Consider the following 119,889-nt stretch of genomic DNA (forward strand, 5'->3'; position numbering starts at 1 on the left):
AAACATCCATCTTGTGCCACCTGGGTGGATTTCCTCTTCAGTCACTCTCCAATATTAACATTCATAATAATATTAATAAATATTAATACTAATATTTTAGTTCATTGTAACACAGTTATTTAGAAGAGATCAATGTGAACAATATTTTAAAAGTGCCTTTATAAAAACTATGTAAATAGAATATTTTATGTTGTTATTATTATCATTATTAGTAGTATTAACTATCAGTATATCAGTTTCTTGAAAGAAAGGAAGTAGTGAACCTGGAAAAATAGTTTCAACTGAGAGGTAACATTTGAATGCAAATGCTTTAGTGATGATTGGATAAGGAAAATGCTAACTTATTATGTAGAAGAGAGAACTTGATAAGGAATTGAAGTTTATAAGCAAAAGGCTAGAAGATGAAAAGGGAAGGAAGACAAGTTGGAAAATCGCAGGAAAAAAATTCAAAAATTAATGAAAGGGAGCAAAAAGGATAGTGGGAATGGTAAACTTTACATCATACCCTTAAGTTTTCTTTGAAGAAGCTAACTTAGTGAATTTTCCTGATATTTGTTGTCCTTCTCTCAACTGTGTTCATGCCAAAGGGGGTTTGTCACAACACCATTACCACCTTTATGTTCTTAACCTTCAATCATGCAAAATGGTCACAGTCCATGGCATTTTGTCATCATAAAAACTCTATCAGGGTTTGACCAATCCTATAGAAATACACCCTTGTGTCCATGCAGGATCAGTGTATACTCTTAGGGCAGTAAATATGCTACTATAAATCTTAAAAGTCCTTTTAAAGTTTATTTGTATCCCAAAAGAAGAATTACAAAATTTGGGAATAACTCATGACCATACTCCAGGGTCAATCTGACCATCATTAATAAAAATGATGGATCATAGGTTTACATATATATATATATATATATATATATATATGAAGGATTTGGCAAGTATTTGTCTGATGCACCGTATTTCACAATTTCATTGTAACTATTTTTTCAATTCCAGTTAAAGGTCTGGAAATGCAAATAAATGCAACTCTCTGCATGTGAGATATCAATATTTATGATAAAAATCTGTGGGGTTTTAGATATTTTTTCTGCTCAGTTGGCAATACATTAAGCTATTTTCCCCAAACCGAGTCCATTTGCCCATGACAGTAAAATGTAAGTAATCTCCTGTCCTTATCTCAAGCCAAGAGCTTTTCACTACACATTGTCCCTATGTCTAGCTGAAGGGAGGGGGTGATAGAATGTCTTGGCAAATACCTGGTGTCCAGCCAAGCTCAACCAGCCACAGAAGATTTAAAGTATTATTCTGCATAGTAACAATGTAAAGCTTATTTTTGTCTTGCATGTTTTGGAATAACTGACTATCCTTTTAGAGTGGTTATCTGAATTGTTATCAGAAGTGGGTTTTGTATCTCAAAACAGTAGAGAGGCTTTTTTGTCCTTACTGCTAGAGAAATTAAAACACAGGGAAATCATTATTCTTAAATAAAAAATGAAAGAAATCACAGCCCAGATTTCTTCACTCCACAAGAATATAGCTCTGTCTACAGTTTCTTACAAAGCTAAATATTTTGGGTGTTTGTTTATTAGCATTTCAGTGTTATTTTTATTTTTCTTAAAAGATGCTGAAAGGTAAAGGCCCACTTCTAGGTTTCTAAAACACTGTTAAGTTATGGGCTGGGTCTGCCTTGTTGGTTATGCTTGAATATACTGTACTAAGGCTTTTCACTTTCTTTCCCCTCTTGGTGAAATACAAACCCCCTTCAGCTGAATCAGCACAGCTCCCTTTGTGGCACTTTCTGCACAGGAACTTGTCACTTACCCATTTTAGAGTATTATCTAGTGTGTGATAAACTCACTGGGAAAAAAAGCAAGGTCTGGGAAAAAAAGGTGCTCAGAAATCTTTTAAACGAGGTTTGCCTCCAGGGAAAGAGTAACATGAAATTCCACCCTGGGATCAACTGCTCAGCCTCACTTACCACCCACCACGAGGGCAATTGTCTCCTGGCTTTATTGATGAGCAGAGTGTGTCAGAGCAAAGGCACAGAAATCTTCTGTACAGTTCTTTATTAAATGACCCCAAAAGGCACACTTTTCAAAGCTGCTGTCAAATTTCTGTCACATGCAGCTATGTATTTACTTACAGTTGCCTATATCTAAATATAATTTGCTTTATGAATCCCTCTCCATTGAGAACGAGATAGTTAAAGGGTAGTGTAGGAAAGCAACAGTGCTAGGAAAGACAAACATATGTTGTTGCATACCCATGCTTGTTTTAAAATTAGTCAATTTTTTCTGCTTCATTACACATACTTTGCTTATCAGATAATTATTCAGCTGTCTGAAAGAAGTCATTCTTGTTATTAACACAGTTTAAATTGGAGTTAACCTTGTTACAGCCTATAGTCTTTTATAAAGAATGATCTTCATGTCTGTAGACTAATTGCACTGAGAAAGTTCACTGCAAAGACATAATTAATAGTCCATAATGTTTGGGAAGGTGACATTTCCTACTTTCTTTGAACTCTCAGTTTGGTATTTGAAAGCCAGGATAAGGTACTGAATCCAGGATATTTAATCTGGAGTGGTGTCTAGTCGATAGTTAACTGAAACTGCTTCCTTTCCCCTAACAGCAATAAACCAGAAAGGACTAATTACCCCTTTTTATAGGTGCAATTTGAACTTAAAACTCTAGAGAGAGCACAAGTAGTAAACCACCATTATAGTCGATTTTGCCATCTGCACCTTAAAACTGGGGCTGTGGAACCAGCAAAAGAATACACACAGCACTGAGATTCCCTACACAAATTTGGAGTTTCTGGTAGGGAAAAATTTCAGCCGTGATAATTCAGACATATTTTCTGAACCCCTGTAAAATCACTTTATTTAAATGAATGTATATTCCATTTAATCCATCATCAGTAGTTAATTGAAGCTCACTCATCTAAGGATGATATATTAATATTTTTTGTGAATTTAATGAAGCCCTCTGAATTAATACATTTTTTGCTTAAGCCTATATGAAGAAAGAGGCCTTAAGTTATTCTTTCAGCAAGAATGGCAACCATCACTTTTCTAAGCCTCAAACTTATTCCAGTATGTTTGTTTTCTTCTGGCTTTTAATATTGTTTTTTTTTTCCCCATGAACAGACAGGATCTGATACCATTAATATAATTCCTCAAGCTTAATACTTTTTATTACTTCTGTTTTACTGCTAAGTTGTGAAGTTCTATATCTTTCATTATCTTTGTAGTTGTTTACATAAATGAGAAATTATTAAATTTGAGGTTGATTTCTTAAGTATGTATTTTGGTAGTCTGGAAAAAGGGAAAAAAGAAAAAAGTGATTTTTCTGATTGGCAGCTGAAGGGCTGTCCACTTTTGCCATATTACCACTCTTTCTAAGCCTTTGCTGCAGCTTTTCAAGGCTTGAAGTCTTCATTCATTATTTTCAAAAATTTTAACTCATACTCATGGATTTTGCTCTGCTTTTGACTGTTAATGTTACCAAGACACAACACAAAAATTTCCAGAATTGGTGCACTCTTCCACAGCAAATGGTATGATTGTGGCCCTTTGAGTGTGCAGACATCCTCTTGAATTGTCCTGTGTCTAGAAGAACTTTCTTTCCTGAATCTAAACAGCTTAAAAACCAGAAAAACTTTTTTTTTTTGGTCTGTATTTTTCCCAAGTATGTTTGGTTTTCAGTTATTTTCTCTTCTTACATGCTTTCCTGAAATAAATAGACAATCCAGAATCTCCAAAAGAGAAAAATCAGAGTTTGTCACCATTTTCCTCGACATAACCTTGGGCTTTTGAGGATGAAACTTGCTTTGCTTTTGTGTGTGGTTTTGGGGGTTTTATTTAGCAAAAGATCATTGAAGTTTCAGGAGAAAAAAAGTGTCAGCAATAGTTGTAATATTTCAGAGGATAAAAAAATCCACAACCTTCAAGGAACTCAGCTTTCTTTTCTCTAGAAGTATGTGGATGACACTATTTTGTTCTATTAATTAATGTAATATCAAGACTGAGAAATGCTGGACTGTGTGTTTTTCTTAGATATGACTTGAAATGAAATTATGTTTCAAAGAGGTTTTAGCTCCACTTGAGAGTAGCCTGGAAATTGAAAGATGGGCTCTTGTTTTTTGAGGTGCAAGCAAAAGTTTCAAAGCAATTTTGCCAAAGAGGCAAAGAATAATGTGAATTTATTACTATTGCAGTGTAAACTTTGGACAAGACAAAGTGCAACTTGATTTTGAGCCATTTCTACAAAGCATTTGGGGAAAGAGAGGACTTAATAGTACTTCATGAAGTCATATATTTGCATCTGTATCTGTTGCTGTACATAAAATTGGTTCAGCCATTAATGTTCTTCATTCACATTGAAAAAGGTTTATATAATAATGAACAAAATGGATGGTCTTAGGTGATTTTAAAACAATATTTGACAATTTTCAATTTACTCAAATCCCTCTACCGTACATATACAAGAATTAATCTCCTTTTTTTGAAGAGATGTCTCATTGTCCTTACTGTAATAATCATTTAAACCTGAGTAGAGTTTGAAGTCTTTTTTGCACTTGCTTAAGTCTCTAGAACAGTCAGCTTAACTACACAGTGTCTTACCACTCCATGTAGTAACCTGAAAGTACAAAAGCATATGAAGAACCTCTTAAAAATGAAGGGGAAAAATATTTTTCATAAATTTGCCAAGTGTTTGAGGAATTTATTTCAAATACTGATTTGTTAGAATAACACCTTTTGATTTCTTTCTTTGAGTTACTGCAATTGCTTTCTATAATTGCTTAGTTAAAAAAAATAGACACAGAAGTAGAAAACATGCCATTTTGTTTACCAAAATAAAAAATATTGATCCATTATCCATTGTTTGTGACTTTGCAGTGATATATAAATTCTGACAATGTCTGACTTGGACTGATTGCTATCTTGAAATTTGTTAGAGAACAAGTGTCTAAAAATAAGATAGATTTGTGAACATCAAAAGAAGATGATAAGAAACCTTTGCAATGTTGTATGAATTGAGATTGAACTGTGCAGAAATCCCTTTAGTTAATGAGATAAAGACCATTCTTTTTAAAGGCATTTGAAAGAAATGAAAATGTGAAACCTGGAATAACTTTAATTTTTTATCTGGAGAGTGCATGAAAAATTGTCAGAAATCTTTATTTTTATAGGGGATTTTCAAAAGACGCCACAGATCTTCCCAAACCAGAAGGCAAACACTTTGTAAAGCCAGAAAGAAAATAAACAACCAAGGAAAATGTAACTCTTTAAATCAGTATTTTTCATTGGATTTTGCAGAGCTGGTGGCAATAAATGACAAACAGCAGAAATCGTGGCACTGGATCTAACATACCAAAGATGATAAATTTTCCAGGCCCAGCAATGTTCTTTCCCTTTTTTCTGTTGCATCCCCAGACTTTCCAGTTTATTCCTAATATCTGCCCTGAGACAAAGCTATTTCTGTTGATTTACATTGCCTCAGAGCACTCTGCTTGGCAGTCCTGTTGGCTGATGCTGTCCACCAGGAGCTGGAGTTTCAATGTGAGGATGTGTTAAGAGACAGGAAAAGGAAATTGAGAAGGCAGATTAGTCAGAAACTTTACCCTGAACTCTGATTTTCTCCTCCCACACAGCACAGTTTGTACACAGAGAGATTCTCTTATGCATAAATTTCACGACACACAGAAGGAGGTTGAGAAGTCTGCTTCATAAAATACTTCACTTTTCTGAATATTTATCTTGAGGGTTTGGATCTGCAAGAGCAAGTGTGAATGAAAACTGCAGCCATCTCAGCTGGAGACTGGATTTGTTGTGTGTGAGAACCTAAGATTCCCCTCTAGTCAAACACACAGATGCAATGGCATAGCCCCAAGCTGCATAATCTTCTCTGTGGTGCCTCTCATTTGTCCAGCCACCACTGGGCTGGCTCAGCAGGAAGGCTTTGCCTCTGCAAATCCATCTCCCGTGGCAGGGACAGGGGGAATGAAATGATCCTTTATAACAGCTATTTTTGAGAACCATCTGATTCAGCCTGACAGAAGTCGAGGAGGTACGTGGTTTATCTAAGATATCTGTGGTGATGGCAGAGGGGTGTCCTGGGACTGCTGTCACAGTGAGAACTCTCACAATTTCTCCACTGACACAGGAATGGATGGAACCATCTTGAGATGAAGAGATCAGCTTCAGCAGAAAATAAAAAATGTACTTTGAATTTTTTGGTGCCTAATGAGAGAGGCAATTGTCTCACTCTACAGTGCTGATGTGGCCTCACCTCGAGTCTTGGGTGCAGTTTTGGGCACCACCATTTAAGAAAGATATAAAGATATTAGGCACTGTCCAAAGGAAGGCCACAAAGATGGTGAAGGGTCAGGAGGGGAAATTGCATGCGAAGCAGCTGAGGGTACTTGGTCTGTTCAGCCTGGAGAAAAGGAGACTGAGGGGAGATCTCATTGCAGTTGCAACTTCCTCATGAGGGGAAGAGAAAGGTCAGGTACCAATCTCTTTAATCCTTTGCCCACTGGCAGGACTCAAGGCAATGAGCTGAAGTTGTGTTAGGGAAGGTTTAGGATGGATATCAGCAAAATATTCTTCACCCAGGGGGTGGCTGGGCACTGGAAGAGGCTCCCCAGGGTAGTGGTCACAGCATCAAACCTGACAGAGTTCAAGAAGAGTTTGGCCAACACTCTCAGGCACATCATGGGATTCTTGTGGCTGTCCCACGCAAAGCAAGAAGTTGGACTTTGATGATCCTTGTGGTCCCTTACAATTCAGGATATTTTATGTTTTTATGATTCTAATAAGGTAGGAGTTATAACTGAGCTTTTCTTACAGGGTCTCTGACTCTTATTAAGAGGAAAGCCAATGCTGTAGGATTTCTTGTGGTAGAAACTAAGATGGACCCTCTGCAGGGCACAGTCAAACCCTTCAGCCAACAGCAGCACCTCAGGAAAAGTCTGTGTAGGAAATGTAAAAACTGCCTGGCAGTGAAGGGTGAGGGGAACAACAGGAGCCAAAGCAGCCCCTGGAAACACGGCGATGTAGCAGAAGAAATAAGGGAGAAGGAGCAGGACTGGCCACAACCCCATTTCTGCAGTGTAGGGACGGGGTGTAACCCATGGTGATAACCAGGTGAGGAGAGACACGCTTTAGTTACACTCACCCAGGTGGTTTTCACCTTATTCCCCTCCCTGGCCTGCTGAGGGGGGGAGAGAATGGATGGTGGGCTTCTGGCAGGCAGCCAGGGTTAACCCATCACAAGGTAAAACACCATTATCACTTTATCTGGGATGGACCAGTGTTTCACAGAGGTGAGTATAACCTTTCCAGTCAAGAGTCACATTCAGAGTCTGTACTTTGTTGTTATTACTAATTTCTGTAATAGAAATCTGTGTTGCGTTGTTTCATCTGAAAGTTTGCGTTGTTATACCAGGTCATAAAAGAAAACAGTGTAACTGGGTTTGGGTTTAAAATGTAAAATTTAATCCAGAACAAAGGTAATCTCTTCCCAAAACCAAAACACAATAGATACATAAGCATAAACATAGGCCTACATAAGATAAAGTAAAAAGGTCATAAATCACACCAAAATAGGGCAGAAATATAAGCAAATATACACATGAAATATGTTCTGTGTTTTTATTCAAGGAACATCATATGTAGGTAATAAAAACAACCTACATATTCTTGAGACAACCTAGTGCCATCAGAAAAGAAATTATTTTATTCTCTAATCATTTTTTTACCTATTTATATTAAATCAAGGGATACAATTCTGTATACAGTACTTTTCATCGGGATTGCACAGTAATTAACCTCATGCTCAAAAAATTTCATGCTGTACAAGAAAACCTATGATAATTCATGGTATTACAGGACACTTACTAGAAATTTCTGTAAAATTCTGAGTAACATGCTGAAAGATTTTTTTTCCATAATAATGCTCAAGCACATACAGTGTAATGAATTATTAGCTCTATTATCTCTTATTTGGTGGTGGAAGCATTGCTGCAGGTTTAAAGGTGTGAGAATTTTTAAATCCTAGAAACAGGATGTCTGGGTTTTGGGAGGGATGTCTTTGGTCACTAATTTTTACATAAACCAATTAGTTAACAGTCTTAACTGTAATCATCCAGAAATAAAATTACATTACACTCATATCTATCAAAATGGTTCCAAGAGGTTTATTTTTATTTAATTCCACTGACAAACTGTCTATTTGTTTATACAGCATCATAATTGGGGCCCAATATTTAGGGTAATGTTTTCATTACACACTCCTTTCAGGATATGCGTATCTTTATAGCTGTACCCAGATGACCAAAGGTTTTGCTAGGATTCAGTTTTCTCTGTCTTGACACAGCACTTTATGGTATTAAATTTTGAAGTTGTTTTTTAACAGGTTAAAGTATTTTGTACTTTTGTATAGCTATGTGTTGAAGAATCATGTTTTTATGATGAAAATATAATCCATTTTTGTTTTCCATTTTACTTCTTCTACCTTCACATGAATGCTAGGATCAGGTATATGGGAAACAGTTTTGACTTCCAAGAGTTTAATAAATTGGGATTTTAATGTGTAAAGAAAAATAGATAAAGGAAGAAGTCTAAGATTCTTCAAGTGCGAATAAGGCTTTAAAGTCTCTGAAAGATTCAGATAAAAATATTGGTAAGAATAAAATAAATAAATCTGTTTTTGTAGTACAGCTGTACTGATAGGCTTAAGGTAATACATAAATTTCTGGATGGATAACTGAGGGTTGTGTTTCAGAATTAGTGACTGTTGTTTTTCTTTGAGGCTTTCACAGCTGATCATAGCCTCAGTCACATCTTCCTTATGTAAGGAAGAGCCTAAAAGAGTGAAGATGGAACAGTTCCCTTGGTTTTCTCACAGAAATTTGAAATATTTAGAGACATTTAAAAAGTTTAGAGGATGTGTGTAAAGTTGACTGAGTGACACAGAAGTTGAGCAGTGAGACAATGGTTTAAATGTGTGATTTCCCCTGTCTTATTTTTCAATATGTTACAGGAGAAAGTTTGCAGGGATGTGAAAAGGAGTCTGTAAGTGGAAAGAGATTGTTGAAGGGAGGTAGTAAATAGCAACTAGAGGGAAGACACAAGCAGCTCAGCAGCTTGTTTACTTGTGTATTAACAGTGATATTGCAAACCCACGACTAAACACCCTTCTCCTGAATGGCAACACTTCCCACTTCCCACAGTTGAGTAGCAGGCTCCTACATCTGGAGAGTTCCTGGAATATGCACTGTGTTTATTGTCCCAGGACTCTCTAACACATGTAAACTCCTTAGTCAAAGATATCATTTACAGCTATTCAAACCAAAGAAACATAAGAAATAAAGAGCAGTAGCCAATGTGCCAGGTGCCTGCTGGGTCAGGAAATTGTTGAGTAGTGATAATCATCCAAGGCCACCAACTATGCTATAAAGAGATGCACAGGGACACGGGGAATCAACAATAAACCCCAAAAGTCTTTTCCAAACTAATGTGAAGACACATCCTATCCTGATCTTTAATGACCAGTTAAAATAGGGGCAGGTCAAAAAGAGGTCATATTTCCATGCTGTGTAATTGTTGTTAGAGAGGGGAAAGCTCCCTCTTCCTAAGGCTTTTGTTGAGGAGAGAAGCTTCTACTGATACAGCTAAATGGGTGGGGGTTATGGTTTGAGGGGTTTTTTTTTTTAATTTTTATACAACAATTCTTAACTGTAGTGGAATTGGCTTTTAGGTAGGAGATCTGGAGCACAGAAATGAAGGGCAAAAAAGTCCTCCTCTCTATTGGTCTGCTTGCAGACATTTGCTATCTTTCAGAATGATGCAGAGTCCCAGTCCTGCACAGAGATTTAACTTCTCCCTCCACTCTTTTAACCTGATGAACTTCTACAGCTGACAGTGAAAGGCAGATGGGAAAGCTTATCCATCACTTCAATACTGTTTAAATTCCAAAATAAAGGCAAGCCATTCCCCCCACTTGAGCCCTGCTCCTGGGCTCTGCTGATTCTTCAGTGAAGTCATTACCAGTAGAAACAAGAGACTAATTAGCCTGGACTGTGTGTTCATTTGGAATATTTGCTTTGATATTGCAGACCCCAGAGTAAATATCAGTTGAGCATCTCAGTATTCACCATCTGTCTTTCAGGGCTATACTGGCTGTCATTGTTCCCATTCAGGCACATACCTGAAGTTCACAGCCAGGCAAATATGTGTTTAATGTGTGCTGGGGAATGTCACTGTAATGAGAATTCTCAAAGGTACTGCAACAGCTCTAGGTATGGTTGGAACTTCTGGATGTACAGTCCCTTTGCAGTTTCATTAGCATAATTGGAACTGGAACTTACTTTAGTGCTACTCAGATTTGGATTGATTGTATAATTGGATGATAATAGTAATGCTTAGCACTTTAGCAGTACTTTACATGGTCAGAAAGCTGTGCAAACATTAACTAAATAATCTTCGCAGTGCCCCTGTGAGGTAGTAATTAGAGATGGAAAAGGCCCTTTACTACATCATAAAATGCCATTTTCTTGCCAAGGCAACATACATTCACCCAGCAGAGGACATAGAAGACACTGAACTACTGCTATGTTCAATCTCTGCTCCCCTTGTGACTTTATTTCAATCTGGGAGTTCCCTGAGACTGTAAAGGGACTTTATAAAGTTTTTCAATAGTGAAGGAACTGCAATGCTCCTTTTTGATGAAGGCAAACCAGGTTTTCATTGTCCTTCTCCTTGCCTACTTTTCAATGTCAACAGAGAGAAGTGCATTTGATGTTCCTCAGAAGGAAAAGAATGAAACTGTTTAAAGATGGGTTCACAGTTTCTTGCTTAGAATAGAAAAAGATGGGAAAGACCCCTACCTCTACTAAATAAACATCCCTAATACTAGCTATCTGCCAACAGTTCAACCCTGATGGTATAAAAGTGAGACATTTCATCAGTAACTATATAAAATCTCTTTCCATTACCAGTTGCCTTGATAGAAGCACCATTCAATGTTTATATCCTGCATTTCATCAGGTCTCCAAGGTTGCAATGCTCTTTGAATGTAAAATACCTGCTCAAAATACAATAATCAGTGCAACAATAACCTTCACCACTCTCACTCTTTGTCTTTTTAATGTTATTTTGACCAATTATTTCCCTTGACAGTTCCTATACTTTAACTATAATAGTGACAAAACAATTATACTCTCTGAATAAGCCCTAAAACTTTAGCCATGAAATAACTTTCAGAGTGTTCAAGGCCATTTTATTTCATTTGCATGAATATTCATGCATGTATATCCATGGAAAATGGAAGACTCAGGAGCACACATGCTCTAGTTCTGAAGCTTGTGGCATTAGCAATCAATCTCTTCAGGGAGGTGAGCCACAGAAAATAGAAGGGGCTGTTAATCTGGGGCAAAGCAGTTCCCTGATCAGAGTTTGTTTCCTTTACATCTGAGCAGAAGATAGGCTTCATACAAGCTTTGGCAATTTTTCTTAATAGAATGCTAATTTCATTAAAATTTCTTAATTTCTTTTTAATATTAAGAGGTCTGAATTATTTTTCTTTTTTTTTTTTTCTTTTTACTCTTATAACAAAGGTGGGTTTAAATCTAAATAAGATACACTGTACACTGTGGATAAATTTCTCTTTGAGTTTTCTACATCAAGAGTTTTAGATTTTGGCCTATTTTAGCAACTCTGAAACTCTAAGCAGCCAGCAGTAGAACTTGGATTACTAAGGCTCTTGGTTCATAATTTTCCACAAAGATCAGACTGAAAGTACAAGCCAGAGACAAGTGCAAGCCAGAAAATTGCAAGCACTTAGCTGAGATATTGTTGTGCTGGTAAACATAAAAGCCTTAAGTACTTATTTTTTTGACTTGTATTTTTCAAGTAATATTCATTATAGAACCAACATCATTCTCTGTGAGTGGAATAGAACTCTTATAAAAAATGTTGTGTTTTTTTTTTTTCATTTAGACTTTTGCTGTGGTTTTGTTATCAATCTGAAGCATTACTTTCAACCTACTTTGCTGTAACAATGGAAACACGTGAACTATTAAGAATCACAGGGAAAAAGACCTACTTGAGTCACACTTACTGCAATATTAGCTTTTATGTTTGCATGAAGTTCTTTTTTCCCAAACACATTTGAGATCGAGAGTTTATTTCTATCCATCAAATTTTATTGAACTAGTAATAACTGCAACTATCCATTTTCAATGTTAACAGCTGTCTTGGTGTCCTAATTATTGCTGAGTATTTTGAATAGGATCCAGTCACATCCACGGCATAATGGTGGTTATTTTTAATTTTTAGTATTAATTAGTAGTTTTAGAGAACATATATTATTTTTAAAAAGGGGGAAATATAAGTTACTTTGTTTGTGAACTCAGTGCCTGCTTATGAATATTTCCGTTTGTATAAACATTGTAAAGATACTGAGAAAAAAATCTATTTGCTTCAAAGTACATCAATGGCAACAAAATATGGGTTTTATTTCTTTTAATAGATCTGTCTTTCATTTAGCTACAGATAAACCTAACTTGAGGTTGTGTTTGATTGAAAAGACCATTTATATACTATTTTTGTATTTTTGTCCTGATTTTAGGCAGCACATTTTTAAGTACTAAACAAAATGTCTCAAAGCCTTGACTAAAGTTAGAACACTACTGTGAAAAGTGCTAGTCAAATAAAGCAAGATAAGTGGCATGGTTTGAAGAGATAAAATTTCAGTACTTTTAATTTTGAATGCTTAAAATGCACTAGCAAAATAAAAGGATCATGGAGAAAATAAGAAACATTTAAAATTAATTTGAAGATCTTTTATTATCTGGGGTTTTTTTTATTTTAGATATTATACTTTGGAACTTTTTTTACACCTCAGTAAGAATCTATAAGATAACAAAACATATTTGAGTCATGAGAACTGTCTTGCTTTAAGACAAATTTAGGACAAAGCTTCCAAATGGATCCCTCTAGAAAGCAGATTCAAGTGGTCCCTCCCACAGCTGGTTTGGAAAAATACTTCCTTGGAGAAAAGGGGAAAAGAACTGTATTTAACAAAGTATTCACAAGCATAAAAAATGAATAATATTTAATAAAAGCTCTTGCTGTTCTGAAGAGATGGCAAATTCAGAAAGTCCTCTCCATGGGGTGCAGCTCAGCTTGCTCAGTCTCTTATCAGTCCCTCCAGCACTGGAAATGTCACGTCCCAGGCCCCAGTGGGCCAAGAAAAAGGAAAACTACAGTCCAGGGAACCTCTCTGCCTCAAGTAGCCAAAAACCGTGCTGCAGACAACACAGGCTGTGAGAAGGAAAGTTGCAGCTCTTCTTTTTATGCTTTGAAAACAACTGCCTCAGACATTCTAGTGCTTCTCCTTCTCCCCACCTTCACTCTCAGATCTGCTTTTAAAGGCACAAAACTCATTTCTGGGCTAAACAGATTAATCGCCTACAATTCAGCATCACGAAATCACCCCAGGACAAGAACTTGGATCAGATTCATGGCAGCGGTGTGTGAGAACTGGCAATTAAATGAAGTAGCAGAATGAGGTGATGTCTTAATTCCCCAAGTGTTTCAGTGATAAACCCCTGAGTAGAAGTCAGGTCCCCAAGCTGTTGCTCTGGTGCCACGTGCTGTAACACGTGCTCCTCTCAGGCGATACCCCGAGCGGTGCCGTGCTGGGTGGCGAGAGGGAAGAGAACGGGCGGCCACTCCCCCCGCGAAGCTCTGCTGTCCCAGTTGGTGGCGTGGGGACAGATGGAGGTGACACCAAATTTAGGATTGAACAGGATGGCTTTATTCAGCAAGCCCCAAGACCCTCTGGAGAGGGCGAACAAAGGTTTTATACAGGAACTCAAGAGGCGGGTATAGGAACTATAACCAATGAGGGTAGGGCTGGGGAGGAGTTTAAGGAGGGACTAACACAGCACAAACCTATCAGGGGAAACAGGGGAGTGAAATAACACAGAGTAACCAATGGAGTGCTGAGCCTCACCAAATAGACACAGAATGCTCTGGAAGCAGGGGAGGAGGCTAGGAGGAATGACAGGGAATGTTCTAGGGAAAGGGGCAGGGAAAGGGAGGATTGACAGCTTGGAGAGGAGGGGGTTAGGGAAGAGCTTGGGAAGATTGACAACTGCGGAAGGGAGGAGATTAGGGAGGGGGGGTTGAACATACACAGAACAAATATCAAATTAAGGAAAAACGCACCACAACAGCCACGTGCATCAAATTGCCTCGGCTGAGAGTGACATTTCAGGGTGGACTTTTGCCAGTTTAGATGCCTCCTTTCTTCAGTGTATCAGAGACACATGAGGACAGCAATCTCCTTCTTAGAGATTTTCTAGAGATTTCCTCTGTAGAGATTAAAAATAGAGAGAAGATGGGATGGAACTGGCCATGACAGTCCTTTTGTATTGGAGTAGGAAATTGCATTTGTTTTCTTGTGATTTTTGAGATGACTAACTTGATAATAATAATAATAACAGGCAGGACAAACTTGGCACTGTACATCAAGGGCAAAGTCTTTCTGTGGGACTGAATTTATAAATCAGTGATGCAAGAAATTAAAAACTTGAATAATTTTTTATAGACTAGAATAAAATAAACTTTGTTGGAATTGGACCTTGACACAGTAGCTGATAAAGGCTACTGTGTTTTATAAAAGCATAAAATGGTGATGCCATGGTCATTCCTTTTGTTCTGAACTTAAATTATCCTGTAAACTAGACTGGTCTTACACAAAGCATTTTTAAAAATAATTATTTACTTTTTTTTATATTTTCAGTACATATAATATTGTACCTGCTGAATGAATTTAACTGAAGTTAAATTCTGTGCCACCTGTTATCAAATTATATTAATGAAGCTACATCTGTGTAATCTGCAATAAGAGAAAGACTAAGGACCTTGGTTTCTGATTTCTGAAAAATTCAAATACTGAAAAATTTTTCACTTATTTCCCCTTTTATTGACTTTCATACTTCAGAGGCTTACATTCTGTTATTTTTTCTAATCTGTTGATTGAATGGGAATGGATACAAATTTGAATGGGTCTGTTCAGGTATTTTAGGCAAGTGTCACAACTGCAAGACAAAATTTAAAGAATGTTTAGTTTCAAATTGCATGGAATCCATTTGAGTAGCAGAAATTTTTCTATGCACAAGAAAAAGATGAAACCTGAGCATCTGATAGACTGATGGGGTAAATGTTTTTATTTTCACCTGTACTTGAGGACATGCATGGGGTGGCAAAACTTCTGCATGCCCATTGTCATGGCTGTAAGAGTGTTGATCTCAGAGGGCTGTACAGCAACTGAATATCCTACCAAGGATAAAGCTACTCCTATGTGTAAACCTTGACTGGGACATCATGATAGCTGTGCATGATGCCAGAAATCTGACAATTAAAACTGTTTCCTTCTGTCCTGAATATGAGTCTTTGACCCAGGTCTACTGTCTGAAACTTTCCTCCTCTCTGTACCACGCAGCCTCGTGTTGAAGCACTGGCAAAAATCAAATCAAGTTTGGGCCAATTAGTGAAAAGGGCTTCAGTTCTCTGAAAGCAGAAGCATCTTTAAAGAAAAAATGGTCTTGATAAGGCTTGAGAAAGTGCAGTTCTTGGAGGATTCAGTTCTCTGCTGTAGGAGTTAATTAATGAAGACCTATCTTCGGTCTTATTAAAATTTCTCTTTAGGTTATGATCTGTACTTGAGAAATTAATGAGGGAAAACAAGGAATGACACAGTGATTTTCCAAAATCTTTCTTATAGTTAACGTTTATCTGGACAACTGCCCTGTCTGCTGTTTAAATTTTTTTGGGTTTATCCACAAGATGTTTTTTCTTCCAAAGAGCAACTCTGGAAGTGATGTCCTCTATGAGATTTCTCTGCTTGCACAGAGCACGGGATCAAACCTGGTGTGGTGTAGCCTGTGTTATGGTTTAGAAGATAAAAAAAAGTCCATGAGTGCATAAAAAGAAAAAAAAATGTTTACTAGCTTAAATTTTTGTATCAGTTAAATTGGAATGACAAGGGTGATGATTGTTTCTTACTGTAACCTCTGGTTTCTAAATCTTTAATCCTTCTAAGCTGAGTTCATACAAAAAAATACTGGTTTTAATTAAAATTTTCTATTCCCTCAGTCTCCTAGGTTATGCCAAAGGCATGAGAGGTGATAATGCTCCTGCATGGCAAATACACAATAGCTGCATCTATGATTCTGTCACGGCATGTAGGATGTGGTGCTGCAGATAAAGTAGTTCACTATAATGTTTTCTTCACTGTATCTCAAAAGTTACACTTGAAATCACATCTGATAAATGATTATGCTTTAGAAAAGTAAACAGTAAAAAAAGGCATCTAGACTAGGAAGTGACCTGAACTGAAATTGTGTTGCAAAGATGTCAGAATGCTGTAGCAGCTCAGTGATAAGTTATTTCCTGCCTGTATTTATACATTCATCTTTTTTACTTCTTAATAGTACTTCTAAAAGCTTTTTACTCTCTGACCTCCAGCTGTCAGTAGTAACAGTATTTCATTTTATTATTATTTTTTTTATTAGAGCAATAATTGTACAAACATATGTATATTAAATGAGGGATTGAACATACTAAACAGCTTTTCTGAATTCCATTTCGGACAGTGCTTAAGATAAATTCCCAGAAAGCTCCACAGGGGTTTCAGCCTTTCCTGTGGCTTGCCAAATATATTTTCTGTTCAGTCTTGACAGCTAAATGCTTCAGCAAAATTCACACTTGGTTCTGTGGAGGTGGAGAAAATATTTTACATGAGTTTATGCAAGGGTTATTGGAACTAGCAGCAAAGTCGCTGCTGATATCACACATGCACAGATGTTTTAAGAAAAAAAATACCTTGAAGCAAGCACATAATTTTAGCAATTGATGTGGTGGCAAACACTGAATGCAAGATAATATTTTAAAGTATGGCTTTATAAAACCTTGCATTGACACATAATAAATCTGTTGTGGTGTGATTGTAAACAAGATTATTTCCCACACAATACACAAACATGCCTTTATGTATTTCCCAGCAGTCATCTGTTGCCTGTTAGATTATTATCCTTTATTTAACCCTAATGATCCCCCAGCCATTATCTTCTCTGAGTATCCTAAATTAAAGGCAACAAATGAGCTCTGGGAATTATAGCCTGTTCCCCAGGCTCCTTTTGGTGCATTTGTGCAACTCTGACCCCTCATGGATTTCAGGAGCTGAGTCTTTGGCACAGAATCCTGACTTTTCCCTTTTCAAGCTAAAAAGCAGTTGCAAAAAGTGGCCATCTGGCTTTGGCATAACAGATTGAGACATTCCCTGCTCAACTAAAAGACAGTTGCCAGGTCTGACTCAGCTGTGCCACGTAATAAAAGGTCTCAGGGGTGAGCAAAAACTATATTAGGCAATTTCAAAGCTGAGATTTGGCTTCTGTTGACTTAAATCCCTACCACAGGATTGTTTGGCTATGCTCGAGCTGTAAGAGATGCAAAATAAGTTCAAATAAAATAAAGACAACACCACTGACCAAGCATCTAGGAAAAAAATAAGAAACTTACTATATAATTAAGGTTTCTAAAACTTCTCTAAGGTCTTTGGGTCTTTGTCATATGCATAACATGGATTTAATGGGAAGGTTGATATGGGAAAATTGGTTCTTGACATTTTTTGGACAGAAGACTAATGATGATTTTGCTTTCCACAAATGCTGCAATCAGCTGGCGCAACAAATGGTGTGCTTTTGAATTCAGCCTACTTTTTGGTCTTCAGTTTGAGGGATAGGATGATGAAAATATTTCCAAGTGTATTTTTAATAAATTAATTCAAATTACACTGAAGAAAGGTTGCAGATGGAACTTCCCCTGAAAATCTCTTCCTTATATTCCCTATGAGAATACCTTGATAATATAGGCACTGCTATTATGCTTCCCTTTGACTCCTCTTTTTACAGTGGAATGAAAAGGTATCCTCTGCTTTAAATATGTGATAGATGCCTGGAAATACAAGACTGATTGAGATTCACAAGCTTTCCTTATTTTTTTTTTTCCCACTAAATTCCCACCTCTCAAGTCAACAAAGGGAATTAACCTAATACTGACTATTCTGTGTATTCTTATTTTGGTCTTGATAGACCTAATTTACCACTGACAGCACTAAAAAGATTCTCCATTTAGCTTGTTCTCCCACTCTCCTGATAACTCATTAGCAAGCCCTGGCTTTGCTTAATGTCTGCAACACAATGAGTAAACTGGTTTGCATAAATCATTTCTACCTTCAAGGGACAAAATATTTTGGCATTCTCTGAGTTTGCATTTCCTTGATTTTCTGTTCAATGTATTTAGAGACCAATTTTGCAGTTTTCCCACAGGCAGATCCTGTGTCTAGTTTGGTGTAACAAACACTGAATTCACATGAAAGGAAGAGCATACCACTAATCAAAGTGTTTAAATATAGTCTGTCATGAAATAGAATTGCACCCATGGGATTCAGCAGTGACTGGAGCAGCCTGCTCACTGATTAACGTAATAAACAATAATGATGGTAACATCTCCAAATGGGACATCTTGCATTTCCTTCTGGATATTATCAGCTACTTAGATAAAATCCTTCTGGATATTATCACCTACATTCCCCACTTCAAAGTACAGATCTTTCTAATTTATACAGTTAAATAATTTTTGACAGGTTAATACTACTATCCATTATGACAGAGCATGCATATAAAGCCTAATTGAAATTCTGGGGAATTCTTGGAAAATATAATTAATTAAAAAAAAAAAAAAGAAATTTCAAAATGTCTCACCATCCTTGATCAGTTGAATCTGAAGACATATTTGGTGCATCATAAGTTCTTTACATCAAGTACATTTTTAAATGAGATTAAACTTGGGGTTTTTTTCATTAATTTGCTTTTTCTAGTAAAATTTCACTAAGTTAACTTGAAAAATAAGTTAATTTCTCTCCTTTCTTCTCTAATTTTCCTTATGCCACCTTATGTTTTAATTTTGTTATCCCCCTTTCAAATGTGGTGTCTCCTTTCCTCCTTTTCCTGCTTATCTTTGTTTTGTTGTTGTTGTTTTTTTTTTATCATTGCTAGTCATTCTTCTGATGTATTTGGAGTAAATTTGGCTTTTTAGTAGTCCTTTATGCTTAGCTTGTCCTCTTCCTGATGTTTTTTTTTATTTTTAATTTTGTTATCTCTGACATGTGACTATGCCTATCTGTTTTGTGCCTCAAGTACATGCACCTAGGTAAATTATTTACACAAAATTTATACCCTGGTATTTGTTTTGTCATTTTAGTATGCTTAGATTTTCAATCAGTGAAAAGCAATATAACTTGTAAGCCTATTTATAATTTATAGGTGTCACAGTCTTCCAATTTGTCTATATCACCCGATTTACTTTTGACAGAAAAATGCACATGGAAGAACTTTTTGTGGTGTTATGGGATTTCCAGCTATATGATAGTTGCTCTGCAATTCATCTTGACATGCCTCTGAGGTTTTTGGTTGTGTCTCCAATGTCTAGGCACCAACACAGTACTGAACATGTGGAGCATGGCTGGAAACAATGGATTTATTATAAATGATCTCCACAGAGTGTGCCTGCATTTTTCTGTCTGAAATGTAAGGAAAACGTAATAGCATCTGTCAGCTGAATAGATTATTTTCTGTCCTGTTGATGTAAGTTTTATTTAATTCTGAGTTCATGTACCTCAGCTCATCTCCAGTCCATGATTCTGTGATATTCTTGGTGAGGATGATATGATGTAGGGAGGCTGTGAGAGCACAGAATGGTTTGAGTTGGAAGGGACCTTGAAGATCTTCAAGTTCCAAACCCCTTTTGTGGGCAGTGACACCTTTCACTAGACCAGATTGCTCAGCTCCATCCTGGCCTAGAACACTTCCAGGAATGGGGCTTCCACAATTTCTCAAGGCAACCTGTGCCAGGCCCCCACCACTCTCTCAGGAAAATAATTCCTTCCTGACATCTGATCTAGCCCTACTCTCTGTAAATTTGTATTCATTCCTCCTTATTCTCCCACTACAGTTTCTGATGAAAAGTCTCTTTCTGGCTTCCTTGTAGGCATCCGTGGGAGACAATGCTGCCTAGCATAGTTTGGATCAGTGAAAAGTCTCATTGAGATATTTGCAATAATTTCATTTAAATGGTACCAGCACTTCATAAAAGCTCAAGAGCCGAGGAAACAAATTTGAAAGAGAAAAGCCCTGAGCAATGTGTTATAAAAGCTTGTGTATAAATACCTCCTGTAATCAAATATACTGAGGTTCATGCAGCACTAAAATGACAGCACTACTGCTGTAAATGAAAGCAGTAAAGCAGTCATAGGACCTCGTGGGGAAAAGAAATGAAAATGGACTATTCTTTCAGCAGGAAAAGCCTTAGTCAGGAACAGCGTCTAGAGAAATGCCATAGGCAAGTAAGTTATACATCCTTCCAAGAAATATAACTGTTTGCCCACCAGGGCTGGTAAATTCTTCCACTTTCAGCTTTGCAGTCTGGGTCAAATCCTGCAGTTCTGGGGAGCTGTGCAGTCTTTGTCTTGCTGCTACAAATGTTAGTTTTGTTCTTGGGTATTTTATCTCAAGGTTGAAGGGGGTGGAAGTACATTAGAAGCTAGCACTCTGAAAGGTGAGTGGAGTTATTTCTATAAAAATAAATGAAGGAAAAAATCTAAGTAACTCCAAGGCCAATAAAAATAAAGAATGAGCTATGCTGCCCCATTAGATGCCTTTTTTTTATAAGCTAAATATTAAGTTTATGCTTTACTGTTTCTAGTTGATTTTGCTTCCTCCCAGTCCATCAAGAAATCTGCTGACAAAAGGAAAGACATTTTTCTTTCTTCTTCACACATATAGTATAAGCCTTGAAGGGAGCATAAAGAAGCTTCCAAATAATTTTTTAACAATAACTTCTACAACATTAAAAACAGTAACACGTTAATTTCCCTTATGACTAATGTGAAGCCTTTGCCTGTCTCCTACCTCGAAAATTACCAGCTTGTTAGAAAGAGAACTCAAGATTTATGGCTCAGATTCCTCTTGTTTCATTCTCCTGGGCATCAGCCTGCACAAGGAAAGCTGTATTGATCACTACAGTGATCTATCCCTCTTTTTGAGTAGACAACAACTTGAACTCAAGCAGGCAAATTCCTTTCAGCCATCAAAATGGAACTTTTTATATTGAAACTCAGCTTTGGAAAAGACTGTAAGTAGCCTTAGTATCTGAAATGCAGAATATTAAAAAAAAAAAAAAAAAAAAAAAAAAAAAAAAGCTTGGTAAGGGAAGTTAGAGAAGTGAAAGGGAAAACAGGATTATACCCAAAAATATTCACTTTTTCTTTCTTTCTTTTTTTTTTTTTTTTTTTTTTTTTGTTTAAGCCACACAGCATATATTGAAAATGTTCAGAACTGAGCATATTTACAGAGACCTGCCTTCAAGAAGACTCAGTGAGTGCTGTTGGCACACACTGCACACTGTGTGTGAAGGAGCTCATCCTGCATCAATTGAGGGTGGCTGAAAGACTTTCAGTATTTAGACCATGATGATGTCCAAACAGCTCAACTACTCAGAGGCTGAAACCATAAGAAGATCTTGGTGTCCACTAGAGCAGATGAGGTAAGAAATATTTACTTTTTTAAGATTTCTATAATCCTCTATTTTTATGAGCAACTTGTTACAGAACAGATTATTCTTATTTCAAAATAATTGCTTATCATATTCTTGTTGAAAGCAATCAGAAGAGGAAAGGCTGAAAGATTTGGGACCCAAAGTTCTTACAGGTATATGGATACAAAGACATGGCATCTGTTTACGTTACAGGCTAGAACAGCTTTGGCTCAAAGAATTTCCACTAAGAATGTTTGAAAAACTTTTATAATATCTTATGTTCCCTTAAATAAAAATCAGACTACACTAGCAAAATTTTAAACTATTAAAAAAAATTATTTCTCTCAAACTACTCAAAAATTACTTCTCCCAAATTCAATAAAAGCTGTCTTGCCCCATTTTCACTGTTTCCCATGTGCCAAACAAAAGGTAATGGACTTTTTTCAGACATTTCCCTTAATCAGCAAAAAGCTTGGAATAAAAGCTCCCTCTGATTATTAGCCTTAAATCCTAATCTCCTTAACTTGGCAGGGCCTTGCCATTACTTTTGAATGTTTAAATATAGATTAATAAAGAGAAGACATGTCTAGCCACTGCAATCATGTAGCTATTAGAAGAGCAAATATCTTAAGAGCTCAAGCTGAAGTGAACCCCAAGAGAGATGAGGTTTAAATTCAAAAGAATGCAGTTTTCAATTTAGGTGAAAACAAGGTGGATTATGAATTGTTTGTCACCACCACCTCAGTGTTTATTTTGCTGAAGATTTGTAGTGGTAATTAAATGTTGACTTCCAAGTAGTGCTAAGTATCCATGGAAATAAATAGAGCCTGTCTTTATAGACATAGATATGAAATGAAGGTGTTTGTGGAGTGAGGGTTTGTGTTTATTTATTATTCTAGCTTGTAGTACTATGGGAATATCTGTCTTCATTTAAAATATTTGTTTATTTGCAAGTCCTGTGTTTTTATTTTTGTTTCCCTAGTGGAAATAAATCAGACTTTCAGGTTTTTAAAAGAATTCACAAAACTTCAATGGATCTTTTGCATTGCACAGTGTCTTCATGAAATAATCTGGGCAGACTTTAGTCCTGAAATAGTTTTAGACTGAAATTACCAAGGCATTTGTAAATTTGAGGCTGCAAAAGTTTTTGTAACTCTGCAAAAGTCTGCAAAATTATTTGTAACTCTGAAGTGCACAAGTTTTCAGTGCATTATTCTGTCAGGATAACTCTCTTGTAATTGAAGAATAGCAATTTTTTTCCTCTGTTGCTCAATGCTTTTCTGCCCTCCACTCCTCATCCCCATGCTTTGACCATCGTAGTAAATAGACACAGTCCTTGGATACTTGCATGCTCAGTATAATGTTATAAGATAGGAATTTTCCTTTGACTGGCTTATCAACCCTTGAGTTGATTTTTCATTAAAATGTCACTCCAGTCTTAACTGGATAAAGTTGGGTTTGCTCAGAAAGCAGGGCAAATTTCCAGTTTCTCTTAAAACCAAAACAAATAGAATGGCAACAACAAAAGCCAAAAGCCCTGGAAGACTTATGTTCAAACCTGAATTCTATGCCTGTTTTGTGTCACTGTTAGTGCCTCCAATTGTGTATGGAGTACTCCTAAGAGAAAATTCATTCTCTTCTTCAAATTAGAAAAGGAAGAAAAATGACCAGCTGGTTTATTTTTCTGGCTCCCATCTAAATGTAAAGCTTCCTGGGCTTGTTTGAGACCATTTAGAGATGATTATTGTCCTGCTTTCCTTCTATCTCTCGTAATGAATATACATCTAGGAGTGTTTCCAGATTGCAGGATAATCTCCTAGTTTGGTAACTGATTTCTTTCTATCTTGTTTTAAATGATAGAACAAGAACAAATGGCAGTGCCTTTCAAAGCATTTTGAGATTACTTTTCTCCTTGCAGCACTGTTGACATTTAAAGTAACAAAAAGCAAGAGAAGAAAATATGATGCTTTTTTCCTTTTTTTTTCTTTTTTTTTTTTAAGAGGTTCCCTTTTGTCTCCTGTTTCCTCAATGAATAGAAAAGCATAAAAGGGTTTGAAGTAAGCTAAGTCCAAGAGGTAGATAAAGGAGAGCCTGATGAACTGCAGTTTGTTTGGAAACCAGTGCCAATATTGCCTTTCTTATCTGTATGGATAATACATGACCTATTTTTATGGCCTGACCATTACATCTTTTTGTATGGCCATAAATGACTTTGAACTACTAACAGTCATTGTTTGTAGTTATTTTCTATGTTGAAATGCTTCAGATGAGACTCTGGGCTCTTTTTCAGTTTCACCTGTATTATAGAACAGTGGCTGTTGCTGGGCAGGCAAGGTCGTGGCTGAAATGTCATTGCTTTTGGTGTCCACACTCAGTTATTTTCATTTGCTGGTGAAGATCTGAGGCTAGTCAATCAATTAAACTAAAAGTGAAAACAATTTTAATGGCTCAGTGGTTTCCTCCTGAGAATTTTATCCTACATGGCCAAACACATTGTGCTGCTTATATCCAGTCTGTGTAATGGGTATTTCTGGGTGTTCCTAGAAATTCAGGAGAGCAAAGCATGGACTGAAGTTTCTCTGTGTGGCTCCAAAGCAGTGCAGTAGTGGAGTTCCTTGGCACAAATGAATTACCCTTTTGACACAGAGCTTGGTTATTGACAAGCTTTCACACAGTAAAAAAGGACAAGTTTTTGTGAGTGAGAGTGAAGGCTATACAATTTCAAAATTATTTTTGCTGGTTAAAAAAAGACATCTAAAGGTATTTCAATAAAATAGGTATTACTGTAAGTTCATAATCAATCAGATGGTAATGAACTCATGGCAATGTAATTATTTTGAATGCTCTGGGTGTGCATTTTGCTTTTTTTTTTTTTGTTTATCATTGCTTATATTACTGCATGACATTTGCTGCCATGAGGGACATCCAGGTCTCCAGTAATTTTAAGAGCAGTCAAAGCAGTATATCTTCCATATAATAAAGTGGGAGTTTTAATTTATATTTCTCTTCTACCATCAACCAGTTGTGGGAATACCTCCCTTGTGTGTGTGACAATGACCTATGAAATGACACCCATGATGGGAACACAGAACACACAGAAGAGATTCTAGAATTATATGAGCAGTAGAGGGAATTGTTGCAATCTGCTCATGGATGAACTTAAAATTTCACATATTTCAGGCACAAACATTTCTTCAGACTGCAGTTTTTATAAAAATTATAAATGCAAGGCTAAGCAGGGTTACTCTCCTGATGAGAGAAAACAGCATAATGCTTCCACAGCAAGTGATATAAACCTGTCTTAATTCAAGCAGAAAAAAAACCTCAGATGCTAAGGGATGAAATGTGGAAGGTGGAAGGTTAAGATCACAGAAAAATGAAAAAACTGCATTGTGGGTGAGGAAAGTGTTTCATTGTTTTGGAGTTATAGATCAAAATATGAGTAATACTCATGCTGGCTCCTGAAACCTGGACTCTGCTGCTTAGGAAACAAAAATTATCACTAACCAAGTAGGAAAAAACCATGAAGATATACTTCTGCCTTAATTATTGTATAGCAATGAAAGATTTTCTAGAAATATCTAGATTCGCTCCCTTTTTCAAAAAAAGGGATTGCAAATGGGTGTAAAATCACTGAACAATGCAGTGGGAAAAGTGTACTTCTAGTCTGCCTTCACTTTTGTGTGCCTAGCCCATGTTCTCCATAGGCTGACTGCCATCAGGACATTTTGATCTCATTTTCTGCCTTTTTCCAAGATACCTTATGCTCTGCTAATAGCCATTTTCCCCCCAAAGATGATAGCTGCTCACAGCTGCTGTCCCTATCCTTTGTGGATGCTTGGCAGCCCCTCCTCTGTCATGCTGAGAACAAACACCTGGTCATATAACTGAGAGGCTACTGGGCCCTTTGGAAGGATGACAACTAAGCACCAGCTGTTATCACTGAAAGAGTTCATCCATTTCTCTCCTCATCATCTCCTGAAATGTTTAAAGGAAAAAAAGAAGCTGACCAGGAGCAGGGTGAGGAAATTGTTGCCCAGAACAGGGGTACTTCAGATCCTAAAGACTTTGTATTCCATATGATTAGAAGGACTGAGTGCAACTGCTCACTTTTGTTCTAGGTCTTACGTGGTTTCTGTTCTGACAATGCTGGAAAATATTTGCTGCAGTTTAAACTTTCCCTAAACTATATCACATTTTTAACTCCCATCCCAATCACTCACTCATTCGTAAACATGCCTATCCTGTCAGGATTGATATGCAAGAAAAGGGACAAGGATTCTGTGTTAAGTCATGGTTAATTGCAGCTCAGGTCTCATCTTGCAACATCAGGAAAATTTAATTACACTTTTTGCGTTCACTGAACTGGTTTTCTCTGCTTGCTAATATCAACTAGTTGACTTCATTTTATCAAACAGAGAAAAAGAAAAGAACCCCCCAAAGTAGACAGATAATAATATAACTACCTTACACTCTGTAGCTGAACTATTTCACAGTTCACTTCTCCAATAAGATTACGAGGCAGCTGCTACATCAGCTGGTTGCTTTCTTTCTATCATGAGCATTCACCTCCTTCATAGTGGATCTTCTCAAGGTGCTGCGAGGTACTGAGCCCTTATCTAAGCAGCAGCTTATCATATTTGAGCTGTTTCTCCTCTGAGAAGCACCTATTTCTAAGTTCCTGCACTTCTATTATGTTTGGTTAGCTATTCCCTACTCCAACATTTGTTCCCTGCTGCTCCTTCCCTGTTGATTACTTAGTGACCTGTTCCATCTAATGCAGTTTTACTAATGATTTCTGTTAATTCATCTCCATCAACACAAACACTGCTGGGGGCTGATGCAGCCTATACAACACTGCTATTCCAACTTCCACTGCTTTCCTGGAAACCCTGAAGTAAAGTATTCCACTTTTTTTTTTCCCCACAGCACATAATTTGTATCCACATCACTACAGAATTGGTGTTTAAGGTGGGCATTTATGTCAGAATTTGACTTGTGAGCTGGCCTGTATTTTCCTATATCCTTACAGCTCCAGATTTTCTCTGGTTAGCTGTGGACTTCCTTTTCAACAACTACCAAGCACAATAAAATAGGACATGTTAAAAGAGGTCACATTTCATCAGGTATTTTCATTTATCTTTCTTTCTCTCTAACACAAATCCAGAGAGCTGTCTATGGTCTCTGAAAATCTCCTGTGATTTTCTTTTAGAATCCAACCATCAGGCATATTTGAGGATGCAGAATTTCTGCTCTGCAAATGTAGAACTATAGTAGTGTATGGAATAGGATGAACCTTATTCTCTAATCTCAAGATTAATTTTAAGTATGGAATTTTGCCTTTCTCTCAGAATTATTTGTGTCAGCCAAAAATCAGAAGATATCAGACACAAAAGTAGGTTTCCATCCAGTAGTAACTAGAAAAGCAGCATCAGAAAAAAGTACAAAGCCACCAGGTCCAGGCCACGCTATGTCTCAAATCTCAATTTAATTAATGGGGAAAACCTACACTAAGAATAGAAGTAAAAATTGTTGCTCAAAATGCAGAAAAGTGAGCAAGGGAAGAAATCCACTTCAAATGGATTTAACAGCAAAAGAAGAAAAATCATGATTTTAGGAAGATTTAGCATGGTAATTCACAGTTGCATCTGACTTGCATAGTGCGGTAGGGGACTTGGGAAAAGCCCCCCCGAATATGCCTTGGGAGGAGGCTGTTGTATAAATTCCCGCCTCCAAGCTGCCCATCGAATCTACCACCCCCCTTATGTTATGTAACTGTCAGTTATGTCCATCTTTATGTCAATCATTTTTTGTACTTGCCTTTAGTTCCAGAATGTTCCTAAGTTCTCTGTCTGTAATTGGCTCTTCCCCGGTTATCGCCCCCTTCCCTCATCCCCATTTGCTGTACCCCAATTATTCCATCCCAACTCCTCCTCCGAACCCCATTCCTACTGGACCCTTTGTACCCTGTCCCTCCTATTTGCCACCTGTTATAAGCCCCACCCCGCCCCTTATTCGGGGCTCTCGGAGCCTGCTCCCTTGCCGAGCGGACGGGTCGCGGATCCTCCCTGACACCCAGCCCTCAGCGAATAAAGCAGCGTCCGAGAGACGACCTGCCGTGGTGTACGCATTCTTATTACCACCGTATCGGCGGAGCCTCCGTACCGGAGAGCCGCGCCCCGATACTACTGGCGCCCGAACACGTTGACACCACCCGGGTGTCACACGGGAGCGTCTCCGCGAAGAGACAGGATCTGTGACCCGCTCTTCGCCGGATTTCAAGCGCCGTTCGGGAGCTGGTCCACCAGCGTGCGAGCTTCGTTTTAGGAGACCGCTCGCTCCGTGGGCTGCGAACACCTCCTCTGCTTGGAAACCGTCGCTCCGGTGGAGCGCCCAAGCCGCGGAGACTCGCAGCGCCTGCACCACCCCAGCGAGGCACCTTTTTTTTCGGCTGCGGTCCATCTGGATTTGTGAGTATTTTGCCCCCTTCTGCGGGCACCGACCCAGCCTCTTTTCTTTTCTTTTCTCCTTTGCTTCCTGGGGCTTTTGTTACTCGGGGAAATGGGCAACCGCCTTTCCCCAATCCGGCAGGACTTTTACTCCCAAGTTAAAACGTCCCTTGTGTTGGGGAATGTTTCTTTTAAAAAAGGGCAGTTGAAATCCTTTGTTAATTTTATTTTCGATCACCTCCCTGATACACACAGGGACGATTTTAATTCTGTTCCGTTTTGGGGTAAAGTCGGGAGACTGTTATACGATTTACAAGTTAAGGGGAATTTTAGGGTGGGACATTTCTTTCCTCTCTTTCATTCTATTTTTACGTTATTTAATAAAAAGCGGGAATGCTTGGGACCCAGTTCTCCTACCTCTCATTCCGATTCCCCCGTTCCTACCCCCGCTTCCCCTAAGGGTGGATCGGGCGACAGACCCTGCCGCACTGAGGCACAGGGCTGCTGCCGACTCCCTGCTGTTCCCCAATCCACCCTGTCCCTCTCTCATGCTGGGACTGGCCATCCCAGTATGGGCCATTCCGAGTCCCGTGTCCCGCTCCCCAATTCTCCCTGTTCAAACCCCTTTTGTTCTATAGACAAACCTTGTCCCCATAAGGGACAAGAGGGACAAAATGGCGCCGGCCACATGGCCGAGTCGCCTTCAGACAAGACAGAAAATGTCCTCCCAAGACACCTTGTTCCCGCCATCACTCAGCCACTCCCACCTCCACCACCTCGTTCGTCGGGTGCCGCCCCTGCGTCGAGCCCTCCCCCTCCTCCTCCAGCGTCGATCGCCCCGGCGTTGGGATCCACCCCTCTGGCCCCTGAGACCGCACCCCCGGTGGGAGGGACCTGCCCACCCAATGACCCCGCCCCAGTGGGTGGGACCCCCGGGGGGGAGGGTCACGCCTCGGTGGGTGGGCCCGGACGCCCCTCCCCCTCTCCAGCCACTCCCGGTTCCCACGCCACCGGAACCGGAAGTCGGCCTGACCGGAAGCAGGCCATCTTGGCCTGCCGGGCTTCTCATCACCGGGGCCCCTCGGTCAGGGAGAGGCTCAGGGCCCTAGCCCGTCCTGCCTCATCCTCCTCGGAGGATGAGGACAGCGACAGCCCCCGGCCCGCACATCGGCCGGGGAAAGGGTGGGCCCGGATAAGGGAGAAGGCGATCGAAGAGGGGGATGTGGAGTTCGCTAAGGACTTGGAACTCTTTGCGGCACCCCTGACTCGGGGTAGAGGGGGAAGGCCACAGTGGGGCCAGCTGCCTTATGTTGAGATTAAAGAGCTCCGTAAAGCAGCAAAAGATTACGGGAGAGACTCGCCATTTTTTAAGAATGTTTTGGACCTTACCTTTTCTGGACATACACTTGTTCCCCACGACCTCCGGTACATTGCAAAATCGCTGTTTACACCGACTGAACTGTTACTGTGGGAGGTCCAGTGGAAAAAGTTACTAAAACCTCTCCTCAAAAAGTACAGCCTGGCAGCCACACTAGGAGAGGGAGAGGAAGGACTTGAAGCTTTGGCGGGGGAGGGCGATCTGAGCAGGCCAGAGGACCAGATTTTGCTGCCACTGGACCTTCTCAATGACATCAGAGAGGCCGCTCGGCTTGCTCTCCTAAAAATACCAGATGGGGGGAAACCCCTCCAAAGCTTTTCTAACATAATACAAGCACCTAACGAGTCTTTTATCAAGTTCGTTGACCGCCTGCGGGAGGCGATCGACAGACAGATCGACAATCCGGCTGCAAGAGAGGAGCTCCTGCGTAAGATGGCCTTTACCAACGCGGCCGAGGAGACAAAGAAAATCTTACGCACGTTGCCTCAGGACCCCGAGCCGACCATCGCTAAAATGGTGGAAGCCTGCGCCAAAGCGACGTCAATTGAAACCACCGTCGCCTTGGCCGTGAGTAAGGGAGTGGGGGAGGCGATGCTCAATATGAACACTATACGGTGTTTTGGGTGCGGTCAGATGGGGCACATTCAAGCCAATTGTCCCCACTGGCCCCCCGACCGTTATTACCATCAATATGCTCCCTCCCCAAGACCAGCTCCCAGGAACCCCCCGCCACAGCCCTATCCACCGGCGGGAAACGGGCCGCGGAGCGCGAGGAGGGGCCGCGCGAGGACACCAAGTGGCCCCTCACGGCGCCCTGGCCTCCCTACCATCCGGGAGGACCAGTGGCCCAGCGGCCAGTTTCAGCGGATTGGCGGAGCCCAGAGGATGGACTCCGCCTCTTCCGAAGGACAGACAATCTAGATACTGGCCGCCGCCGGGTCCTCTCCAGCTCAGTCAACGTCACCTTTGGGGACGAGGACCTGGTACGCGTCTCTGCAGGGTTCCTGGAGCCCCCTTACTCCAGCCATAATACCACCGTCCTTATACTTGGCGATAGCAGGCACACACCCCTGGAACTTGACATCTTTCCAGAAGTGGTGTGCTTTCCACCGGGGTTCGAGGTAACGGTCTCCGTTACGTGTCATAGCCCGCCATTCACGCTGGAGAAGGGAGTTCCTCTCGCCCTAATGTATATTTTGGACAGCACAGTCGACGAACTCGATCAGGACCAGGGTGGGGGGGACAAATATGTCTTCCTCACCCAAAATGTATGCCGAGAAAGACCATTAATCGATACCATCATCTCTCAGCAGGGGAAGTCCATCTCACTCAAACTGATGGCAGACACTGGAGCAGATGTCACCATCATTCCCAGGGCAAAGTGGCCTCGCGACTGGGAGTTGGTGTCCCCTTGTGGCACTATCTCTGGAGTGGGTGGAGCGGTCAATTCCCTTCGTAGCCGACATCTGGTAAGCGTGGAGGGCCCGGAGGGACAAATAGCCACGGTGAGACCCTTTGTCGTCTCATCGAATATTATGCTGTTGGGAAGGGATGTTTTGTCCCAGTGGGGTGCCCGTCTGGACATTCCTTGCCCTGCGTGGGATTTTTAGTATGGGCCACTGCGGAGCGCACCTCCCCACCGCTGAATTGGAAAACTGATAATCCGGTGTGGGTAGACCAGTGGCCCCTTCCAGAAGAAAAATTAATAGCGCTCAACAACTTGGTAGAGGAGCAGGTACGCCAGGGGCATTTAATACCTTCCACCAGTCCCTGGAACACACCTGTCTTTGTAATAAAGAAACCTGGCAAAGACAGGTGGCGCCTGCTCCAAGACCTGCGCAGGGTCAACGAAGTCATCGAGGACATGGGCCCACTCCAACCTGGCCTTCCCTCCCCTTCCATGCTCCCCCGGGATTGGCAGCTCGCAGTCATCGATATCAAGGACTGCTTTTTTAACATCCCACTTTATCCTGGAGATGCTCCCAGGTTCGCCTTCTCTGTCCCCTCCATCAATCGGGCGGAGCCTTACAAGCGCTATCAGTGGACCACTTTGCCTCAGGGAATGAAAAATTCTCCAGTGTTGTGCCAGACGTTTGTAGCGCAAGTTTTATCCCCGATTCGGAGACTGTTTCCAGAGGCCGTCATCCTACATTACATGGATGACGTGCTTATCTGTGCAGAAACATCCTCATACTTAAAGACTGTGTTAACAAAGACTGTAAAAGCCATTAGATCTGCAGGATTTGAAATCGCAGAGGAGAAAATTCAGCTGACGGCCCCATGGAAATACCTTGGATTCACCATCACGGGAAGGACCATCGTACCCCAGTCCGTCACCATCAAGAACCAGCCGAAGACACTGCGGGACCTGCAACAGATCTGTGGCACCATCACCTGGATCCGACCTCTCCTGGGACTCACGACGGAGGAGCTGGCACCCCTCTTCAACCTCCTGCGGGGAGACGGTAACCTGGCTTCTCCGCGAGAGCTGACACCTGCCGCTAAAGGAGCCCTGGAGAGAGTCGCAGATGCCATCAGGTCCCGCCAGGCTCATCGGGTCGATCGGTCGCTTCCCCTGGACCTTGCCATCCTGGGTAAGTGTCCCAACTTCCATGGGTTGCTATTTCAGTGGGACGCTGGGCGGAAGGACCCACTCCTTATCATCGAGTGGTTGTTCCTTCCGCACCAGCCCTCCAAAACGATCTCTACTCCCGCAGAATTGATGGCAAAACTTATTATCAAGGCACGGCACCGTCTCCGGACCCTTGCAGGGTGTGACCCAGCATGCATTTACTTACCCTTAAATCTGGAACAATTGGAATCATTGCTCCAAACAAATGAAAATCTGCAAATTTCAATTGATAGTTATCCTGGCCAAATTTCGATCCATTATCCTAAACACAAATTGTTTAAAGATACTCTATATCTGGCTCCAAAATCATTCAAAAGTAAAATACCAATTAAAGGTGCTCTCACGCTGTTCACCGACGGGTCGGGAAGATCCCACAAGTCGGTAATCACTTGGAAGGACCCAGATAGTCAGAAGTGGGAGTCTGACATCCAGATAGTTGAGGGTTCCCCCCAGATCGCAGAACTTGCTGCAGTTGTGAGAGCATTTAAAAAATTTCAACAACCATTTAATTTGGTGACAGATTCGGCTTATGTCGCCGGGATAGCCGAGCAGGCTGAACATGCCTTGCTCAAAGAAGTCAAAAACGAGAAATTATTTCAGCTGCTCTCAGATCTTATTTGGCTTATCTCCCACCGGGAGCAACTGTTTCACATAATGCATGTCCGAGCTCACACAGACCTGCCTGGCCCAATTGCCGAGGGCAACCGGAGAGCGGACCAACTCGCCATGCCTGCCACATTCACTGCACCTGCACTTTCTACAAACTTGCCAGACACCTTTGCACAGGCGAAGCTGAGCCACGCGTTCTTTCACCAAAATGCACCTGCGCTCACTCGCCAATTCAAACTATCTCTATCACAAGCCAAATCCATCGTTGCCACATGCCCAAGCTGCCAGACTTTTGCTCTACCACCGTTACCCACTGGGGTCAACCCCCGAGGTCTGGGAGCATTGGAGCTGTGGCAGACAGATGTTACTCACTATAACCCATTCGGACGACTTAAATACATGCACGTGTCCGTCGACACCTTCTCAGGCGCCGTTTTTGCTTCTCTCCACACTGGAGAGAAGACCCGGGATGTCATTAAGCACCTCTTCATGGCCTTTTCCACCCTCGGGGTGCCTAAGGCCATCAAGACGGACAATGGGCCAGGGTTTACATCAGCCCGGTTCAACCACTTCCTCCAACAATGGGGGATCGCCCACACCACTGGCATCCCCCATAATCCAACAGGACAGGCTATTGTGGAGAGGACCCACAAAGAACTTAAAAAACTCATTGAACAACAGCATAATGCCGCTCTAGTGATGACCCCTGTGGAAAGAGTCTGTAAAGCACTTTATGTATTAAACTTCCTCAACTGCTCAGAAAAAGAGCCTGACCCTCCTGTACTTAGGCACTTTTTTAACAATACACGGGCACACTTAAAAGAGCGGCCTCCGGTGCTCATCTGGGACCCTGAGTCTAAGCAGATCAGCGGCCCGTACCCACTCATCACTTGGGGGAGAGGGTACGCTTGTGTTTCAACAGGCCAAGGTCCAAAATGGGTCCCAGGGAAAAACATCAAGCCGTTTTTAGAAGACAGCACCATCGCCGATCCTCCCACCAGAACTACAACAACGCCTACCTCATTGCCACCAGACTCCGCAGTCGCCTGGTGCCGACGAAAAAAGAAGATGTCACAACGGACACCCAACATCGTGCTAAGGACTCTGCTTACCAGACGCTACCTTCCCCCACCAATCAATGACTCCCCTCAAACTCCATCCCCTCCTGTTCCCTTCCCCTTACCCACTTACCTTACCCGCCGTCCCTTTGCCCCTGATTGCCTACCCCACAATTCATTTTAGTCCTTTTCTTAATAAGAAAAGGGGGAGCTGGGGGAAAATCACAGTATAAGTTTTATATTAAATGTTTTTGTTACAGCGAGCCTCAAGAGATGGCTGCCCAAAGAACATCCACCAACAACCCACAAGAGTGGACGCCCCAACGTATCCGGCTGGCCGCAAGCCTCACACTTCTGATCATCATGTGGCTGCAGGCGGCGGACGGCTGGATTGTGCCACAGCCGAAGGAAAACGTCTGGGTAACGCTGGCAAAGTCCTTGCAGCAAGAGAACTTCTGTTTGGCCATGGGCAATGTGGACAACCCGTTGTCCACATGCCTGGTGGGGGTCCCTCTGGTAGCCGACGATTGGCCGGTTTCCAACTCAGACCTGCTCCGAACCACGGGCAGGAGACCTAACCCGGTCGACACTTGGGACGCGTGGACGAAAATATTGCCAAATTCAAAAGAGGAGCCCCAAGAATTGGATCTGTTGGGGTCCTCTCCTGCCACTTACTGTGTAAAGTTTTATTTTAAGAGGCCAAGTCAGAATTGGCATGGGATTGACTTGGCCAAAAACACCTACAGAAAAGATGTTACGCCATTGAACAAAAAATACAATTCGGCTAGCTGGTGTAACTATACAAGTCCAATTATCTCTGTTTCCTCCATTCATCCCAAGTCGTTGCCCCGGGGGATGTTTCTTGTCTGTGGGGACAGAGTATGGTCAGGCATCCCATCTCGGCTCCAGGGAGGACCGTGTAGCCTTGGCAAGCTTACTACCCTCACTCCAAATAAAACCCAAATTATGGATTGGAAGAAAGAGAGACAATTGGCCAGACGAAAAAGATCATACGACCAATTTGATCAAAATTGCGATGACAAAATTTACAATTGGGGAAAAACAAAGAGGGTTGCCGCTTCCATTTTTCTACCGTGGTATGCGGTTGCTAAAGCCCTCGGTGAGCTTTCTCACCTGGAGTGCTGGATAGCGAAGCATGCCAACGCATCGTCTGCCGCCCTCTCCGATCTCTTGGCGGATGAACAGACCACCAGGCAGGCCACCCTCCAAAATCGGGCGGCAATAGACTTTCTGCTGTTAGCCCATGGCCACAGCTGTGAGGACTTTGAAGGACTGTGCTGTTTCAACTTGACATCGAGAAGCAAATCTATTCAAGCCAGCATCCAGCAGATCCAGACGCAAGTACAGCACCTACAAACTGAGACTTCGGCTGTGGACCCTGCAACCAAGTTGCTATCTGAATGGGGCGTCCCGGGATGGGCAGCCTCGATTATTAGAGGACTTTTATGGATTTTAGTTATCGTTCTTATTATTTTATTGCTTTAGCGATCTTTAAGAAGATGTTAGTTAAAACTCTAGGGAATGTTTATTTAATTAATAAAGAAGGGGGAGATGCGGTAGGGGACTTGGGAAAAGCCCCCCCGAATATGCCTTGGGAGGAGGCTGTTGTATAAATTCCCGCCTCCAAGCTGCCCATCGAATCTACCACCCCCCTTATGTTATGTAACTGTCAGTTATGTCCATCTTTATGTCAATCATTTTTTGTACTTGCCTTTAGTTCCAGAATGTTCCTAAGTTCTCTGTCTGTAATTGGCTCTTCCCCGGTTATCGCCCCCTTCCCTCATCCCCATTTGCTGTACCCCAATTATTCCATCCCAACTCCTCCTCCGAACCCCATTCCTACTGGACCCTTTGTACCCTGTCCCTCCTATTTGCCACCTGTTATAAGCCCCACCCCGCCCCTTATTCGGGGCTCTCGGAGCCTGCTCCCTTGCCGAGCGGACGGGTCGCGGATCCTCCCTGACACCCAGCCCTCAGCGAATAAAGCAGCGTCCGAGAGACGACCTGCCGTGGTGTACGCATTCTTATTACCACCGTATCGGCGGAGCCTCCGTACCGGAGAGCCGCGCCCCGATACTGCATAGCAAGCTGTGGACAACAAGCTATGTTAGTCAGTTTAAGAGGAGTTAACAGCATTTAACCAAAACTTTCTTTAGTCTTAAAGCAGCATCAGGAAAAATTGTCCCAACCATGTGGATATCAGAAAGGGCTGGTTTGCCATCCCACTGACAGTCAACTCAGCTTGATCTGGTAGAAGAAGCAACACTGTTCATTGAAAAGACATTTTTGAAAGTCATTAGATTTCTCCAAAATTTTCTGGCCTGGGCTGTTTTGGGAAAATTATCTTTGCCTTCCTGGAAAAACAGAAAAACTTACTTTTCATAAAATTCCATAAGGGTCTCAGTATCTCCATTTACTGCTGTGATGTAGCACAGAACTATTTAGTGCTCCCTCTCAAACAGTCTCCAACCTTTAATGGATTAAGAAATCTACAGTTTATCACACAGAAATAAATTCTCCCTCTCTCTTCAAACTCAGATCTTACTGCTGGTTATCACATACCTGGCTGTTTTCAAATGTCACCTTTCCTTGTGCTATTAGATGCACATACTATTTCATTCCTTTTTTTTCTCAGTAAGAGATAATCTCCCATTTCTGTGGATATATTTTCTATGTATGGGCACTGGTCTGCACGTGTGGTGAAGAACACATCTGTTAAATCACTTTTGAAGTGAGAGCAGTGCTTTTCCGAGCAGAGGTTGACAAATATGAGCTCCATATTCACAGTAATGATCAGTGATGTTCTCTACCTCAAGCAGTCTTTCCCTGAGAAATCTCCTTATCATACACATGCATCACATAAAATCATTGATTGGATTTACCTTTTTCTTGGTATCAGTTTTCTGTAATAGCCATGGGCAATAACCTGACAATGGCAGCTGCTTCTGTCTGTCTTGAGAAAAGCACAAAAGCCCTGGACTGCCTCACTTCAGTCCAGGCAAAGGGAGCACCTCAGGGCACAAGCTCAATATGGACGAAGACCTTTTAGATTAAAAAATATGTATTGTGTGGACTGTTGTGTGTTGTTTTGTGTTATGTTAAAAACAGTGGTAAGAGAGTTTCGTTACCCCTGAGGGTGTGGATGTTTCACAATGGACAAACCTAATCAAGAAAAAGGTTCACAATATTTTATACCAACTTTTTGGCTGTTTTTTTATGTTAAAGCAGCTGAGTCTCACTCAGAATCTGCTATCTGTCAAGCAGTGTATTGAAATGCACTTGAATACAGTGCTTGTAGAGCAGATACTGTTGAACAGAACATTCACAAGTGGATGCAGCTTTTTCCAGGGGTGCCTTGTAGCTTCTGCAGATCTCCAAATTCTCTGGAGATCCACCCCAGAACAAATTATTTAAGCTAATTTCTTGTTGTCCGTTGCACTAATGAGTGCTATGCTCAGAATGGCAGTCTGATGTTTGAGAAGATATTTGCTGTCATTTGTTTAAAGGACAAGTGTTGAATCTCGTGGTCTGAGATGAGCAATGGTAGGCTGAAGCACTGAAGTGAATAATGGTTTGGTAAACATTTTTAGCAAGGAAATAATTTTTCTGGTACATCCATGTGGGTGTCTTGAATGCTTTAGTAAAGTCTATTTGAAACAGGCAATAATATGGAAGGAAGCATGCTGAAAATTTCTCAGAGGTATTGAGAGAAACTGTCTCATATGATGTCATTAATGGCTTGTGAAATGCAGTTTAGTGTTTAAGTAAAGCAATTCTGGCAGAGCTATATATATTTAAATTGGTTGTAAAGTTAGCTGTGAAGAAAAAATATCTCCTTAAAGATGTTTTCCATTTTTTACAAAAATCTTGCCTTTTGAGATCTTTTTATCTGCTCATTTGATTTAATTAAATTTCTAAGATTAATAAATATGTTTTGTTGAAGATGTGAGTCTTAATACCCCTTTGTAGCTAAGTTATATTTCAAGTATGAACGTGCAGTGCAACACAAGTATTTTAACTGCATCTTCTAATTTGGTGAAAATACTGTTATATCTACAATGAGTCTGGTCATGCTTATAAACTGATACTTATCTAAAACAAATAATCAGTGCTATGTACATTTGGTTGGTACTAACCATAAACATGGATTTTCCTGAAGTATTATCTAGGATGCACACCACTTTGAGCTTGATGTCTTCTAGAGAGAGAAGAACGTTTGTTTGGTTTGTCCAGAAAGGAAGTTTATTGTACTCATGTGTTCTCACAAAAATGAAATTCTTGATCAAATCCTGACAGCATGACCTTGTGTTTTCCACTATTCCTTGCAGAGATGCTACTTAACTCATTAATTTCTCTGCATTCCCTCTTCACAAGATATTTCTCACTAAAGGATAAACAGTTTTATTTGGCTACTTACTATCATGATTTACGGATTGCTTGTATAGATCACAGGCTGTCTCTGTTTAGGACATTAAAATTTATTGCTTAGGTGTAGAAAATAGCTAAAAGTGTGTGGCTGTTTACTGTCCTGTAAATGATCCCATTTGTTACAGTGGTTAGATTGAGCCAGGGGGGTGTAACCCCTGGATGCCATATGTTTTCCATAAGAAAACCTGTTAACAGAACAGAACCTGCTTTTCCTGCCCCAAATGGGTGTAGCAACAGTAGTAATAACAGCAGGTGCTTAGTTTGATGCTGTTTGTGACAGAAAAAATGGAAAAGGAAGAGCAATTGTGGGGAGATTTAAAAAAAAATCTCCACGTTTGTTTTTTTTTTTTTTTAATCTAGTGTGTTTAGCAAGAAGTTTACAAGCACAGCAGGCCTGACAAATAGATTTGCATGAAATATATTGAGTTGAATTTTACTTGGTGGCCAGTGTTTCCTGCACTCCTTACTTTGAGAGTCCCCCTGAGCAATAAAGGCAGAGATTAAGTCATTACTACCTGTCTTCTGATCAAAATCAAACAGTTCTGTTCAATGTTTCTCTCAATAACCTTTATAATTACTCTTTCACAAATTCATTGTTTATTTTCATTTGTGGAAATGTCTCTTTACTTTGTTTTAGCTTTAAGTGCTAGTGTTTCAACAATGAGAGGCTAGGGACCTTGGTGACCCCCAAGGAAAAGAGAATTTTATTCTAGGCTGGACAAAAGAGCTAATATAGGGCCACTCACATGTATTCTTTCTTGTATTCCTTGTGTCTCCCTTCTTCATCATAAAAGATTCATCACTAAAAATTAACCCCATAGCTTTTTTTCATTTCATCCTTCCTACATGAGAGACTGGGAGAATTATCTCAGGATGCCCAGGGAAAGAAAGGAAAAGACATGGTCAAACTATCACCCTCTAAAAGAACAATTCCCTCACTTTTTTTCTCCTGGACCTGAAGCTGGCTCCAGGACTCTGGCTTTAATCATGTATAACATAAACCATTCTGGGATTGTGATTATGTCTTGCTGCTGCTTACCCAGCAGATTTAGTTTCTCATTCATTTGATGGAATACTGTATTTGTTAAACTTACCTGTGACAGTTTGACTGGGTGCTGAGCTATAAAAACTGCTTACCTGCACTTAATAAATAGCATTTGCAGTCATTTTACAAGTATCTTGGCTATTTAAGTCTTGCCTTCTGAATATTGTGGATATGGAACAAACAAATCTGAATTTCCCTTTAAAATTTCATCAAAGAAATAGTTCTCAAAAGTCACTAGTTTTTTGACAGTCCAGGAGTGCCATCCACAGGATGAAATTCATATTTTATGCCACAGCATCTTTGATTCTTTAGTAGGAAAAAAATAGTTTAAAAAAAAAAAGAAAAATCAGCAATTATCTTTTGATACCACTTAAATATTTACACAGTAACCTAATAGGAAAACCTTTCCTTTTTTATGCTGAAATTGAATGACAACAAAAGATATGATTTAGATCTTTAGGTGGTTGATAATTGACTTCTAGCAGTTTATAAAAATTATTATATAAATATAACTTAGCTTTGGTTTGGGGTATTTTAAGACTATTCTGTGATATTGACATAGAACATATTTCTTTTGTATTTATTGAAATCTCTAGGGAAAATACTTCTTTGCCCAAAGAGAGCTCATTGGATAATAAAACCAAGAGGTTGTGCAGGTCTGGATTTTCTAGCTAAGTTATAAATTATAAAGTCAATTTCCCAAACTAAGATTATATTCTCAGAAATATGTTATTAAATAGAAAGCATTTCTTAATGTATATTCTGTTATTGTGCCTAGCACTGCCTTGAGAAACTATAATGAGAATAAAGAAATTAGGGTGACTTTATAATACATAGGAGAAAAAATATTCCCTCTCAAGCAGGGGGGAATCTGCAACTAGAGAGAAGTACATTTATTAAAAGGTACAGAAACTGTAAAAATGCAAATGCTCTTTCACATCTTTCAAAATACCTGTGAGTTATTATTTCCTTGAATACTTTCATAATGTGAGTCCACATACAGAAATTACTTAAAACTACAATAGTTTCAACACAAGAAAGTGTTGAAATTCATCTTCATTATATCTTTGGCCAGTGTTAGTAACCACCGTGACAAAATCAGGTTCTGGTGAGGAGTCATAAGTTATTTTTAGAGGTCCTCTACCATCACTGGTATGGGTACTTTAATTCTGGATTTTCTGGCCTTTAATTTTTGTGACCCTTCTGCCATTAGTTGCAATGAAACAAAAGATGGACAGCTGCTCAAGGGGTCCTTATGGTCAGGAAAATTTTCCTTGTCTTTTCCTTTTTCTACTCTCTATCCCCAAGTACTGTTTTCTATGCCTGTTATGATTTTTCAACTCACTCCACACACTTTCTGTCCTCCCCTCTGTGCCATTTGTCTGTTTTGTGCCTTTCCTCTCTCTGCTAGACAAAAGGCTGTGCTGCTCTGAAGTAGGTATGAAAAAATGATGAGTGACCTCAATTCAAAACCAACTGAATCTGTTAATTTCTTTGGCCTTGAATGTACTTTATCTTGGTACTATTGCTAACACAGTAAGTAAGTAATTATCTCCCCACTGACAAAATTTTCCCCATAGTCTATGTTTTTTCTGTAGCTAGGTCAAGCACATTTTCTTTCCAGTCCACAAAATGCATCCCAAAAAAGGTCCAAAGAAAAAGTGATTATGATCCAGCTATCATTTTGCTTTAAGAAGAGATTTGGTTTCATTTGATATTTTTGGGAAAGATATGCCAGGGAAGCTAAAGACCAATAAGCAGTTCAGATGCACAGTATAGCTCGCAAAATTAACCTTCCATGATTAACTAACCTTCGGCTCTCAGCCAAAAGTAACAGTAAATGTGTCAGAATTACTTAAGTGCAACTCTGAATACATATAGAAATACAGTTATTACGACTGATACAGAATTATAGAGTCCAGTCAGATTCCCAGCTGAAACTGCAGGAATGGTGTTTTCATATTGGTTTATTAGACAGGAATGGAGAAGAAATCCCTATTGGATTCATAATCTTATTGTACAGAGCAATATTTCAGAATATCCTCCCTGAAAAGTGTGACCCAGAAATTTATGCTATCTTTATTTGTCAGACTGCTAGTTAACATTGCACAGGTCACAATGCATCACTTAAGGGTTATTCTCTCTCTTAATTTCTCATGGAGACTAAGTTCTGGTATCATGGGGGCTCTTTGTTTATGTTATTAGTCTCTATAAAGCTCACACCTGAGAATGGAGAATAATCCTGAAGGGTGGAGAAAAAGATATCTCAACACTTTTAAGTATTTTTTCTGGTTTTCAGATATTTTTCAGCTTTTTATTTTTCCTTCAAAGAATCTCTATAATGTTTGCTCACTACACTAGTGACTCCTCATGACTAATTGTTTCTATTTACACCCCATGCAGCCTTATTCTTCCATATCCCAATCTGCAAGCTCAGTTTATTTAGAAGTACCAAGATCTCTGTCATGTCATCCATATATAGTAAGCAAACCCAAATGTGCAATTTTCTCTACATTTTCTTGTGCTTGTAATAATTGACAGTATCATATTGGCCTGAAGATTTTTATGGCTGTGGAACTCTTTCTGTATTACCACAGCATTCCTACAATGGGATTTTGGCCGATCATTAAAGATGCAAAAAACTCCCGTGATTTATGTCACAGTTAGCACAGATAAAACAACCATTCCCAGAAATAGGTACCTCTTCCAAGATCATAGCTGGAGGCTAGAAAAGGAAAAATATAACTGTTCACACATGCAAGTCTTAAATTGAAAGTGCTGTGAGATACCCAGAGGAGCTGTGGCTGCTCCGCCACTGGCATTGTTCAAGGCCAGAACACTGATTTTGTGGAAGGGGGGTTGGAACTGGATAATCTATAAGGTCCTTTCCAACCCAGGTCACTCTATGAAGGTTGTGCAGGGGCTAAGAGAACAGCATAGTTTCTGCTGTGACACCAGTACCCTCTAAAATGGTTTGCTATCAGTTTAACATACAGAACATAAACACTGAGAATTCTGCCACCCTTGAGTTTCTAAGCAAGTCGCATTTATTGCCTGATCAAATAATGACAGATGAGAGGTCGTGCTCCTTTCTGAAATCCCATTAGTAACCTTGTACTGGGGCAGAGCTCCAACATTCTTTTTAAATTTGGTCACTTTGGAAATTATTTTCTAAGATACCCATAAATAATACACATCTCAGGCCTGGCCTAAAAATATCAAATTCACTCTGAGCTGCTGATCTTGACTTGAAGCAGACTGTAAACAGTGGAGGAAGTATGATTTGCTCAGACTTGTTTTTCAAGACAGCTCATAACATTACAGAACAGAAGTGCTGGTCACTTTTGGAAGTTCTCAGTTGAGTGTTAATCATCAAAACTGACCTTTCCAAGCCTGGCATGGGAGATGAGACTATTGAATTTCTTGAAGGGCAGGGACTACTGGGGGAAGTAAGGTCTAAGGCTGCAAGGGATTGCCACATTTGTTCATGGGCTTTAAGCTGAGTAAATGAGCAGGAAAAGTAAAAAAAAAAAAAAAAAATGAAAAAAAAAAAAACACAACAAAAAACTCTAGGCCAAGGACAAATTTATTTACTCTACAGGCAGTACAGAGCACTGTGCATTATAAGCGTGTTTAACAGGTTGCTTGGGAACCATCTCAGACTTTTATAACATGATATGACAACCTTTGCTCAAATTTGTGCAATACCAGCCTGGATGCAGCTGTTCCAAGGGCTCCTTATCTTGCTTTTCCACCTGGTCTATGAATGTAGCAATCATTAACAACTTCACTCATTCCATGGCTAGCAATGATAACTAATAATTAAGTTAATATAAACATTCATAGTATTATTATTTGTCCTAATCACAATGTTGTTTGTGCACCAGAGGAATGTGAGGTCCTCTTTCAGTAAACATTATTGTTACAGTCCATATGAATATATAAAATTTAGAGAACAATGGTCTCTGTAAGTTATGCTTTATTTTGTGAACTCATTAGCCAAAATAAAACCAAACAAGACAAATATTGCCTCAATTCCCTTTGAACAGACTCACATGTCTATGAGCAAAATGGTTCCCTAGACAATGGCGAGAGCACTCATTCTTCATCTTCCTCCCCTGCATCACTCTGGGATGCACAAAAGCCTCGACAGCCCACCTGCTGCTGGAACTGTTTCAATACTTTTTCAAAGAATCATGCAGTCCTTATGGTTGAAATAGACCTCTGAGGTCACTGAGTTCAGCCTCTGACTGATCACCACCTTGTCAACCAGACCACGGAACCATGTGCCAAGTTCAGTCATTTCTGGAACACCTTCAGGGAATCATTGCTCCCTACCCTGGGCAGCCCATTCCCATGTTTAATGATTCTTTCAGTGAAGAAATTCCTCTTTATGTCCAACCTGAATCTCCTCTGGCACACCTAAGGCTAAGCTTGATGTAAGCCAATGTAATTATACCTTCCACCTTGGAAGTCTGGTCTATACCTCATCCATTACTTACTGGATTCTGAAGAGACTTCCAGACAATTGCTGTGTAAGAGGGCAGGTAGTGATATCTTCAGGAAAGGGTGAGCTTAGGGTGATAATGGCTGGAGAATGGCCTGTATTCCTTCCTGTGCATTGCATCCCAACAACACCTTGTTCTGTCTTTGAACAGAGCATCCATCAGATCTTAGCACAGGGAATGTGTCAGGCCAAAGCTGGAGCTGCAGTTGAGCCAACAGTTGGGAGTTAAGCAGGCATGAATTCAAAACTCCCAGAATAGCCAAATTAATTGTGGGGGATTATAAGGTTATCTTTATTCAAAGAAGAAGTCAGAAAGACATTTTGTTCTTCTCTAGACCACATCAGAGGGCCTGCATGGTATGTATGAGCCTCAAATGCTTTGGAAGTGTCTAAAGAAATACAACGTAATCACCAATCTCTTCAAAGTCAAAGACGTTCAAATACACTATTCAGTAACAGAGGTATCATGACTGGCTCAGGAAATTCTGACCCAGGAAAAGTGGAAAGACAGCTGATGGATGACTGCTCAGAGCTTCTGTGAGAGGAGCTGTAGGTGTCTGCTGCCATAGGAAATGTCAACATGCATTTTCTTAATGGACTGATTATATTTATAAGAAAAGTCCATCTTTCCTATTCCTTATTTGGAAGACTCTCTCAGAATGTATTATTTATTACAGAGAGCTTGTACCTGTTTGCATTTATATGGATAAAAGATTGATATTTCTTCTTACAACTGACACAGGCTGATCATAGTAAATATTCTTTGCATAGCTAATGGTATCCCAGTAAGTGATCTTCCTATCTGTGAAGGAATACTTCATGGATCACTTGTATTCCTTCATAGGATGATTCTGATGAGAGAAAAAAGGAAGAGAAAAGGGAGAGAATGTTTTCTCAAGTCAAATAAGCAAAATGAAAATAAATATTCTTTTTTTTCAATCTGAGCTAGTTTATTTTTCCTGATTCATTAATGACTCTATAGGCTAATTTTTTTCTCCCAATGACTTTATTCAAAGAGAATATAACATCAATTTATACATGTATATCTTCTAGATCCACTTAGTCAGGAATAGGGTGATTGTGGAAGCTGTTCCTGCTGCTTCACAACAGTTACAGTGTAAATAAAGGATAGTATTTTTTTTTGTTGTTGTTATTTTACTTTTAGCTATTAACTTTTGCAAAAATCAACTTTCCAATACAAATTCAGGTGTCTCTGGTATTCCTTTAATTTTATTTCTAGTTTCTAGAAAATATCAGAGTGAGTTGGTGTAACAATTTAGTGCATCACAACAAGCCGGTATTCTAATCATTACCCCAGGATGATTATCATTTATACATGGAACAAACTGCTTTCTCCCTGAGGCTAAGAGAAATTATTAGGACAGCCTCAGGTAACCTGCGTAGAACTATCAGGAATATGATTTCTCCTGGGTGTTTTTTGCACTGCTCTGTCCATGGAGTGTCCTCAGCCTGAGGAGGGATGAGCTGGGTTCCCCCTGCCCAGCCTGTCTGAGCTCCAGCTCTGGAAGTGCTACCAGGGAAGGGGATGCAGCCCCAGGCAGCCCCTACTGGGAGCATCTTCCACCCTTTCCGTGGGAGCAGAGGGAAGGCAGCAGGTGAGGTGCCGGAGCTCAGCTCTAGGTCAGGGGTGGCTCCGTGTGGTGGAAAAGTCTCTCTTCCAACCCCTGATTTCAAAGGAAGACTCAGTAGTCTTCTGTTGTCTGGTCTCAAGGCAGTTTATTGCAAGTTATCTAAAAGATTTTCTTCTCGGGCTGCTGTGGTTTGCTCACAGCTCAGGCAGAGGCACACACACACCCTGACATCCTCTCTGACCCCGACTGCTTCTTCTCTCTCCACCCAGGGCTGCTGCTCTCTTTTATATGGTACATTACGTGTTACATGTTTACAGTTTTTCCCCAATACCTATTACCTATATTAAATTGTGCTTTTCTACTCTAAACCAACCTGTGAGTGCCAACATCACCAAGAACATGGAGGTAAGGAAGAAGAAGGAGGGAGGACAGGGCAGGCCCAAATCCCTCCATCTTAAACTTCTGACCCCCATGTACAAAACTAAATCCCCCCTGTACAGCACTCAAAAATTCTTCCCTTTACTTTGTGACTACTTCTACTATAATATCTAAACTTTTGTGACTTCTTGTTCTTCCTGCAAGGTTGGTAAATCATTCCATGGTTCAAACTCAAAATCACAGCTGTTTGCAGCTGCCTGCCAGGGTCTCAAATGCTTCTGACCTGGGCCCAGAACCTCTAAAAATGTCTGAGGGACATTTTGAGTTCTGACAGTGAGGCACAAGAAAATCCACCATCAGCATCCTTCTCCTGAAGCCTTTGGTATGCTGATGCCACTTGAGATTTCTCTGCTTCAAGAAAATTTTCACAAAAGATGAGCATAATGTGTAAGAGGCACAGATGACTTTTAAGTCTTTCTGTACAGCTTGTAAGTTTTTTTAATGATTTTTTTTTATTTTCTAGTTTGAACTATGTGTTAGTGTTTTGTAACTCTAATATCTACCTCTTAATTTGCATTTATGTTAAGATTTTTATTAGGCTAACAGCAAATTCTTGGCCCCATGTTTAATGTATATTCCCCTCAACCCATCCCCTTATTTTTAATGGTGTTCAGTGCTATTCATACAGCAGGTCTGTGCAAGGAAATAAGCAAAAATTATTTGCACATATATTTTTAAGTTAGAGTAAACCGTGAGGCAAAATCAAGGCCTAGGACAACATCCACAATAAGTTATGAAGATGGGAAGATAAGTACATATGAAAGTAAACTGTAGAAGAGTTTACCTGTGGTACCTCCAGCTAAAACAGCAGATTCCACCAGCCCTCACTGAAAGAAAAATTAAACCATAATTTAAATAAAGAGTTAGAAAAAGGTGCAAGTAGATACATTAGCTACAGAGAAGCTCTTCATCATCTGATAGCTATTTTTCTTCTTATTTTTCTTCAAATGCCCTTTTTGACTATGTCAACAGCATCTGAAATATCAGTGTCATCCTTCAGGTAATTTGTGGCTATTTAGCTCTCTATGCTTCTTGTTCAAATGTTAAGAGAAGTTTTATGATTTACTGATTATTTGATTATTTGCAGTCTGTCAGTGTAAAACCCTTTAGCAGTAAGAAAATGAAATATAATAATTTTTTATGAGCTTTCTATCTTTCTCCTCATAGTTTTGGATTATGATCCAGCATTACGAAAACATCCAAATGGATTTTTGTTGTGGAGCTAAAAAATCAGTGAATTTGAAGACACAGGGATCATACTAAAATTGAGTTGTGGATGTGAAGAGGGGGCTGGAAGGTGACAATATTAAACTTCTTGGAGATGCACCCAGTTGAATTTTGGGCCCTGTTATTGCCACACAAAATTTATTCTAATTTAATATCAGATCAGATCTGCCTCTGCAGTTGTGAGAAGTGCAAGTAGTGCCAGTACAGAGTCAACAAATCTAGAGGGACCCTTTCAGTTATCCAACAGGGAAGTCACAGATTCCATATCCAAATCCTTTTAAAAATGGTGATATGAGCAAGAGTGGAAAACAAGAAACAGGGAGATATAATCACAATAAAGTTGGATTCACTGACATTTATCTAAGAAAATGCTCCCTGGAAATTATTTTTCAAGAAGCAATCTAATTTAATTTGTCAATTAAACTATAGAATCCAACTAAAAAGGACTCTAATTTCACAAACAGGTCATCCTCATTCTTATAATTAATATCTTTTTTGAAACCCATGTGTCTGGATGAGAATTTCAGGACCATAATTCTTTCCCCAAGACAGCTATCATTCTCTTCTGCCTAGAAATAATGACCCCCACATAAATCTCCTTTGACGCATTCAATCTTACTTCCCATCTACAGCTGTTGTTGAGCTTGGGTGGATTTCATTAAAAATCCTGTAGAAGAACTACACTAAATTGTCTATAAAATCACCACCATGCTGGAGATGTATCACCTTAGAAATTATGTAGGATATTTCTGGGTTCTGTAAACATGAAGAAAAACATTTTGAAGCTTTTATTTTCTGTGATGAAATCTTGAGTGATTATAAACCATTGCATCCTTTTCACACATTTGAAGTTGACTAAATAGCAATATTTACATAGGTACTGGTAAAGCAGAACCTAAGGAATGCTTATCTAATCTTAATGAGTACAGTAGAGAGAGTAAGAACAAATTATAATTAAAAAGCATCTCTATTTTTCTGAATAAAAACAGCAACAGCTTTTACTCCTTTTTTATCTTTCTTAAAGTTTTCAAAAAAATTGTCTACATTAATATTTGGTGGTGTGCTACTTTTCTTTCAAGGATTTGAATAAAAAACTTAGTCTGGCAAATACATAAACATGTGTGTCGCTGAAGGATCCACACCTAAGGAGTCTGTGTAGCCATCTGGAATGCATTGCTTTTCCTGATTTTTAGGAAGAGGCAATCCTTTTATCAAGAAGCAGAATTGCTCTAGCATGGTCTGTCTGATCATCAGCTTCCAAGTGAATGAAAGATTTAAACTATTTTGATAATTACTCAGAGACCAAAATGTAATGCTTGAAGAATAAGATGATCAATCTCTGGTAACTGCAGTTTTTACCAGAAACAAAGTTTGTTTGTAATTATTTTCTAAAATTTCATAACTGTAACCATAATAACAAATCAGTAACATGTTTCTCTGGAGTAGAAAATCAAGGCTGGCATTTTCAGAAATAGAGTTTATTGTTAAATTCTTTCTTTTTTATGGAATCAAACTGAGATCCATTATTTCTAGCAAAATTGCATAGGCTGAGTATTGTCAAATCAGGGTGAAACTCAATTGTGGAAGTATCAATATAAAGTTTTCATGTGTATACGGTTCCAGTGGTTAGTTAACTCCATCCAGAACATAACTCTGGAATATTTCTGTGTGTTTTTCTATCCTAAGCTGTCAGAGCAACACTAAGAGCAGCAGTACCACTGCACTTTGCAGAGATGCACCCTGAACCCCAGGCTTCTTGTCCTTTTTTCCCTTCCAAATAAAGAAGGAAAAATATGGGATTTGGAAAGAGCAGCACTGCCCTCCGGTGGGCAGATTAATCCTTCACAGAGGGAAGCCTTGAGATCTCAGAATGTTTAAAAAGCTGTGCCTAGAACCAAAAACATACGGAGCAAAACATATGGATGGAAACTTTCAGAGTTAGGTTTGAATATGAATAATGAAAACCCTTTTATTTTTGGAGGGTTTGGAGATGTGTGAGTTGCCTTTTGGTTTTTGTTGTTTTGGTTTTGAAAAAAAAAAAAATTTCTCAAAAAACAAATTATTTTTATTTTTTTCAGAAATCTGTAAAATACTTTTATGTAAAATTAGAAATCACTGTAAAATAGGAGAGGACATTTGTTTTTTGTAACCTGAAAACACTACAGTGTCAGTAAAGATGAATTTACTTCCTTCATGTCTGTTTTACTGTCACACATTTTCAACCCTGAATGAACATTTGCCATTAATCTGATTAGAATAAAATATTCAATTTTTTAATCTTTTAGTTATTGAACAACGCACAATCGAGCTCAAATCAATAGCAAAAAAAATCGAGCTCAAATCAATAGCTCAAATCAATAGCAAAAATCTTTTTGTTGTTGGACAAAGCACAATAAAGACTAATTCAAATCAATAGCAAAACCTTTCTATTTGAAGTTAATCAGAAATAGCAAAGAAATAAAATATGTATGTTTTAAATTTGCATATATACAACTATGTTTACGTGGAAATAATGTTGTTAAGCAGTTGTTTCTGCTGAAATATAATTCTTATGGAACCCTTTCACAGGCTTCCTTCCAGGTACCAAACCTAGAAGGAAAAAAAATTAATGAGATTGTTCTGAGTGAAATGTTTTAAAAATGTCCATGTTCTAATTTCTATATTTTCCTAACATCTGTGTGTGATTTGGGATGCTTACAATGAATTAGAGTAATTTTTTTTTCATTCTTTTCCAGACATTTGACCTGGGAATTCAACTTGCACTAGTAGATTTGGGGGGTTTGGTCAGATCTTTTACGTTTTTATTCTAAATATCTTACATGGTAAAAGTCTTTCTAAATTCCTTTAACACTAATAGTTTAAGATTAATTTAGAGAGATGTCTGGGGTTTTTTTAACACCTTAAGAAAAAATTCCTCAGATCCAGTTAGCTAAAAGCACGTGTTTAACACTAAGTACTCTCCCACCAAGACTTTATCATCAATACTTAGAGCTAAGGCCCTCCCTGATCTGCTCTTGCAATATTCACTTCTCGACCCATATGGACATGGCTGAAATTTCTAATAAAGGAACAGCATTTGCTCCTTTGCTGGTTTTGTTGGCACATCTTCCCTTAAAAAATTTATTTTTCATGCTCCAACTAATTTTCTACCCTTGGATAATCTCTCTGGCTTAACAGACATTCTTCAGACTTTTTACTTCACTTTGAGGCTGACTAGACTTACCAGCTCTGTGTTAGCCTTAAGCATGTGTTTCCATACTTTACTGAATCAGTGTTAAAATTATGAATCAGGTTTAATTTTCTCTTGTTGATTTTCCAACTGCTGCAGCAATATGTTTCCCTCAAAAATGAATTTATTTAGTATTCATGAATATGCAAGTTATTCTAAAACCATTCTCAAGATCTTCACCATCTCACCTAAACCCTTGTTAAAATGTGCATGTTAAACTTCAGTGGTTTTCAAGTAGTTATTAGTTGAAATAATGTAGGGACTTTAATGTGGCTTAGCTTACTTTTGTATGCTGAGAATAGTTTAAAACTAAGCTGGCTCTTTTATAAATGTAATAACTCAATGAGATATACATTACAGTTTGTTAGAAAATTACTTTTAAACTTTTAAATTGTTTCTTAATTAAATATATGTTTAAAAAGCTGTATTTGAATATAGATTTAAGTACAGCTTTATATAGATTTAAAATACTACTGAAATCTGAGATATTTACATTGAATTCAGTTTTATTTAACCACTCTAAATATAAACTCTGGTAAGATTTAAATACAAGTATGATTATTACAATATTTTTCATAAATATAATCACTATTCTGTGATGTCCTGGGGCTTCTACAACCAGTGATGGTTACAATGGTGATGTGATCACTCACGAGTCTCCCAGTTTGAGTGGGCTTTGGATCAGGCTTGTTAACATCAACTTCCAACTATGACCAGCTGGATTTATAAGAGTTAGTTGGCATAATTCCTAGAAAAATGGTGGTCTGTTTCTGGAGAAACATGCACTACATCCCTAAGTTTAGCTGATACTTCCAGATATTAGAAGAGGTGATTTAATGATCTGTATCTGTACATTTTGGGTGATGAAAGGGACATATCTCCCTGCTATCTAAATTCCAATATACGGAAAAAAGACCTAATGAAGCTGAACTCACAGCTCCAGGAAAGAACATTTTAGTTCTATTATTCTCCAAAATTGCAAGAGGACTAATACAGCCTGGGGAGGATTGTAAAATGTATTATCCTTAGCTGCACTTTTCCTTATAGCCTGATTCCAAAGCAAAGCACTTTCCTTTCACTCCCTCTGAATATCTTTTGCTGTCATTCTTTGGTTTATTTTACTTCAGGGACACGGTCAGCTTTTATCTGCCATTAAAGATCCATTTCTGACAGCAGGTAAGGACATTTGAAATCGTTTCCCTACACTATCACTTTAGACTCTTTGTGCCATGAAATTGGTGGTCTTTTTCTTTTTCTCCTTCTTAGTTTGCAGATAGCAAGTTGATGCATCAGCCTCCTTGATGGTTCCCATTGGGCACTAGGAAATGACCAGGCAAAAAGCCAAGTCTGGATGAGATCAACACAGAGACCAAAAACAAAAAACAAAAACAAACCCAAAAAACCAAAGCAAACAAAAAAAACACCAAAAAAAAACCACAAACAAGCAAAAAAAGGGACATCAAAAAATCCACCAAAAGCAAGCGGGTCTTTTTTCCTCAATTTTTCATTTAGCTAGAATTTTATTGACTCCAAAACAGGGAAGCCTGTCTTTTTCCAAAACTCCCTTTTTTTAAGAATTGAAAGCTTTTAAGAACTGAAAGCTTCTGTTCTTGGCTTAAAAGCCCTCTTTAAAATTATTAAAAAAAAATCTATAATTAGTTTACTTACTTTGCCTACATTGATATTTAGGGTCAAGGAAGTAGCAATGGACTCAGCGTGTTTGCAGGGCTGCCAGATTCTGGTTCCATATGCAGCCCACTGAATTGAGCCTGACTATAGGTCCTGAATTTGTCTCCCTTATCCATGCTACATAACCTGTGTATCACTTCATCAGCACCACAATCCCCGGGATCACCTGCCTGGATTTGCTTTGATGTTGTTAGGCAGCATGAGGAGGCCACATGCTGCTTTCTGTGTGCAGTTCAGTGGTAGGGGTGAAGGGTTAATTCTCTCTAACCCCTCTTCAGTCATGTCTGGCTTAGCTGAGCCAGCTCAAGGAGCACAATTTTAATCTGATATAGCCCAGTGGCAAAAAATCCTCTCCTTTAGAGAATCCAGAATGTGCTTAGAAAGCACAAAAGGTGGTATGACAGAGAAATCTGTTAGGGGTACAGATGGGCTTTGCCTAAATGTGCAGTTAACCATTAGAAGGATGACATACAGGTGGAAACAAGCTATTTCCCACTCACATTGACATATTCTAATGTTGTATTACATATTCTCATGGAATCAGAATAGTCTGGGTTGGAAAGGCCCTTACAGATCAAATAGTTGCAAGTCCCTACAGTGGATAGAGAGACACCTTCCACTAATTCAGAAACTTTCAGAAGTTATTGGAAAAGTTCCTTTGATATAATAGGAGCCTAAAATCTGTGTACATTAACCACTCCTTATGAAGAAGTACTTTAAGCTTAAAAATATATCTTAAAGTGTTCGAAAATAGACTGCTGTCCAGCAGGTCCCAAAATTATTGCTACTGGTATGTTGTTCAGTGAGCCCAGTTGAAATGTTGCAGTCAAATGTCTCTTTCAAATTTGTGATATTGACTTCAATGCACAATGGAACATGACTTTGAAAGATAAACATACTGTAAAATAAGGGATGGTCAGTGTAAATCCTGTAGCCAAAGGAGAAATCCCAGCAGTTCATACAGTAGTATAAAACCTGATCCATGAGAACGAAAAAACTTGTTTTCTAACATGGAAAGAGAAAACCATGTTTTATTTGTCTGAGTTAAAATAAGAATACTGCGCAGAGAATAAGATTCAGCAATAAACACAGTTGCTGCCTCTTGATAATGAATATATTGTTTCAAAAAGGGTGGTAGATCAAGCAAGGAGTATGAGTTTTAACAATATTGGTCTGACTATGAGTTTTGTTAATGCAGAGATTCATATCTTCTTGCAGCTCTTGAAAATTGATCTGTTAGTTAAAGGTTTCCTAACCAGGAGTTTAAAATTCCCTATTGTCTAAATAGTGGTAAGTATTGGAAAAATCCCCTTCACCTTTTCTTTTTTTTTCCTCTCTTTACCTTGTCATTTAGTGTCACCAACTGTCACCAATGTGAAAGCTTCATACCATTGAAGTAGATGTAATGGTTATCAAATCTACTTAATTAATATTTATTTACTCACTAAATTGCATCATTAGATTAAGTATTATTATTTTTATCTATTGTACTGGGTCCAGCTGGGGTGGAGTTAATTTTCCTCCTAGCAGCTTGTATGACACCATGTTTTGTAATTGTGTCTGAAACTCTCTCATATTTTGGCTGTGGCTGAGCAGAGCCGAGGTTGTCTCTATTCCCCATTCTGACTCCCACAGTCAGCAGGGTAGGACAAAGTCAGGTCAGAGGGATATTCCATGCCATATAACATCATGCTTAAAAATGAAAAACATTGGAACAACACTGGCTTGTATTTTATTGAACCTTTGGGATTCCTTGCTATGGTTTGGAAGTGGCGGTGTCAAGGCAAGAGCGATGGCACCTCTGTAGGAGTCACTGGGTGTGTTTGTCCCTATCCAGCTGTACTGCAGATACAGCTTAAATGGGAACAAAGTCACATTCTTTGGAAATTTGGAAGGGAAATTTAGAGCACCATTCCCCAGCTCCCTGTAACCAGGCTCCAGCATCGCAGGCAAATGCACTGCTCTCACACCTTTAGTAGACAGATTTCTATACAAAGTTTGAGAGGTGAACGTGTTTCTCATTCTTCAGCAAGTCAGGATAAAAACATACACAGTTAAAGGGTTGGAAGGGACTTTAGAGACCATCTTGTTCCAAACTCCTGCCATGGGCAGGGACACCTTCCACTAGACCAGGTTGCTCCAAGCCCCATCCTACCTGGCCTTGAACACCCCCAGGGATGGGGCACCCACAGCTTCTCTGGGAAACCTGTGCCAGGGCATCACCACCCTCTCAAGGAAAAATTTCTTCCTAATATCTAACCTAAATTTTCCCTCCTTTAATTAGAACCCATTATTCTATCACTATAGATCTTGACAAAATGTCCCTCCTCAGCCTCCCAGTATATACTCACAGTTTCTTTCAACAGCTTAAGTAGTGCTTAACAGATTCTTTCTTCACTGTAACATGCAAAATTTCACATTACAGTAGAGAAGAGTAAACAATGAGTTTCTTTAAGAAGGAAAAAATTTAATAATTAATTCCTGAATTACTCATAGTTGACAGATTTTTTTCCTAACTTAGTCTATACATTGTGCTGTTTTCAAAATACATTACCTTTTCTCTTTTTTTTTTTCATTTTACCTTTTTTGATATTTCTTGTATTTTTTAACTGGATTGTGGTTTTTTCTAGTTTTCTTGCTTAGCCTTCCAACATGTTCCTCTTTAACTTTCATCCTACCAAACCTAAATCTCACTTTGGACACAATGCCTCCTAATTCTCTGTATTTTTATTTTTTCACCGATGATTGAAGACTTTAGTTATTAGAAATTATGTTAAAATTCAGCTTTTTTCCTTTATTTAAATGTTTTTTCTCAATTTCTGTGATTCCTGAATTACCAAGTATATATTGTTGACTTACCCAAGGGTGGTGTAAATGCCATTTACAACCTCACCTGTTTCAAAAGCATAATGTTTTTTTCATGTATTTATAGGAGACGGCTTAAAAATATTTTTAAGCAAAAAATATCTCTAAATATTTAAATTTGTTTCACTAATTTCTAGCCAATAGAGAACATATGAAATTATATATCAGGAAGAAATTATATTTATAATTCCATTTTCCTTTTACTTCTCAAGTGTTTAGAATTTTTATAAATATTATCATTTGTACAGTTGTACTATTACACCATTTAATAGGCATTTTACTAGCCTGCTTCCCCATTAAACGTTACCCTTTTTCTTTATATTTGACTTTTTATGTGTTCACATGTGACTGCAGTGAAAATATTTTTTTTTTTGTGAGAGATTATGCTGTTTTCAGCCTCCGCATACTCTTTTTTTTTGAAAATGTTGCAAAAATACATGTGGTGACACAATATGACTTTATTATTTGTGACCTTGTTTTTCTCTTGGATAAACTTGATTTCAAAGTCTCAAAGAAAACCAGCAAGATCAAGTATTACTGGGTGAGAGAAGGAAAATGCAGGATCTTAGTGTGCCCAAATGAAACTCTAAGCTCATGGAAGAAAGTCAGACAAGTACTACAGTGTTGGAAAAGATTTTACTTAAGAAATTAAAAAAAAAAAAAAAACCAAATAAACTAGATTATTTTGTCATATCTGTTTATTTAGTAGCAATCATCAATCATGGTTATTATTTCTTGCTCCTGGAAAAGAAATAGAAGCTTAACATTTGTTATAAAATATGTGGGATTCATTCAGCATTTACAGATTCTGAATGTTACATCTGTCTTGTTCTGCCAACTTAAATCTGTAAAAACTTGTTAGACTTAAAAGTCCTTATTTTTTCAGAGCAGAGACTTTCAGACCATTTTATAGCAGACTCTGCTGAAAGTTTTTGTTCCCAAGACAATAAGTCTAATAACAGTAAATACATATGGATTTATTTCAGTTGGCAGTAACAGGAAAATCTTGCAATACAGTTGTACACTAACAATGATTCCTAAAATTCTATTTTCAACTCAATATAATCTTACCATTTTAAATTCAAGTTCAGTCTTTTGTGACTGAAACAGTTTAATTTTCCATTTATAATTTGAAGAATTGACAGAGGTATGAGAGAGGGAACTGCAGCCTTTTAGCAATAGAATTCAAACTTGGTTCCACTTCTGCAATCTTTCATCAATTCTATATGTAAATGAAAAAGAAGCAGAGATCTCAAATCCATCTGCTGGGCTTGTACTAAATAAGACATATTTTTAAAGGTAAATTGATCCAAAATGTGTTGTTTCTGCAAAGTTAGGAGAAAATCAAAGTGTTTATGGACAATATAACATTTGCAGGGTTATGACTTTTCTATTGAAATAATTGATATATATGTTAGCTGGAAATGCTAAAACACTTGTGTAATTGTATAGTGATAGATGAATACAAGTGAAAATGCAGATATATTTGCAAATTCTTAAATGCTTTTTGCAGAATTGCACTGAATCATCCCATTCCCATTGCCTGTCCCTTCCTTCCTACAAGGGAAAAAATATATGAAATCTGAAATATTGGTCACTTCTATAAGGGTTCTCTAAGCCCCGATTTTTTACATTGTTGCATTTGATCTGTTTCTAATATTTTTTTTTGCTTTTGCCATGTTTTAGACAGACTTAAAAGAGCAAGTTTTTTCTCTTTTTGTTTTTGTTTGTTTCTTTTCCTCCAAACCATATGAAATCTGTCAGAGTTGATTTACATTGAGATGTAAATCCTTCCACACAGACTAGTACAGTTGGCCAGTTCTCATTGGTTTTTCAGTGGCAATTTGAATTTTTAAATTATGACAAACTGAGGCTGAAGGCTTGTAATAGAAAAAAGCCATAAAATTTCAAATATCATTGTTAATATCTCTGCTGTGTTTGATATCAGATTATTTTTCCCCATTTACATAGGCATTAAAGAAAAGAAGTTGTTGATAGATTCAACAACAGAGAGTTATAAAACATTTTCCCATTCAGTATCTTGGGAGCGTTTAAAGAGTTTTGAAATAAAAAGTACCTACAATGGGTAATGAGGAATAACTTGAACACAATGACAAAAATTTGAACTCTTGTTCAAATAGATGAGCCCAGTTATTTGAATCTTTGAGAAAGTAATTATATGCTTAGTTGTTTTCAAAATCCAACAGCATTTTCCTCATCCTTCTGTGCTACCTGTCAGCTACTGCTAAAATAATTATTGTGTTAAACATAAGACCAAGAAACCAATTGTGCTTAATTTTGTTTATTTATCATCATGTCAATTTCCAATGTGAAAAGTTAATTTGACACAATAGCTAAATGGATTATCATAGAGGTCTGATCTGAATATCTCTCCACATGTGTCTAAAAGAATATAAATTACTTTTAGTTCAGTAGTTATTTAGAGGGTCATGTACAGAGGACAAGAAAATAAGAATGACCAAATCATTTAGTGTTCTAACTTGACATCTGTGTTACCTGGTTTGGGGAATCTTTTAAAATGAAGTAGAAGAGTTGCCTTGTCATACCTTTCCTCCAAAACCCACACATAATTGTTGTCTTGCTGCTACATTAAGTATAAAGTGGTATTTTTCAAAGGATTCTGCACTGATATAAATCTTTTTCAAGTCAGGCTAAGCTTCTACTGAAAGCTGCACTACAAATTTCAAAAGGAAAGGAGCAAGGCTGAGGTTGAAAGTTTTTGGAAGGATGTGTAGATAATTTTTAACATCAAAAAAATGTCATGCTGCCAATATGCTTTGGAATATCTGTATTTAGAGAGTAAGTTTATTCTCACACTTGACACACTGAGCACTATGTAAATGCTTATCAGTTCTCTTTTACAGCCTCTCCAGCCTCAGCTTTCACCTCATTTTTTGTGCTATTTGGGAGTGAATGGCAAGGATTTCAGATTTACTTCTTCCTATCTTCTCCCTTTATTTGTGTAATCTGTTTCTGACCCACGTATCTGATTTTCCTTTACTCTGCCTGATGTGGACAACAGAAAAGTAACCACATGAGGTGGCAACAAAAGGTATAATAATGGAGAAATTTGAGGGTTTGTTTCTTATGGTCTGTCCTGCAGAATCTCAGGCAGTAAAGAATGTTATACCCACAGCACAGATACGCAGGAGAACAAATGTTCATAAAGCCAGATTTAATTTCATGTACAGATTTCCAAAATCATTCCAAGCTATCTTTGTATTATTGATTGTGTAAGTTAGCAACAGAGATAATTATTTCTCCTTGAGCATTTCTTACTTCTCATGTTATGGAGATACCTATAGTTAGGGTTTTTCAGAGTCTTAAGAAAAGAGATCAGTTTAAATATCTATTGGTCTAAAAGAGACAGATATTTAGCAAGAGGACCTGAGAATTTTCAAGTACTTAAATTTCAGGGAAACAAATGCTATTCACATTTTTAATAGTTAAAATTTAATGGTCTTTTAAGGAAGCCAATCTGTAGAACAGGGCACAGCAATGCTTATCAAGATCTGCAGTCAAGAGTGTTCATTGAACAGTTGAAATAACACTCATGAAATACAGATCTTAATGGTTTAATTATTTGAATATGAATATTCACATTTTTCATATTTTTTGAGACAAAAATCTCTGAGTATTCATCAAGAATAACAGTTTTCTAAGTATCATGGACAAACTTTGGAAAGAGTGCTGGAAACTACACAAAAGATGAAGATGGATTTTAATGCATCTAACTTTTGCCCAGATTTTTCCCCATATTTTGCAGAAGTGGTTTACGTAGGACACATAGAGGCTAAACTACCCCATATCTAAGTTTCAGACCTTTCCCTGTTCAGTGTTTTGTGGCCCTTTAACCTGCAAACAGAGATGAAGGTTTTCTTTCAAACTTCTTTGGAAACAAATACATACAGACAAAGCCCTGTGATGTATAGTATAGAAAACTTAGTTTGCATTTATTCTATCATTCAGAACAAAAGGTAAGAATGAAAGAGGAGAACCATTCCCCTGCCACTTGAATTTTATTTTCAATGCTTCCATATAAGCCTACAAGGCACACAAATCTTTATACACAGCAATGTTCCTGTGATTTGTTTTATTCATAGAAACTATTACATTGTGGCAAATTTATTGCTGTTTTCAGTGACTGCTCCACACTGGCATCAATTTACATCAATTAATCAGAGAATTCAGAGAAGCAATAATGCTGCTACTTCCCCTTGACCTTTGTCTTTTTCCTGCCCATTTTGCCATGCAGTGTTATCAGCTGAGTTGACTCTGATTCTTTCCCTTGTGTGCTATATCTGTTCTTAACTCATCCCATTTACTTGTCACAGAGAACTTTGCATTGACATGCTCTTTCCATTGCTCAGATGGTTCATGCTGCTTTCTGTTTTCTTCTTGATTGTTACTGTCTTCACTGTGTTTTCCCATGATCCACACATTTTTCCCCTGATAAAGGGGAACATAAGGAAGTATTTGCATGTAGTTCTTTAAACTCAGCTAATTAACTCAGTGTGGTCTATCAGTTTATTTTTTGAATGCAAAGAATCGTGTTATTCTCATTTTATCTAATTTTAATTTACTAAAAATAAGACATTTATAATAAAATATTTATTTATGATATTAAGTCAGTGTAGAAGGATTTGATTGCCTCCAGAAGCAAATTCTTACCCTCACCATTGGGTCTTTAAAGTTAGGTGAAAGTCTTCCTTCATTCTCCAAGCCTGTTGCTGGCTCTGTGATCACTTCTGCTGAAGTCAACTGGATTAATCACAGATTTTCCTTTCTGGATACTTTTAATTATCCCCACTTTTTATTATAATATATTCAGAAACATATTTCTCTGAGTCTGACTTAAAATAAGATTCTTTGATTCTGTGTTGGAAATTGTTGAGAAGAGAAAGTGAATGTTGAGCTGCAGCCAACCAGTCAGACAAGACACGCCTGACCCAGGAAAGAACCTCACAGTGCTGTCCTGTGAGATCTTCCTGGATGTGCTGAAACAAGGAGAGGTTTTGTTTGCTTTAAAAAGGCCTTGCTCCAAATTCAGGCAAAGGTGATATATTCCAGTTTCGCTTTCTGTGCAATTTTTTTTCCCCAAGACAGTATGAAGAGCTATTGCTAATGACAGCAGTGCCTTTTTAATTAATTTTCTGATATAGACTTGTTAACATGAAAGCAGATTACTCACCAGCAATTTACTTGGATCTTTTAATTGAATAATTCAGGTTAATCCATATTTCTGAACACTTTTCATGGAATGTATAAAATCTGTAAGGGATTTATACTTTTTTTCTTCCTATTTGTTATGGTCTTACTGGAAGTCAGAATTTAAACTATGAGTGCACAAAGCAACATAGATATTTGCTTATGTGATGGGAATCTAAAACTTCTCAGAACCTTTTTTCAGTTTCAATATGGTTTTCCACACCAAGTAAATGTATTGGTTACCTCATCCATTACTATATTATTCATTACTTTATTATTTTGCACATTACACATCTCCTCTGTTTAGTGATCACCGCTAGGAAGATTGTTAGGTGTGCATGTGAAAGTTCTTGGGCAGTGTCTCAGAGCAAACACCCAGATGACTCCAGGAGAAGATGTTCCCACCACAGTAAATCTTCCAATGTGATGAGACCACCAGACATCAACTCAGAGATTTCAATAATTGCTAGCTCAATATGCACTTAGACCCAGGATTTGGGGAATGTTCAGGGACTGAAGGCAGATACCAGGTCCAATTCCTTTCTCTATCTTCCCACCTTTGACATACCACAGCCAAATGGAGCCCTACATAACCCAGGCCAAGACTTGTTCCATGGCCTTGAAAGCAGGTTGGGGTTCTTTCAGTTTGATTTTGGAGGGCTTGGGATGGTCAATTTAATTTTTTTAATTATAATAAACTGCATGACTTCAGGAGGGAAATGGAGACACTGTTCCTTCATACCTTTGTTTTTATTAAAACAAGTATTCCCAAATTTGTTCTACACTTGTGTGTTCTACAGCATAGTTTTCTCTCCACCTCTAATCCAATTTAAATAAAATAATACTGCTCAATCTGACATCTTTAATACTGCATGCCCTTTTAAATTTTTTTGATCTTCTCTAAGAACCTCAGGATAAGAAATAACATTCCAGAAAACAGAATATTCAACAAGTCCTCCAAGCTGGGTTATTCTGGAAACTGGTGAAAAGAGGATGCATACAAAGACTATGTACTCCTCTGCTCCCCTAACTCCTCTGCTGAGTTATGTCTTGCTGAGTCAAACAAGCACGAGAAGATCTTTGAAGAGAGAGTAGCACATTAGTGATGTATATTATGTGACTTTTAGTCAAGCAACATTTAATAATGAATTACACAAATAATTAAGTTTTTCTAACTAAAACTTCTGATAACTTTTTTAGATGAGGTCCATGTTTTTCCCTTCATATGAAGTTTCACAGCTGGGTGACCACTACCATGGACATTTTTCATCCTCATTTTTTTTTTTTTTTAATATGGTATTACTGCACTCCATCTGTGGGGTCCCCAGCACAGGAGTAACATGGACCTGTTGGAGCACATCCAAAGAAGGGCCATCAAGCTGATCAGAGGGATGGAGCACCTCTCCTATGAGGAAAGGCTGAGAGAATTGGAATTGTTCAGCCTGGAACAGCCTGGAACATCATTGGGATGATCTAATTGTGGCCTTCCAGTACCTGAAGGGAGCCTACAGAAAAGATGAAGAGAGACTATTTACTAGCACCTGGAAGGAATGGATTCACACTAAAAGATGGTAGGTTTAGATTACATATTAGAAAGAAATTCTTTACTTTGGGGGTGGTAAGGAACAGGCATGGGCTGGATGGGGCTCTGAGCAACCTCATCTAGTAGAAGGTGTCCCTGTCCATGGCAGGAAAGTTGAATGAGATGATCTTAAAGTTCCCTTTTAATCCAGGCCAGTCTGTGATTCTACAGTTACTGAGAAGTTGTCCTTCCATACGATCTCCATTTTAAACTTCTCCTTTTAAACTGATCCTTTTGGTGAAAATAGCTCATAATCCCTTTCTGTACCTTCACAGCAGATTTTTGATTTGGTTTTCTGTCTTCTTCTCTGGATGTCTGCATAGGGAAAGAGACAGACACCTTAGACATCTGAAAAGAGCAGTCAAAAGAAATCTGATTTTCATTTTTTTGATAGGTCAGTGCAAGTCTGTGGGGGCTGACAAAATGTTTACCTGCAGAGAGCTAGTCATTATTGTAACATCAGGTTTTAAGTATGTTTGTGATAGTCTGGGTAGTAGAGGAATTATCTGAGCACAACAACCCCTCTCCTCCTATGTCAGCAGTCTTTCCACCCTGTGCTGGTACCTGATCAAGCAAGGATATAAAAGCAGCCCAATAAGGCTACAAAACCTGTGGAGTTGCAGATATGGATGCAGTATAAATGACCTAAATTGTGAAGCCATTCGGATCCTACCCTGTCAATGGCTTATTTCTTTAAAAATATCTAACCTGAAGTTTCACTTGTATGGCTATAGTAATAATTATAAAAACCTAAATTATCAACATTAAATAAGTTGTCATCTTTCTCTGAGTTTTATCACTTTAATAGAGTATTTGCCTTTATATAATTTAAAGTATTTTAAAATCTTGTTGTATTTTTTTGCTCATAAAGTTCATAAGTAGAGTCATAAAACTACAGTTTATAAAATAACATGCAACTGATTTTATTAGTTTCAACTGAGTAATCTAATTTATTTTTAATTTTGCGTTATTTCCTTAGGTGATTAATTTCTTTGCTGCAGGGTGTCCATGACCTGTGAATATTCACAACTTGCAGTGGTGGTAGTAAACTGTTAGTAACAGTGGCTAATGCTCACTCTTTTCCTGAATGGATCATACCATTTCATCAGTTTAGTCATGTAGCAAACCTTCCAAATCCAACTTTCAGGAGTCCTATCAATCCACAAATGAAATTAAAGTAAAAAGCAAATTTTAGGATTATGCCAAAAGTTAAAAAAAAAAAAAAATGCAATTAAGACTGCAGAAGAGAAATGAATGAGAAAAGTAATTATATGAGGAATAAAAGTAGAAGCAAATGAAGTCAATGTCTAGAGGGCAGTCTGCAGTCACAGGATGTGCTCGTCATTAAAAGGCATAGAAATGGCCTGGAATAAACTCCATAATGTTCAACCAAGTTCAACAAGTCCAAAGTCCAGCACTGGGGTGAAGTAACCCGATGTCCCAGTACTGATTGAGCCTGACAAGCTGATAGGGATTTCTAATTGCTGCCTCCAGATATCTAAGGGATGATTGCAGAGAAGGCAAATGGACTCTTCCCAGAATTGCAAAGGCAAAGCCCAAGAGGCAACACACACAAATTGCAGCAGCTGATATTCCAATAAGACACAGAGGGGAGAAGAAAATCACTATGCAGGCAGTCAATGCATAGTGTTTATGGAGCCTTTTACCTTAGAAATGTTTAGATCTTGCCTTGACATGGCCCTGAACAGCCTGGTCTTATTTCACTTAACCCTGTCTCAAGCAGGAGTGGGACCAGATGCTTATCATAGGTCTTTTCCAGCATAAACCTCTCTGTTTCTGTAATTCCTGCCTGCTGGCAAGCAAGCATTGCCACACTGTTGAATTCTGATCCCCTCATATGGAAGGTTTACAAATGAAAACGTGGAAACATGGGTTCTTATATTGTTTTACAACCATCTTATACGAGTTCAGACTATAATATTTTGCAAACAAATTAATCCAAGAACTCACTTTTAATTACTATTGCCTCAGTGTCAAAGGCTTGCATATTAATTTTTGCTACCATGGCCTAATAGCCAAATAAAATTGTTTAGCAATGACCTCATTTGCAGGAGTCACGACTCCAACTTGAGACTACCCATGCTAAGTTATGTCTTTGGCCAGACTGTAATCAATCTTTGTGAACTGTAAGTGGCCACGGGTTTTACTCCTCTGGGCTAATCTCTTCACCACTAGAGCATAAAGTCAGAATTTAAAATGCAGTGGTGTCTTTGGGTAATAGTGTTTGTCTTTTATTAGTTATATATGGTATCGATACAAATAGTGAAATTATGCAAAATATGAGAGAGGAATCCAAAGTCCATCTGCACACAACTCCTCCAACTTGAGATTAAAAAAAATATTTGATTAGGGATAAGACAGGACTAAACTAGTATTGTTTCAGGCAGCATGGACAATTACCTGGCTGCCAGTTGCCACTCAGAAAATTCCTCAGTGCTCTCCTCAACACAGCAGGGCAAAAGTAACTCATAGCCATCCTCAGGGGGTGCAGGGAGATGAGGACTGATGTAAAAGCTCTCTGTCACTCCCTCCTCTTCACATTCTTCCCCTACTCCCTGCGGTGGCACAACTCTGCTAGGTGTGGGATAACCTAACAGCTGAGCCAAGTGAATTATTTAGACATCATCAATTTGTGTGATAGAGTCAGTGTTCAGAAAGGTGTCAAAACTTAAACCCCTTGAAATGAAGGGTATTAAAATTATTGCTGAGAAAGCACAAAAAGTTACAAAGACACTACTATGCCACAGTTTAGCAGTGCTCAGCACTACGAATATGATCTGGTCATAAGTATGCATCTATGTCTACACACATTTGTATTCATATATGTGTGTGTCTGTGATATACAATATATACAAAAGCAATTCCTACTCTATCTAGCATGATGACCCAAAGATCTAATCCATTTGCAAGATACAGACTCAGTTTTCTCTTGCTCTGTAAGGGCAGTATGATTAAGCTGCACTGAATTTAGTTTTAAAAACTTTGGGCATAACTAAATAATTATTTCTTTTTATCAAGGTGAAATATTACTATATTGCTTTCATTATGGTATGGTATTACACTAAATGAAGGTCAGGCCAGGATTTTGATTTTCATTTAGAACTTTATATAATTTCAAATGGCAATCCTTTAAATACCACAGTTCTCAAAGACTGGACAGAGAACTGCTATGTCATCCAGGAGTCTCATTTCAAGACTTTTTCATTTCTTCCCAATTTATATTATCTCAATTTCTTTCAATTAACAGATGGTGATAGTAGAGCTTCTCTCTTCCAAAGATTGACTCAGAAGTTTCCCTTTCCTTTGACAGGCAGGAATATGGCTGGTGTGCTCAGATTCTCCACAAGAAAGAGTGTCATACCACAAATCTGGGTTTAGTGCTCTGATTGAGAGTCAGAAATAATAACCCCTAGAGCCCAAAACATAGAATCAGTATGACTTTACTTTTCTGAAACTCAAGAGTTTTGACAGATTAAATTTATAACCAAATGGTTGCACTGCTTACTACACTGCCTGTTAATTTACTCCTGCTCTACTATCGTAGTAGCTCTTGCCATCCACAGTGCTTTTAACTTTATTAAGGACTTGCATCCCATAGCACGTTTATGCCTGGCAAGAAAATACAAAACAAGCATGCATTTCATAATGTCTCCTCTGATTAGTTCTCCAGTTCTGTGGTCAAAGAACCATGCCTTACACAGATTAAATTTGTGCTGCTGAATTACTTTTCGGTGCTGAACACGTTGCTGAGCTATGGCACGTTACTAAACAATTCATTTCCCAGCACTTCCTTTATAAATAAAATTACTTTTAAAGGAACTTTTTAAGCAGAATGAAGAAAGATATGTCTTTCACTGTTGTCTTCATAATTACCCTCAGGATAATTAAGGAATTATCAAAAGAAAACTGTATAGGCAATAAATTCGGCAGTAATATTTTATATTGTCACTTAAAAATATCAAATTACAAGAAATAGTGCAAATCCAGTGACTAACCTTACATTTCTGTGGGTTTTCTTGTTCTTTATCTGAGACAAGTATCTTCAGTTCTTCTTCTTTGAGTGGATTTCTTTTCTTCTTATTTGCATATCCTGTGCATGATTATGACTGCTCAGGAATGTTGTAAAAACCTATGCCAGTGAAGTTTTATGATGTAATTAATTTACAAGCATCTCCTATAAATATCTGTTCATGTGGATTATTATTTTCCTTCTCAGGCTGTGTGTTTTGTCAGTCCTAAATTCACAGAAGTTTTTGAGACAGAAATGAAGCTGCAAAAATCATCTGATAAGAAATATGTTCCTCTTAATAGCTATGAGATTTTCTTTGCTTCTCTACTTGCAATTTTTGTGTGTATTTGTGTTGGACTGATTGTGCTGTCTTGGTTATCAGTCCAGGAGTTGGAACGAGGTAAGTAGCCAATCTTTAGATGCAGACCTTTAGGAATTCCTTTGAAGGCAGTGCTCTTACAATTGTGGTTGTATTTTTTTTTATTTCATGCTATGTTTTTAATGCTGGGGTCAGGGGAAGTGGTGTTCTAGGGTTTATGTGTTTTTCTCCCCTGAAAATTGATGTGAACAAAATGGGGGGGGGGGGGGAGGAAACAAGCACTGGAATTATGCTCTAAAGGCATATAAAATAATTTTCATGGTTTAGGCAATGGGAAAGGTCCCTAAGATGCAATCCAAGCTATAAAGTTTGGCTAATTCCACCATATTCATCAATTAGTGAAGTTAATATGGAAAACTGTGAAATTTTGCCTTTTTCTTCATTTATGAGTTTTGAATCAGAATACAAATAATACACTGAAAGGCTAATAATCCCCTAGAGTTTGTGGGGCCTAACTCTTGGAATCTATTTATTTTTTATTGAAGAAATATTTTTAAGTAATTTATTGGTGTGAGAGAGCTCCTGTATCAGTCAGCTGCCTGCACCATGTAAAGCTCAGGTAAAGTCACTCTTAGTCTTTATTCAGTTCTGGAATGTGATGGAAGAAGTTACTGATACTCAAAGCAAACTAAATTATCAATGTTTCATGATTTTCAATTGGAATTAAAATTTTAGTTAAGAACTAATGTGGATATAAGTGGGAGGGTCACACCTGGAGGACATCACCCAGTTCAGGGCTCCAAAACACATGAGGGCTACTAGAGAGAGTCTCAAAGTGATTTTTGTTGCTGAAGAAATATTCTGTTACCTTGATGATTTTACTGCTTGCATTAACCAAAAATCCATGGTATTTCAGTCTGACAGCTAAATTTTCATGAAGACTGAATTTTCTGTAAGACTTATGTTAAAAAAAATAAAAATAACCAACCAAAGCCATTATGTCGGAATTTCATATTTGTTCCTTCAGTTGCCATTGTTTTTATTTCCAGATTTTAAAAACTGCACTACCTACCAACTTTCTTACCTTCTTACTAGAATGTTACCACACTCCAGTAAAATAAAAGAGCATCTTATTGAATCTAGAGATAGGGCTTTACTTAATGACCTTGTTTTTAGAAGAAAAATAGGCAAAAATTTGTAAAAATATGATTATAAAATATTTTTAATTATAAGTGATGTATAATTTAAAAAGGCTCTTGCTTTTTAGGAGTATTTTTTAAACAGATTTGATATTGTTTTAAGGAACAGCCTTCAAAGAAGCTCAAAGCATTCTAGTATTACTAATTGATATTAAATTTGTGTCATTATGCTATGCCTTCCATAATAAACTGTTCATTATAGTATTTATTGCTTATCTGCTTTTATTCAGTTATTAAATTATTTAGAAATGCCTCTGCTGCCCAAATTAATGTGCAAATAAGACCATATGCCAAAGTCAATATTATGGGTTTTATCTAACAGTAAATGAGATAAAAAGGAAGAAATAGGAAAGAGGGGACTGGGAGGGGAAAGTAAGGTGGAAACAGATTAAGTAGAAAATATCAACACTCCATGGATCTCAATGGCATCCCATTGATCTTCTTGGTGGTAAGGGTTTCTTGAAAAACACAGAATCCAGTGAATTAATATACATTTGGGCCAGGTTGGAATGCCCAGGTTCCTGTTAGGAGGTGTCTTCAGGGAGGAGAAAGTTTTGGTGGTCACAACCTCTTTATGCATTTTTGCCATAATGGGAAAAACTCCTTCATAGCAATGTTTAAGCCATGAACTGTAATATTTAAGTCTCTGAGATATGCTTTTGTCTTAAAACTTGCTTTGATATCAACGCCTTCAAACACAATCTAAAATGCCACTGGTACTGCAACTGGTAAGCAAAAGGCATTTGCTATCAATCAACTTTAATTCGAATATTTTCTGAGAATTTCCAGTGTGTTACACAGTGAAGAATTATGTTTTAAATGTGTAATGAATTCCTTTATGAATACCTGATGTCCTGTGTCATATTAAAATCAAGATTAAATTTGCAGCAAGGACCAGTTGTCTAAATTCTTTATAAATTCTCCCAGAATTTCATATATGTATTGGTGAGACAAGTCAGGTCAAAAATAATTTAACTATTCTGACACTGAATATTTCCAATGCTGTCATTGAAACCAGTTTACACATATAAAAAAGAGCACAGCACAAATACATAAAGTGTGAGGCAATTCATAATACTTTTTTATCCACAACGCATAAAATACTCATAATTCTTCCTGTTCATCTCTGTCCCTTTTGCTAGACATAACTGGGCATGTCATTGTATCCTTTATGCACTCACAGTGTTGCTGGAAAACACATCTAAAACAAAATGGAAAGTAATGCCAAATAGGGGCAAAGAGTATTCATAAAAATATGATTACAATAGTTATAACTATTGTAAAACATCAGAAAACATCTATTTTTTTTCTTTAAACAGCACTAGGCAGAGCATCTGTGATCACAAAGCAGTAAAAAATCTAGAAATTATTGTATTGTTAATCTGTGTCAAATGAAATCTAATGTAATAGTTTTCATTTATTTCTATATAATTAAAACTCCTTTTTTTCTTTTTAATTATCTAGCTGAAGCAGATGTGAATACTCATGGCTATATGGGAATATTTAAAATATCCTCTGGCACATCTTTCACTTCAACCTTACTAAACAGTTCATCAGCTGATTTCAAAGTCCTTGCCTTTGATATCGAAAAATTGGTAAGAACCTATCAGCTTGTGCTTTATTCAAGAGTATCTGTAGGTACATTAATTCCCTAACATTAACTGCTGTTGATGGGTTTTTCTTTCCAAAGAGTTATTTCAGGTCCTAAGCCTGGTCAGAACCCAATATATTCCTTATTTGAGAAAATCAGTGAATCATCAAATAAGTACCTTGCTTATGTAGTCAATAAAAAGTTATTTAGTACTAAAGCCATTATTATAGTGTGAGAATGTGTGTATTTTTAATTATTTTATTGGTTCAAGATTTCTCTTTTTCGTATAGATACAAAATATCTTTCAAGAAAGTGAACTGAAATACAAATTTGAGAGATGTGAAATTTCCCGGTTCAAGTAGGTACAGCTTAATTTAACATTGGAAATAAATGTCAAAAGTCCTCATTTAGATGTTTCTCTCAGAAGTAATTACCTTGATTATCAAGACATCCTTGGGAACCTCCTGTATTATGCTTTTCACACCATACATCTTCCAATGTGCTCAATTTGACACCGAGTGTGTTTCCCTGGGCAAACTTCCTTCTCAAGCTGATGTGTGTCCCTGCCTTGACCAAACCAGTAAGGCTGACTGCTAACACCCACTCAGAAAAATTCCATATTTCAAAGAACTGCTGAATTATTTTTTTGCCAAGGTGCTGTTTGCAGGGCTTCTGAGCCTTGCCACCTAAAAGAAATTTCAGGTTAGAAATCTCCTAGCATAAGCCTGGAGGCTCAGGCACTCTTATGTCCCTATGGATACAAATCCACTTAATTCACACTCCTTAGGGTGTTATCAAATAAGGCTGTCATTTGACACCAGGAAAAGCTGCAGCCTCTGCATCCTAAAAAATTCCATAAATCTGTACAGTATGATCTGCTTCATTTAGTAAAGCTCATCTTCAATAACCTGGGGTGTTGGTTGTCCTACTGAAGACCAGCTGACAAAAATGTCCAGGTTTTACAGCCAGGTCTGTGGTGTTAATTCCATCTGCACTATTCTTAATAACGTCCTGATTCAGCAAAACACCTGTAACACTGTCTCTCATTATTAAACTGTTCCAGGACGTGTTCCCATCCTGTCCAAAACATTAGAATCTCAATGGGAACCATGTGGTGTTGGCTGTGGTTTTTCTTTTTTATTGTTGCTTCTTTTTCTACAGGAAATCTGAAGATGAGCATGGCAGATTGACATCAGAAACCAGGTAATTTAATATAACAAAGTTTACATAAACTATAGGCAAGAGTCAATGATGCTACTAATTTAGACAGTTTTTCTGTGGACTGTGAATAGATTTAAAAAAAACCAAAACCCTAACACTTTTAGAATTTAAATAAGGCCCTCTAAAGAGGATGAAGCTTCAAGACATATCTTTTCTCTTAAAACTTCCTTTAGGATTAGATGAAAAAAAAAAAAATGTGATAGTCCCTGGGACTGTCAATTTAGAAAGAAAAATGGAAGAGAGAGAAAGGCAAGAAACTATCCAGAAAGGAAAAGATATAGGTTTGTGCTGAGTTTACTCATGTAAAACTGATGAAACTGAGCTCAGATCTCATGACACTACCAGTAACTCAAGTTTTAAATCAAGAGAAGTCTAATGACACACTGTGATAGGCAAGAACAAAACAGAGGACAAAAGATTAAGACTCTAGCAGATCTGAAGAGCCCTGGGAAATGAATGATATAATTGGTTGTCTCGTAGGTGAACCCAGAAAATTAAAGTACACATTGCATGAAAACAGATCAATAGTTCTGTGCTACCACATGTTCTTGTGATAGCAATGTAAGTACATGAAGTTGATAAATATGTAGAGGGGATTAGTTTACTTGAATGACTGTCCCTGAAAATAAAAAAAACAAACAAGATATTGGGATACTATCTGACCATGAATATCAGTAAGTAATGGGAAGCAGATTTAGACTGGAACAAGCTTTTGATTGAAATAGTGAGGACATGACCCCATTAGCTAGGAAGTGAAATATGATCAGTTTATGAAGGATTATATAACATTAAGGGAATGGACTACACAGCAGCAGGAGTGGGCCACTTCCAAAGTGTTTTCCTCATGGAGGTAGATCCAGTCAGGAAATCTGGTTTCTGCACAAAGAAAGGGACTATTCTCATCAAAATTTGGGCATCAAAGATGGAGATATCTCTGAATGGTTTGCTCAAGACTGTCTTTGTAAGTGCTGGGTTTTTAGCTTTCTCATCTGGTCAATTTAGATGCCTTTTTTTAGGAGGACACCAAATTATGCCAAAGAACAGCTTATTTCTTTCTATCAACCAAAGTGAGAATCTAGATATCTTCCCTATAAATAACTGTGTTGGGCAAAACTCATTCCACCGTGGTATCTTGACACAACAATCAGAAATTGCAGAAAATCTGCTGGTTTTGAATGTTGGATCCTGTTTTTAATACAATAGTAAGGATCTGTCTTCACTTCTGCTTTCCATAACTTTGTCTCAGATATTACCTTCTTTTCATTTTAAAAGTGTTTACCCTTTCAGGCAATCTGCTTGGCATTTCACCCTTGAAACGCTGCTGCTGAGTCACAAGGGCAGCAATAAAAGCTTTTGTTTGCTCAGCATGGCCTAGAGGTTATCACAAATATGCAAGAAAGAGCTTTTCTACATATTGCAAACTGCAAACTATGCTCAGCAAAACAGGATTAATCACTCCTTACAAAGAGCACTACTGAGTCAGTTGCAAGTGGGTAGTTTAAGGATAAAAAAGTTTACACTTAAATTTAAGGAGGAAATGTGTATCTTTGGCAAGTGTCATACTTCAACATTACTTTAGCTGCAAACATAAAACTTCATAACAGTGAATAGAAAGGATGGAGAGAACAAACAGAAAACACTCTGGATAAAATTCATAGAAGTTAAATGCAGTTTAACCACAATTTCTAAATATCTCTGTTTTCAGCCATCATTGTTTCCTTGTGAGAATACAGGCAATCACACCACAGATCTGCAAAAATGCAGAATCCACAGATTTGCTTTATAAAAATGGTCACTTTGTATTATATTTTGCCATATTATACAATTTTTGTAATACTTCCATGTTCACCTTCAATATTTTATGGCTAAACCTATTGAACAACAGTAAAGCTACTTCTTTAGTTTTCCTCAAGTTCAGCTCCATTGCAGCAATTGAAATGAATGTTGTCTTGTTTTGTTTTGTTTGTTTTTTTGTTTTTTTTTTTTTCTGACAGTGCAAGTAAAAGTAGATAAAGAAAAAACAAAGTTTCTCCAAGGTTCAAACTGACCTGATGATTAAGAGATGTTTCTTTATGTCATCTTTGCCAGCCAATATTTAAAAAACAATCTGCCTTTGCCAATTGAACCAGTGTTAGAATGAACTATTCTCTAGATTATGTCATATTGCAGATTTTTTTCATCAGCTTGAATAACTAATTAACTTCTATGTTTTGTATTGGTAGTGTGGTTGTGATCTTCACCCTTTACTTTACCAAGATGGTAACAGTTGAGAAAATAAAAAATGTGCTGGTTTTGGGTGTCATTGCAAATAACCCTAATCCTACCAAGGCTTTGAAAATCGATGTGAACAGCATACACATCACAGGTAATTTTAGTAAGTTTTTTGTTTGAGGGGTTTTTTGCTTGTTTATTTGGATTTTTGTTTGTTTGTTTTTTGTTTTTAATTCTAAAAATCCTTCAGAACTGCAGGTAGCGGGAATGAAAGCTTTGGCTCCCAGACAGCAACTGGATTGTTACTTTTTCTCTTGGGTGCCATCCTCCCCCATTCCATAAGTTTCAGTAGCAGCAGAAAGAAGAATTTACAACCTTTTCTAATAGAAAGTATGAGCCAGCATTGTGTACATTCCCTAAGGAGGGAGTAAAGGGCAAAGTAGTGGTTTCCCAGTGAAAATGACTCAATTTCACCTCTTATGCTCTTATGAAGCATAATATTTGTAATTTTTGGCCCTCTAATTAAAGCAATTAAACCCCAGCCCTGTTGTTTCATAAGTAAAATACAGTTATAATTTTGTTCTGCTAAAGAATAAGAAAAGAGCTCAGAGCTGCAGTGAGTAAAGACTAATTTACTCAAAAATATGTCCTGAAGAAAAACAAACTGCTTTGGGAGAAGTGCACCCAGGGAACTGGCTCTATATTCTTGTAGAGCCTAGGTAAATGTAAATGGAATGTAAGTACTAGAAAAGATATCAAAGTCTAAATGGGAGCCCATCAAGATCAATGGGAATCTTTTTTTTTTTTTTTTTACCTGAATAAAGCTTCAAAACAGCCCTTCACTGAGGATGAGGTTAAAAAACAATCTGAATTCTTTGAAGCAGAAGTTGATTAGCTGACATTTGAAGACCTGCTGGAGTTACTATTAAATAAAAACTGAAGAGTGGCAATCTGCTGTGCCATGTCTCTTACTCTATATCAAAAGCTGCATTTTTTGTTAAGTTCTTCAAGTATTCAAAGGCTAAATTCAGAGTCTGGGCATATTTAGTTGTCTTTACTGTTTATTACAAATTACTGCACAACACTGTGGAAATTGATTGCTCTTATACTTCAAAAATGCCACCAAAAATAATTAAGAGCCTCTTTAAAGGTTCATCCATTGATGAACTTTGAAGTAGTCAAACTTTTACTTCTATGAGTCATTCAAAGGACTATTTTCATCTGAGATAGCACCTGTCCATTCTACCAGGAGTGTTTCAATAAAATAATTGTAACTAATTAACAATCACAATCATATATGGCACTTTTGCACTGTGTATATCAATATGCTCTGCCAGAGACATTCCTATTTCAAAGAGGGAGAGAGGTGTCAAACAGGTGTGATTTGATTGAAATTACTTTTCACAGTGATTAAAAGTAACTTTCTTTCTTGTAAACTATCCCAGGTTGATTTTAACTCATTCATCTCTTCTAAATACTGTTCTCTAAGACACAGGTGCTCTGCAAATCTCTATAGAATAAAAAGCCTTGAGAGAGATTTCCCAGGTGAAGACATTCTATGTGCAATACAATCACTAGGAATTGAGGATTGAAAGGACCTGCAGTGGCTTTGAAACCTCATAACCTCAACTCATTTTTGGGATCTTTTCTCCTTGGGAAGATCATGGAGTTTGAGAAAAGACTGGGTAACAGAATGAGGCAAAAGGAGGGAAGCAGGACACTGACAGGGATTCAAAGAGAAATAGTCACAGCTGGTTTCTTTTTAATCTTTATTTCTGTCATCTAAAACTAGACACTGTGCGATAAAAGAAGTTTATAATGAACTTGCTTTCTTCCAGAAGCTGCTGAAAATCCTACTACAATGATGCCTTTAACCTCATCAGGTAGGTATCTTTCTCAAAGCAGGCACTAATTTTTGCTTCCAATACAAGATGAAGGAAAACAAGACTTGCTGTTCAGCTCACACAACTTGGTAAAGCTGCTCTGGCTGCAGCTGAGGCTTGACTGCCAGGGTCCATTCAGTGATAATTAACTGCTTCCACCATTTCTGACTATTTGAGAAAGCAGTGAGTGAACTGTAGTCTGTACAAAATCTGTAGGAGCTTAATTAGAGTATCAAACCAAAAGCTGAGTCTCCTTTAACCAGCTGAGCTGCAAGCTGAAGATTTTGCAGATTTAGGGAGGTAGATCAGGCTGGGGACTCCTGCTCTCATGTTGGTGTTATTGATTTGCTAAACAACAGTGACAGACAGATTTTCCTTCCACTATCCCTGGAAATTTTACGATTCTAAGACATGAAGCAGACAAACTTAGTCTCACAAACCTGCCAAAAGTCAGCCAGAGATATAAACAATACAATAAGTGCTTTATAGCACTAGGTGCAGCTAGTCACATACAACTACAAGCAAAGTATCACATACAAACTCTCCAGGGCAGGGTACCAGAGCAGAAGCTAAACAACTGCCCCTATAAATATAGGAGACAAGTATTTATTGATATTCTAATTACAGCCATAGTAATGAAAGGGTTACTATTAGTCTGGTTACAGGTCTGCCAATGTGCATAGTCCAAAGTGTGCAAATCCTATAGGCTATTCCCAGAGATACAGTTTAAACTGCTAACATTCAGATTTTTCCCCTACCTGTCCCTTCCTCTGGTGTGCTATCTTAATGCTCCCCTGGTCCTAAGTTCAATGTTGTTAATCACCCTCAAGCAAAAATTTGGAGACTGGGGAAGGTTCCTAAGGAAAGGGGAAGGGAGTTGGGAATTGTCAGCACCCAAGGTTGGAATGGAAACCATATTCCTGGTGTGAATTTCCTCTCCCTTGGCTTTGGTTTTGCTTGAGGTCACTTTTGTACTTTTTGTTAATTTTGTCTACCTCCTTTTTCTTTCTGTTTCAGTCCAAATGTCACAATATATCCACGTTTTACCACATGTGTACATTTATACATCTGGATGCAGGGTTGTGGCCCTGCTGACCCTAAAAACATCCTTTGCCATCTCACCCTGTTACTTTAGTGAGATTTTCTAGTAATTGTGCTTATATCACTGCTGCTTCTTTCACTGTCCTGTGTTTTCTTTAGGGATTTTTCTGTCAACTTGTGCTTGCACTTTTGGGAACATCTGTAGCAACCACAATTTGTCAACAGTTTTCAAGATGTAGCTCCCTGATAACTGTTTCCTTAGAATTGTTTGCTCCTGTATGCATCTAGGTTTTAGGTCTTGGAACGTTTAATTCCTTCTAAATTGGTTATCCTGTAGTAAATGTATAGACAGATGTGTTGAGATAAATATATATATATATCTTTGATATAAATATATATATATATATATATATATATATATATATATATGTTTTTGTGTGTGTGTATCTCTTTGAAAACCTGTGATGGTATGAATTAAGCCTTTTTTCTCTACAGTAGCTGTGAGAACAGTCCATCTATTCACTGGTCTTGTTTTTCTCTGCCAAAGAAACTGTGTCCCTAAATCTGCTGACACAGAATGCACCATAACCAGAATGGTCCAGTTTAGCCTAATAGTATTTGCTAAATAAGCATGTTTTGATAAAAAATTGGTGGGAAATCCTCCTGCAAGTTTGTGCACTAGATCTGGGAGTGCAGGAATATCTAACAAAAGTGGTTGATGGCCAGTGGTCAGAAACTTCTGCCCACAAATCTGATGGGTGACAAACTATAGAGAAAGCCTTACTGCACCTCCCACTTATTCCTTCAGACCCTTAATATTATAAACCCTATATATTATATCCTGCAGGTACAGGATCCAGTACCTGCAGTGACATGGGGATTGTTTTCAGTTGAAAACATCATCATCCTACTCACATGTTTTAGTCTTAATTTAGAAACTAAAAATAGTAAACAGGGATGCTAAAGCAAATTCAGAGAGGAAAAGAAAAAAGACTGTTTGGGAGCTGGAAATGCCAGGTGCATCCTCGATGAAGTGGAACTTCTGTTGGAGCAATCACAAATACACATTCCATTTTTCCAGAATGTTTTGCAGTTTACAATCACTAAAAAAATCTGTTTATTTACCTAGGCATTTGTTCATGTGTAAATAAGCACACCCACAGTTTATATATATATGTATACACCTGTATGTAAATGGACAAATACTAAATAGATTTGAGGCTCCTAATTTACTTGTAGAGCAATTTTATTTGTCAGAAAATGTAAATTTATCTTTTAGTACTAATGTTGATGTCATCACTTTTCTTGTTTCAACAGATCCCACGAGTTTAATTACAAGTTCCCTGACACCAACTTCAGGTCAGAACTTTTACAGGGGAAGACAAGAAAGAATTGTTCCTGTTTTAGTGGGGGGAAGGTGGAAGGAGGAAAGAAATCTTTTGAAGCTATTGAAACACTTGGGTTTCACATATTTTTTCCTGTGTTTATTGTGACACTTGAGCTTCATGACCAATCCACTCAAGCTGGCACTACCAAATCGTCACCTGGAGTGTGGGGAGCATTTTTTGTTTGTTCGTTTGTTTTAAATATCTGCAATAATGCAGATATAAAAGCAGATTAACTGCTGCTTAATTCTGCCCAAGTAACCACAGAGGTGCTCCCAGAGAGCAAGAGGTAGTGTTCTAACCTTGGGTTGTGTTTGTCCAGGTTCAGGACAAGTCACCACAAGCAAGCCCCCAACAACAGTGGGTGAGTAACTGTGTGTGTGGAGGAGCAGGGAGGTTGCTCTGTGTAAAAAAAGATTGAAAAATTGCTCATGTACAGCCCCTCCTCACAGCATCTAATCCTTGTATTTCATTCCTGAAAATTCAGGACATGCAGGTTTACCTTAGACCAATGAGACCTCTTAAAGGAAAAGGGACTTCTAAGACTGTATGTGCTACAAAAGTGCTGCATGTGTACTGCATGTTGATGCACACATTGACACTAACACTAGCTGCTCTTTTTTTAAAAAGTTCGTATTATTTCTTGACTCTGATGAGGAAAATAAAATAAAATAAGCAAACTGATAGCAAAGTATAACTTCCAATGGATAGAAAGCTGAAGATGTTTGAATCTTTGAAAAAATTCTCCAGCCTTCTTATACGGTGAAATATATTTGGTATCTACAAGCAGCCTAATGTGTTCGAGTCATATGTATTTACTGTCCTTATTTATTTGAATTGCAGCACTTACAGCACATTTTAGGGTAATTTGCCATTTAAAAGTCAGAATGTTAAAGTAGGAAAAGTTGATTTCTTTCAATCCAGGAGGTGGCAGTGCTGTTTAGTTTTCTGAGCTGAATAAACCAAGAATTGATCATGTTGCATGTAAACAATGATTTCTTGCCTGATGGGGCTTGAGCAAAATCTCTTCCTGGGTTATTGGTTGTAATTTTTGCTCTGGGTATGGAATGCACAGTTTTGTCTCTGCTCATCTGTGGAAATTCATTCACTGGCCCTGTGTCACCTCGAACACTTTACTGGAGTATGTTTGGTTCATTTTCATTTCCAGTTGGATGCAAAATGGTAAATCTTGTGGCTTTGTAGCATTTTCATTGCCAACACTGAGAGTGTTTTGTAAACCACTTTGAAATGTTACAATACATCCATGCCAATATCAGTCTGGGACACACAATATAATATCATACTAAATCTGATTACAGAACTAACAGATCTATGAAAAAGGAATTAAAAAGATAAAATTTTACAAATTACTATTTTTTCCTTCTTGCATCAGAAGTGCTGACCTTTTTCTGTAAGCATTTATTGAAGTAGAGATAAGGAACTGTGTGAATATTTCTATAGAATTTAATGCAATTTTAAGAATTTTCAAATTAGTAGTTCTCCAAAGTTTAGTTTAGCTTCGTGTTTCTGTTCACTTTAATAGGACCTACTTCAATTCTACAGATATCTAAGGCCAAAACCCTCTAAGGACTAAGAGGTTTTTTTGCAGTGGATGAATACTTATGCTCTAGGAAAAGGCTATTAGTAGAATGCACAATTTCAAGGATCTGCCCATGTATTCTTCTAACAGAAATTTGCTCTTAACTTATATATTTAATTTGTAAATCTGAAAAGAATATGGTTTCTCATAATTCTGGTGTTTTAGAATGTAAAGTCACTTTTTTGTAGGATACACTGGTTGAAAAATCAGATACCTTAGCATGATGAGGTGCAACAGTGTGATGTGTTAAAATTGAAGAAATAAATTAAATTCTATTTACCTAAACTCAGAGCTTTTTCACTGTTATTTAAACCAAAGTAGAGTTTTCTCACATTATTTAAACATAAGAAATTGGAAAATGTAATTTATTATATTGCATAAAGTAGTTTATTATTGTAAAGAAAAAAAAAAAAAGGAAATCACAGATATTTTCTTTCATCCTTACATCAAGTTTAGTTTCAAAATATATTTTACTTCTGAGAACTGTCTCCATTCTGTGCCAAATTTTAGTATGTGATATTGCATTCCAGGCTTTTAAAAATGCAGCTTTGTAAAACACAATAGAGTGGTTGATTTGATTAGTGGTAAAGCAACCAGAGGTAAGTCAATTTTCTTTTGTAGTGAGACTACATTACTGCTATACTGTTATTGCTGCTCTCATTTTTATTATTTCAGCTGAGTGTTTGCCACCTGCTGAACTCTGTGCTGATGGTGCAACCTGCATTAGCAAAGATTTCTTTTGTGATGGAGTCTTGAACTGCCCAGATGGTTCAGATGAATCTGAAAAAAGATGTGGTAAGAATGTGCACTCCTGTAAATCAGTCTTTTTAAACATCTGTTTAAAATACTGTCAGTAGTTTGAAAATAGTTTATGGGCAATAAACTGCACAGTGAAGTCCAAATCAATTCTACTAAAAATAATGAGTGATTTTTATAATATTTATCTTGCAAGAGGAAACAATGTTCTGCAAAATCCTCACTAATGAAGAATATGCTTAATAAATAATGAAATATTAGAGTCCTTCTGTTTCAATATAAAGTTATACACTTGTTGCTTAATATATAAATATTACTAATGTAAATCCTATGCAAATTACAAAATAATATGGAAATTTAATATGAAGACTTGCATCAGTGATATTATCTTGATGATCTTAGAGGTCTCTTCCAACCTCATTATTATGTGATTTTGTGAAACAGTGTTCAGACCAGATGACCTATACATGTCCCATTCAAGCTCAGCCTGTTTCTGATTCTGTGAAACTACAGACCTGAAACCCCACTGGAGTTTAACACAAAGAATTCTTATCCTGCAGTGCTGGTCACTTTGTTTGCTTTTTCCTTATCTTCAAGTACTCTGTTCATTTCTGGGCCCCTCACCATAAGAAGGACATTGAGGGCCTGGAGAGGATCCATGGAAGGGCAATAAAACTGGAGAACAATCCATGTGAGGAGCTGGGAGAAAAGGCAGCTCAGGGATCAACTTCTCACTCTGTACAACCCCCTGACAGGAGGATGGAGCCAGGAGTGGGTCAGGCTCTTCCCCCAGGCAAGCAGTGACAGGAACAAGAGGAGATGGCCTCAAACTGTGCCAGGGGACATTCAGGTTGGGCATCAGGAAGAATTTCTTCACAGAAATGCTTGTCCAGCATTGAAACAGGCTGCCCAGGGGGGTGGTGGAGTCACCATCCTTGGAGGGGCTCAAGAAATGACTGGACATGATCTGGTTGCCAAGGTGGTGATCTGGCACTGGCTGAATTCAATGACCTTGGTGGCATTTTCTAACCTAAGTTATTCTGCTCTATGATTCCATCTGACTTCCTGGTTTCCCCAGGAAATTTTTTGTACCAAGGAGTTTGACTACATTGCTCCTTACCAAACTCCTCTGCAGCTTTGCTGGGGAGTCAAAATGCTGCCTGCATTGCTCTCCACAGCCTCAGCTCTCAGTTAAAAGTCTGTCAAGCTGTCTGACAAAGAGAATATTGCAAATGTTTTAGGAGAAATGGGAGCAATTAACTCCCTGAGGGTTTTGTTTGCTTGCTTGTTTATTGCTTTGTTACTTTGTTTTCTGGTTGTTTTTTTTTTTACTATAGAATTTAGTGCTAGAAATCTGGAATGCTTCTTTTCATTTTGCTGTGAGAAGAGGAAAACAGTGAGGGCAGTCTGCTTCAGTTTTCAGAAACGTGAAATGCTGGGCTCTAAAAACAAACAAGCTTGTAAAGGACCAATTACCTTTTTAAAGAATCTGAAAGCTTGATCCTGAAGGTTTGTGACAGGCTGAGCCTCTCTTACATAAATGTAATTTTCTTCAGAAAAAAGGAAAAGAGAATTGCAGATTTTCTGCCCATTACCTACATTTTTTTCTGACTGCAGTCAGCTCAGGACTTGGCTGAATATTTTAGGGAAAATATCCATCAAAATACTTCAGCAGTATATTCACTGAAGCACATCAAAATGTCTACTTATCATAACAGCTGCATCTATCTAGATCATAATAATTATTGACTGAGTTGGTCCTTCTATGGTTGAGGAAATCAGAAGGTCCTAAGGTTCAGCTAGATCTTATTTCCATGGAAAGCATTAGGTAACATAACCCCAAGAAGTTATTCAGTCACTCATTTCTACCATCATACTTTTTTTTTTTTTTTTTTTTTTTGAAGCAGCAATCTTATTTGGGGTACTTGTTGAGTTTTTTGGGGGGTTTTTTTAGGTATTGCTAAATAAGAAAAATGTAGACCTTTATACTCATGAAGTAACATTACACATCTCATAAAATGAATGATTTTTACTTACCATCATAGAATCACAGAATGGCCTGGATTGGAAGGGACCTTAAAGATCACCTCGTTCCAACCCCCTGCCAGGGACACCTTGCACTATCCCAGGTTCCTCAGAGCCCCATCCAACCTGGCCTTGGACACTTCCAGGCAGGTGACATCCATACAGTCTCTGACCAACCTGTTCCAGAAGTATTTTCCTAGTATTTGGCCTAAACCTATTCTTTGTCAGTTTGAATCCATTTCCCCTTGTCCTGTCAGTCCAGGCCCTTGTGCATAAACTCTCTCCATCTCTCTTGTAGGGTCCCATCAGAAAAAGGACACAATTATTTCACCCCAAAACCTTCTTTTCTCCAAGTTAATACTCCCAATTCTCTCAGCCTTTCCTCATAGCAGAAGAGCTCCATCCCTCTGATCAATTTGGTGGACTCCTCTGGATTCAATCTAGCAGGTCAATGCCCCAGCTAGGTCTGAATTTACAAGATTCCCCCACATTGTATTGAAGATATTACATTCATACCTGTTATGTATGGCAGAATTTAATTAATATTATGCATTGGTAGATACAGACAAAAATAAGCTCAAATACTTGAAGTCAATGCTGTGCAGACATGACTCAGCTGTGCCTTGAAGGCCACACAGGGTTTTATGTTATGAATTCTGCTTGAGTTGAGGTTTTCAGCTGAGGCATGAACTTTTATGCACATGGCTTTTGGATGTGATTTGCACATCTCTCCAAATCTCTACCAAATATAATTTGTGATTTTTTTCCCCTTTGTAACTGAGGATGTTATTCCTCATTACAGTACAACTGAGCTAAAAATTTCAGGACTTTGCATACTTAATAAAATAAGTAAATAAAATAAATAAGTACAAATAATAAAAATAATAAAAGTGAAAGTATGAAATAAATATTAATAAGAGTAAAAATAGTGTCAGAAGGGAAAACAGCTGTAGTTACAGTCCAGAGAGCTGGATGATGTGCCTCTGTTCATCTTCACTGATGCCTGGTGTTTCCAAACAATTTGGTCAGTTACCACTAGTGCAGCAGTTTTGGCTCATAACCTTATAGAAGTACAGTTCTGGCTGGAGGACAAATTGTTGATCCATGTTTCTTATATCACATTGTCAGTCTTTCCTATCCAAAACCTCAGAGCTTCTCTAATTTTTTGTTTTTAAGTTTCTAAGCAGATTTTATAAAACCAGTGGAATGAGGGGTAAGAAGCTGGATGCACCTTTGGGATAGCTGCCAATATTTCCACATCTTTAATATTTTATTTTTGTCCCATTCCTAGAAACTTAATATGATCACATGAAATCTAAAATTGTTTAGGTTTTCAGAAGTTCTTCAGAGTTTCACAATGAGATTTATTTATAGACAATTCATAATTCACTTATACAAGTGTTCCTGCATATAAAAGTGTTGTTGTCCTCTAAAAAATTTGGGTTTTTTTTCATCTTGGTTGTTATTCCCTCTAGTATCTCTGATTTCATAATGTCAATGGCTTAAAACTATAGAATTAAAAAGTGAATTTTAGTAACATTTTTCCTTCATTAGAGAGATTCAGTAAAATCTCAGATTCTCAGGAGAGATTCAAGCAACTGTACACCCTTTTGTTTGTTTGTTTTATTGATTAAAATTATATTGAAATGTTTCTTCCTGGCTCTGCAATGCAATGCAGTAACAAAAGGCTTCACAAAAGTAGAGCTAGAAATTTCAGTGAAAGGGTCTCCAGAGAAATGTGAAATCTGAACAGCAGCCACTAATAATGACTGGCATTGCTGTAAAGCAGCCACGTAGCACGTAGGGGTACAGAAAGGGAGACTGGAGGCTGATCCCAGGAGGGGTTTCTGCAGACTCTTTGCAGTTATTTTATGTCAAGACTATCATTTTGTGATTACTCACCTCACAGCATCACTACAGCACTGAGAGAGATTAATCAGAAAGTAATGAACTGGCCTTTGGCAGAGAGATCCTGTCAAGTGGAATACGTGGGCTTGATTCGGCCAGTTTGGGGAGTTTCTCCCTCAAATTCAAGGCTAACAGAATGAAGCCCTCATAATGTCCCATGTATGGAACATAAGTAAATAGAAGAGGACAGCAAGATACATGTTGAGGAAAGAGTAGAAGTAGCTTCTTCAAAGGATATCTCCTGTCTCCTTAGATGAACAACTGCAGCTTTTCTTTGGGCTCCAGGATGAGGCAAAAATGTAATGACTCCCATGCCCATCCATCTTTGACCACAGCTTCTTTCTCCCTGCAAGGAGGAAGCACTAGGATGTTCTCTAGGGAAGAAGGAGCAGTCCCTGTCCTCTTCCTGCTCATTCTTGACACACTAAGCACTGACTATTGCTAGCCTACCTAAGGACCTGCTTGAATTTACTCACTGTCTCTTAAGAGATAAGGAACGTATAAAAGGGAACAATACGATAAGAACAATCATAATAACAGAAGGCTGAAGCATCTCTCTTATGAGGAAAGGCTGAGGGAGCTGGGGCTGCTCAGCCTCAAGAAGAGACTGAGAGGGAACCTCATCAGTGTCTGTCAGTGCCTGCAGGGTCAGAGCAGGGACCAGGCTCTGCTCAGTGGTGCCCAGCAATGGGACAAGAGGCAATGGGCAGGAATTGATGCACAGGAAGTTCCACCTGAACATGGGGAAGAATTTCTTCACTGTGCAGTGACCAAATACTGGAATAGATCACCCAGAGAGGCTGTGGAGTGTCCCTCACTGGAGATATTCCTGAAGTGTCTGGAAACAATCCTGTCCCATGTGCTCTAGGTTAATCCTGCTTGAGCAAGGAGGTTGGACCCATTGTGGTCCCTTCAAACCTGACCCATTCTGTGATTCTAAGATAAGTAAATGAGCAAACACTTGTTGTTGATTTTATTAGAAAAGTATGCTTATCTTTTTTATTATTGTCCATACTATAAGATTCCTTTTAGAGCAGATTATGTCCTACTTGTTAACAGCACCACTTTTTTGTAATCTTCATTGTTAACAAAGCTGGGTGCTTTCCTTCTTCTCACACTGATTTTCTTCTTCTCATTGGTAAGGACAGGAAATATGTGAATTAAAATGGAGGAAAAAGTACCAATACCCAGCTCTAATGCTAATATAGAATAATAACGATCATTCATGGACTTTTTCCCTCTATGTATTTAAAATCCTATGTGTTCTGCTTTCCTCTTAAAGATTGCAAAAGGGAATATGTTTCTATTTCGGCTCATGCATTAGGCTTGTTGGCAAAGTTCATTTATGGTGTACAGCTGCCTGAAACAAAGCTTGACTTTTATTTTGTGTTTGCTACAGTGAAAGGCAGAAAGAATATTACACTTATAAAATGAACACACAGAGAGGCCCAGTGTATTCTTTTGTATATAATTTCCCAGGGGAGGAATGTGTTCAATAAAATTCCCATTTAATTTTCAATATGATTGGTTATTCGTAATTTGGACAGTCATTATAGGTATGATTTAATTTCTGAAATTAATTAAAAGCTCTGTATAATTTCTGATCATCTGCCTCAAACTGATGAACTTGTCCTTACCTCTCCAGATACCACAGTATATCATAGGGAAAAAAAAGTATTTTTAAGCCTCAGCACGTGTGTGGTACTGATTTTATCCTTATGTGGAAACCCTATCATACTTTTCTTAACAACTGAAGAGAAAACATGATTAGACAGATTCCTAACATAATGTTCAAGAGATGAAGCAAAACCTTCAGCAATTTTTCAGTGTCTGCTGAAATAAAAATCTCTACATGAATTATCATTTCCAGTCTTGCTGAGGTTTAAAAATACTCTTTTTTTTCCTTTTTTTGGAGTGAAGAATTTTCATAGAATGGAATACCAAAACCAAGGAAAAAAAAATTATTGAAAGCCCTTTGAAAAAATAGATGATGATAAATGACATTTATCTCATCTGAATGAATTCAATATCTTGCAGGAAAACTGGGAGATCCACTTATCTCTTCAAGTATTCGGTAATATATAAGGCAAGGAACCAGGAAGCTCATAAAAGTAGAGATAACAATAGTCAACCATGTCTCCTTTTGTATTTATTCACATGTCTCTGGTAGTACAAACACAGTTTTCTGATTTAGAGTCATTGTAGATAAGAACTGGTAAGGCAAGATCCTGTTTCCTTATAAAAGTATAGAGTAAAATGAAAGTGTTGGATTACCTAAATCCAGTTGCTGTTTTTGAAATATTTGGATTGGTTTAGACTAGTTTGGATTAGTTGGATTGTGTCTAATTTAAAAATGAATTTTCTGTACGCTTTTCTTCTCATATAGCACTTTGAGATCAAACAGTGATAAGAATTAGAAATGGGAATAAGTTGATATTGTATTTTATTTTTTCTTCTTATTGTTGCTTACAAAGCAGTTCCAAGGTAATCCATGTAAATCAATATCCACATTTGGTCACCCACATTTTGGCTCTAATTCTGTTTTTCAAATGTCATTCTGACAAATGTTCTTCATTATATCTTTACAGCTGCAGTTTGTGATGGAAAATTCATGTTGACTGGTTCCTCTGGGTTTTTTCACTCTATGAATTATCCAAAGCCATATAATGAAAACATTGTTTGCCAATGGATAATAGTGTAAGCCATTTTCCAATAATTTTGTAGCTAACATTTTTTTTATTATGAAGTGATCTTGTTTCCTACAAAATAGTCTTATGCTATTTGCTTTTATTCTCAAGTACCCCAGCACAGAAAATATGTAATACCATTTTCTCCTGTGTTTATTTAACTTTTCTTTAAAAACTTTCATGCATAAGCTCCATAACTATATCAATAATTCAATAATTTTTCCACTTACAAAAATTCTTAGGTACAATTTTAAGAAATTTTGTGTGTTATATACATCCAGAAGAACATAAGTGTAAGTTCAAAATAAATCACATAACTCAAAATAATTCAATTTTTTTTTCCCAAAGGATTATATTAAATAGTAGTCATCACATAATGGCTTTATATGAGATAATTCTTATTTAAATGAGATAATTCTTATTTAAGAGAGTTTTCAAGAATTACGTTATCACGTATGTGTAAACGTTTCATATGTGAATTAAGAGTACCTGTGTACCTATGTAATTTAGAAATATGTTTTAGAATTGCATAGTTAGTATTTTACATAATAGCACCAAATGCCTGTTAAGCCTTAGGCAAAAGAAGTGGATTTTTTTTTATCAAGGATATATACCTACAGACAGGGACAACTCTTTGATTTTGACTCTCTAGGTGCAGTTCTTAGGCCAAGGAGAAAAAAGATAGCCACACTATATGATGATAAATCTCATCCAAAACTACATATCTAAAAAAATTGGATGATCATAAGTTATAAGGTCCTAAAAATCCCTTCTGTGATTGCTAATTCAGATGTCACTGCTTTGAAAGGCAGCCATAATAATGGCTGTTCTTTGATTCTGAGAAGTATTAATTTGGCAGAAGATTTCAAAGGAGATTAAGAAATTGCCTTTAAAATTGCAAAAGATTTGACCTTCTCATTCCAAGGGCTCCTTTGAAAGTGCTAGGCTTTGATTTTGTTCAGAACTTTCATCTTCACCTTGAAATCATGTTTTTCCTTCTGTTTAGTACATTTTTTCCTTCTCCTCCTCAGCGGTACTGTTCACCAGTAATTACTGGCAGCACCTGGCTTTAAAATACAGGTGTGTCCCAGGAAAAGAACAAGAATTTTTCCCTTCAGAATATGTCTGCCTTGTTCCTCATTTCATGGCATTGCAGAATTTGAGTGCAGTAAATAAACATGGCCCAAGTGCCCTCCCTCCTTCTAAACTGTTGATGTTGCTCCAAGTGCTGGAAGCACTGTACTAGGTAGATATCCATACTAGGTATGTAGCTAGTACAAACTTCATTTTGGAAAGAATCATGAGCAATTGCAAATTATATGGTAGAGCTTCTGCAGATATGTGCAATTACAGATTGAAAAATGACAAAAAAACAACCATCAGAATTTATTTTCCACTTAACTACTTTAAGAAATCAGGCAACACTGAGAGTAAAGCCCTAAGAAATTCAAAGTGGCACTCAATTTTTTGTTTCAAATAGAGTTTTTTCCATGAGGGAACTTTTGGGTTTTCCAGTAACCTATGTTTTTTATTATCCCTATAAAATGTGTTAAAAGTCAACCTATAATACATCCGATATTAGATTTTCTTGTGCCTGCCTTTGTCTAAAAATATTTCCCCATTACCTTTAGGAAGAGCTTTTACATTTTTATGCCCTTTAACTCCAAATGAAGATCCAATCTCCTCTCCTTAAAGAGCAATATGCTCAATATTTCCCTGAAAGTTTAGCTTCCTGAACCTTCCAACTATATGTTTTACTTTTCTAACCAAAGCTATTTCTTCCATCTGGAGAAATATAAAATTACAACAACAACAACAAATTTTAAAAGGCAAAATATCTAAGTATTTATTTCACACTTCTCTACTTATCATTACTGATAAACACCAGCAGATTGCTGTTAAAAGCTTATTTTCTTTGAGTCTCTGAATTCTGAAAAAAACCCCACATTGTGGTAGCTAAGCTGGTAGTGTTTTAAAATTTGGACTACCATATATGTCGAATGGGAGAACAAATTAAATATAGAATATTCATTGAGCATAACTGTAGCAAAATAAGGCCAAGAATTTTTACACTTTACTTCAAGTGACTTCTGTCATTAAACTTTGTCTGTGATGATTCGGATTTGTAACAATTTCCCAAAGAGTGGGTTTGAGATCATCAAATCTGCATGCAAATCCTGTTTTTGTCATAAGAGACAGTGTTCTGGACTTCCAGGAGAGAGATTTTGATATCTTGCTGCTCATATTCATACCTTGATACTGTTCCTCTGGGTTTGGGAAGTCTACCTGAGCAGTGAGGTACCTAAGAGTAATAGGTATGGAAAAAATTATTTCAATTCAATGAGATGCAGAGGACAATGAAACCCAGCCAAAACCTCCAAAAAAACTCTTTTAGAACTGATAATCACATTCTAGAGTTCAGAACATTCAGTTTCTAGAGTACAGTTAATTCCAGTGTGTAAAGGTGTGCACACACTGTTACAAAAGGTTTACACCTAATTCCTTTGGCAATTTTACAAGTTAGAAAAATAGATCATCTTGATTAATAATCTTGATTAATAGAATTACATGTTGATTCTGAACTTTTCATTCAAGCACTCAATGACTTCAATTACTTTACTGAAGTCAAATAATAGATTTTCAGTTTTGAGTTTGTGTTTCTTTTGTTGCCTTAGAGTGCCTCAAGGGTTGTCCATTAAACTGAACTTCACTTCTTTTGAAACACAACCATATGAAGATGTGTTGAGTATTTTTGAAGGATTAGGACAAAATAAGATTTTAAGAGGTAAGTTTATTCTTCAGCTAATAAGACTAAAATCTAAGTGATAAAATAAGCATTTTGAGGTATCAAAAACTGCACATGTATGTTTAGGAGAAAGACTGGATCTACATAAAGTTACCCTGTTAGACAATTAATCTCAATATACCTGTCTACCTTTTAATTAGACCAGAAAAACCTTTACACATTATGAAATTTCTACTTGTTTTTTGAGATCTTATTTGAATGATCTTGATAACTTCATCAGCCTCATGGTCTTGAGGGATCCATGTTTCATTGGAAATATATTGTCAGAAGTTCCTGTAGTATCACACAGAGTATCATAAAATTAAAGCATCTAAACTGCACTTGGGTGGGAAAATTGTTACAAAACATCCCGAAAACCTTTACAAGTATGGCATTGTTTTCCTCACATCTTGGAATACAGATGATACCTTATCTCTGTCTCTATGTTCTACTCTGAAAATTGGGATTGTACCCATTTTCCAAAAGACTCAGCCTATTCAGCTGAATTCCATCAGAAACTGAAAACATATTCTGAAGATAGACAATAGGAATTTAAGTATATCAGAAAGACATATTATTATTTATCTTTATTTTTGGAAATAGACAGACAATGGAAATGAGAAATGGTTAAAAGACTAGCTGATATCCATATTGGTGGATATCAGAGATGGAACATACAGAATATTTATATGTCAGCCAAACAGCTAAATGCTTAAAGAGTTTGAAGCTATTGTTGCAGGATTGCAGCAAAACAGGAAAACCATCCCTTAAGACTAAACTAATACACTGTGCTTTTGCGACAACACTGGAAATTTTAATGTGCTTGTGATTATTTTCTCTCTGACTGTATGGTTTTTTTTTTTTGTTTTCAGCTTCTCTGTCAGGGACCAATCTTGAAACAATTTACATTTTTTCTCATGAGGCTACAGCACAATTTATGTCTGATTATTCAGAGAATTATAATGGCTTCAATGCAACATACACTGCATTTAATGCGAGTGAACTAAACAGTAAGTGTTTTGCGTGTGTGTGTGAGAGAGGGTGTGTTTGGGTTTTTTGTTTATTTTTTATCACAAAATTTTGGTGAATCTACATTTTCAGTTTGAGAAAATGGAGGTGGAAAGGGAAACAGCATTTTCTAACCTCAGTCCAAAAACTAGATCCACTTTGAAAAAATTCATACTGTTTTATAGATCAAATAAATTATTTCTGTAAGGCTATTCACAGGTTTACAGGCCTGTATCAAGCAGTAGGGTGATGTCTTAACAAACTCATCTGTGTAAATAAAACTGTGTCTGCACCTCAATCAGATTCCTCTCAGACAATTTGTTCACTAATCAACACTATGAAATCATGGAGCTCAATATCTTTATATTTAAAAAAAAAATCAGAACAACATTTAGCAATAACACTCAGGAAAAAACAGGCCTTAGGAAAAGTCTGGATGAGGTAAATCTACAGTGACAACAAAATGAAGCAATGTGACTCATGCTTTGGTAATTGGATAAGTGAAGGCTTCTTTGGCTGCTAAATTTGGAGCAGGGGGTGAACAGGGAATGTGGCTGGGATGGAATATGCTGCAGGAAGCATCTAGAGGGTGAGACACAGTGAAAAGTTAACAGGGTAAAAATTCATTTAGATTTAAGTGAAATGTGCCACTTTAAGCTTACTAAATATTCTGTTTAGTTTAGTAAATGTAGGCCTAGCAAAACTACCCCAGTTAAAGAGAAAAAATGCAAATTTCCACACTAAAAAATAAAAGATAAGAAAGACTCTTCAGACCTTGAAACAGACAGGGCAGAGTGACCCAGGAGTTCTTTCTGTACTTTCTGACAAAAACTGAGAACAAGTGCAACTAGTTGTAAGTGTAATGTGGAATCAGCAAAATGAATATGCATTAACCTATTGTAAAATTCTATGCATATAGAAATTAGTAAGAGTAATAAAAAAGGATCAAGAGTTCTCAGAGAGACGCATGTCCATTAAAAGGCAATGAGTCCCGACATGCATCCACAGCTCTGTAAATAAACATACCCATTCCCTACAGATCTTTATTAGAATTGTAAAATTTAATTTTTCATCCGTGTTTCAAGGGCCAGTTCCCTCTAGGTGCAGAGGGAAGAGGTTTTCCCTTTAGAAAACAAGTTCCTGCCATGTGGAAGCCCTGCCTAAACTGCATATTAAGGCACCACGGGCAGACACTGAAATACCATGAGAATAAAAGTGATGAGGATGCTGCAGCAAAGCCATGTGAGAAAAAAGGAGCAAATGAGAAGAAAGGAAGGGGCATCCCAGGGGCGTGGAGCACAGCACTCTGCTCTAATGGTGAGCCCTTTCTGCTGGAGCAATCCAGGCCTTGGCAAAGAAAAGAGGAAAAGAAGGAGCAGAAATGAAGGTTGGCGAATGAGTGCAAGAGTATGTTGGGCTACCCTTCAAAAATAGTGTTTTATTAACAAGTACAAACAACACACTTATTTGAGTAATTTTGTTGCGTTGCAAAAAGAGGAAATTAAGTCACGGTGGGCTGGTTTACAAATGTATTTAAAATTTTACATTATTCATCACTTCTTCCCACGTAATTCTAAGAAAAAACTTACCATCTCTGTGATCTATAATTTACTAGAAGTTCTTATTCACAGATTATGAGAAAATCAATTGCACTTTTGAAGATGGCTTTTGTTTCTGGATACAAGATTTAGACGATGATTCAGACTGGGACAGAGTTCAGGGTCCTACCTTCCCCTTCATGAGTGGTCCTGAATTTGATCATACATTTGGCAACTTTTCAGGTAAGATCAAAAAAATGGCTTGAAGATTAAAGGAAAAACTTGATTTCGCTTATATCACTGCATTATTCTTCATAGTGTATTACTAGGATGTTGTATTATCCTGCCATAAAAATGTCAGGGCTACCAGATAAAATGTTCTGTCCTGATTGTCTGATTGCCATCTTGTGGAAGTATATCAAAACTAAAAAAAATAAAAAAATAAAAAAAAAAAATTAAAAAAGTAAAATTATTTAAGTATGAGGTACTAAAAATTTCAATGATTTTATTACATCAAAATGCCTTATCTGAGAAAATAATTTCTATTGGGTATAAAATGTTATAGGTCAAAAACCTGCATGTTTAACTTGAAGGAAAAAAGGTATATTTGCATTATTAGGCAAATCAGTTCTGTTTCATCCTTCTCTACAGCTGACATCCTCATGGTTGTCACAAAATAATTTTGATTCAAATAAAGTTGACCTGCAGTTTACAGGAAGCATCTGTGTCCCCAGTTACTGCACAGCAAACACACCAACTGTGCCAAACACACAAACACAGATATTTAACTGTTACAGTTAAAGAATTTAATTGGACGTGTGGTCATATCAAAAGTGGAATTTATTTAAAGAGATAATACTGATAGGAATTGGATTTTGACTGTATTATGAATCCTTATACCAGCTTTAGATCCCTTAAATTTTTTTCTGCTTCAATAAAGCCAAACAATCACTCTCTCAGTTGATTTCTCAGTCCAGCTAAAACCAAATAAAATACAATTGGATTTTGCAATGGCTATAGGTATTCTATACAAAACTTACATGAAATTTATTCAGTGACAAATAAGTGGAAAAATTGCAAATTATTCTGAAAGAAGTTACTCCTCAGAAAAGAAAAATATTATTCTGCACTTTTTATCAGACAGAAATTACTCTGAGTAAATTCACATTTTCTAAACAATCTCCAGAACACTGTTTTGCCTTCGCACTTGGCTTCTAGAATGCAAATCCGACGAAATAATGAAAAATTTGTTTAACAAAGCACTTGACGATGATTTCTCTCTCTCAAAAATATTAATCCATTTTAGGTGCTCTCTGTTTTCCTGTGCCAAGTCTAAGCTGACATATATAATATCCCTGTGTGTAATGTTACTCTTGTGTTGCATGTTTAAATTTCTGTGACCTGTATTTTGAATAAATTGCATCATTATTATCAAGCCATCACATTCAGTGAAACTTTTTTATTTGGATTTTTTTCTGCTCCTGAAAATAGAGGCCTTAATACACTAAAAATTGATTCTGAATGCTCAGAGAATTGATTAAACATAGACAGAGAACTGTCCCTTTGACTATATGAAGAACTTTTTTCTTTAAGTTAGACACCGTGTCTATTTTACTGCAGGCTCTCTAAGCCAACAGAGGAAATTAAAGGCCTGATTCAGATTTCAGATTAATTTTCAGGAATTTTAGCCTGCCACATGAAAAAACTAGATAATCTGGAAGTATAAATAACAGAATAAAGTGCATATAATTTAATAAATATAATTAAAATTATAATTATATTAATTTGAAAATTCCATTACTATAATATTTGCATATATATGTATTAGCTAGATAGAAGAAAATATGACATTACAGCCATTATTTCAATAAAGAAAGAATTTTATTTTAAAGCTGCCTAAGTTTACATTTCTTATGACAAATCCCAGTGCTTCTATGGCCTGACCTCATATGACAACAAGAAGTCCAAATTCCCAGCTGCAACAAATTATCTCAGAAAAAATGCTATAAACACAATTTCACAAATAAAGAGGGAGTTTGTTTGTTTATAATCCCTCACCTTGCTATAAAATATTCACATAGTCATTCTGTTACCCTCTCAGCACACAATCCATATTTCCCATTGTCACATGAATACGAATTATAAAATTGTTGGGAAATTCTTCTGCAAAATCACAAGAAATGTCAAACATAAAGGCAGGATAATTTCTGCCTTCACAGAATATAAGGCAGGATTCCCACTGACTTAGAAAGAACTAGTTTCCCAGTGCTTATCTAGTTCTGAGGAGTATCCAAGCTTAAAAGCTCAATTTAATATGTCATTGACAATTAATATATCTTGGGATAATCGTGTCTGGAATCTTCCAAATCATGCAACACTATGTGTGTTTCATGTTATTTTAAATATAAAAATTATAATTCAATAAGTGAAAAACTAAAAAAGAAATTTCTTCTGTCCTGGCTAAAATGTGATCATTTTCTTGCAGGATTTTATATTTCAACACCCATTGGACCTGGATTCATAGAAGAGCGAGTCAGAATTCTGAGTTTGCCTTTGGTCCCTTCAGATACATATTGTCTAAGCTTTTGGTATTGTTACATAATTACTAAACTTGTGTTTTGTTTAAGAATATACCCAAAGGGCTTTCTTTCATTTAAAGTATTAATCCCACTCAGTGTGCCAGCAACACCAGCCTGGTTCTGTTTGAATTTCCACAATCAGTCTCAGCTCCAGGCCTGAAGTTGAACTCCATAGCTTTGACTTTTGCAGTTAGCTACAATGTATTTTCTTTTTCACCCTTCATCCAATATTAATTTCTATACAAAAATAATATTACGAATCCCTGAAATGTTTTATTTTCATGAAACATAACTAGGCCTCTACAATTCCAGGTGTAATTTAAGGATACAATTAATATTATTTTCATGCTTGCTTCAAATTAATGCTAATTTCATAAAACATAAAATAAAAAGAGTTTTTCATGAAATCTGACTTTTTCTAATAATACCAAAATGTTTTTCCCCCTTAGGTATTTCATGTTTGGGATTAATGTTTACCGTTTAAGAGTTAGCATAAGTGATGAGCATGGTCAGGAAAAGATAATTTTCGAGAAAGAAGGAAACTATGGAAACAACTGGAATTATGGACAAGTAACTTTAAATGAAACATCTGATTTTAAGGTTTGTTAAGCCGTTGGATTTTTTTTTTTAATTTACTTTAGCTAAACTGATATCAGAGATTTTTGCAAAATGAACACAAAATTCCACTGTTCCAAAGATAATACTTAGTATAATTTAAAAATTCCTGCCATCAAATAAATATTAGCATGCAGAAGATTGGAATCCCCAGCTGAATTCTCACAGCCCCTTTTCCCTACTCTGGAATTTAAAGTATTAATATTTCATAAGACAGAAAACATAATCCTTGTCAAGGAACAATGAATGTTATCATGAGAGCTTCTCTCAAAACAAGAGTGTTCAAAGCTTATCAAAATCTGCTGTGGAATATAAAATCTTGATTTTATATGATGGTGATGTTCTGTGATGATCTTGATTTTATGTGATGGTTATGTGAATGAAGCTTTTAGCTATGAGAAGATTTAAGTTTAAATTGCTTCAGGTTGTGAATCTGTGTTTTCACTAATTACTTACAGATTAATCCACTGGAAGTGTGTTGCAGATGGAAGTGGTTTTGATAACATATGATTTACAACTGACTTGACTTACCTGTAAAGAAAAGGAGGAGATTTAATCCAGACAATTCTTTCAGCATCTCTCGCTTGAAAACAATTTATTTTTATAGGCATTTGGGATGGTTTGTCCTGTTGGAGTAGTTTTGATTTATTTCTGGCAAGTACTGCTAGAAAGATGCATTTAACAACTGAGGAAATAAATGCATCTGTGACCTGGCTGCATCAGATTTCCAGGAAACATGTAACCATATATGATCTCTAGAAGATTGCTAAATCTAAGTGTAGTTCACCAGCACTAATTCCTTGTTTGAAGGATTACTTTAAATATGTGGCTACTAAAGAGCAGTTAAGAACAAATGAGATTAATTTTAGTTTTTTGTGTAATTAGTTCAGAAGTTTGGGCTGATGAGGAATGCAGAATTGTTTTTTAAATTACATTTTAAAAATATACATAAAAAGACAAGGTATTGAAGAGTTTTAAATCATGTTCATCATTTAAATTACATTTATTAGAATGATCCACTCAGTTTGAATAGTGCTGTTTTGTTTTGTAAGAAATTCTGTCGCATCCCCAATGCCTTCCCTTGAGGGTAGCACCAGTGTAGATTACAGTGTAAATAAGAGCATTCAAGAAAAGACAGAATGGTACAGCATAGGAAGTTGAAAATTCTTAATTAAATTATGAAATTCTCTTTTTTTTTTTCCTGAATTCAGGTTATTTTTGATGCCTTTAAAAGGCGTGGTCCCAGTGATATTGCCATGGATGACACTGGCCTGACGAAAGGAAAGTGTAATGAAGAAAACTATGTAGAGCCAACTGTGAGGCCAACTGCTGCCACCACCCCATTAGCTCCTAGTAAGTAAACACCAAATCACTTTTGATTTCCTATTGCTGTCTTTGGTTTTGAGTGGGTCAGAATTTTCAACCTCGGTTTTATAAAAAACTCTGGTCAGCATTATTAAATTCATCTCCAGGATAACACTAAGATCAAGTTCCATGCCTTTCAAGACAGACTGTCCAGCTTGGTTCAGACCCTTCTATCTGCAGAGTATTTTGGGGAAAGCAAGAGGTTTAAGCTTCCTCAAAGCATTCCAGTTTCACAGAGCCAAACAGGAAAATGTCATAGGAAAAAAAGTCAGAGAAAATACCTGTCACTATCCTTATAAATCTGGATAACTTATATAAAAGAGAGAACAAACATTATATATGATGTTAAGTCCAAGCACATTCAAAACAAAAACCAATACATATATAAAGAGAGCTCATGGAAAAATCATTAAAATATCTGATAGGGCTTGCTTTGTGAACTATTCTGCAAGTGGATTAAATTTTGGAAAGAAAAATCTTCAAAAGGCCTATTCAGACATACCTTCAGATCATTAAATCAAACACTGAGCATGTTTCAGGACTGCCTCTTATTAGATTTATTCTGCCTTTCAAAGCACAGCTGGTTTCCCTCTTGAGAACATGAAAAATTTTAAAAATAGTCTAAATGGTCTAAAAGTAAAATAATAGTAAGACTGCTCACATTGTATTGATGTTGAAACACTGTATACTATTATTATTCTTTCAAATCCGTCACCTCCAAATCTACTGCATCAGGACAGGTAAGCAAAAACCTTCTAAATATAAGAGTAAAATGCAGTTTTAGAGCTCCATCATGAGACACAGGGAGGTAAAGTTCAACAAGGCATGTATGTCAGCAAAATGAAATTTTAATAACTGTAGTAATTTCAGTCATAGTTCCTCAAAATGAGTTTTGGAATTCACTAGCAGTTTTTATTAAAGTAATTTTGCGGAGAGATGCTGATGTCTGCCCCCTCCAGCTAACCTTCAGGTGCTGTGGGTAAACACAGCTCACAAGTTAGCACCAGGCTAGTGATTAATGGTACAACAATTTATTGTGGTAAACAGGAGCTGAGTGCACCTGAGAAACACCAAAAGAATATCAAACTATAGATCTCTGCCCAATGCATGGTCAGAAAATTTTTCCATTCAAAAAAGGGATGTGGTAATATGGCTTAGAACTCCTTATGAAAGAGATTAAAGAGATCCATGATACGAAAGGACAGTCTAAGCTGTTGCTGGGAAAAATAATTTGTTTTCATAATTTTATTGGTACATGCTACTAAGTGCTATCTGTAACCTGATTTAAAAAAAAACTGATTGTTATCAATCATCTTCAAAGAAGTATGAATTACTTTGATGAATGTGTACAAGCTTACTAACACTAATGATTTCACTACAAATGTCATGTCCATAAACAAGACATAAAAGAGTTTGAGCTGAGTCAATTTCTTTTACCAGAATTAGTGCTTCAGTACAAGTCACTGGCATCATTCACACTGCCACAAAAGCTTCTTGAAATGTAAAAAAGGACATTTTTGATGGTGGCATGGGAAAGCCGGATTTCCTTTTGTCTTTTGCACAAGTCTGTCACCTTATGCTTTCATCTAAACCAAAGATCACTTTCATCTTCCTGGTAATTTATAATCTATCTTTTAACACAAACAACGGTGTGGAAAAGACAATGCACATTCCACACTTATATTGATATAAACTGAAGTTTTGACCAAAGCACAGAGATACAGGTCGTATATAATTCTAAAATATTGAGAAAGGCATCTGCTGTGCTCGACCAAGATTGTTGGTAATGATTATTGCTTGGTTTTCTAATGAGTAACAGCTCTATGAATAACTCCATATGAATTTATGTTCAAAGACCACTGAAAATTTTTAAAACATTGTTTCAGGACATGAGTAAATTCAATTTCTTCTCTCATTTTGCCATGCTAGACAAAGATCACTATTAATGCGCCTTACATGTAGTCAAGACCAGATCAGATTTCACATGCTGTAATAATCCAATAAAAATCCCCCAGTGTAGTCTTTGTCTGTTGTCCATGGTAATTATAGAAAATAATCTTCCTTCTGTACCATATAGCTGAAATATAATATACTTATTAATCAGAATGAGATTGTTAACACTTCCTTTTTCTTTCTGAACATTCAGCTTTTATGACAGGAGTGATTTGGTGAAACAGAAAGTTCTAGAAAATGGCTGTTGTGAGGAAGTTCAAGTTTTTCTTGGTTTTGGGTTTTTTTTGTTTGATTTTGGTGGTTTTTTGTTGGGTTTTTTTTGGGTTTTTGTTTTTTTTTTTTGAGCTTTCTTCCTGTGGGATTCAGTGGTCAGACTTGGCAGGACTTGTAGATTTTGCAGTCCCCAACCAAAGGGCTCCTCAGAATGTGAGATGATATCAGACATCATGGCATGCAAATTTGAGCCATAAAGGGGTGGGGAGGAGAGAGTTGAAGCTTAGCCAAAGTCTGAGAGTTTAAAAAAAAAAAAAGCAACACAATTTTAATTCAAGGAATAAAACATTAAAAAAAAAAAAAAAAACACAGAAAAACCAAAGAAGGTAAAGCTGTTTTGCCTTAACTATGATTTCCTGAAGCAAGTGAAGAAGTACTGTTCATTTTTGATTAAAGTAACTGTGAGCAACAAAACTGGGAAAACACCAAAGTTCATTCTCATGGTTCATTGAGTCATTCTGATGGCTAAAATGAAAATAAATAATATTTCTCAATATCAAGTAAAGTTTTTGAACATGAAGCTGACATATTTGGGATGTCAACCACCATCAAAATTATAATTGAATCAATATTGAATATATAAAGTACAGTTAGCTGTGTCCCTGTTGTGAGTACATGTATATGCGTGTGTACACATATATACAATGTTTGTTTTTACAGAAATTGTATTATTTTTTACCTGTAAGTACATATACATCTTTATGACAAAGGTCTTTCCTACTAGAACAGTTATTCCAAGGAAAAAGAAAATTACTGGTTTAACCACTAAGAAGCTGTAAAATGTTTTGGGGTCCTGAAGTAAACAAAAATAATGGTTTGAGACATATGACTGTATCATATTCTTGTCTTCATATTTCTGTCATGGTTAGAGTGTGCAGACCAATAATCATGAAAATTACTTTTAGAAATTATTGTTGTTACCACAGATTAAAATATTAAGACAAAATGTTAATTATGTTTTTGAAATGTTTTCTTTTTCAGCTGACTGTGGAGGGCCGGTTGAACTCTGGGAGCCAAACAGTACATTCAGCTCTGCAAACTTTCCAAACAATTACCCTAATTTAGCTTTTTGTAAGTCATTCTTTTCCAAACCCTCAGGAGAAGCTTAAACATATAAAAGTACAGATACTAAATCTGCTTTTCCAACTCAGATGCTGTCAAACAAACAAACAGAAAAGATCTGAGGTATATACAGTGGGATCTTTTAACTGCATTCTATATGGTACTGAATTAAAGCTAAGGAAACGTGCCAGCTGATTAAAAAGGGATGAAGACAAACATTATCCAATGGAAGGGGTCCAGACAGGCCAATTCCATCCTGCCTACTATGTCAAATATCTTTATATCAATCCAGCAGCACATAAGGTGATGAAAGTCCCCATTTTACCATAACCTGGTACATCTGCCGGGTTAATATCATCACTTCTGCTGTTAAATAGCTCACATTTTCTAGAGGCAAAGAATATGTGCATGCATTTTGTAAAGAATCCTCTCTTTATTGAATGTTTCTTAACATACTAGTCAGAAGACATAGTTATTCTACTGACATTACTTGATTTAGACTAAATGAGAGCTGGCAAAAGTGAAGGCTTCAAGGTGGTTCACTATGTCTTGATGAATAAAGCAAGAAAGAGAGCTTTGTCATTGCTTCTTAATGAAATTTTAATTATTTATTCTTTCAATCCTGGAGAATTGTGCTGGGATGGTAATCATAAAAATTGTCATTTTGTGTTTCTGTTCTGCTTGAGGTATGGCTCACATTTCCAGGATTCATTCCACAAGTTCCCAAATGAGATTTCTGTTAGTGAGAAAATACTTTTCACTCCTTAAAAAAATATTTTTTTTTTTACTTTCTTTACAAGATTTCTATAGTATCCACACCTATTTTTAATATGATAAAGTATAGGCTAAGCAAAAGCAAAGAGGTACTTTAACTTCAAAGACAGGCTTATGTGACTGATTATAAAAATTATCTTACTATCAAATGAGACTTAAGTGACAAGACTATTTGTCACATTGTCACTGTCATTAAAAAATGAAATTTACTACCTTGGGGAAACTCAAAGCTGACATGAATGATTAAAAACAAATGTGTATATGTTGTAGAAATCTAAACTTAGTTTTAAAATATTTTAAGAATGATAAACTATAGAATTTTGGATCTTGACAGCTTTTAAATACAAGATTTAAACTTCTTAATTTCTTTGGTGATTATTAACAGTTTAGGAGATTTTTTTTTTCTCCCCACAGCCCTTCAACAGAAAAATGGCACAGCAAATATATCACTGAAAAGGTGATTTTTATGTGCGTGTGTTAATATTTTCCAGGTGTGTGGTACTTAAATGCTGAAAATGGAAAAAACATCCAACTTCATTTTCAGTTTTTTGATCTGGAAAGTATTCATGATGTGGTTGAAATCAGAGATGGCAGAGGACCAGATTCCTTACTTTTGGGCAAGTAGCAGCAGTGGGTACTAAAATGAATGTAATCAGACAGCTGGAGCAAACTGATGGATATAATATCATGGAAATTAAATTCCTCTCATTTCATTTGCATTTTTTGGGGCCTTATTTCAGAGGAAATTCAGAGGAAAAATTGAGAAATCATACTTTATGTGATATCAGGTTTCCAAAACATTTGCACACACACCCAGCTCTCGGTGCAATCCATCTGAAATTAACTTCTCAGCGAATCAGACTGTTTATGTGTGTGGACAAACAGATAGATAATCTCTTAGCTGAACCTTACTGCTCTATGCTGATTAGTCAAATCTGGTGTTGGAGTGTGACCATGGCAGTCTGAGTGCAGTTAGCTTTTGTGGTGGCACTATTTGCTTTTGAACCCAGAGCATTTTGAAACACATATGACCAAAATAGGCTGAATGTACTCATGTTTTCCTGGTGAATAGCTGTCTACACAGAGAGAGGCCCACTGCCAGATGTGTTCTCCACAACAAACCAGATGACAGTGATCCTCCAGACAGACAAGTCTGCAACAAGGAAGGGATTTCTTGCAAACTTTACTACTGGCTACCATCTAAGTAAGCATCTCACCTTTGTATTTAAGAAATTAAACCACTGGTCAAATGTATTTCAGAAAATGGAGAGAGTGCAAAGTGACTCTCAGCACTTGCTCAGTAGAAATGCAAATGTTAAAGAGGAAAAGGCTGGTCAATCATCTGTACTTTATATTTCCTGGAATTAAAAGTGATGGGTTTGTTTCTTAGTGTCATTGGAGCAATGTCTAGATCATGTGCAACTCTGTGATACACAAATAATTATACTAACTCGAGGCCAAATCTTGACTGAATTAATTAGAGGCTTTGCATTACTTTTGTGGAAGTCTGACAGGAGAAAAACAGAAAAAGAAAAAGCAGTATGTATTGAGAGATGTGTGAAGTACCATGCAGTTACCTGAACAGAAAGTCAACAAGGATCTAAGCTCTTTTTCTTACTTTAACTCTCAGAAATGGCAAGTTTCTCCCAGTTTGTTTAGCCAGTGGCAGATTTTTTATGAATTCACAGTAGTAATAATCTTACTTTTTAAATTTTTTTTAAAATCTTCACTTTTGATCTACATTTATAAAATTTACTCTGTTTTTATTCTTAATTGTCTGCTATTTCTCTCAAAATTATATTTATTTTGAAAGAGAGATGAATGGAAATGGAAAGAAAAGGAAATCAAAGGCTCTTCATGCTATCAACACAGTTTTCTTCAGATTAACTGTAAGACATCCTGTGAACATCAGCCTTCCTCACAACTACAAATGAATTCTCCTCTCTTGTTTCCCTTTAGGGGCTTGTACAGTTGATGAGCATCAGTGTGGTAGTGGGAAATGTATCCCATTGCACAACCTGTGTGACAACATACCTCAGTGTGAAGATGGCTCTGACGAAGCAAAATGCAGTAAGGCTTCCTTCATACAAAGATATCATAGAATAATTTAGGTTGGGAAAGACTATTAAGATCATTGATTCTAACCATTAATCCATCACTGCAAAGTTCACTGATAAACCATGTCACTCACTGCTACATCTACATGTGTTTTAAACCCTTCCAGGGATGCTTTGCAGGTTGACATGCTTAACAGCCCTTTTGGTGAAGAAATTATTCCTAGTATCAAACCCAAGTCATGCATATTTGGCAGGAATTGCCTAGAAAAACAGCCCCAGAACCTCAGCTAATGTAGACCACTGCAGATGCACACAGGCCATGCCAATTTGCACAGCACTACCCCACTGATTTTGTCAGGGCCAGGAAAAGTCACTTTTCTGATAAGTGTGTGGAATATGGTGAAGAACTCTGGAAAAGGTAGGAAACTTGTCTGTGCTGAAAACTGTAGTTGTTTATAATGGCCTCAAAATTAAATGAAAACTCAACATATGCTTTTCTTCTGTATTTATTTTTTATTTCCAAATTATACTGGACTTTGCTGTAATTAATTAGAGTTTCACAGCAGTAAAAATTCTGCAGTGCAGAATAGAGAATAAACGTGTTTTTGGTGAAAATTCCCAAATAGTTTTGTGAGTGTGAAGCCAAACTGTAACACTTCCAGCCCTCCTGGACTCCATGGGGTGAATGGGTGGCATTCATCAGCAATGAAAGCAGCATCCATTGTTCACTGCTATTCCTCACTTTTCTGGTAAAGTGGCTCTTTCCAAAATGCATGTTACAGTATACAAATTCATTTTACACAGCAGGGAAATAAAATTCCCTAAAACAATAGTTTAAATATAGGACTAATGCTAAAATCATGTTTGGCCTAGCACAGAAGTTAAACTGCTCTTTCTGACAATCTACTTTAGAGAACTAAAGGAAGATTTAAAAGTGTTCTTTGAGCTTAGCAAAATTTCTTTGTTTTGAAAAGGTCTAGTAGGGATCAGATATGTTTTTTGATGTGTGCTGACAGTCAATTGCTGACTTCAACATTTTTTACATGCATATATATAAAAATATGCATGGCATATGTAAATACAGACAGATGATGGATAGATAGATAGATATATAGATAGATAGATAGATAGATAGATAGATAGATAGATAGATAGATGATAGATAGATAGATAGATAGATAGATAGATAGATAGATAGATAGATGTCTGAAGCACAGATTCACTCCTCAAATCAGTGCCATTGGCTATTTTGTGGCAAATATATTCTTCCTTTAAAACGTATAGTATAAAATTCACTCCAGTTTCTTCGTAAGCAAAGAAAATTTGAATTTAATTTTCCAGTCATTGATGAAGAAGAGCTGAACAAGTAAACCATCACCTACATTAACATGATGTACATTTTCCCAAAGATTTATTTTGCTACTGATTGTCCATTACTTCATAACAAATTATCTCACATGAAAAGCCTGGGAGATTTGTTTCAAAAAATCCATTTAATCCAAACTTTGGCTAAATCGATCTACATCTTAAAACAAATGAAAATTCAATTAGAAACTCTCACATTGAGTCTTTCCAGTATCCAAAAGCCTTGCTCATTTTCCTGAAACAAATTTCAATGACTTCTCAGAAGTGGCAGTTTGAACTAGACAAACTGTCTTTTCAAATCCTCCAACTTCTGAAACTTCCAGGGACTGCAAGGAAATGCCAAAATTCTAAAATATATGATATCTGCATTAAGCAGTTGTTGGATCCTCAATGACTTTATTATTCCTTACCAATAATATATTTGGAGAAGAACATGGATCTGATGAGGAGAAAGGAAAAGGACTTATAATTCAAGTTCTCTCAAGAGGACGGGTGTCAAAAGTAATTTGGAGAAATCTTGTAATGCATACAATTCCAAGATGCTTAAGAAGCTCAAAAATTTAATTTAATTTAATGTTATTTAATCTAAAATTAATTACCAGTATAAATCACCTCTATCATTCATGCACTCCAGGTGTCAGAGAGGCATTTCTAAAAATCTAAATGTTTTATTTACTATGGTGGGTACTCTATGTGTAAGCATTTTGGTGGAAAAAGCTTTTTTTCACAGGTAAGATTTTTTAAAAAAAATATTTTAGAAAACAATATCAGTGCATTGCATGCTTTTATCTACTTCACAGTGGCAATACCTGTAATCTGCCTAAAATGCAGCTGTAGCTGCTAAGACATATATGATACTCTGTTTACATTATTATATATAAATTTAAGATTATATAATAAAATTCTTATTTTATATACACGAGATTCTGTTGGCCGTACAGTCTAACTTCCTTAGTCAGTACACCAATAAGACTTTTTACCAGTAAGTTAATGAGTTTCTGAATTCTTGTTCTCAATATTTTATTTTGGGAAAAGTTTTTATAGAAGGACTATTTTTCAGTGAGCTTTAATTATAAGTATGAATGTTTTAACCATAATTGCAACAAAAACAGTGACAATTGGAAGTGGAAATCTATTTTTTTTTCATTAAGACGTATTTTAATTTTGTTTCCAGTCAGTATTACTGACCATCATGGAACTAAAGCTTCACTAATTATTTGGAAATTATATTATGCTAAGAAAAAAATGTGCATTGTTTAGAGTTAATGGAAAATGTACTGTTTATTGTCTATTTCCAAGACATATGCAAAATACAAGGTATGAAACTCTCTTGTGGCAGAAATATAGGAAATAACAATAGCATTTCCTTCCTGTGGGAACACAACATCCTGGAGATGCTGAGTTTATTACCTCCATAATGCATTTTTACCTTTTTTTTTGTGTTCTTCATTGGCAATAATAAATCTCTTTATATTATATTTCTGTTTTCTTGGGGTGGGGGAGTGGTTTGTCACCAATCTAAAATGCTTCTGCCTGTTTTGCTCTCCAGTGAGATTACTCAATGGCTCTCTGATCACTGAAGGGCTGGTACAGGCCAGGGTTGGGAAGATGTGGCACCTGGCATGTGCAGATGATTGGAGTGGAGAGATTGCAGACAGTGTTTGCCAGCTGCTGGGGCTGGGGTGAGTGATAAATATTCATTGTTCTTTGTAACTTGTTTGCAGATTTGTTGAGTGCATTTTGGCATTTTCCTCCTCATTTTACTGGTGTACTCTCCAAAAACATGGCAAATGTATCTGTCTCTGTCAAGTGGAGAGCTTGGTGTGCCAACAAATTTGAGAATGTGGCAAACCCTGTCTTGATGACATTCAGTACAGGATTGATGACTCTGAACATGGCAGGCTGGGCATGAGGATACATATTGGAGAACACTGGGAAAGTGTTGTGGATGCATCATCCTTTTATCACTTTTTATCATCATTTACATCTTCACTTTCATAAGGATGGCTCAAGAATAAAGTTGGAGCCAAGAGCAGCCTTGTCTCCTCTGCCTTTGTAGTGCTGCACTTCATTCCTAGTAGAGATAACCACATGGATATTCTGCTAGAATAGAATGGAATTCTAGAATTCTGCTAGGTAGAATGGAATTTCAAGGTAGACTTAGAGCAGGAATGAAGTAGGGAAGTATGTGGCAGAAAAATAGATTTGGCTTTAGTCCCTGGTCAGAAGAATTTTCAGGGGAATCATGGGGATTGTTGAGTGCAGAGTGTTGCATTTTTCAATCTATGGTAAAATTTATGGCCTAAATTTTGGCCTTACTTATGTGCTACTCCACTTCCATCCACTGAATAATAATTAGTTTTCCTGCAATGCTAAGGTTTTTAGGGAATATCCCTCACCAAAATAATAATCAAACTAAATTCTGAGCTTTCAATTCATTATTTTGGTCACTGGCCAAAGAATGATGCCTACAAATCCCATTCTGATAGATTAATTGTAGTAATAACAGAGTTAGAATGACTTAGAAAAATATCCAAGTGTTATTTCAGAAATGCTTTGAATTGGATGAATGTCTGCTGGTTTGTTGGGTTTTTACTTTCTTCCATTGGGTAAGTACTGATTTTACATAAAAATCAGGTAGTACATGCAGAAATCCCAACTAATTTATGTACACATGCATGTAAGAACATACAAATTATGTTTAAGTGTGCTTCTGGTCAAATACCTTGTTCCTTAGCATGGCCAGTGGTCTTCTTCCTCTGATTCTTTCTGCCCCTGCCCTGCCTCTTTTCCCTTCTCGACAGAAGTAATTTTGTGGTCCACTCATTTAATTGACACATTTGATAGACTAAAACAAACTTTACCTTCCATGGTATTCTAACTTTTAACTCTTACTTAATGCTTTTGTCCCCATAACATTCTGTGGCAATATCTTTCAGGTTATCTCTACAAACTGAAAAAAAAAGTGTACTCAGGTGCACTTGCTAAAAGAGTTCCTAATAATCTTCCTAGTTATTTCATATTTATTCAATTTCTCTCTCATTATCAAGGGAAAATATTTTTTAAACCTAACTTGCATCACTTTTTTTAACCTGGGTGCTACTGCAGTTACAGCACAGGACAAAATTCTCATATGGGTGTGTCTATATTTATGTATGTATTGATATATGAATGGGTGTATATATATATGTGTAATTCCTGTGAGCCTTCCTTGAATCCCCCTGTAGCAGCATATTTCTTTATAAACATCACCATATTTGTTACTAAATGGATGTTTGCAATAGCAGGTCCTGAGTAGGAGCTCATGCTCCTACACTGAATTACAACCTAGAATCATGTTTTATTAGAAAGACAGGCTAAAGTTCATCTAGGACAATTTAGCTTTACGATTAATTGTTTATACATTTGCTAGTCTCACTTTCTGTTTCATTTATGAAAAGGACTGAGCTGATAGGAGTCCTATATCATATCCTGATTATTTATGTACCTAGGCTACAAAGTGCAATGTTCCTCACAGGTTCTAGTAAATCTTACATGTGAGATTTTGCCTCCATTTTTCAAATATGTGACTCTTGCATTTGTAATTTGTACCAAAGAAGCCAGTCTGGAGACATGCTTATTGTGCATCTGCAAAATACACCTCAGGCAAATAATTTACAAATCTTCTTAATGAGTCTGGGCTGCACGATGAACAAATTGATGCTCTAGAGAAACCTGAAAATAATCCTTTGCAAGCTACAAGCTTGCACTTGTAGCTGTGTGCATCTGACAGCAATGCTAAAATCTGCTTGTCACCATCTTATTTCCTGGAACCAAGAAAATCACACACTGAGCTTTCCCCCATTGCATTGGGCAGATGCAAAACAGTCCTTTTTCCCTGGGACCAGAGCCAGCTGGCTCTTTGATGAATTGTACCCAGGAGTAATGGTAGACCTGTCAATTTTGTCACACCTAAAAGTCCAACAAGAGTGAGAGTTTAGGCTTTACTCTGAAACCCTTCATTCCATTTTCTTCATGAACTTGCAACATTCTTCAGAAGGAAATTCATTCCTGGGCATACTTTGCTGGTCTCAGCAAAGTTCTTCATCATAGAATTTGAGTCTGACTACCTGGCTTGGAACTTTACTGCTTTTTCAGAGTGTCTAAAAGGCACTCCAGGCTGAGAAATGCAGCAGTAGTGACTTTTCCAGCGGGTGGATCATACAACTCTCCTGGTGGCACAGCAGGGTTGTTGAACACCTCTTTACTTCATACACAGCAGATTTGCAGGCAGATTCCAGACTTCATCCTTCCCAGGAGAGTGAGGTTTAGTGCATTTGAAGAGAAGACACAGTGCAGGTGCTCCCTGTATTAAACAAATGGTTCTCTTCTTGCTCCTGAGATGTGTAAGGTTAAAGGGCCAGATGTGAGGCTGTCATTCCCCCAAAAATTATGCAGTCTAACCACAGCTATCTTTTTTTCCCCATGCTTCCTCAAGGGAAAGCACATATGTTTCAAAGATATATGTTTCAAACTGGTCATATGACATATCACAAAGTGTATGAAGCAGAATGGACTATAAAGTAAATCTGGATATGGCTTCTAAATGTCAAAACAATTTGTATCACTAATAGTACACAGAATTCTTAGTTCAGAAAGTCGTTGTTACAAGAAAAACACCAAAGTTAGTCAAAGAATAGACTAATTGATTCCTTTAAATTGACTATATGACCTTTAAAGGTACCATCCAACCCAAACTGTTCTGTGATTCTGTAACTCTATGAATACATCCCACTCTTGATCAATAGCAAACATAACACTATTGACTTATTCCACAGCCGCTCTGATTTCAACAGATCTATGAGGTGAAAATTAACTTTTTTATTTACTCCATTAGATTCTTCATTGTACAAAATATAATTTAATTTCTTTCCTAGCCAGCAATTGCTAGTTGTACTGCATCCCTCCAAAAAGCAAGACTCTGATACTCCAAGGCTCAGCTATTACTGCCCTGTTTGGCATACTAAGTTCTTGCTCCATACATTTAAGAATTGGTATTTCAAACCCTTCATTGTGGCACACAAAAAGCCAAACTAAATATTTGCTTCTGTCAAAAGAATTAACTGATATTCCTTTCAATATTAATGTAGCATTAGAAATCTTAGAATAAGATGTAAGACTGGAAGACACTCACATTTTAATCTGAAAAGTTTCAAGCCCCAAAAATCCCCTGCTAAAGGGTCATTATTTGAGGAGAAGAAAAAAAATTTAAAAGCTGGTGTTTTTTCTATCAGCATAATCATTTCTAAATATTGCTCCACTGGTGGAATAGGGTATATATCTAAAAATGTGCATGTGTCTTTTTGTCCCAGGGATGCAAATATGTCATCAGCTGTATTATTCACTGGAGATGGTCCATTTGTCACCATCACCAAAGGAGGCCACCACAGCCTAATTTTTACAAAAAGGTGGGTACAGTGAGGTTTCTTCCTCATACAAATTATGTATTTAACTGTTGTGGTGATTATTTATGCACTAATATATAGCTCAAATTCTAATTGACCTCTCTATTCATTTACTGTGGAAAGGATATGCTCTTTTATCAAAATGTTTCTTGTCTAGAAATCTCTAAATAATGAGTACATAATATAGTAGAATTAAGACTACCTATATGTAATATAGAAGAATTAAGATGGAGTGACATTCACCCATAGTTATAGAGTAATTGTCACAGTAGGTTCTCTCTGTAATCAGCAGAGAAAAATAAGCACTCCAAAATGTGATCCATCAAGGCACCTCTTGAAATATGATGAGTCACACTCTATACTCCTTTGACTTTATTGATATAGACTTTGGACACACTGAGGATTGCTAATTTAAGCCATCCACAGACAGGAATCTATATTTAAACAAACTATCCCCACTCAAAAAATTACTTCTGGATTTGTCTCCACCTTTACAAATGAATCATTAGATGACATGATCCTCAGAATACATTTGATTCTATTCCAACCTTTCTCAGTCTAAATAACTGCTGAAGGGGCTCTGAAGGGTACTAGAAACTGGTAATTTCTTGTAGATTAAATGAAAATGTGATATTAGCCCAGGATTATATCCTCAGGATGTATAATACAACCAGAAAGGCTTGCCATCATCAGTTTAAAGAATTGTAATTACTTCAATTACTGCTTTCTGTTTATAAGAGGCTTTACTGTATAATTTTTTCTGGATTTCTACCAGAACACTGACCCAGAAAATTACTGTCTAATTGCTAAAATGCTGAAATCGTGTTAAGGACAGTAAAAGTCCATGTTCTTTCAGTTTCCCTTAACAAACATACCACATAGTAACAAAGCAGGAGACATGTTAATTTTCTATGGTCTATTATTTTGTCTACAGGGAAAAAAAATAAAAGTTACATTTTCTGTTCTAATTATACTCTGTTAACCCCAAACATTTATCATTCTCATGTGTGGTGAAAGTATCTTAAACTAATGGAATATCATTGGAGGCTATTTTTTTCTTGAGTAAATCTAAACCAGCATTGCCACAAGACATCTTGAAGAGCTGTAATGATTTAAAGACGTCTTCTGTTTGTACCTGTTAAACACTAAAAGTGATTAAAACAGGAGGAAATGGAATAAATTCATTTATCTTAGTTGTATTTCTCTTGCAGAAATAGGTACCTTCTTCCATGTTTCAGCTGATAGGAATCATTTTGCAGGGTGACATTATTGCAGATTCACACACAGTTTTTCTACATATAATGAATGCTAGAAATATCACACAGATTTGATAATTTAAGTAACTGAATTCGTTAACTGCTAATCCAATTATAAAATGTATTTCTCACATTTGTCTTTGTTTTTTATTCAAGTGCATCCATCATTGAAACAAAGGAGGGCACATATAATAGGGCTTGAAATCTGCAGTGACAGAGACGGCAAAAGAATTCTCTGGTGCCCTTAGGTAATGTGATTTTTGGCAGGATAGCTTTGTAAGAGCCCCAGATCCTGCCTTTTAGATACATGTGAGCAGATTCCTCAGGGACTAATTGTTTTTGCCAGTTCTAAGTGAAGATCATGCTCACAGATATCCTAAATACTCCAGATTTCTGCCTGGCGTGCTGCTTGACAGCTGACACTCAGAGAGGCACAGAGGAGAGTGTTCAGCACATGCCTCTGTGTCAGAACTCAAAATGTCCCTCAGACATTTTTGGATGTTCCGGGCCCAGGCCAGAAGCATTTGAGACCCTGGCAGGCAGCTGGAAACAGCTGTGATTTTGGATTTGAACCATGGAATGAGTTACTAACCTTGCAGGAAGAACAAGAAGTCACAAAAGTTTAGATATTATAGTAGAAGTAGTCGCAAAGTAGAGGGAAGAATTTTTGAGTGCTGTACAGGGGAGTTTTAGTTTTGTACATGGGGGTCAGAGGTTTTAAGATGGAGGGATTTGGGCCTGCCCTGTCCTCCCTCTTTCTTCTTCCTTACCTCCATGTTCTTGGTGATGTTGGCACTCACAGGTTGGTTTAGAGTAGAAAAGCACCATTTAATATAGGTAACAGGCATTGGGGAAAAACTGTAAACATTTAAAATGTAATGTACCATATAAAAGACAGCAGCAGCCCTGGGCGGGGAGAGAAGAAGCAGTCGGGGTCAGAGAGGATGTCAGGGTGTGTGTGTGCCTCTGCCTGAGCTGCTGAGCAAACCACAGCAGCCCCAGAAGAAAATCTTTTAGATAACTTGCAATAAACTGCCTTGAGACCGGACAACAGAAGACTATCGTGCTTTTTTTTTGAAAGCACGGGTTGGAGGAGAGATTTTCCACCACAAGGAGCCACCCCTGACCCAGGGTGAGCTCTGGCACCTCTGGTGCCTTTTGGCCAGTCCTGGCAGACCAAGAGGCAGCTGGGAGCTGTTGGGCTAAAGTGCAGGCAAAGAAGTGCTTCTCCTGCTGGGAGCTAGCTCCACTAAGAAGACAAAGCAGAGGCAAATGAAGCAATTTCTACTGAAGGAACCAGTAGGTACTTGTGGTGGGACAGGCAACTCCCTTTACACGGAAAATGTAAAATTATAGGGACAAATCTGACACTTTGGTTGTTAGTTCAGGTTGTTTATGCATCTACCTATGAGAAAGCATAGTATCAGATACAATACCTAATATACAGCACCACTGATCCCCTCTGTGAAAGCCTATGAAGGCATAGTGGAAAAAGGTATTTAGTTGCTATGATGTTTATGCAGATTATGGTTTTGCTTTCTTGCATTTTTGATTTCTTGATATTTGTCTGGTTACAGACTTGGATACATGTCACAGAAAATGGTTTCCACTTTTTAAATTACAACTTTAAAATTAGGTACCTACCTTGAAGAGGAAAACAGCAATGGGAGACTATTCAGGGCCAGAGGAATAACTCAATTGCACCCCACTATAGTGAAGGTTTAACTGGGGAGGTGGTTCCAGTTCTCACTTTATTTCATGTACCTCTGTGCCACTGGGAAATTATTGGCTCACACCTCACTCACAGCAGATATCAAATATTAGAGCAAACACAGGGAGGGATACATCATTCCCCATCATGTTTAAAGTATCCTTCACCTACTCTATTTAAAAATGAGATGTGGAAATGCTCGCTTGAAACAAAACATTGGCAGAGCTTGGTTTCATTTTCCCCTCATTCTTATTTCTGTGTGTATCAGATTTGAATTGCTAGCACACACACTGTCCCAAGTGTTTCAGATTCATTACAGACTATGAACATAATATTAAAACCTCTGGGTATCAGAAATGCTTGAGCAGTTTTGATCTATGGTCTTATGCTCTTCAGACACTGGCTTTAAATATTTGCTAAATAATTTCTAACCTAGCATATGCAACTACATATTTTAAAGTAGCAATATTTTCTTAGTAAAATGGTACAGGGACATAAAACTAACCTATTTAATTCTTTGGCCACACTGATCTCTAGTGGTAAGGTACTGAAAACATCTCAAAAGGTAGGAAAAAATACCATATGCAGCTATAACTTTATTGCAAATCTGTCTGGGACAGATGACCCATTTCCCTAAAACACGTGTCTACTTTTATTTCCATAATATAAATCAATTAAGTGCCCACTGAAGAGGAATATGTACATTTAAAGTTGCATAACCTATAATGTTGTATACTTGTAATTAAAGCATAATTTAAACATAGCATTAGTTATTATACTTAACAGGCTGATACTGCTAAATGAATGTACTTTCATATATATTATTGTATAAATTTCTCTGTGTGTGAATGTATATATATATATATTTGACAGTCAGAGTTATCTGGTGTGCAGGTACTTGTGATTTAATTGCACTTTCATTCTAGAGAACACTGTTTGGACAACCTGGTGGTTCATCTGCAATGTAACATTCAATGTAAGTACACAGAATCCAGGAATATTTCACAGAGAGATCAAATAGTTCAGACCATAAAGCCAAATGTTTATAGCTTGAATGGAAAGGTTAGAGAATACACTATAAATGCTTTATTCATACTGATATAAACAAAGGAAAATATAGTCTTCATTTGATTTCTGTGTTAAGTGTACACTGGAGATGGATCTGTAGTGAAAACATTTATAAAATAAATGTATAAAAATTCCAGAAGGTCAGAGGAAAGAAAACATCTAAATCCAACTTAGACAGTTGCATCTTGATTTCAGCTATAAAACCCAAGCTTTTTTCCACAGTATTTTTGGATAGGAATTCAGATTCTACAGAGCCTTGTTTTTTACAAGAAAGCTGACTAATCATAAAATACACAACATCCCTTTAATATTTTATTTTATTTTATTTTGCTTTATATTAGCTTGTGGAAAACACCTGGCAACTCAGAATAATGGAACAAGAATTGTAGGTGGAAACGATGCCAGAAAAGAGGCTTGGCCTTGGATAGTTTCACTCCATTTTAATTTCCAACCCGTTTGTGGAGCTTCCCTTGTCAGTGACGAGTGGCTGGTGACAGCAGCACATTGTGTCTATGGGTAAAGTTCTTTTATGTATAAATTCACTGAGGCATCAGATTATGAACAAATTGTGACACTGATATGAAAAATTAACAACTAACTCCTGTATAATTACAGTGTTTTGAAAGCTCCCTTACTTCCTGGTAAACCCTCAGTCCTTACCCTAATGCAGAGAATTCTGGAACCAAGCAGCATTTCCTGAGTAATAAGGAATTGCACTTTAAATGCATGGTATTAATACTGAGCATTGGTACTTAATCCATAATTATTGTGGGCCTCCATAAATTAGGTGAATCCCTACCAGTGGTATAAAAGGTGACATCATATCCCATAAATTAAACCCACCATTCTTCCTGTATATTATCCTGGATTGATCAAGATTTACTGTGCATCACTGGAATGAATCTTGAATTAATCTGTGCATTGATTAGGCAATCCACTCTATTCAAAGAAGTGATGCATATTGAAATATTTTCTAGGATTTGCTTTCATAATATCTACAATAAATACAGGTGTTGTAAAAGACGTATAGAAATTGGAATGGCAAAAAAAAAAAACCACACAGAAACACCCCCCTCCCCCCCCAAAAAAAAAAAAAAATCACAAAACCAAAACCAAAATTAGAGTAGAGCTTTCACTACAAATAGCTAAATGGTAAGGCAGTGGAGACTGTGCCAAAATCCTAATGCTGCCTCATGGCATGACAGACACTACATTCCACACAAAGACACTAAAATGAAAAGGATTAAGCTCTCTTAGTTTCCACACGATAAATCCACTATTGTCTTGGTATTTCTTTGTCACTTGAATCACCTTTCTATTTTCAACTAAATCTAATTTTAACATCTTGCCTTTGCTAGAATTTTCCTAAATTGAAGCTTGAAGTTTCACACCTTCTAAACATTTTAGTTGGACACTCTTAGTTTAGAACAAAAGAACCTCTTGATGTCAAACCAAAAGATGAGCAGAAACAAATTCAGTCCAACAATCAGGCTGATTTTAATCAATCACCATAAAGTGATTGATTAAAAACCAGAAAATATTTAAGTTCCCTGATGAACACAGTCTCAAACCAGCATCTGTAGATTAGGAAAAAAAATGCAGATTATGCCAAATTTTTTCTTAGCATATCTTGTTTGATTGAGGTTAAGAAGTAAGAGACTAGCTTTCTGAGTCTATCAGCTGCAGCATTTCCAAGAACACCTCAGACTTCTTATTCTTTAGACATTCCATTGCAATTTTCTAACTGGGCCCAATATTAATTGCCTGCTGGGCAGTCAGTGGTATTTTTCATAGTGTTTAAAAAGCCATGGTAATTTAGTTAATGTATTTTCCTCTGCTGCACCACTACCTGATTAATTCATTATAAATAATGCATTATAAGCTCACCACAAAAAAATCAGCAACACATATCTGCAGCGTGGATGTTTAAGACAGTGATACAGAATTCTAAGCACATCTACCCTGTTCTATTTATTTGACAAAACGTGCACAGGTCATGGATTACCACAAGGCTGAATCTCAGCATTTTATCTGACACAAATTTTTCAAAACTTCCATTAATCATTCCTAATTGTGAATACTCCCCTTGCAACTTCCAGGAGACAACAAAAGCCGTCCCGCTGGCGAGCGGTTCTGGGCTTGTACAGTCAGTCAGATCTGGCCCAGCCTCCAGCAACGGTTCAAAACATCGACAGAATCATCATAAATCCTCATTACATGAAGCAAACAAAAGACAGTGATATTGCACTGATGCACCTTCAACACAAAGTGCAGTATACAGGTGAGTTTTTATTTTCCCAAAAGATCCATTTATTCCCATTTATTCTGTTATGCAGAACAGTGCTAAGCATATGGGGGTGATGGGGAGTCCACTCAGTACTTCCTGGATATCTTGGCAAAAAAAGGGTTTGAATTAATGAATGTTTTCTGGTATGACTTCATAAAAACCTGAATACAGGGAAGAAGATGAATATTGATTACTTGTTTCTCATTCACAGATTACATACAACCTATCTGCCTACCAGAAAAAAATCAACAGTTTTTACCAGGGATTAACTGCTCCATTGCTGGCTGGGGAAATATCAGGAATGGAGGTAGGTCACCTGCTTGGAAAATTCTGACAGGCTGTGAGGAGAATCTTGTTCCTATTCCACAGGAGTAGATAAGGTCAAATAATTTAGAGAGCTACTCTTCCATAATGAAAATTTAGGAACATTCCCATTCCACTATTCCGTCAGCAAAATGATGGTTATAATGGATCTCTTAGAAGAAAATATGCATATCTAAGTTCATTAGGCCATGAAGAAAGCTTCCTACATCCACTTAGAAGTTATGATGACTACTTTTCTCAACATGAAATATGTACATCTCGGTTCCCGATATTGGGTGGGGACAGAGGAAGATTAGTCTTTCTGACAATGTGCAAATGATTTTCCCCAGAAGTCAAGAAAACTGCAGTGTGAAATGTATGTTCTGTTTGTATGTCACATGCTCCAGATTTGGAATCTCTCTGAAATAATAAATATGCCATTTCACTTCCACAGTTGAATACATTGACTTCTTCATTGAATTGAATTTAAAATTTTGGGTAGCAATCAATAAAATAATTTTAAAAAAAACTTTAAATAAGCAAAATTACACAATGAATAGTGAGGAAACACTAGACAGCCCATGTTCCTTAGCCTTTAATCATCTCTTAGATCTCCCCACAGTGAGTTCATAGTCATTGATTTTAGCAACCCTGATTCAATTGTAACCAAATTCAGTCCCATTACACAAATGAAAGACACAATTCAGTTAATGATCCCTGTTTAATCAGTGACTGTGTTACAGGGACATAAGCCTGAATAGTATAGCAGTAAGGCAGGGATTCCTGCTGCTCAGGAGTGCGCTGAGTATGCTGGAACAGGAACAAAACCATCAGCATTCCCAGTGGGATGCGTGCATTTGATACTGCAGGTAAATGCACTTTGTATTTTCATCAGGTCCCTCTTCAAATATATTGCAAGAAGCAGAGGTCCCTCTCCTATCTAATGAAAAATGCCAGCAATGGATGCCAAAATATAATATTACTGAGAATATGCTCTGTGCAGGATATGACATGGGAGGAATAGATTCCTGCCAGGTAAGTAGAAGCAACTAATTTCCACTGATAGCTTAAACCTCATCTAGTTACTGAATAAAATGCTTCCTGATCCTCCACTCCTGAAAAACAGAACAATCCCTGTCTGTTAATGTAATTTCTACTCATGGTACTTTGACCATTTGTCAGGATAATTTATCAAGATACAAGTTTAAATTTTGTGTGTGTGTGTGTGTCATCTTGCTATAAACAACCATGGAGGGACATAAATATGAGCACTGGGAATTTTTTTGCGCTAGGCTTTGAATAATTCCTGCTGAGTAATTCCATGAAGGAGAGAGGCACATGCTTAGAGAAATGCAGAGAACAAAGAAATAAATACCAAATAGACTAAAGTCTCAGAAATCCTTCATTATGGGAAAGAGAGAGAGCAAAGCTGCTTTTCCCAGAATCTGTAAACTCTGGAGACCTTTCCTAAGCAGACACCAGAATATTTCAAAGAGGCTGCCCTTCTGCACTGATATATGCTCTCTGGGTTTAGTTTTTATCCATTCCAGCTCTCTTTATAATTCGCTGCTTCTCTTTGATGATGTACTCAGAAGTGGCTGCCACATGATTTTTCTCCCAGCAATATGAAGTCTGTGGCATGGAGACTGGCTGGCTTCCCTCAAGCCTGATGAGGAAGGAGCACTCTCATCTAACTCCTATTGCCTTGCCCTACCAACCTAAGCCTTCACCACATGCCCTGACTTTGCCCAGTTTAGTCTAGAACAAAGACTCTATTCAAGCCTGATGTCCTTTCCTGTTGGAACTCAAAATGTCCCTCAGATATTTTTGGAGGTTCCAGGCCCAGGTCAGAAGCATTTGAGACCCTGGCAGGCAGCTGGAAACAGCTGTGATTTTGGATTTGAGCCATGGAATGATTTACCGACCTTGCAGGAAGAACAAGAAGTCACAAAAGTTTAGATATTATAGTAGAAGTAGTCACAAAGTAGAGGGAAGAATTTTTGAGTGCTGTACAGGGGTGTTTTAGCACCTGTTCAGGGGAGTTTTGGTTTTGTACATGGGAGTCAGAAGTTTTAAGATGGAGGGATTTGGGCCTGCCCTGTCCTCTCTCTTTCTTCTTCCTTACCTCCATGTTCTTGGTGATGTTGGCACTCACAGGTTGGTTTAGAGTAGAAAAGCACCATTTAATATAGGTAATAGGCATTGAGGAAAAACTGTAAACATGTAACACGTAGTGTACCATATAAAAGAGAGCAGCAGCCCTGGGCAGGGGGAGAAGAAGCAGTGGGGAGTCAGAGAGGATGTCAGGGTGTGTGTGTGCCTCTGCCTGAGCTGTGAGCAAACCACAGCAGCCCGAGAAGAAAATCTTTTAGATAACTTGCAATAAACTACCTTGAGACCGAACAACAAGAGGCTGCTGAGCCTTTCTTTGGAAGCACGGGTTGGAGGAGAGACTTTTCCACCACACGGAGCCACCCCTGACCTAGGGTGGGCTTTGGCACTTTCTCCTCATGGTTTTCTCTTTCCCTTTTTCTTTCTGAACCTTAAACTGAACAAAAACAAAACAATAACAACAAAACCCAAAACAAAACAAAAAACAATTCAGTGTAGCACCATAGGCTGATCCAGAGTACAAGTGACCAGCACTGTGATCAATGACCAGTCAGCCATGAGCAAAGAGGAACAACTGACTCCTGATAGCACATCCCCCTCTAGGCTGCTGTCACAGCCTTTCTCATTCTGAGATGCTCTAGGATATGGGCAGAAGTATTTTAATGGCTGAGTCCTTGCAGAATTCTCTGGTAAAGATTCATTCACAAAGCATGGAGAATACACAATTAGTACTGGTTCAACTACCTTGACAGACAATGAAAAATAGTAATTGTTTTCTTCCTCATCAAAACAAGACACCCATGGCTGACTCATTCCCACTCAAGTGAAATCAAATTCAGTCTCTATTACAATGGTACATCTGCTAAACTATTACAAAGGAGATGAGAGAAAAGGACACCTTCTCTTCTGGCAATCTTGCTGTTTATTTCTCGAAATTTGAAACTGTGGAAACTCTGGGTTGACTGAAAATAGAACTGTGTTTTGGCTGAATATATTCAACTGAAAAAAAAAACCCTCCACATATACCCAGGCTTTGTGAAATATGAAGGCCTGAACAAAAAAGAAATAAGATAAAAAAAATCTCTTGAAGTCCAGTCCTGTATTGCAAGACTGATAACAGTTTAAGCTCATATCACTTAAAAAATAATGAAAAAATAAATTAATAATTTCATTTTTTTCACATTAAAATATTAATATTGATCTCACTTCCTGGTGCCTGGGAGATACAGGGGTAGAGCACCTATGATTAAGAAACAAAATGGACAAATATCACAAAGAGGCTCTGCCTAAGAGTTGACATTGTTCACGTTAAACTCTTGAATTTGTTATTGCAGGGGGATTCAGGTGGCCCTCTGACATTTGAAGATGGAGACAAATGGTTTTTAGTTGGTGTAGTATCATTTGGAGAAGGGTGTGCACTTCCCCAACGACCAGGAGTGTATGTTCGAGTCACAATGTTTGTGGACTGGATCAAAAACATCATCTATTAGCTTGATATTTTTTTAATTATAGTAATGGAATTTAGATGTTGAAAGTAAGACATTGCATAACGATGTAAACTATGCTGCCATTTCAATCTTACAAAGAAACTGAATAAATAAATAAATCTTGGTGAGGAAAACATTGGTAACTTCTTCTACCAATGTTAATAAGACCCATTCCCAAGTGAGCAGAATATTTCAAAAGTGATGCCGTGGTTTTGTTAAGAAATAGTTTTGTCAATAAATAGTTCTGTCATTTTACCTTTTGTTTTATATAGGATCTTGGGAAAACAGATTCTTTGAACATCAGTGCATTAACCGCACAGTGGAGGGTTTTACAAACTATGGGCATTAAAAAAAATGTTTGCAAACTGTAAATGCTGTAGTGGAAAAGAATCAAAATTGTTAATAACAGGTGAAATACTATCTGGTTTATGTTTTTACATTGTGTTTTTCAATGTGCAATTTCATATCAATGCAGAGTCAACTCTTCCCAGCAATCTCTCTGGATTTCAAAATGAAGGTGCTTTAAACTGGGCTCATGAGAGTTCCTCTACCTTGCCTTTTACAAAAGGCTCTGGAGTGAGGTTTATGGATTGTGCAGAAAGGCTGACCAGGGATCATGCTGCTTTCTAATGAATAAACTGAATGTCAGCCAAATGTTCTCTCTTGTGTAGTGTGTTTGGAATTAATAGAGTTAAAAAAGGATTGAACAGAGCTTTTTAGTTTTCTTTCTAGGCAAGTGTTTGGCAATTATTCAAACAATTATAGAGATGGGCTTTTCCATGCCCAGCCAGAGACTCATAATACTGCAACTTCTTCTCATAAAAAGTAATGGTTTTAAAAACATTTGACAATAATGAGTACCAGTTCTCCCTCATGAATAATAGTGTTTCTATATTATATGCTTTTTCTGTGCTGGTGAGCTTTAATAAACATTTTGTGCTTTGTGAAAAAACCAGCAGGGTATCCCATTACAGCATTCTAAATAGAATATGAATACATGAATAAGGGGTTTATCTTCTTGAGCTCTTTTATAAATTTGTTTCTATTAAAATATAATTACTTACTTGTTCAAATGCCTTAAATTCTATGATGTCTTAGTGTAATATGGTGTACTTCTTTATTTCTGTTTTCAGACCAGTGTAGAACTTTGATGTGTTTATCATTCCACTGTACTGAAACTACAAAATGCATTCTCGCTGTATAAGTTTATCTACACATATACACACAGGTGTTATAAGCTCCTGGATTTGGTTCTTACAACCCTAAATGCAGGTATGAAGTGCTTGCAAACAGAGGTTTGCAGTCACTAATAAGAAAAAAAAAAAAAAAAAAAAAC

General features: G+C 37.4%; 1 protein-coding gene across 1 annotated transcript; it reads left to right on the plus strand.

Moving 5' to 3' along the window:
- Window positions 1-72,079: 72,079 nt before the first annotated feature.
- Window positions 72,080-118,695, plus strand: TMPRSS15 (transmembrane serine protease 15). Its single transcript, XM_085573326.1, has 20 exons — window positions 72,080-72,389; window positions 78,718-78,930; window positions 85,413-85,521; window positions 88,187-88,296; window positions 89,169-89,306; window positions 90,936-91,085; window positions 93,328-93,430; window positions 93,871-94,021; window positions 95,248-95,389; window positions 98,609-98,698; window positions 99,955-100,080; window positions 100,536-100,667; window positions 101,423-101,533; window positions 104,435-104,567; window positions 108,237-108,336; window positions 112,600-112,880; window positions 114,464-114,645; window positions 114,863-114,958; window positions 115,850-115,989; window positions 118,401-118,695. Exons 1-20 carry the CDS (start codon window positions 72,221-72,223, stop codon window positions 118,554-118,556), a joined length of 2,832 nt encoding a protein of 943 aa, XP_085429452.1. The 5' UTR covers window positions 72,080-72,220; the 3' UTR covers window positions 118,557-118,695.
- The last annotated feature ends 1,194 nt before the right edge of the window (window positions 118,696-119,889 follow it).

Source organism: Lonchura striata, chromosome 1 (genome assembly GCF_050655825.1).
Source record: "Lonchura striata isolate lonStrDom1 chromosome 1, ASM5065582v1, whole genome shotgun sequence".
NCBI lineage: Eukaryota > Metazoa > Chordata > Aves > Passeriformes > Estrildidae > Lonchura > Lonchura striata.

Excerpts from the sequence above, each read along its gene's own strand:
- TMPRSS15 (XM_085573326.1), top strand. The coding sequence starts at position 72,221 with ATGTTTTGTATTGGTAGTGTGGTTGTGATCTTCACCCTTTACTTTACC. Across the intron at positions 88,297-89,168 it reads ACAAAATAAGATTTTAAGAG|CTTCTCTGTCAGGGACCAAT; the intron begins GTAAGTTTATTC and ends TTTTGTTTTCAG. Across the intron at positions 114,646-114,862 it reads ACACAAAGTGCAGTATACAG|ATTACATACAACCTATCTGC; the intron begins GTGAGTTTTTAT and ends TCTCATTCACAG.